We start from the raw sequence: 144,179 nt of genomic DNA on the forward strand, positions 1-144,179 counted from the left end.
ATTCCTAGCATGGACAAGAGTTGCCGTCATGAGCCTCAAGCACAGAGAAAACAGTGACATCTGTAAAATACCCAAAAGCCTGTACATCCGATCATCCCCTATTAATCTCCAGTCATGTCACACATATTTGTGCTTACATCAATGCACACAAGTGACATATTTGTTGGGTGTTTTCTTTTTTAATTCTCAGCGAAACAGACAACATATACACAGATTCACAGTATTAATGGTGAGTTACATCTACCAGTCAATTCAATTCAATTTTATTTATAGTATCAAATCATAACAAGCGTTATCTCAAGACACTTTACAGATAGAGTACGTCTAGACCACACTCTGTAATTTACAAAGACCCAACAATTCCAGTAATTCCCCCAAGAGCAAGCATTTAGTGCGACAGTGGCGAGGAAAAACTCCCTTTTAGGGAGAAACCTGGGACAGACCCAGGCTCTTGGTGGGCGGTGTGAGACAGTTTCTCACTGCAGGGCATAGCAGGACTCAGCAGGGCATCACTGAAGTGGATTGACACCAAACCTTTCTCTGTGTCTCTGGGAAGTGGTAGACCGCTTCCAGACCTCTAAATTGCTTCCCACATCTTAACTTTTTTCAGAGATTCATGAAAATTAAATTGCAGTTTACCATGAGCTAAACCCTGATTGTCCAAGCAACCGAAAATACGGCACGCCTGCCAGGCTGGATTTCCCTAATGTTCAGAGACTTTAACATTAGCAGCTCTGTCCTGCTCTTTGTTGAATCCACAGCCAATATGACCCGGAATAGTGTTATGTTTGTCAAACACATTTGTTGGTCTTCATTCTAAAAGCCCTTTTTCTTTTCACATTAAAAATAATTTAAAAAAAACCCCATAATGTTGGAAAACTAATATATTTATACTTTTCCCTGCGATACAAGAACAGTGCTGTTTCTTTAATTCTTCTAATCCATGTCTTCTACATGGATCAAATGGTGAAGATACTGTAAGTGGCCATTAAGTACATATTTAAAATCTCTTTTCCAGGGTTCTTATTGTAAAACAGGTCAGCTGGGAACATTAAAAACTAAGCCTGAGATGGATTTTCCAACCTACTCATGGAGTTAATGATAGCTGAATTATGCCTGGTACACACTACACAAGAATCAAGCCTCTTTTGGGCCGATTCCCCCCTCACGATAATCGTCAGCAAAGCCCCGTTTTTTTTTGATGATTCTTAAGATTATCTTGCCATATTTTCCTGTTTTGTGAGGTATGTTTGAGCTAGGTCATTTTTTTTACATCCCCTGATCATCTTAAAAGTCCATCTTGGCCTCACAAATTTGCATATCTGATATCCTGTTGTATGTGGGGAACACAGAGGACACAGTCTAGTGTTTTTGTATCCAGGCCAGGAGGGAGAGCGGTGCTCATACGGAGCTCATACTGCTGATCATCGGATCACAGACAGAGGTCTATAACAACTAGCAACCGCCACTTTGTAGCATGGAGATCCTCTTCTACATTTTTTACCGCTAGTTACTACGAAAGAGCTTGCTACAGGTATGCTACATTCACAAGAACATGGGATGTTAATGTAGGTTACTCAGCAACAGGTGAAAATAGCGGCAAGGTTGCGCGACTAAAGTTAAAATAAATTGAACTACAAGGTGAGGAACGAGAAGTGAATTACCTGTATGTGCGAAAACAGCTTTATCTCACGCATCCTTTTTGTTGTTGTTGAATATACTGCATAATTATATAATTGTGTCATTCTTTCACAATGGTAGGGAAAACATTCAAACCAATATATATTTCCACAAAATTGGCATGAATAATCATAATGGTATACATGCCTCATGTGTATGTGCGTGTGCGTGTGTATAATCAAAACAAAATAAAGTTAAAACTTGTTTTGAACAATTTCTTTGTCATCTGCAGATTGATTTTAAGTGTGTGTGTGGGGGGTGGGGGGGGGGGAATTTAAATTGTAAATCGGATTTCTTGTTTAAAAATCTGGGATTTTTTTCTTTTAGGTCATATCGCCCAGCCCTAACCGGAACTATCTCGTAAATGAAACGTTGTCAATATAGACTAGCTCACACTCGATACAATACAACTACTTTATTATCAGTTTACACCAGGAGTCAGCAACCTTGCGGACTTCTTCCCCATCCGCATTCCGCGAAGACCCGCCTTACTCTGTCACTAATTGGTTAGTACTCATTGCCTTTTTCACAGAATGTGACGCAAAGGGGAAAAAAATAACTGCTTAATGCTGATATGGCACACTGATTAACACGAACATGGCTGTTCTGTCCCACTCCTTTATTATCCAGTGTAATATACAGATCCCTCTTCTATGTCTTCTTGACGGCTGAACAGGCTCCATACCCAAGGTTCTGCATAAGCATAGAATAATACCAAGAAGCCTCATGACCTTTTCCATATTTCAACAACAAGTTATCTAAACATTCTGGTGCCTTCGGGGCTGAAGAACTGGATACAAAAATCATCAATGTCAATCAGTTAGTTAACATTAGAAAAATAACTACTGGCTAGATAATGTTCCTATATTATGTTGATGTATCAGTCACCTTTTGTCGGCTAAACTTAACTGCAACGGCCGCTGAAACGACCATGACCTCACAGTGCCCTTTACCTGGCTCACAGTAACCTTTCCTTGGCTAAATGTAACTGTAAAGACCAGAAGTAATGTCAATTTCTCAGAGAGAGGGCTTTTTTCATTGTTTACCAAGAATGTTCTTCAACATGGTCACTCTACTCACTGGCTGTAGTCTACAATTCTTTATGTAAACATTAACCTGGTGCATCATCCTGTAAATCACAATGTACTACAATACCCAGCCCTACCTGTGAAAACCACATATATCTAAAAAGTCAAGGCAAAACAGCCCTGTTTTCAGCTTTGTGACAATGCACTTTCCAGCTGATCCAAGAGGGTATAGAATAGTTTATTTAGCTTAAAAAGTAGGGGAAATTCCTCAAACCATGAAGGAACATCAGTTTTCTTTTGTTTTCACTGGACAGGAAGGTGATCAGAAATCATAATTTGAAAAGTAACTGGTAACTAAAGGTTTCAGATAAATGTAGTGGAGTATAAAGTACTTTTTTTTGTGGTGGAGTAGAAGTTTAAAGTTGATTAAAGGTAAAATACTTGAGTACAAGTTACTCAAATTTGTACTTAAGTAACATAATTGAGTAAATGTACTTAGTCCCCAGTATATGTTGAAATAATTTCCTGGCATTAGCCCTGACACTCCTTTCTTACTGTAATCTTCAGTCACACAGCTGTTATAATGCCTGTTTTTATTTATACCCCTAAAACACATAAATGCTAGAAACTATCTCTGCTGAACAGTGAAGATATTCTGTGTGCTTGTCAGCCAATAAATGAATTTGAATTTGATCGCTGGGTCATTTAGCAGAATGGGATTCTTGCTTAGCTGGGAGACAATTAGAGCCAATCAGCTATGACACAGTCTTTGCATATCTTATTTTGGGACTGTGCTGCGTTGAGTCCCACGGCTCATTCCAGTTTTTACCTTAAACAAGACACTCTCCCCACCACCACCACCCACTTTCCCTAAATGGAACTGAGAGTATTGATTTTACTGTGTGATAAATCATTATAGCTTACATTAACAGAGGCTGCAAAAAAAGCAGTCTCTACAAGTCATTTCACCCTAAGGTGTGTGTGTGTGTGTGTGTGTGTGTGTGTGTGTGTGTGTGTTGTCTTTTGTTGGTGGACTGTATCTGCTGTCTTTCTCCAAGGTGTGGAAAAGCAACATCAGAGGACCTCAGAGACCTACTAGTGATGTCAGGCCTCAGTAGCTCGCCAATGTAGGCAGGTACATGGTTCTGCAGAGCTCTAGAGGTAAACACAAAACTCTTCAATTGGATTCTAAATTTAATCGGAGGCCAGTGTGAACAAACTCAAGATCATTGTCACATGAGAGCTTTTAGAAAACCTGCAGCAGCATTCTGGACCACCTAAAGTGTAAACAATGCAGGGATGTCTTGCTAAGGCAGGTGAAGACACTGGACAGGGTAACAATTGTCTAGACAGTCTGTTTTCTGAACAGTTATCAGGACATAAACTGTAGGGCTTTTGCATGGCAGAGCATTTGAACTTAAATTAGGCTATAGAATTAAGACTATGCTAATTTAACTAACTTCAGCTATCAACAATAACGGCCTGTGGTTAGCATAAACTAGGATTGCCACTATTTGTTATAAATAGACCTGTGATTAGGGATATTTGATACCCCAATCAACTGATGTTGTTCAGTTGTACCAGCAGGGATACAATAGTGCACAGAAGCCCCATGGTTACCACGCACTGAGCACCTGAGCCGTTAAGAACTTGACTGCCTTTCTATTCACATGAGGAGCGCAGTGATCACTACGGATCCAATTGAGTATGCAGGCTAAATGTCGCTTACCGTCTAAAAAGTAGGAAATCATCTGCCGTCCAATTTTGAATAGCGTTCAGACAGTTATGTAAAATAGAACATTTTGTGGAATTTTGATGCTAAATGATGATATAATGTATAATTAAATGTAATCTGCATAGCAAATGTTTCAGATAAGAGAGCAGATTAGCAACAGCAATTGAAAAAGAAAAAAAAGATGCACAACATATAAGCCATAAGTCTGCAGCAATGTTAGTGGCTCTGTTAGGCTGTACTGCTGGCACAGTGGTTTTTAAGCTAAAAGCTAACGTGATGCTAACAGCCTCACAATGACAATACTAATATTAAGCAGACATGGTGTTTGCCATGTTCACCATCTTAGTTTAGTGTCTTAGCAGAGCCGTCGCCGTACGAGGCCCCGTGCCAACTTAACGCGCGAGGCCCTACTCATTGACAAGGGGACTGCCGTTATTCAGACAGCTATATAGTCATATTCTGCGCATGTGTGTGTGCAAGGCACATTCTCATGTGCCTTGCTGTGTGTGCATGTGTTAAATGTGGACGTACGACCTCTGCCCATGTTGCTGAAATACGTGCCAAAATAGATAGGATGAAAGGCATTGCTCAGAGATATTTGTATTTGTACAGTTGTTGGCATTAAGAAAGATAATGGACTATTGAGCAGTCAGAAAAATAGGCCGTCTGACTTACAGCGTGGCAGCTCAGCTGCATGTCACTTTATATTCTTTCTAAAGCTTTATATAGCGTTCAACTTACCATGCTGGATGAAGTGAAAGTCACTTTCATTGGCTTCTTGCCCGCGAACTCAGCAATAAAGCCTTTGTAGTCCAATCGGTCGCGCTCTTGTGTACCTCATCATTTCTACCATCTACCTTTGCTTTTTTGACAAACTGGGATTTCATTTTAGAGCACATCGAGTCAAGAACATCACAACAAATATAAAATGTAAAGAATTAAAAGAAAGAGGAAAAAACTGCATGATTACAAACCAGGCAGGCGCGAGGCCCCCAGAGGCGCGAGGCCCTGTGCGGTCGCATAGTTGGCACAACCCATGGGACGGTTCTGTGTCTTAGCATTCTAGTATTTCCTAATTAGCACTAAAGACAAGATGACCTTCATCTTCCGCTCTCTGTGTGTTGCTGTTCTCAAACTCCATTTGCTTCAGGAAACAACAACAAACTTGGAGCTAGCAAGCTACATGCTGAAAATGGCAAGTTTTAAAGAAAATGTAGATCGTGCAACAAGGCAGGCCCGCTTGGTTCTTTGAAATGATTGTAAAGATTTACAAGGAATATGTTTATGTTTACATTTACTATCTAACTGGTATGTTTTGGGACCTATAAGGGAGGATTTCTATGGACGAAATACATACGGCGATACACTGGTAAGAGCAAATTACGTTTAACCATGTATCCAGCTAATTTAAATAGCTCACGTTACTGTATTGTGTAAATAGTTAAGTTCAGTTAATATTGTGTGGTGCAAATGTTCCACCAAAACAACTTTGCAGAGCCATCCGAAGCTTAACTCCGACCACCACAATTGTGATTGGGTTGAAGAAATGCAAACAACTCAGAGCGTGTAGAAAGGTCTGGCAATGTGAGACTAACCTGATGATGGAGCTAGAGGAAAAAGCAGGGCATCATCAAAGACATTAGACTTAATCCTGAAGGGGACATGAATGTCTGAACCAAATGTCATGGCAATCCAATATTTGAGATATTTCTGGGCTATAGAAAGAAATTCTTAGCTTTTTTTCCATGAGCACTGAGGGTCTGTCCCTTAGCACAGGAAGGAGCTGGCTCAGGAGGAATATTGGGATTCAGCTCCAGTCCTCTTCCTCTGTTTTCTATTCTGTCTGTGCGAAGCAGGGAGAGCAGGAGAAATAGACTGTTCTCTATATCAGCACTCCAGGGGCTGCATGGCAGGCAGACACAAGTTGCCAACAGTTTCTCCATCGCATGGAAAGCTTCTTTTCTATATGTGTACATTCAAAACAGCCTGATATTTCAGAATATAAATTAGCTTTGGTGTACTTTTAGTGAAAGTGCATGCTGGTGCAATATTTCAAAGTGACACAGCATCCAAGAGCCTTTAGCATTATAGCACAGGGAGAGTCAAACTCCCTATGAGAAATATATGTTTCAATGCGCCACAGCTAACCTTGGCTAGTCAGTGGAGCCGTTTGTTTTGGGCTATCTTCTGCGTGTGTGTGTGTTAGGAGGTGGTACATCAGCCCTACACTTGAGCAGCAATCTGCCCTTGGGTTACTGCAGTATTTCTCTCTCACTCTCTGTGGCCCTTTATTAATCTCTCTCTCACAATCTTCCGGGTAATTGTATCAGACGTATACATGCAGACGTGCTTACTAGCACATGCACATGCCACTGTAGTCACACACACACCCTCTCAGGGCAGATGTGCAGGCTTGAATAACCCGTTGCTTCTGAGCAGTTGCTAAAAAAAGCAGCTCTGCCTACTCCGAGTTGATGGAATTGCATAATGAGTGTGATGTCAGCATTGTTCTTCCCACGGTAACAAGTGACGCTGACGGGCAACAGAGGCAAAGAGCGGCAGGCTGATTAAGGGAGATGTAGACGAGAGGAAAAGCAGAGAGTGGCAAGAACATAAAGGAGAGAAAGCTGCAGTTAAAAAAAACAGCTTAAATCACAAAGTAACACTGCAATAGAGAGGAGCATCCCATTAAAGGAGAATTCCGGCCAATTTTTACGTTAATCTTGATCGCACTATTATATGTTAAACTTCAATATTCAATATTCCACACATTGATAGCTGTGTTGTAATTCTGATTGAACATTAGGCTCTAAATCACATTCAGTCTCCTTTTAAACTGATCGAATCGAAAGTACACGATCAAAATTAACGTAAAAATTGGCCGGAATTCTCCTTTAACACTGACTGGGATGCTGTACATTCTGTTTTCCCAAATGACATTCTGCTGTTGGCTATGGACACTTCTCCTCCCCCATGAAATGATCACTCAGAATTAAGAGCGAAATATCATACAACAGCAGTCTATTTGTGAAAGCGGAAGTCATCATTAAATATTTGACCTCTCTCATCCCTCTGGTATCTGCTGGTATAAAGTGTCACTGGCCAAGCATAAAGCTCGTAGTGTGCAGATCACTGCAGTGATGGAAGAAGTATTTACCACAATGTAGAAATACTTAGTTACTAGTAGAAGTTCTGCATTCAAAATGTTACTTACTGTAAATGATCAAGAGGGAAAGAACTCAGCAGAGGCGCTGCATTTTTGGATTAATATTGTTGATACATAAACATGTAAGCAGTATTCTAAGACACACACAAAGTTAACTGTGTTGCAATTACTTTGAAGTAGTTTGATGAATTGCACATTTGTTTGGTAATATGCACCACTAAGACACAATCTGAACTAAACTAATCCGAGCCTTAAAGGGTACTTCAACACTTTTTTTTGCATTTCCATAAAAACTGGGGACTGGTCAAACTGGTCAAAATTGAAGCAGCACAGACCGAGATATCCTAATTTTTAAACCTTAATATGGGTCAAGCTCCTCAAGCACAGCATTCTACATTTCCCATAATGCAACCAACAACATAATTTACCTCCTTGACCCTCCTTCCCTGCATGCCTTTCAAACTCCATATCCCTACTAACTTGGGGAAAGGAGAGGATGAGGGGTCTGATTAGGGCCTCCAGCTCATTTTTGTCCCTGTGTCCCCTAGCGGATTAATCTGGCCCTGTAATATCTGAATCTGCAAAGTTACTAATAATTATAGCTGTCATGACTATAGTGCAGAAAAAGGCAAAATATGTCCCTTTGAAATGCAGTGGAGTACAAGTATAAAGTAGAATGCAGTAAACTTACTCAAGCACTGAAGTGCTGATGTCACATTGCAGGATTTAAAGCTTGCAGCTATTTGAAGCCTCCTGCATAGAAAGTCACCCACAGTAGTTCAGCTTCTAATCAAGACAAGAGTGAAAACGTGGAGGTTTTTATGACACACGCTTTCACAGCTGAATGATAGTGTTGATTTTCTGCTTTGCCAGATGAATTTGCATTCATGGTGCTTTAGTATCAGATGTTAGCTGAGCTCATCTTCAATCATTAATCTCAAATGGTTGCTCACTTTCTTGGCTCTTCACTGCCGCAACACAGTTGTTCAACACATGTTCCCCTGGCCTGTTTCTTATCTCCCCCCCTCTGTTAGTAGGGAACACTAGTCTGTGTCTACTTGTTAGTGGTTGCCCTACAAAGAAACAAAGACATGCTTTAACATTGGTAAATGGTGTGCTTGTCTGATAGTGACCAGTTTGCTTTCTTGTTGTTTAAACCTAAATGTCACTCTTCCTCATAAATACAGTATACTGTCGTGTCACAAGCACCCACTTCTGATCCTCATGAGAATTTGACTAAAGAAAAGAAACATCTGTTTTGACCAACATGTTAGCCAACAGTTGCCTATTTTCAAATCTAGCAGACATCAAGCCTTATCAGCATTTATTTGAAGTAGTGTGTCCACAAAATGTACAATTGGAATCTCCTTTCAGCATTGTTGTCCTCAGCAACACTAGAGAAAAATGCATAGCTCTTTAGCTGCTAAATGTTGCACTATGTTCACCAGCTAGTCGCTAACTTTGTCTGCTGTTAGTGCTGGGCACGTAGTCAGGTAGTATTTTTTGGCTGAAAACAGCTGCCTGCTGTGGTTGGAATGGTGGATAATGAAAGCAGAGTTTGTGAGACAAACCAAAACAATGAGCTAAAAGAGGCAAAAAGAAATTCCAAAAAACTAAAGGAGATTGGAGAGTTGGATGATAACGCTTGGATTAGTTGCTAATACCGACACATTTCACAATACAGGTAGTTGTTTGATAAATTTTTTAATGCAAAAATATTGATTTGTGCAGCTTTAACTAGTGATGTTACGTTCTGTGCTGAGGCTTCAAAGCGTGTGTCGAGAAATCCCCAAAGTTTTCCGTGAAGCGTGTATCGAGGCTTGTATCGTTTTAGATAAATGACATCGTTGATGACATCCGAAGCTTCGCTGCCCATCCGTACCATGTGACTGGTTTATGAAGTGGTTCGAATCTACTTAGTTTTATTATACATCCATGATCTACACAAGCACATTCACTGTCCTCTGCCCAGTTAAACCATTGTCACGTTCCAGTTTTAAAATACTAATATTGTCCCTCCTGCTATTATTATATTATGACCAAAAGGATTGTTTAACACACGTTTGATAGTCGCATTGCTCTCAAGGAAATCAGTTTCTTATACAGTTATGTTGATTATATTATATATACCAACTGAGAATACACACTACATTGATATAAATGGATTACGTGGAAATTGATTTTTTCTTCATCATTCTATTTCTAAGGCTTTACTGGCGCAAAATACAGTCAAAACCTGTCTCAGATACAGTGTATCACAGATCACATGGATCATCTGTAATATATCTGCCTGTTTTACACTCTTTGACCAACAGGTGGTGTTGTGAGATATTAACCCTTTTGCGAACCAATTTGCTGGAAAGCTTCAATGCTTCATGAGGCTTCACCTCGCCATCACTAACTTTAACACCAGAACATTAAAGCTATAACTTCATAATCAAACAAGGAAATTGTATTTAAAATTATAGGTGTGTCTCAATTCTGATACTTTAGTGAGTACACTTACATGTAGTACACTGTGTACATAAATTCTCACTTGTGTAGTGTGTTAATGTTGACAGTGTTGTTTCAGATCGCGCATGGCTGTTATGCACTGACCGGAAATTACTCTTCTTCTACTTATTTTTGGACCTACAAGTATGGAAACAAGTCCTTTGTCTGAAGCAGTTAAAACTAGTGCTGTCAAACGATTAAAATATATAATCGTGATTAATTGCATTAATGTCATAGTTAACTCGCAATTAATTGCACATTTTTTTCTATTCTAAATGTCTAAATGTCCCTTGATTTCTTTTTGTCCCATATATATATATATATATATGATCTAAAAAAAAAAGGACCACAAAATGGCGAAAACAACCACTGGATGGGAAAAGGTTTTTTTACAATAACTTTGAATGCACCACGAGGCTGGCGAGGCTGAGTCTGTGTTTTTCAGACAACGGCAGCTACAGTCTGGTGTTAGAATCCTCTCCAGTGAAATACAGTCACCGTTTAGCTGTCAGCATTTTAACCGTGTTTACTCCAGTTGCTAGCTAACGGTAGGCTAACATTACCTGCTGCTAAGTGTAGTTTTGACTAGCGTCCCATGCGGTGATGTTTCAGTTCCCTCTAACGTCCGTTTTCGGCGAATCAGAGAGAAGCGCAGGCATTTAAAGTGGCACCTAAATAAGGCACCGAAATCCGCGTTGCTATTCGGTCTGGTAGATAACGGTCGTTAAAGCACCGGTGCTGTATTAGCACCACCCCCCCACATTCTAAATCCTGACTGAAAGTCCTCAAATAAACTATTGATATATAGAAAGTCACATAACTGATTAGCGATTACCTTTTCAAGGATCTTGGAGAGAAATGGGAGATTAGATATAGGCATATAGTTGGCTAAGACCTCTGGATTGAGAGTGAATTTTTTAAGAAGAGATTTTATGACATCTACTTTAAATGTCTAAATAACCTGTTACTAATAAAGACATATTTATCATATCTAGTAACAAAGTGTTCACTAAGGGTAAAGCTTCTTTAAGTAGTTTAGTTGAGATGGGGTCTAAGAGACAGGTAGATAGCTTAGCTGAAGAAATCTTTAGTTAGTTGGTGAAAGTCGATAGGAGAAAAGCAGTCTAAATATATGTCAGGTCTAGTAGGGTGTTTGTGTCACATTCGTTAGATGCCCGCCACCGCTTGGCTAAGTGCACTAACTTTACCTGGGCTGGACATGCTATCAGCTCCATTCGTTTGACTGCTAACGCTATGTGCTAACCGTGCTAATAGGTCAATAGTGCTAATGCAGCCAGTGGGATTACTAGCTGAGGAGGTCAGGGAGGCGCAAAGTTTTCCGCAGTGAGCATGCGGAAAACAGCACGCCTCCCGACCATCCCGTTAGCTAGCTGCTGCCTCCCCGGCTCTATCATCTCCACGGCTGCATGTGTCCTCACACAGCTCTTTTCTTCATTAGCTCATCTTAGACTAAACTGCTATCTGTGTGGACTGGCTCAAGTGAAGGCATCGCGCAGGTGAAAGCTGCAATCTACTGAAGTCATTCAGTTGACACTGTTTATTTCTGAAAGAAACTCTGGGAGATGAAGTTCCAGAGGCGCGCCTGCAATTACATCTTACCGCCCAAGCTGCCGCTAGAAACAACCTAACTCAAATCTTACAGACTACAACTTTAAGGCATTTATTTTTTAATGAAAAGAAGAAGAACACATTTGTAAACAAAATTCAATAATGTTAAGGTCTTATTTTTAAAAGAAAAAATGTAAGACTTTTTTTAAAATACTTTTAAAATCCTACATACCAACATTATCTTGACAGAAAGAGCAGTAACATCTGGTCTGTTGCTATTCAATCCCTAAAGGATTCCTTCCTTTTTCTAATGGATGTGCTTTCAGGAAGCCTATATTTCCTTCAGCTCAGCTAATTGACAGTTGCAGAGAATCAAGGCTTTTTCTTTATTTTTCCTGTTATTTTATTGAGCCAATGCTGTTATGTTACATGGTAGCCTCGAGACTAGCAGTAGGAGGATGTTTGAGTCCCAGCTCTGACTAGTTGATTAGCGTTACCAATTAGACGGAAACTCCCTGTTGGCAGAGGAATTTTCCCAAAGACGCACAGCTTCTCTCTTATCCACAAGCAATTTACTCAGTTAAAGAGCAAATATAGTTTGGTCTGATCCTTGGAAATAAATTGAAAATTAGTCAATTAGTCAGTTAGATTCTTGACCTGAGAATATTAAGACTCCTGTTCCATTAAAACTCTGTGAATCTATATACCCACACACAGTTAGTGCTGCAATGTAACTTTATCTCTCTGCATTGGCCTTTTACTTGATAGAGTGATAAGTGCAGCAGTAATGAAATCACAGTGCAGTAAAAGTCACAAGGCAGCACAGATCACAATGTGTTGATACAGTAACCGCCTCTCAATTTCTCGGTCAACAGGTTTAAAGCTGAAAAACCAACAAATAAACAATTTTTAAGCAAAAATCCCACATGCATACACACAATGTATCCCCTCCTGCAGTTCTTCTAAACCCTCATACAATCATTCCGCTGCGAGAGAGATCAAGGGTACATTATTGTATTTTGGTCACATTAAAATGAAGCGGGCATACTGATTTGGAGAAATAGCCATCAAATTACCGCGTAGGATCGGAGAAATAATGAGTGTAAGCGGTGGAACGCAGCAGGAGGGGGAAGTAGATGCCGAGGCCTTTATTGTTCAGAGCTGTGGAGCGTCTGAGTAACAGTCTAATAAGCTGGAGAAGGTGTTTAAAATAAAACATTGGAATGAATTTTCTGCCACTGTGCGTCCACCCTCAACTTCAGATTCCTTTTTCTGTTCCAAGTTGTGACAGACAGCATTAAAAACAAAATAGTCCGTGATTTATTTTTGGTGTTACACTCTGTAGTACTGTTGTTAATTTAAAATATCCCTTGTGGTGCAATCAGTGTAATCCTTTTTATTGCTTCCAATCAAGCCAGACAGCAGGCCCATATCTGGACCTGGCAGAGCGCTGTTGCCAAGCAGCAGTTGGAGTTCTAACTAAAAGCGTCATGATAGATTGTATAAATACTCCGGTACTTTGTAGCATTGGAAACAGCAGGGGAGAACACCAATGTGCAAACAACCAGTGTCTCCCCAGCTCTGACGTGTAGGTATTGACGTCACACAGTTTTTTTTAATACTTTTTAATGTTAACTGAGACCTAGAGTTAAGTCTAAATATAGCCGAAGAGGGAGAGGGGGTTGAGTGAGTCATCAGGATCAGCTGAACAGAATACAATTGCAGTAAATATATCAGATATATCTTTTAAAATTGTTTTTGAGTTACTTAGCATGTTGTATGATACTACAAAACGTTATAATATCATTTTAATATTAAAGGTAATTATATGAATGCAGAATAAACTAGATATTAAAGGGTCAGTTCACTTAAATTATATACAAAACATTTTCTTACTTACTTCTTCAGTGCTGGAGGAAGTGCTTAGATCCTTTGCATCCTCTCTCTCTCCATCTGTGTGCATTCATGTCCCATGAATGCATGTTACTTAGTAACTTAGCGTCTTAGCCCCGGAGTCCTTGTGCTTTCTCGCCTTGCAGATTTCCTTGGATTGTGGTGGCACCTGGTTTGTGGTTGCAGCTGCTGTTGTGGTCCTGCCAATGCCTTGCACTGCTGCTACTATTTTTACTAGTCAAAAGCCCTATTCACACAGGATTTGTATTACATGGTGACCTCTAGTCATTTGTAATAATTACGGAGGTTGTCTGTGATCTTAATCCTGCGCGAATAGGCCATGTCTGTAATTTGTAAAGTAAAAATAGAAAAAAAAGAGTCATATATAATTTTTTCAAGGTTTTTGTTTCCTGTGCGCCTTTTTATCCCTTTCGCGAAGACGGATATGGGATCGAAGGTGGCTGCAGACGCCAGGTAGCCATCTCTTGGGGTACAGATACGTCAGTAAATTTATGTAAAAGCAGGCTTTGCTTATCCGGTGCGAATGCGCCACACAAAACTCAGATGTGGGGGGTAATTTCCAAATCCCCAGATGATACTAATTCAGTGCGAATAGGGCTATAGTTTTATAATTTTTACAGTTACTACAATTGCCACTGTTCATCATGTCATTCCATTATACCCACTGCCATAATTATTATTAGTCATATTTCTATATTTTTGTATCTCTCTGTCTCTCTCTCTTTCTCTCTCTCCAAGCTGGCAGCGGCAGATGGCCGCCCACCAAGAGCCTGGGTCTGTCCGAGGTTTCTGCCTGTTAAAAGGAAGTTTTCCTTGCCACTGTCGCACCAAATGTTTGCTCTTGTGGGGAATTGTTGGGTCTCTGTAAATTATAGAGTGTGGTCTGGACCTATTCTATCTGTAAAGTGTCCTAAGATAACTTCTGTTATGATTCTACACTATAAATAAAATTGAATGGATTTAAATAAGTTGCACAAGATTAAAAAGATTAGTATTATCAGCAAGATCTACAAAAGTAAAAGTGCTTGGTCTGTAGTAAAAAAAAAACACCTGTGATTAATAAGTAAGCTAATATATTATTAATATATTAATATATATACTGTAAGTATATTATCAGATTTTTAATACTAAAGCATTAATGAATAGGCGGCATTTTCCTATTGGCTGTTTGAGGTGGAGCTAGATTTAACAAACGTAAACACAGTTTGTTCAAACACTGTCTAAACTCAAAAAGTTTGGGAACTGGTTTGCTCTTTACTAATGCATTGCATTTTATAACTATTACATCTTAATCTAAAAGAAGTAACCATTGGTCAAATAAATGTAGTGGGGTAAAAAGTACAACAGAAATGTACTTTACTTTCCACAACTGCTTCTAGTAATATTCATCCATGCAGATTGTTTTGCTCTTCCGGATCTGATGAAATTAATCTTTGAGACTTCTGCTTCCACCCTAATATATCCATCCATCCATCTTTGTCCGCTTATCCGGGGTCGGGTCGCGGGGGTAGCAGCTCCAGCAGGGGACCCCAAACTTCCCTTTCCCGAGCCACATTAACCAGCTCCGACTGGGGGATCCCAAGGCGTTCCCAGGCCAGGTTAGAGATATAATGCCTCCATCTAGTCCTGGGTCTTCCCCGAGGCCTCCCCCCAGCTGGACGTGCCTGGAACACCTCCCTAGGGAGGCGCCCAGGGGGCATCCTTACCAGATGGCCAAACCACCTCAACTGGCTCCTTTCAACGCAAAGGAGTAGCGGCTCTACTCCGAGTCCCATTTCAGCCGCTTGTACCCTGGATCTTGTACTTTCGGTCATGACCTAGCCTTCATGACCATAGGTGAGGGTAGGAACGAAAATCGACCGGTAGATCAAGAGCTTTGCCTTCTGGTGGAGCTCTCTCATCGTCACAACGGTGCGATAAATAGAATGTAATACCCCCCACCGCCGATTCTCCGACCAATCTCCCGCTCCATTGTCCCCTCACTCACAAACAAGACCCCAAGTTATTTGAACTCCTTCACTTAGGGTAAGGAATCATTCCCTACCCAGAGTAGGCACTCCATCGGTTTCTTGCTGATAACCATGGCCTCAGATTTAGAGGTGCTGATCGTCATTCCAGCCGCTTTACACTCGGCTGCGAACCGATCCAATGAGTGCTGAAGGTCACAGGCCGATGATGCCATCATGACCACATCATCTGCAAAGAGCAGCGATGAGATCCCCAGCCCACAGAACTGCAACCCCTCCCCACCCCGACAACGCCTCGATATCCTGTCCATAAATATTACAAACAGGATTGGTGACAAAGCGCAGCCCACACTTGAAACGAGTCTGACTTACTGCCGAGAACCCAGACACAGCTCTTGCTTTGGTCATACAGAGATTGGATGGCCCTGAGAAGGGACACCCTCATCCCATATTCCCGCAGCACCTCCCACAGTATCTCCCGGGGGACCCGGTCATACACCTTCGCCCATGTGCGCGTTGAAGTCCCCCAGCAGAACTATGGAGTCCCCTACTGGAGCCCCATGCAGGACACCATTCAAGAGGGAGGCGACCCTCTCGTCCACAAGAGTGAACTCCAACGTAGCGGCGCTCAGCTGGGGGCTTGTGAGTATCCCCACACCTGCCCGGCGCCTCACACCCTGGGCAACTCTGGAGAAGAAAACAGTCTAACCCCTATCCAGGAGTATGGTTCCAGTATGGTTTCTGGAACCCTAATACAATGAAGGTAAATGGGATTCTTTTAGCGGTGCTCACAGTATAGTAAACAGTATAGTATAGGACTCCAATTATGTGAAAGAAAAAGTACTTAGGTGCTTATCTCTCAAGCTCCTTTTTTCATTGTTTACACAGCTACTTCTGTCACTCACTAGTCACAACATGCCTTTGAGGAGAGACTTTCTCAAAGTCATCACATCATCATGTCAAGATTACAAAGAAACGTAAAACACACCAACCCTTTAGTAGAAAGTAAACAGGGCAATGTTTCTGTAATTTGGGTGAAGCGACCCCTTTAAGGATCAGATCGTAGCAATAATCATCAGGAATAACCTCCAAACATACGCAGACACACACAAAAACATAATTTACCAAAGCCTGTATGATTACTGAGCCATTAGCATCAGCTGGAATGAATGCATGGGAGAATTGCAAAGTCAGAAGAGATTCATGGCATGTTCTCTAGAGACAAAACTTAAACCTTGAGAAGACATGATGAGAAACATGAAAAGGCAGTGACTCATCTCATCTTGTTTTAACACTGTCTCCATTGCTATTCAAGCAGAGAAGCCGTACTGGAATAAGTCTGCCTGTGGATCCGCAATGCCACTACTCAGTAAGTTCACATAGAGCCGTCGCTGCCGAGACTTTTCCAGTCAGGTAGATGTGCTGCATCACCTCAAATCTCTAATAGAGCGGAGTGTTTTTTAAAGACAGACTCATTTAAGTTTCATCAGGCTGCTCCTGAGGGGCCGGGGAAGGGAGTGGTCTCGAGCCGAGTGGAGCTGCCGTGGCGTCAGCTCAGGCCATGGCTGACGACCAAAACTAAGATTGGAGCCTCTCTTCATACCGTCCTTCTGCACTTCCCTTATTCACATTAGTGCAGGTGTAGAGAGTGTTTTTTGAGGTGTGTTTCTCTTCATACCTCCTAGTTAGGCCTGGTGAAAACATGAGCAGTTGGCCCCTAATCAACACTCAATGGGTTCCCAAGTTAGTTTGGTTATACACTCAGTTGCCAGTTATGTATACAAACCAATGCAATCTAATACAGTCCTACTATAAATCCTCCATGAAAGGTATATTGTGCAGTTTATGTCTAAACTGCTTTCGAGAGTAGTTGATTCAACTCTTTTATCATTTTGAAGGATGTAGTTTGTGGTCAATAAATCAATCAGTGTGTAGGCTAAAATAAAAGATTCCTACATATGCCACATACACACTTCAGGGCTCCTTTACTGTAACATGCAGGATTAAAGGAAAATTCCCCAGAGTGTTAAAACAGGATATAATCTGTTGCATTACCTTCAAATCAAATCTTGTGATGTGTATGACCAAATAGAGGATTAGCTTTAGAAATACTTTAAATTGCTAAACTTCGAATCTGCTATGGATTTTGTTCCTGATTAAAGTTTACATAAGGTAAACAGTCACAGTGTCTGTTTTGTTTGTGTGTGTGTGTGTGTGTGTGTGTGTGTGTGTGTGTGTGTGTGTGTGTGTGTGTATGGGTGTGTGAGAGAGAGAGAGAGAGAGAGAGAGAGAGAGAGAGAGAGAGAGAGAGAGAGAGAGAGAGAGCGAGAGAGAGAAGCTTAACAGATTGTTTTTTGTGTTTAGGCTGTTAATTGTGTCAATATGTCTCAGCAATTCCAAACAAGTGTTGGTGTGTTGGCCCGTGTGTGTGTGTGTGTGTGTGTGTGTGTGTGTGTGTGCTAAGTGTGTGTGTGTGCTAAGTGTGTGAGAGAGGGACTGAAAGGGAGAAATGGGAGAGTGAACACGATGTACCCAGGCACAGTTTTCCTGGGCCGCGTCCAAGTGTCGGAGTAGGCTTGCAGCTATGTACTTTGTGGACACCTGCCATCACGTCCCCCCTATTCTCTGTCCTCACCCTAACCTGATCTACCCTTGTGACCTCACTTCACCCCTACCCCCCAACTCATACTGCCGCTGATACTCCTCCAATGCCTTCCTGTCTTGTCCTGCTGTCTGCTCACGTCTTTCCTCTCCTCTAGCCCCTGTACTCTAGACCTGAACTGAGTCCTTTCATGGTTTTCGGCAGTCCCTTAATGGTTTCTTTGCAACACTGCCCCACCTCTGCTCCACCCATACAGGCTCCTCTCTCTCTCTCTCTCTCTCTCTCTCTCTCGCCTCATCTTTCATCCCTCCCTACCGTACCTTTCACTTGTCCTCTGGAAGCTTAGGGGAGTAGAGGTGTCATGTGAGGTGAACACTGTCTCCTGTGCCAAGCCTGCAGGCTGGCACCAGTGGACAGCACAAAGACAAAGACAAAACAGAACCCCTATAATACGCACACACACATATACTCTTTAGCACTGAGAATTTAAAATGGTAATCCTTGAGATCCTTTTTGTTTTTATTTTGGCAACATGTCTGTCACTAAGCAGTCATTACAGTGGTGTTTTGGCTCTGTGGCCCGAATCTTTCATTTTCTAACTACAGTTCTTTTTCTATTTACACTAGCGAGACTAGCTGACGTCAGGCACTGCCAAGATGGCGACGACCGGAGCCACCGGGAGCTGCCCACCTTGAGCTTCATTTTCGCTCTTTAAAAACCTATGGGTAATGTCACAGAGACAATGTAAATATTTAATACAGTTTATGGTGTGGAAGTGTCAGCCTTGCTATTAATTAGTCCAAGTGGTGAAATGTGGTACTGCAATAAAAAATCCCCCGAACCCTAGCTTTGCCAGACCTTCCTCCACAGCACTGCAGAGGACGGTCTGGCTAGTCTACACAGCATTCCGGGATGGGAGACACGTGCTCTGGTTTATTGGCATTTCTTTAAACCAATCACAATCGTCTTGGGCGATGCTAAGCACCGGGCAGAGCCACAGTGCTGCTGCAAAATAGCCTCGGGAAAGGAACTTGTTTTGGTGGAACATGTGTACGTTCAAAAGTTGTTTTAGTCGTACAACAGAAAACTAAGATTGGACAGATAGTCTAGATGGCTGTCTGGATTTAACCTGAAGAGATCTGAGGAGCAGTTAAAGGAGAATTCCAGTCGATTCAACACGTAGCTCTGTTGTTTGTAAATTTGGAGTGCTGTCAGTAGCGAAAAAAACGTTAACAATCGGTGCTGCCTACACCGTGTTATCCTCCTGCTAGCGTTAGCACCCAGGAGGCTGAAACAGGGCAAGTTTTTTAACGTGCTTTTAGCCTCTTAACATGTTCGAAATGTCATTACAAGTGCCTACCCATGTGAAGTGATTCCTTCCGAGTGAACACAGACAGCAAGACTTAGGGACCGTCTATAAACTACAACACCGAAAAGAGATACAACAAAAATATGTATTAATTCAATGATTAAATAAGGTAGTGTCTCCAAATTTACCTCAATTATAACTTGTCTCCTGCTAGTTGAACTACAGCACTTTTTGAAAATATTTGTGTATCTCTTTTCGGTGTTGTAGTTTGTAGATGGTCCCGAAGCACTCGTCTTGCCGTCTCAACACGAACTAAACAGAGCTGAATTAGCAAAACTTGTATGCATTTCTTTCACATCTACTGCAGCCAGATTCACTGTGTTCACTCAGGAGGAATCACTTCCCATGGGTAGGCACTTGTAATGACATTTCAAACATGTTAAGAGGCTAAAAGCACGTTTAAAACTTGCCCTGTTTCAGCATCCTGGGTGCAAACTGTAGCAGAAGGATAATACGGTGTAGGCAACACCGATTGTTTTCGTTTTTCTCGCTACTGACAGCACTCCAAATTTACAAACAACAGAGCTAAGTGTTGAAAACGACCGGAATTCTCCTTTAACCATAGTCCTCAGAAATCCACCGGATCCACCGCCCGAAAAGAGTGAAATCCAGCGAAATGTGGAAGTGGAACGTCATGGATATAGACTACTTGAACCCTAACACTGCCTGAGGTGGTGGTGCCGCTTCTTTCGTCCCTGGTCCTTAAACAATATTTTGTTATATCAATCAACAAAAGAGAGCAACAAGACATCACCTAAAGCAAGTGGAAATGATGTCAATATAGAACTGATTCCTAAATGATAGACAAAGAAACGAGTGTCAGTAATTTGGCAAACCAGCAAGGCATATTAAGGCAGATCATGTATCAAGAAGAAAATTCTAGCATCAAGAAAGAGGGTTTGTGTTGGAGACAAGTTCAATTGTTTCAAGTTAAGCTGGCAGGAGATTTGAAGCATCAATACAAGATTAAACGACTTGTTAAGATTACATTTTTTTTGCAGTACAGGCACTTCGGGTTAACACTCAATGGCGATTCCAACAAGATAGAAAAAACACTGATACAGAAAGAGGAATGGGTGGATAGAGTGAGCGAGGGAGATGAAGTAGGGAATGAGGAAAATGACGGGAAGAGCAAGGGAAATCTGGGTTTAAGACCTTTGCTTTGCTTTAACACAAGCAAATTATTCGGAGCTTGCAAACAATGGTGCCAAGAGAGGAAGAGGAACCAGCTGAGATCAACACTGTGCCAAAATGTGTCAACATCATGAACCGTGATAAAGGTGACTACATTACTAAATAGATACATAGATCCTTTACTTAAAACCGCAATCACAAAGAAAATCATTTAAACAAATATCTGTTAAGTCACTTTCTATCACTGAAGAAGGTACACAATTGAGATTAAGACTATGGCCCACTAATGAAAAAAAAAATTATTAAAATAGTTGGTAGTTAATCAAATGGAACAAGAGGCGGGCTTTACTACTTTACCACTTCCTTCCTGTTTTGGTGCCAGTAGATGGCAGCATCTAGCTTCATACATACATGAAAAGCATGCTAAAGCTGGCTAGCTAGCTGGTCAGCCAACATTACCCAAGCAAGCATAGCTAGTAATTTCTGCTGTTATAAACATAACATTGATGTGGGAAATCAGTAGCTTGCTAAGCTAAACAGCTAAGAAATTCAGAGCTGGCTGGCAACAAGGCAGAACATTTAAAAAGTAAAACTCAAACAGTCTGTCGACAAGGGATCGAGTATAGAATTTAAAAATATGGATTTCTCTGTGGCCGTCCATTGCTGGTTCACCCTTCTTTGGTCCCTGTACTCCTTTTTCAGTTTGTTGTTGATTTGCTTGACCGTTCTGTTGTACCCTGCTGAAGCTCCCTCAAATGTATTTTGAACTTCGGTCGAGGACCAGGCCGAAAACTACTGGCGTTAGCATTAACCACTGTTGGTTTGGTGGCATTGTAGTATGCCAAGAATGGCGCAGGGGTCAGCATTGCTTTCACTTTCACGAACGCCTGCTCCTGCGGTTCTGCCCAAACCCACGTGGCATCCTTTTTCAGTAGACTGTTGATGGGGTGCATGACAGGGTTGTTCAGGGAGGAATTTCCCTAAATAGTTGATCATGCCGATTGTCTGGTGCAGCTCAGTAATGTTGGTGGGGCTCGGCAGCTCTGTAATGGCCCTCACTTTACCCATATCAGGTTTGATTCCATCTTACCCCACGATGTGTCCAAAATATTGTATTTCAGATTTCGCAAACTGACACTTGCTCGCTTGTTCAGTTTCAATCCTGATGCTCTGATCGTGTGCAACACAGCCCGGAGGTTCTGGTCTTGTTCTGTTTTGTCTTTACCGAAGATCAGGATATCATCCATCACCACTACAGTGCCTGTGTGGTCTCTCAGAAGGGCACTCATCTTCTGTTGAAAAATTTCTGGCGCTGACGTGATTCCAAAAGGAAGCCGTCGGAAACAAAAACGGCCCACAGGAGTGATAAAAGCGGTTAGCTTCATGCTAGCATCGAGAGGTATTTGCCAAAATCCACTGGAGGCATCGGCGGTGGAAAAAACTGTAGCACGCGACAGCTTGGTGTTATGTCTTCCAGTATGGGAAGCATGATCCTCTCTCTTTTCACAGCTTTGTTGAGTTTTCCACAAAAAGTCCACGCAAATTCTGGACTTTTTGTTTTTCTTAATCATAGGGCACCATTGGGCCGCACCACTCCATGGCCTCTTTCACTTCCTCAATGATGCCTAAGGACTGCATCCGCTGTAATTCTTCCTCCACTTGAGGCAGTATGGGGAAGGGAACGTGTCGGGGTGTAGCGATGCTGTAGGAATAGCATCTGGTTGGAGCTCAATTTTCACAGGGTCACATTTCAAGAGCCCAATGTCTCCAAAAACATCCTCAAATGACTCCAGACTGTGTAATCTGCAAACTAGCCCCATTTCAATGACTGTTTTCCTTCCCAGTAAGTTTGTGGTAAAAGGGCCTTTCATCACATATATCCACAAGGTGTATTTCACACCACGTGTCTCACAGATTGTCTGGGATTTTCCTTTGCAGTCAAGCTTTCCTCCAGGACTAGTGAAAACTGCAAAACAGCTCACTGGGGTAGACTGAGATATGTCTCTTCAGACATCACTGTTATGTCGGCCCCTGTGTCGATCCAGAACTGCACAGCGGTGCCATTAATTTGCAGGTCTTCAACCCATTTATCCTCATCTAGATCTCCGTCTTCAGCACCAGGTGCTACCCTCATCGCTATCACTGTCCATCGTTTTCACTGCCCTCACAGCTTTACTTTTATAGACAATTCCAAAATGCCCTGTTATATCACAATTGTAGCAGCGTTTTCCAAACACAGGGCATGCCCCAGACTAATACATTCTTCCACACCTCGAACAGCTATCTCCTTGAACTGGTTTTGTTGCACTTTTTACATACATAGCTTTTGTGTTAGCATGCTTTCTCTCAAAAGGTTTGGACTGTTTCAGCTTACGTGTGACTGCACTTACATTGCCATCGGTGGATCTCGTGGCGGCACTCTGTGCTTTGATGAGCTCCGACTGGCGGGCCATATTAATGGCTTTTTCCAGCGTTAAATCCTGTTCCAATTGCAGTTTCTGGGAAACCTCAAAGTCCAAAATTCCAATGACAATCCAATCTCTTATCTGTTCGTCTTTAGCTACTCCTAACTCGCAGTATTCCACCAGTTCATACAAGTGTCTTACGAATGCTTCAACCGTGTCCCACCAGCGTTGCGAGCATCTGTGAATGCATGAACGCTCGTGGATAATATTCCGCTTCGGTACAAACTGTTCCATAGTAGTCCTCATCGTCAACAAAGGTAAACGTGCTGAATATAGGTTCTGCCTCCTTACCCATGGCGTAAAGCAGTGTGTTGACTTGGATTTCACCCTCTTCTTTGTCGAGCTTCATAGCAATCCGACAACGAGAAAAACGTTGCTTCCAGACCGGCCACGTTGACGGCTGGGTGACGTCAAACTGCTACGCCAGTTCATTCGCCATGCGCATGAAACTTCACCATGTCGTTGTTTCACCTACTTCTGTACGCAGACAGTGAGTTCAATGGGCCACTTCTGACACCATGTCATGAAAAATGCCCAGACTCAATTCCGTTTAACTGTTTTATTAACTACTCAAGTTACACTCGTGCCGAGCTTCTGGCTTCCATTGACATATATATAATGGACCAACAGATCCCGTTGCTCTGGACGGAGACCAGTGAAGGATATTAGAAGCACTTTTCCGGTGATGGCTGAGCGTTACTGCGCAGCCTCCAACTGAGAGAGACGACGTAAATGTGACGTGAGCAACCTGTCTGAAAGTTGGAAGTCTTCTGGTAGCTGTGCCAAGAGAAATCTCAATCATTCCGAATCTTCCAGAGACGGAGAGCGTAGGTATATGTAAGGAGATAACATAGGCACAGGCTAATTACTGCTAACTAAAATGCTAGTTAACATTAGTAATTACACTTAAACAGCTAATGTAAGTCGAAACTGCCTGCGAGCTTCTCCTGTACTATACGTTAATTTCTCTACTGCGCGACAGTAAGTTGCGTGGTTATGACACAATCGTTAGCCTATTTTTACAAAAACGCCTGCTACGGAGCCATAACGTGAGGTACAAGGTAATGTAGCCTTTTATACATTGTCGTGTTTCTTTAGAAATAAACAATGGACAAATAGAGTCTTTAAACGCTTCAGATGTAAAGTTATTCGCTGTCAAAGTGGCGCCAAAATGAATGGCAGTCAATGGAATGCTAACGGGAGGTGATGGCAGCATCAAAATGGTGCCATAGGAGCTACGCAGTCCGAGGAGAAGCTTACCCCCTTGCTGGCTTCATGCTAGGTAGGCTAGTTACTCTTCTTCGTGTTCACCACACAGACCAAAGTCCATGTAACAGTCTAATAGACGGCGACTCCAAGTGGTATCTGAATTGATATGTATACATCACATCACATCACATAGTGGATGGATTGTGGGTGAAATAACGTATAATCAATGAGGAAAATATTACTGTGAACATAGCAGGGAGCAGAGGAGAGCTGCTGTCAGCTCCTGCCTGCTCCTCTGTGCAATCTGCAATGTCTCACTCGTTACAGTCTATGGTCTCACCATAAGGCAAAAGTAGTAGACCCAAATCGAGCTCCCTCCTTTAGCCAATCATGCTTTAAACTGAGGTTAGGATCTACTATCTCATTAACATATGGACACAGAAATACAGAAATAAATAAATGTAGGTAGACCACACCTACAGACTCTGGTGTGATCCCACCGCAAGATGTAACATTATTATGTATATTTTGCCATTGTTTTATTGTTACTTATGCCGCAACCCATGAGCAGCATTTAAATGTTCTACCTGGTCGAGTTGAAGCTAATTTTAACCACGTTATATATGATTGTGTAGTTTAATCTACATTTTATAAGATAATCAAATGTGACCACGTTTTACATACAAAACATGTGATACCATTTAATATCACTGCATGTATTGTACAGTGTATACAGTGATAAAATAAATACTCTACTTTAGTGGTGTATAAAAATAGAATATTTAAAAAGGGTAATGTAGAAAAAGAACAATTCATTTCTCTGAAATGTAGTGTAATACAGTAGAAATATAAAGCAGCATTAAATGAAAATACTTTGTTATGTTAAAGCAACACCAGTGCAGATGCAAAACGTGCGTTTGCATCAAACAGCGTCTCCGTGTGGATGGCCCCTAATACTCAGGAGCAATCTGATGTTATACCTACCAAAAATGTGTCTGTTCTTTTTCTCTTTTTTATCCTTAGATAAACATTTGGAGATATGTTTTTTTTCTTTTATTGATGAGTTTTCCATCTTACCACCTGAGAAGGGCGTCGTGAAAGACACTAATAATACAATACATTGTTTGCTTGTTATAAATGTGAGTAGTGAGTGTGCATTTGTGTGTTTAGGGGAGGAGGGTGAACTGCATAAGTGCTCTCCCATTCCTTGATAGTGTTTTATTTTTGGAACAGCACACAGACTGGTCAAGAATAGAACAGCAGTCAAGTGGAATGGGTTGACAGCCTGAAAGGCTAGTCTCTGTCTGTCTCTCCTTCACTTCCCTCCATCCCTTCTCTCTAGACAGGAAGTAAGCTTGAGTTGCCTGAGTGTGTCTGGTTTAATCACTCACACTGGCTCCCATAGCCACCATGACCTGAATCCATCCCTTCTCCTTCCTTATGCAATCCCTTCATCAGAGAGAGAGAGAGAGAGAGAGAGAGGGAGAGGGAGAGAGAGGGAGAGAGAGAGAGGCTGCTGTTCTAAATCTCTACTTCCCTGTTTCTGTTGCATGTTTTACACAATCTGCTTTAGAAGTTTAATCAGGGTGCTGGCAGACCAAAAAGGCACAGGGTGTGTGGGTGCGAGATTAATACATAATCTATCAGGGACATTACACACTCAGCCATGTTATACACTCATTGTTACCAGCAGACATCAGCATCATAAGTAAGAAGCCTGATTTAGCTTCAGATTAGAGTTGTATGGAGGGTACACTCCACTACACTCAAACAAACATCTATTTTTGGCCCAGCAGAGTTGATCCACTTCAATCTAAATCTGTGTGACATAATTTCTGATGGAAGATAATGTAATTGCATAAAAAGAAAGGTTGAATCAAGATAGGATCCTAGATCCTAATTAATACTCAGATTAAGCTAAAATTATTGTTCATATTGGTTGTCAGTGGTGGTTTACCCAAGTAGGCTACTGTACTAAAACAACACCAAAGATGATTTCATCTTTCTTTATCAATCTTTGATTGATCAGTGGTTCATCAACTCGTAACAGGGTAAACAGCACTTCTGCATTCGCTTTGCGGCCCTCTATCTGCTAAAACCGCATTATACAAGTTTGCCAGATCGGGTAGCGGATCTGTAGTTCGAATGAGAATGGTAATGGACAATTCCGCTTCCAACCTGTAGGGGGGCCGAAGAGGAAAAGTACTACACACGGAGACGCTGTTTGATGCAAACGCACGTTTTGCATCTGCACTGGTGTTGCTTTAACATAACAAAGTATTTTCATTCAATGCTGCTTCATATTTCTACTGTATTACACTACATTTCAGAGAAATGAATTGTTCTTTTTCTACATTACCCTTTTTAAATAGTCTATTTTTATACACCACTAAAGTATTTATTTTATCACTGTATACACTATACAATACATGCAATCATATTAAATGGTATCACATGTTTTGTATGTAAAACATGTGATCACATTTGATTATCTTATAAAATGTAGATTAAACTACACAATCATATATAACGTGGTTAAAATTAGCTCCAACTCGACCAGGTAGACAATTTAAATGCTGCTCATGGGTATGCTGCGGCATAAGAAACAATAAAACAATGACAAAATATACATAATAATGTGACATTATTACATACATTATAGATAGGAGATCCTAACCTCAGTTTAAAGCATGATTGGCTAAAGGAGGGAGCTCGATTCGGGTCTACTACTTTTGCCTTATGGTGAGACCATAGACTGTAACGAGTGAGACATTGCAGATTGCACAGAGGAGCAGGCAGGAGCTGACAGCAGCTCTCCTCTGCTCCCTGCTATGTTCACAGTAATATTTTCCTCATTGATTATATGTTATTTCACCCACAATCCATCCACTATGTGATGTGATGTGATGTATACATATCAATTCAGATACCACTTGGAGTTGCTGTCTGCTAGACTGTTACATGGACTTTGGTGTGTGTGGTGTACACGAAGAAGAGTAACTAGCCTACCTAGCATGAAGCCAGCAAGGGGGTAAGCTTCTCCTCGGACTGCGTAGCTCCTATGGCACCATTTTGATGCTACCAAGCCATCACCTCCCGTTAGCATTCCATTGACTGCCATTCATTTTGGCGCCACTTTGACAGCGAATAACTTTACATCTGAAACGTTTAAAGACTCTATTTGTCCATTGTTTATTTCTAAAGAAACACGACAATGTATAAAAGGCTACATTACCTTGTACCTCACGTTATGGCTCCGTAGCAGGCGTTTTTGTAAAAATAGGCTAACGATTGTGTCATAACCACTGTCGCGCAGTAGAGAAATAAACGTATAGTACAGGAGAAGCTCGCAGGCAGTTTCGACTTACATTAGCTGTTTAAGTGTAATTACTAATGTTAACTAGCATTTTAGTTAGCAATAATTAGCCTGTGCCTATGTTATCTCCTTACATATACCTATACTCTCTGTCTCTGGAAGATTCGGAATGATTGAGATTTCTCTTGGCACAGCTACCAGAAGACTTCCAACTTTCAGACAGGTTGCTCACGTCACATTTACGTTGTCTCTCTCAGTTGGAGGCTGCGCAGTAACGCTCAGCCATCACCGGAAAAGTGCTTCTAATATCCTTCACTGGTCTCCGTCCAGAGCAACGGGATCTGTTGGTCCATTATATATATGTCAATGGAAAGCCAGCAGCTCGGCACGAGTGTAACTTGAGGAGTTGATAAAACAGTTAAACGGAATTGAGTCTGGGCATTTTTCATGACATGGTGTCAGAAGTGGCCCATTGGACTCACTGTCTGCGAACAGAAGTAGGTGAAACAACGACATGGTGAAGTTTCATGCGCCGGAGCAGTTTGACTTTACCCAGCAGTCAACGTGGCTGGTCTGGAAGCAACGTTTTTCTCGTTGTCGGATTGCTATGAAGCTCGACAAAGAAGAGGGTGAAATCCAAGTCAACACACTGCTTTACGCCATGGGTAAGGAGGCAGAACCTATATTCAGCACATTTACCTTTATTGACGATGAGGAAGACTACTATGGAACAGTTATACAGAAGTTCGATGAACATTTTGTGCCGAAGCGGAATATTATCCACGAGCGTGCATGCATTCACAGACGCTTGCAACGCCAGGGGGAGACGGTTGAAGCATTCGTAAGACACTTGTATGAACTGACGGAATACATAATACGAATACTGTAAACTCACTGCCTGAAAACATACTTTTTTTGAAACCTGGTCCCAGGGTGAAAAAATTGAAAAACGGCGCCCTTTGGCTTCGTTTGGATGGCGAAGCCGCATATGTGCGTATTGATGATGTCATCGCCACACCCCTCGACCTCTAACGTGATGTAGCTAACTTTAAACATCGCTAAAGTAGCTGACGCTCCAGCAGGGACGTAACTTTAACGTTAGCTGCTATGGTTAGCTGTTTATAAATTGGAAGTAGACAACTAATCAACTAGCTAGCTAATCTGTCTGCTTATCAACTCCTTGAACGGATTATAGTAACTGTTAGCACGGCTTATTGTAGGAAGGCTACCGCACGAAAAAGGTGTAGATTATCAAAAAGACATTGGATCATTGATGTTTGTTTGACTGCCGATGTTAGCTAGCAGCGTTAGCGAGCTAACGTTAGCTCTGCAATCATGTCCGATGGCAGACAGAATTGCAAAATAAAAAGCAATCCAACAGGCACATTATACAATGTAAACAAAGACACATTTTCTTGCGGCGGCCTTTATAAAATGAGCAGTGGTGAAAGTTATTATAGTCTATCATGTGATGATCGGGAGTGACTGAAGACTATGCTCTTCTTCTCAGTTTTTGGTGAATTTCTGTAGCAGAAACAGCGCCACCTATAGGCCTGGAATATGAAGTAGCGTGTTGAGTCTTTTACGAATGGATCCATTTGGACGCACATTTTTTTTTGACACGGTTCCAGGGAAGCGTCACTTTTCACATGAGTTGGTCTCTTTGGTTTTACTGAACCTTATTGGATGTTTTAGCTCAAAGAATTGAGACTTGACTTGGACTCAAGCTCAAAGACTTGTGAGCATATCTGACACACACACACACACACACACACACACACACACACACACACACATACACACACAACCACACACACACACACAGCGATACAATCGCTGCCCCCCCCTTACGAGTAACATATGCATAATATTAAATATGCAAATTAAGCTGTATATTTGTCTTTTGAAGTAAAAGGACAACTAGCCTTTTGGAAGAACAATTAATTGTCTAACATGTATACAGATACATAACATTAAAACAGTATTGTTGTGGAACTCAAAATGTTAACTGTACTGGTATAAGTCTATGCATATCCGATAATAAGTAACATTAACTGTAAAATAACAAAGTATAGCAGTATATGATTCCTTAACTCTCATATTGACATAGTTTGAACTAGCCTATATTCTTTAAAGTTTCTTTAAATATGTATCAGGTATTTTCGAAATCCACATTAAAATAGATCCTAGCAAGTACAGTACGTTCTGTGCCTCTGTGAGAGGAAACACTCCATGCCAACAAGCAGTGGTAGTCTATTTGTCATTCAAAAGGGGAAACCGGAGATACATACAACAAAGCGTTTTCCCACCTCCTGAATTATGCTAATTGGTTTTACGTTGCTTCATCCATAGGGCCACGCAGTTGTGAAACTATTCATTGTACTAATTTAGCGGCCAGCCACCCAGCTAGTTAGCTACCTTGGAAGGGGGCTAAGTTCTCAGTCTAGCACCGGCAGCAATAGTGCAGAGAGAGAGAGGGAGGTCTATGGTCTTCAAATTAAGTGTTACGGTGTAGGACATTATAAAAACACTACACTAAAACTATCAATTATGCTAATTCAGAACCATGCCATCCAATATCTAGTGATTTATCACCAGTGGTGGAATGTAACTAAGTACATTTACTCAAGTACTGTACTTAAGTACAAATTTGAGGTACTTGTACTATACTTGAGTCATTTCTTTTCATGCCACTTTCTACTTCTACTCCGCTACATTTCAGAGAGAAATAATGTACTTTTTACTTTTCTACATTAATCTGACAGCTTTAGTTACTTCACAAATTAAGATTTTTGCACACAAAACACATTGTGGTAGTTTAATGCTTTATTAAACTACCAAATAACATACATTTACATACTTTTACTTGAGTAACATTTTCAATGTAGGACTTTTACTGGTGATGTTACGGAGTATTTTTTACAGTGTGGTATTAATGCTTTTCCTTAAGTGAAGGATCTGAACACCTCTTCCACCACTGTTGATCACGCTATTTTTGGCCCAAAGTAAGTCTGTTTTATTTTATTATTGCCTTTATTGGATAGTACAGCTGAAGATAGACAGTAAGAGGAGGAGAGAGAGAGGACGACATGCAGCAAAAGGCCAAAGGTTGGATTTGAACATGGCCTGCTGCAGTAAGAATTCAGGCTCAGTATATGGGACACACACCCTATCATGTGAGTTAGCGCTACTATGGCACTGTATAGACTGTATAGTCTTTTGTATGTGTTATTTTATATCCACAACTGACGCTACTAATTATGACAGCTTGTTTGGCTTCACTTCCTGCAGAAGTGCCTCCACTTCAGAACTATTGAAGTTTTTTTTTAAGTTTGGAGTCCAGTGCTCGGTGCGTTTGGGCATTCTTGACTTAAATCTCTCAACTTTTCTTTTCAGTGTGAATGTGCACATGGCCCTGCAGTCTCATGCCCTTTTATGGGGATTGGTGGGGCATTTAGGCCAAAGGTCACCATCTGGTGGTGAGTTGGGTCAAGGGGTGGGGGAAGACTCTGGACAGACCTGGTAAGCCCAAATGGGTAGTGCGGGTAAATTGGAAACGTCTGGAAGAGGCCCCTGTCCGACAGACTTTCAACTCACACCTCCGGCGGAGCTTTTCGTGCATCCCTGTGGAGGCTGGGGGCATTGAACCTGAGTGGACAATGTTCAAGGTTTCCATTGCTGAAGCTGTGGCGGGGAGCTGTGGTCTTAGGGTCTTAGGTGCCTCAAGGGGCGGTAACTCTCAAACACCGTGGTGGACACCGGTGGTCAGGGAAGCCGTCCGACTGAAGAAAGTCTTTTCGGGATATGTTATCCCAGAGGACTCCGGAGGCAGTTGCAAGGTACCGAAGGGCTGCAGCCTCTGCTGTGAAAGAGGCAAAGCAGCGGGTGTGGGAGAAGTTCGGAGAAGGACTTTCGGTCGGCACCAAGGTGCTTCTGGAAAACCGTTCGCCACCTCAGGAGGGGGAAGCGGGGAACCATCCAAGCTGTGTACAGTAAGGATGGGACGTACCATCCAAGCTGTGTACAGTAAGGATGGGACGCTGTTGACCTCAACTGAGGAGCTAATAGGGCGGTGGAAGGAGCACTTTGAGGAACTCCTAAATCCAGCTAATACGCCCTCTATGGTAGAGGCAGAGCTGGAGGATGATGGGGGATTGTCGTCAATTTCCCTGGTGGAAGTCACTGAGGAAGTTAAACAACTCCACAGTGGCAGATGGCTGGCGTCTCCCTTAGAGATAGGGTGAGAAGGACAGTCATCCGTGAGGAGCTCGTAGTAGAGCCGCTGCTCCTTCGTCGAAAGGAGCCAGTTGAGGTGGTTCGGGCATCTGGTAAGGATGCCCCCTGGGCGCCTCCCTAGGGAGGTGTTCCAGGCACGTCCAGCTGGGAGGAGGTCTCGGGGAAGACCCAGGACTAGGTGGAGGGATTATATCTCCAACCTGGCCTGGGAACGCCTCGGGATCCCCCAGTCAGAGCTGGTTTATGTGGCTCGGGAAAGGGAAGTTTGGGGTCCCCTGCTGGAGCTGCTACCCCCGCGACCCGATACCGGATAAGCGGACGAAGATGGATGGATGGATGGATGGATGGTGGGGCATTTACCTATGCTAATTAGTATTAAGTGGCATTCCCTTTAAATTTACGAAGACAATGGGATTCATCATTTTATGGTTGCACAGGTATGAACAATTCTGTGGTTTAAGAACATCTTCATGAATCTGACATAGGCCTACACTTTTCTTAGGATCTTTCTTAAAAACAAATTTGAGAAAAAACTTGAATTTGAGTGAATTTGGTGAAGGAGGCCCATTGTCTTTTTCTGTTTGCCATTATATGCCTTGCAGCGTAGCGCAAGCACTGTTTAGAAAAAAAATGTAGGAAGGAAGTGCACTTCCTTGAAATGATGATGTGTCATGGGAATTTTAAAAATAAAGGCCTATCTTAAAGAGGATGATATGTATCGATGTTTTCTGCTCTTTGCTGATATTTACTGTTTTGAGGATTTCCTTACCACACAGTCAGCATGGAATCTCATTATGCATGAAAAAACATGGAGCAGTCAATCAAGGCCAGTAAACTGATTCTGAAAGTGTCACTTTGTTATCTCGTCAACACATGACATGAAGATAAATGATGCACCATCTCCCCTCATTTTCCAGCCAGTCACTGTTTTGCTCCGAGCAGTGAAACCTGCTGAGTGTGCGTTATGTGTCTGTGTGTGGTTATATGTTTTCCCAGCCGTTTTATTACATAAGGACAGCAGCAGCAGTGGAACAGACGTGACCACGGACTCAGTAACTGGTTTAAATTTGTGAGGTTTTAAAAAGCGTAATCTAGCAGCTAGATGGGGGACAGAAGCCTGCAGTCCATTTGATAGCTCCCTTTAGTGTCTTCATTACATGGTCAATTATCCGGGCCTTACATAACAGTACTTTTCCACCAGAGGACAGTAAAACTCGAGCAGCACTGCTTTTCGTGAACGTGTTCCTGCATTGCGGGTAATAATTAATAAGACAACAGACCATTGGGCTCTGAAGTAGTCTAAATGCTGCGTGAGTTTGTAAGAAAATACATTAACAGATGGATCAGAGAGGATGTGAAGTGAAAGGATGTTGCAAGCACAAAGTTGTGTCGCTGTGCTTCAGTATGAATGTGAGACACGTTACATGACATTGTGCTGCCCCCTAGTGGAGTCAAAGGTTTACTGCATCAGTTAGTCACATGATTCCAGGGAGCTGGGACCTATTGATATTTTATTAATTTCTTCTATTTTTGCCTGCTTGTTCTTATTTGGTGTCTTATGTAGAAATTAACTTGCATATTAAAATTAAGGTGATGCTAAGATCCCATAGAGTTATAAAGTGGGCATCCCCATCACAGATTTGTATTAAATGAGATCCCTGACATCCCAGAGGGATTTACCTAGTCTTGTGTTACCTTTAAGCCAAATCTTTTGTTTAGTTTTTTGGTCATTTTGGGCCAACTGAACAGGCTGAAAAATGTGTTATGACAAACCTGTTTGCAGACAATTGCATACACATCCAGCAGGCAGAGAGCAACACACATTTGTCTGGTTTGTGTTTTTCTCTCCAGCAGCTAAACTGGCTCTTTAGCTGCTAAATCCTGCACTACATTCACCAGTTAGTTGCTAACTCTGTCTGTGTGCCATTTGGTGCTGAGAATGTAGCGCACAGTTGGTTCACCTTGTCATAGTTATACAGTCATTTGTATCTGTTTAATAGAAATATTGATTAGCTGCTTTATGTTTTCCTGGTCAGAAAAAGAAATCCAGAATTGACCAAAGTTTTCTCATGCTGAAGAAATTTGCTATATTAGATATGTATTCAACATTTTAAGCAACAAACAAAATGACAAAAGCTTAAGTAATTATTGATATAGTTCAAACATTGAAAATAAATAATCAATATTTTTGATTTTACTGCAGTACCAAGAATGATAAAATAGCTAATGATAACAGATCTTAATCAGATATTTCCTACATTCCTAGTTAGGGCAGTTTTGGGACTGATACAGTATGTCCTGCAGTGTTTGTGGGCAGCCCATTCACAGTACACCTACAGTACAGTCCATAACACTATACCTACCTAGACTTTAGCTGACACTTAGGGCTTACTAAATATTTCTAACCTCCTATCAATGTGCTGACGTGTACTGCAGCAGCCCAAACAGCTTTTATTATTTATGTAGACAAGTTTCAGCCAACACCAGAGGCTGCTGTGGCTCAACCTTGTCAAATACAGAGCCATGTTAGCAGTACTGCTCTGCAAATACAAGCTTCATGTTCCATAAGTGTTTAAATGGGAAAGAAGCCCCAAGCTGAAAGTTACTTAATTGATACATTTCCACTTTTGCACATATGTGAAAACCAAACAAATGGCATCAGATTTGATTAGTATAGAAACGGATTATATTATGAGAGTCAACACTAGAATAATGACTTGATTAATACTTTTATAGGAATTATTCTTTCCCTGGCTTTCACTCAATCCTTGCACTGATTGCCGTTTCAAAGAAACAGTATCAGAGAGTTTGTCACTTTTGTCAAAGCAGCATTTAGGGGGACGTGCCTTACTCAAGGCCCCATCTGAGTGTGATTCAAGGCATTTCTCAATCCTTTCCCCATCCAGAACAGAGCAGCTACCACCTACCAGCTTCAAACCTTTCAGCTGCTGCTGCCCCAGGATGATATACTGCCATGTGATCCTATTCATCTCCGGTCAATGCGTGTGAGTGGCTACTGTATCTTTTCAATAGACGTTCCAAATGATATGGCCATAACAGATGCAGGTCATGAATCAAAGGTCTTAAACCACCCGGCTAGCTGATCTGTTCAGCAGCTGCTACTGTCCAATCTCCGCTGGATACACAACATGGAGGCTCTACATAGAAATACACACAGAATGTAACTGGATCTACTGTCCTGGTCTCTGCTGTCTGTTGTGTCCTCTCTACCTGGTGCAGGTCTACATCTGAGCCTCGCATGGACCACACTGACTATTCCTGCCTTGTGTGAACTGAGCTTGTGAACGCAATGACCCCATCAAATCAACAAAGCCTGAGAGGAAGAAGAGGAAAAAAAGATGTGAGCGAACATTTTGCACAGCATATCAAAGCATAACTCGTTTACCCTTTTACTTGGCCCAACTCAAATTAAAGCATGAAAGTGCTTGAAAAATAAGTATCACACATGTTTCGAATATGGTGAATTTTAATTGATAATAAATTGTGCTTTTGTAGACCCCAGACTATGCATTGAAGTGGTTAAAGGTGTTTTTTTTAAATGGACATAAAATCAGAAGAAAAGAAAAATAATTGATGGCATTTGAGGTTGTTTGAGGGGGTTTAGTTCCCCTTAGCTGAACTGTAGATTGCACCTGTGATTTCTATCCACCAGTTGGACTCAATCCAAGCTACATTAGAGGGACAATAGAGTGTACCACCAACAACCATTAGGAAACCAAAGGTTTCATCATAAGTACCAGTCTGTGGTTTAAACCGTTTTGGCTGATACCTTAAAATGTTGTTAAAGTGGGGCTTCCTGTGGCTTTGAAGAAAAGTTATATGGAAATAAATACTGTTTTTTTGTTTTTAAACATTTTACATTTGATTTATTATTGTTGTAGGCCTAGAGTGATTCTTACATTCTCCGTTTAGGCTACATTTCCGTCAACTAAATTGTGCGTCATACCCTACATATGTCAACAGTACAGCACCTTATCCTCTAAATTTTGCCAAACCTCAATAGCAGACTCGAGTTCCATAGAATAGCTGTGAATTACAAATCCAAAACAAGAAAAGTGTGTAGACAGATTAATTTGCTTTCAGCTGGGGATAAGAGAAAGAGAGTAATTTCAGAACTGCTGCCGGGCAAATGTACTTTTAAAGGACAATTCCGACGCAAAACGAACCTAGGGGTTAATAACAGATGTGTACCCACTCGATTTCTCTCTGGGACATGTTTTCATGCTAATCGAATGTGTTTGTAGCTTGAAAGAAGCTAGCGCGGACCGCTGATTAGCTTACAACGCTAGTATTCGGGGCACAGAGAAAGTAAAAACAAATCGCTACTAAAAAGGCTAAAATATCACCAAACTTCAACGGTAGCATAATGAGGGTTCCTAAATGTTAACCGAAGCATTGAGAACATTGTAAGTGTACAGACAGTTTATTGAATGAAGAGCTGCAGGAGCTCCATGAAAGGGCTACGAGAGAGAGAGAGCTACCGGTAGTCAATGCCGCAACACAGCCTCGTACTTCGGGAAACTGGTGTAGCTACCTGCGGACATTGTGAAGTTATGGCCACCGAACAGGAGTGTCTGTGTTGCACGGAGTGGGACCTGTTGTGTCGCGACACCTGTTGCGTCGCGACACCCAAGAGACGCAGTGTTTTGTACAGTCTGAAGATTTCCCCTCTCTGATAAACAGGGCTGTACTTGAAACTTCTTTCCATGTTCCGGAAAATAAATTGGAGACAGCGACGGAGCGAGGGACCAGATGGACAGTTATCCACTGAGTAAGTACACTCGACAAGTTATGTTTTACATCGGTGCGATTATTTCAGATATATTGAGCAAATTGCTTTTGATTTTAGTTTGCATCACCAGCTGTAAGTCATGACTGGTTTTCAAGACAGCAGCCGCATGTAAACATGAATGCGAGTGTCTTTATAAACTATCTTTTTAATAAACTGTCTGTACACTTACAAAGTTCTCAATGCTTTGGTTAACATTTAGGGACCCTCATTATGCTACAGTTGAAGTGTGGTGATATTTTGAGCCTTTTTAGTGGTAAAAAATAGCGATTTGTTTTAACTTTCCCTGTGCCCCGAATACTAGCATTGTAAGCTAATCAGCTGTCCACGCTAGCTTCTTTCAAGCTACAAACACATTCGATTAGCATGAAAACATGTCCCAGAGAACGATCGAGTTGATCGCAAGTCCAAGTTTCTGCTAGACTGGATTCTTGTCACTCACCCTGACAGAATCCTAAAATCAGGGGTGTTACCAGATTGTCTCAGTGACCACACCATTATTTTCTGTGTTTGGAAAATCAGGGTACCTCGCCTTCCACCAAGATTCATTAGGGTAAGACAATGTAGAAATATGAATAGTGAGCATTTTATTCAAGATTTAATTTCCATAAATTGGGACAGGTTTCAGTTAATACCCTTTGTTGAAGATGCTTGGAACTTTTTTATACTGAACTAACTGATGTCATTAATAGACATGCTCCTTGGAAATCAATTAAGGTAAAGGGTAGACACTTACCATGGATTAATATCTTATTAGTCTTTTTAGACAGAGAAACAAGGCCTGGGAAATATATCAATTATCAAGGGACTCTGATGACAGGAATTCATATAAACTTTTACGGAATACATGTACAACCAAAACCAGAAATGCTAAATCTAAGTACTACAAAGACTGTTTAAATAATGATTGTAATAACCTCAAACTGTTTTGGAATAAAATTAACAGTTTAACTAATAAACCCACTAAAAACTAATTTTCTCATATTAGACTCAATAATGAAAATCTCACTGATTCTTCTACAATTGTCAATGATTTTAGCCAATACTTTTCTTCCGTCAGCAGCTCAAAGTTCTCTGATTTCCCCTATCCTGAAATCTTACCACATAACCCTATATTTCATAGCTCCTTCTCCTTTAGCAGAATTCACCCGGCTGATGTTGAGCAGGTTATTTGTGGATTAAGCTCAGGTAGTGGGGCTGGCCGGTCGATTTCAACACGTAGCTATGTTGTTTGTTGTCACATAGTGCTGTCGGTAGCGAGAAAAACGTAAATAATCGGTGTTGCCTACAACGAGTTATGATACTGCTAGCTTTCACACCCAGGCAGCAGAAACTGGGCAGGTTTTAAACCTGCTTTTAGCCTCTTAACATGTTCGAGATGTCATTACAAGTGCCTTGCCATGTGAACTGATTCCTTCCAAGTGAACACAGTGAATCTGGCTGCAGTAGATGTGAAAGAAATGCATAAAAGTTATGCTAATTCATACCTCTGTTTAATCCCGGTATTGAGACGGCAAGAAGTGCTCAGGGACCGTCTACAAACTACAGCACCGAAAAGAGATACAACAAAAATATGTATTAATTTAATGATTAAATAAGGTAGTGTCTCCAAACTTACCTGAATTATAACTTGTCTCCTGCTAGTTGTACTACAGCACTTACTTTTAAAAAATAAGCATATGCCTATTTTTGAAAATATTTTTCACAGCGAATCTGACTGCAGTAGATGTGACAGAAAGGCATATAAATTGTGTTAATCCAGCCAACCTCTGTTTATTTCCTGTTTTCCGGTCAAGTCCACACTAGTCGATTGTCGAACTTATACAATCCAATATTCCAGTCAAATTTGCTGTGTTCCCTCAGAAGGAATCACTTCACATGGGTAGGCACTTGTAATGACATTTCGAGCACGTTAAGAGGCTAAAAACCCATTTAAAACTTGCCCTGTTTAAGCCGGTTGGGTGCTAACGCTAGCAGGGGGATAACACGGTGTAGGCAGCACCGATTGTTTTAGTTTTTCTTGCTACTGACAGCACTCCAAATTTACAAACAACAGAGCTACGTGTTGAAATCGACCGGAATTCTCCTTTAACCCATCCAGAAACCATCCCACTCAACCTAATTATGACTTATGTATCGCATCACATATAAAATCTTCCTTCTCACCTACAAATACCTCCATGCCTTGGCCCCACAGTACCTCTCTGACCTCCTCCATCCATACACCCCACCCCGAAACCTGCGGTCCTCAGATGATGGCCTGCTCTCCATTCTCCACACCAGACTCTGTACCTTTGGAGACAGAGCCTTTATTGTTGCAGCCCCATCCCTCTGGAACACCCTCCCTGCAGATATCTGAAATGCTACATCCCTGGACATTTTTTAAAAACTCCTGAAACACCACCTGTTTACCATAGCCTACAACCTCCCGTAGCTTAGCCACTGTAATTCTGTAAACGTTTCCTTGGGTATCATGAAAGATGCTGTATAAATAAAAGTTATTATTATTATTATTATTATTATTATTATTATTATTATTATTATAGTAAGTCAAGTTTATACTAGTCTTGCATTGCCAGATCTTCCTCCAGAGTGCTGCGGAGGAGGGTCTGGCTAGTCCACACAGCATTCTCAGATGGGAGAAAAACATGCTCTGGTTTATTGGCATTTCATTAAACCAATCACAATCATCATGGGCAGCGCTAAGCTGGTGCCACTGCAAAATAGCCTCGGGAAGGAACTTGTTTTGGTGGAACATGTGTACGTTCAAAAATTGTTTTAGTCGTACAGCAGAAATCTCAGATTGGACAGATAGTCTAGCTAGCTGTCTGGATTTACCCTGCAGAGATTTTAGGAGCAGTTAACCATAGTCCTCATGAATCCACTGGAGTTTAGAATTCCAACACAAAGAAAGCGGAAGGTAACGGACATCCGGGCGAAAAGACTGTGAGCCGGCGGAATTTCCAGCAGCACCGGAGCAATCCCGGAAGTGGAACGTCGTGGATATAGACGTTATAGAAGTTTATATTAAATTTGATACTAAATTATGAGGTAGTAAGTTAAAATTTTTACTTTTTACCTCATTATTCTGAATTAGGGAGTCAAAATTGTGACGGTACTATCTTTACTAGTGTTTTGATTTTCATCATGCATACACTTTCCATCCAAACAAAACTGAAGTTCTGATATTTAAACCAGGTGGTACCTGTGATGCCCCTTATGTGGACCTGTGTCCCCTGGAACCATATGTGAAATCTACTGTTAAAAAGCTGGGTATGATAATGGACGGTGATTTTAAATTGGACAAGTAGATAAACACTGTAATAAACTCTATAAACTTTTTCCAACTAAGGCGCTTGCAGGTCAAGCCATTTTTTATCTTTGAGTAATTTTGAAAGAGTTATACATGCTTTTATCTCAACCCGACATGACTATTGTATCGTTCTATATGTTGGTGTACACCAGGCCTCCCTCTCACGCTTGCAGTTGGTCCGGAACACTGCAGCTCATCTTTTAACAGGAACACGCAGGCGAGAGCACATTTCCCCCGTACTGGCCTCCCACCACGGGCTCCCAGTACGTTTTAGGATTGATAATCCCCACCCCCCCCACCCCACATTTAACACACTATGCTAGTTGCCTTTCTATATTATTGTCATTTTGTCTTTCAAACTGGTCTTTGTGTTTTTACAGTGTTCTTTTTGTGGGTTTATTATATATCTTTGATCATACAGCACTTTGGTCAACTGTTGTTTTTAAATGTGCTTTATTATACATTAGAACTGGATTGGATTGGATATCTCTTTTCCTGGCAGAAATGAGTTTCAACAGGATCCACACACACATATCTAAATACATACCTGCATGGACACAAGCATGCACCAGTATAGCCTGGAATCTACACATGTATACATGAACATCCACAGATTTACAAATGTATAAATAAAAAAAATAACCTTTGTAAATGCATATGCATGCATGGAGTAAGGAAGGAACAAATCATCTTGTGACCCTGAGGCTGGGTACCACTGCCCCAGTCTCTGAATAACCCTACATCATGCTTTTTCCTTTCAGCTATTTAACAGGAACAAATAATTAATCTGTATTTTATTTGATCAGACTCACATTTTTAAAGCAGCATTGTGAAGAGCACTCACACACCATCAGCTGTAGATAGTCACAAATGAAACAACAGTATTACCTGTTGGCCCCTATGTGAATGAACCAGTCCAACCCATTGACCTCAGAGTTTGTGCAGTGCAGGAGCTGAATTCTAGATACATACCTGTGAGGGAAAAATAAGAAGTGTGTGATTTTGAAACAGTGCATCGAAAAGTGATAAAATGTCTGTTGGTAGGTTTGTGTTTGTTTATATTGCTTTCTGATGTGATCCAAGGTGCTGCAGATCTAATATTTCTCTGCTCCAGAGTCTCAACAGCTGCTGAAGTGCAGGTCTCAGCTCCCTGGTGGTTTTGCCAGTAAAGGAACATCGTACATGGGCTGATATCCTGCCTCCCTCAGCGCTCTGGATGGGAGAAACAGAATCTCATCTGGGAAGTAGAACACCCTCGTCGAAGCCGACCAAGGCCTGTTCCTAGTAACCCAGAGACGCCTGCTGGCACAGCATGAAACACATAACTCTAGTATGGGATTGGATCTGAGGTTTACAGCTTGGGCTCCTTCCCCAATTAGACAGGATCATGGAGGCAAAGCAAAATAGGGTGAAGTTTTTACAATGCCACATGGGTCTTTATAATGTATGGGTTCTGTTTTGGGGTTATATCACAGCCTGTCAGAGTAACCACACAGGTCCAGCCACTCTGTCCCCCTCTACACTAAATATTCAACTTAAAGGAACACGGCGACTTATTGGGACTTTAGCTTATTCACCGTAACCCCCAGAGTTAGACAAGTCCATACATACCCTTCTCATCTCCGTGCACATTGTAGCTCTTTCCCACGGCTCCACCGGTAGCTTAACCTAGCACGGATCCTAAAGGTAATCGGTTCCAACTAGCCTACTGCTCCGAATAAGTGACAAAATAACGCCAACATGTTCCTATTTACATGTTGTGATTTGTATAGTCACAGTGTGTACAAATAACAAGGTCACATGAGACACAGACATCTTCTAACCGAAGCACTGCTACTTCTGCTACTTGGGCGGAGTGATATGCTTGCACCTGAGAAGCACCGGACAGAGAGTAGAAATGCTTCGCTTTTCTGAGAATATAGTTCCCAGTTTATATATGGTTAGAAGATGGCTGTGTCTCATGTGACCTTGTTATTTGTACACACTGTGACTATACAAATCACAACATGTAAATAGGAACATGTTGGCATTATTTTGTCACTTATTGGGAGCAGTAGGCTAGTTGGAACCGATTACCTTCAGGATCCGTGCTAGGCTAAGCTAGGAGCCGTGGGAAAGAGCTACAACGCGCATGGAGATGAGAAGGGTATGTATGGACTTATCTAACTCTGGGGGTTACGGTGAATAAGCTAAAGTCCCAATAAGTTGGCGTGTTCCTTTAAAAATGTAACTTCAACACAGTTATTGTGTCCTATGGCTTCAAAAGATAAAATTCAGTACCTGGAATTAAAATATATAATAATGATTCAATAGTACATTGATATGAAAAAAGATCAATGAAAGGAGACTGATGAAAAATCCCAAATCTTTATTTTCTTTGCAAAATTATACAAAATGCCGGTTTATTTTTTTAGAAAGAATGTGAAGTACAAAAAAAAGATAAAAGAAAAGCTAACATGATAATAAATAGCCAAAAAGTAATAGCAAGAAGATAAAAAATAAATGACCGACTGCGAGAAAATGTGGTGGTTAAAAAATATTTACAACTCATTCATTTGGATGAACCAAATCTACCTTGTCATACTGTATGTGCAAAACCCTGCACAGGTATATGAATGCATTTATACAACATGTAAACTGAGAAATTAGGGGTACATGTATAAAGTAAGAGTGTGTTCAGATATTAGAAGTGCCAGGTGGAAATACGACGAATAAACGAATCAAAAGATTTGTGACCCTTAAATTAGGTACATAAAAAAAAACTCAATCTTGTCTGTTTTGTGCTTCAATGCAAGTCTGCAACCTCCATTTCTGCTGGAGGCAAAAGAGGGCATGAGGGAAGTCAGAGTCTGGGGGATTAAGGCAACAAGAGGATCATGATGGATGTCTCGCGTGTTCACAAACATGGTATTTCAATTAACAACATCAATGGCTGCACCATAACAGAAAAGCTCCGCTGCGAACAGACCACATTAAAAGACAAAATGTCATGTAACAGGGGTCCTCATTAGGAACTCCTGAAAACTTTCAAAAACAGAAATAAATCCATTAAATGTAGCAACAATGGTCCTAAAATGTAATATGTTACTGCAATTAATGTTCGGAAGGCAGTCTACACTTTATGTACACATTATATCCCTAATCCTAACCCTTTTGAGGGCTGTTGGTGATCGCTTTGAGAATGTCACATGTGTTTTTGGAGATGACCTCTTTCAGCTTCCGTACACGGCGAGGGCTGGAAGCCCCCACATAGCTCTCCGGCTGAAGGACGGCCATGCCGTCGCTCACGTTGCCCATAATGATGACCTGTCCCTCAGCAGCAGCACCTGTGATGTTCGGGCAAGGGCAATTCCAGTCCATATTGAGGAAAGTGACCTCCAGAGGCTCCTTGCCAAAGAAGCGGAGACCCATCTTCTCATCCTTTAGGATCTCTTCCACAGTCACCAGGGCGTGGCCCGAGTCCTTCTCCTCTGTGAGCTCCGTCATACGGCCCAGGATAACAAAGTCGCTTCGGCAGAAGCTCGTCACCATCTTGCCTCTCGGTTTGCATGCCTTGCAGTGGTGGTTTTTCGGGTAGGGGCAAATCTCCTCGCAGGCTTCTTTAGATTCAAAGTTGTTGTCGTTGCCCTCACACCCTCCGTAGATGAAGGACTGACATTGCCGCAGGGTGCTGCTGTAGGCCCAGCGTGGCTCATAGGCCTTACAGGAGCCCTGCAGGCTGGGGAGCCCGCAGGGGCCTGAAAGCTCGGGACCGCAGCACTGCATGCACTCCTCATACGTCTCGAACACCTTCCTGGGCTGCTGGGTGTTGCTGTTGATGTGGCAGTGGGTAAAGGAGAAGCAGTTGTTGGTCTTCGGCTCGTAGTACCAGCTGACTTTCTCCATCTCGCTACCGCAATCCTCTGGGTTATCAGGGGGCTTCAGACACTCCTCAGGCAGGCAGCGGGTCACATTCTTGGGCTCGGGGGTCTTAGGTGGCTCTGTGGGAAGCACAGTCAGTGGGTGGTTGGCCTGCACTGAGCCAGATGGGTTCTGAGCGGTGCAGGTGTAGATGCCTGAATCATGTGGCTGGGCATTGTAGATGACCAGCTGACCGATGTTAGTGACCACCATATTCACTCGCACATGATTTGGCCTCATGGCTACCCTCTCCACCCCCTCTGGCAGCTGCTTCTCCCAGGTGATGTCAGGCCGGGGTCGACCTGTCACGTCACACAGGAAGCTGGCTGTGTCACCCACATTAACAGTCTGGTGAGCGGGGCTGCTGACCATGACGGGTGTTTGAGGCTCAGTGGGAGGTGGGATAGTCGCCTGAAGAGGAGCAGTGGTCGGGCGAAGAGTGGTGGCCTGGGGCAGCGAGGGGCTGGTGTTGGGCCAGGTGAGGTGGAAGCGGCAGGTGACAACAGCCAGGGTGATGCCCTTGGAGCAGGCCTCTGCGTCCATGTAGCACTTGTTGTAGTAGGTCATGCCATCAGACGCGCAGGTGAAGTGCGGCTCCCTCTCGCAGCGGTCCCGGCACTTACACACCGGCTGGCCATCCCAGATGTCGCACTCAGACCCCTGCTGGGTGCACATGAAACTGGTGCAGGTGGCTTCCTTGGGCATTCCCATGGGGCCTTTCTTCCCGTGCAGATAACGGGCTGCCACACAACTCCGATTCCCACACACATTTTGGCAACACTTCTCAAAGGACTCACATTCCTGTAAGAGGAGAAGAGAAAGTTACAGATGCAGGAGGCTGCAGGCATCTGGGAGGCATTTTCATAAAGTTAACAATGATAAAAAATTAAAAAGCAGAATAGAGACAAATTAGAATTGAGAGCAGCAAGTGAATATAAACTTATACAATATGATTTACGTAATAAAGGAACTGCAAAATAATTAAATCTAGCAGTTAAGAATACTTTATTCTAAAAGGTTACTTTAATTGCATTACCTGATCAGATTCACACTCTCGTGTGCAGGTGCTCATGGCATCCACCCACAGGTTGGGGTTCATGTCATTGGGGCAGATCCCCGGGTGTGAATAGGTGATGTGGGGCAAAACTCCGACCTGGTGCTCCATCCACACTGACAAACACGCCAGGAACCAGATCCACCGTGGAAACAGCATCCACCACATCTCCAGAGCGAAACACAACTCAACAAGTGCTGAAGATTTTTTTTTTCTTTTTAAGTTTGAGATTTCTGTGATCCAGCAGTACGCAAACTCCACTTCTCTGAATAGCCTATAAAAGTAGGTGAGTCTGCGAGTCAGGACGATGTGTGTCAGCTGATTTATCCAGTTAGATATCCCTCTTCCTCAGCGGATATGCTCTATTTATACTAACGATCTGCAGCCATCACGACCATAACTCGCCAAGTTCCTCGCAACATGACAGTTATGAGTTGCTCCTGAGATGTTGAAAGAACCTTAAAAAGTTGGTGGTAAGCTTTGGGCTGGGACTGGCGGGGCACCTGCCTGTTAAAAGGATCGCTGGTAACCCCGTTTAACCCTTTGCGGGCTCCAGCGGCGCCAGAGCGCGCTGTGCGCAAAGACGCACAGAGAGAAGAGACTCAGGTTTCGTTGCTTAAAAAGAAATATACATACGCTATTACTTAACAATTGCACGAACTAAAACTAGGCTACATATGCCGTAAACATAAACTGAGAATGTTTGAATTTAACCGTGTATCCAGCAGTAAGCAAACTCCACTTCTTTCAATATAAAAGTAGGCACCGCATGTTTTTCGTTTACTTCATAACGTTAGTTGTGGTAATTGAAATGAAGCTGTTCATGTACGCACATTAAGTGTACTTTGGTTTTAATATTTACTGACTATGAAGGTAAACTATGCCTATGCAGTAACTTCTGATTATTTCGATATGTAAATATGTGAATCAATATATTTTTATTTACCTGTTGAAAGAATAGGAACTTTTTAGAACATCACTCGTGTTTTAAATCGTATCCATTAAATAATCAAAATAGATTATTTCCTTATTTTTGAAGTCTCATCATTTCAACACATCTGTTTTTGATGCAACAATATCCATAATTTAATAAACCCTTCAGAGGTGCAGGATCTTCTTACAGAGTAAAGTCTGTAGGTGCTTTACATATATACCAACATCTGCGGAGAAATTCTATTTAATTTGGATCTCTGTTATTACACACAGTAGGCTCTTACAAAATACAAATATTTTTTTGTGATACATGTACTTTTTATCCCACAGGGAATCAATGAGGATGTGCTCAACAAACATTAGGAGATTGTTTTTTTTTTGGGTGCTGTTTGTATTATGTTCAGCAACATTCTTTCACATAATACATTTAACAAACTGATCATTCATAAAGAAAGGAAATAAAAAAAAATGGGGGAAATAATCCTCTTTGAACTGTGATCAACAATAATAAATGCAGAGTAAATTTCTTTCAGGTTTGACATATTATAAAGTGAAATAAGTCAAAATAAACAAACAGATGTATTCTCAGTTTGGTGCATCACCTTGGTTAGCTTGATGGAAAAAGAAATATAATCTATTTAAATCTGACTGCATGCAATTTTAAAAACCAAACTGAAATACTGAGGGAGTGCTGATGCTTACATTTAGAGCTTTCTCAGTCACAGGAATAGACTGAATAATTGTATATTCTATATGTTTTTTTCCTTACGCTTATTCAACTGTTTGTACAGTGTAAAAGGTTGGAATTATTAATGTTAATTAAAAGTCTGAAATTCATTGTTTAAAACCCAGCAATAAAAGAAATATTGCAAAGACAGACATGTTTATAACATTGTAACACATTGCATGTACAGTACAGTAAATGTTATATTGATTAAGAGTTTTTCTTGTCCAACAATACTTACATGTACATGTGACCAGTGATACGTGACTGCTGCTGCACAACTATTTCCATTATTTCACCAACATTCAGCCATGGACTTAAACTTAACAGTAGACATGCTCTGCATTCTACAAAGCATGTCTTTGTACTGTACACAGGCTTAGTTGTTTCAATACAACCACTTTTTGTGGATTTATGGAAATCTCAAGACGCACACATTCCAGAAAAACAGACTCAGGCTATTGCAAATACAGGCAGCAGGACTTTACATTGACAACATTTAATTGCAACATCATAACAGGTTATCACCCAACACTCACACATTTTAATTTATGAGTTTGGCTTCATACCTTGGACTTAAGATAGCAAACACAACTTTGAATACATCCCTTTTCAAATCTGTCACGTAGGACAGCAGAGGTGAGATGAGGACAATACAAGTAAAAAAATAAATAAAATACTTTGAAGATCAGGTGATGTGCTCCACAGTGGGCATGTGCGTTGGCAGAGCATTTAATGAATGAAGGTGTAATTATAGTTTGCACTGCTCATTCCTTTCCTGTGTCAACAATTGGTTTTCTCCACAGTTCAGCTGAGGACAGCCGAGCTATTAGACTGCCTTCCAGTGCAACAGCAGTGGACTCCCTCTGTGTTTGTGTGTGTGTGTGTGTGTGTGTGTGTGTGTGTGTGTGTGTGTGTGTGTGTGTGTGTGTGTGTGTGTGTGTGTGTGTGTGTGTGTGTGTGTGTGTGTGTGTGTGTGACCAGCAAATAAATAAAGCCTGTTTATCTCGAGCCTGCCGAGCTTCTAGAGCTGCAGGTCTCAATCCTTTAAGAAGGATTACATTTGCTCTATTTCACTGCCAATGACAAACAACTGCACACATTCTGCATGTATGATTAACTATATCAGCTTATTTAAACAGCTATTTACAGCATTGTGTGTTGGGGTCTTTCCTGTGATTTATGGACTGACATCAAACCCAACATTCTTCTAGGTCTCAGCCGCAAAAGTCCTTGTTAACATATACAAACTTTTCATTAGATACATTTGAAGAGCTCAATATTGCTTAATTAAATAAAGACAAATATATATCCCGTCACATCCCCAGGACAGGTAGGAGTTGGCTCACTTTATATGGCCCTCACACAGTCTGAACCTGTTTGGTGGAGGAGAAATTAATAATCTCTTGTCAAACCCGATGAAGATGGATACATCTCGGGGCTACAAATACATAGGAAATGATAGGCTTATTTCTTGACTCAGGAAAATGTCAATGAAACAATAGGAACCCTGAAAAGCACAAAATCATCTAATGGCACACCCTCAGGCAAAAGGTTATTTGAGGATTTAAGCTGTAATAAAAGGAACAGCTACGAGAAACTTTCCTCAACTAGATTCCTGTGTAATTTAAACAATTAAAGCACACCCCAGTGAATGATGAGATAGATCAACGTAGGCTAAGTTTCTGGGTCTTGGTCACCAGCTTTGTGAGTCCAGTATCAAACCAAACAACTCCAGAAGCTCAGCTTAGCTGATATTAGACCATTAAGCACCTGATAATATTTACAAAACAAAAAACATAAAGTCACTCCAACATGAGACCTGGACACACAAAAAGGTCCAAAAAAGGAATAATTAAACATTTTGGGAAATACGCTAATTTGCTTTCGAAGAAAGCTAATGAATACATTTCCCAAAAGGACAAACTACTCCTTTAAACATTTTAATTATTTAAAATGTCTTATATGTAAATGGCTTATTTTATTGTAATAAAAAAATGTAAGGTTTCATTTTACTTTGTCGTTAATCATGAATGAGAAATTCACCTCAGCTGTAAATGAGCCAGCAGGTTTTCATATCTGACACATAAAAAAAAGAATCAAAAGATGGAAAAAAAGTCAACCTGCTCGTTTTTGTTTGTTTTAAATATTTTTACCATTTTGGGCACCTGGTTAGCTCACCTGATAGCGTGGGCGCCCAGAGGTATACTCTTCGATGCAGCGGCCGCGCGTTCAACTATGAGCTGCGGACCTTTGCTGCATGTCATTCTCTCTCCCCCCTCTCAGGTCTAATCTGTCCTATACAAATAAAGGCCTACAATGCCAAAAATATATATATATATTAGGATGAGAAGATTGATAGCTAACCAACTCCCATATGCCACATATAGGCTAAGGCTAAAACTAGCAGCCAGTTAGCTAAGCTTAGCACAAAAAGTGGAAACAAGGGTAGACAGGTATATTCCATGGGCCCAGACTCAAATATCACTTATTGGTACCACCTGAGGTGGCAAAGTCTAGTAATGAGTTTTGTAACCCTCCATGTTTGTGGGACATATTCTGATATGATAACCTTTGCTGAGTGGCAGCTGGTTGTAGTTAACATGACTTTTATACCCCGTATTCACCTGGACGTTACAAATATAACATCAGCTCTTAATTAAAACAATGAATAGTTTACAAAAAGGATGTTTGAGCCTACATAAATGCAAGAATATATATAAATTAGGGGCCTAGGGGACATTCTTCAATTTCAGCGATTTAGTTAAGTCTGGAATAGACTGGCGCTATCTGTTTTCCTTCTGTTTCTAGCAGCTTGTTTGCTCATGATCATTTACTGGCAGACAAGGCAAGTACTGGTGGTTCTGTATTAATATTCTTTAGTATATCTAAAGTGCTATCTTTAACCTCAATATATTGTTAATTTACCAATAAGGATAATTATTTAATTTAGTTAAGATGAATTTGACCGTTCATCAATGTTAGTTTTGCTTTTAGGTTGTAACTCTGCTGGCGTCAACGTGGAACCAATATGACCACCTGTGAACAAGCATTTTTTGGACGAGAGGGTGGAGCTGGGGAGGATGACGCGGCCAAGCCAGTGTTGTCTATGGCTGCAACAGAGCTGCACTAAGCCAAACGCTAAATTCCGATTTTCAACCCTTCTGAAGCGTGTGCAGCAGCACATAAAAAACTGCAAACATTCCCTTATTAGCTAAGTTACCAGATAACGCTAGTGTAGCAAGCTAGCTTACAGAATGCTGAATAAGGCATATCTAGGCGACCAAAATGTCCCAATTAACTTCGAATAAGTGAAAACACACAGTAAGACGGTCAAAGTTCAAAATTAAAACACAGACAACACCCAAAAGCAAGTTCACAGCTATTTCAATCTACACAGTGCCATGGTTAGCAATGCTAAGCCTCTGTCCTGATCGACAGCTCGGCGTGTAGCCACGCCCTAAAGCATCCCCTGCTTTTTTGTCTTTTTAAAAATAAATGGGACCATAATTTACAAAATGAACATCATGCTGTATTGAAGACTTGACTCGCGATTAAGTCCATAAACTCATTATCAAAATGTTTATTGAGGTAATAAATCAAGTACATAGCAGTACATAGGGTCATTTCCCAATAGACTTCTATAGAAATGGACTTCTTTTTGCAACCAGTGTAGTCGCCCCCTGCTGGAAATTAGATAGAATGCAGGTTTAAGGCACTTCGCATTGGCTTCACTTTTCAGGCCCAGAAGCTTCGGCCATTATATTACTGTCTATGGTTTCACCACAAGTGTTGACTCCTGAAGAACTCTGCTCCGAACAGCTCAGATACCACACCATGCACCAGTTTTGGAACTGACAAAAGACATTCCTGAGAATCTACTACCACAGAAGAAAGTTCTTGATGGCATTCTTGCAAAAGAAAAGCAAAGTGGTTAACAGCAGAGGTGTTGGAATGTTATATTTGTAATGTAATAAGTGCAATAAGTGTAATAACAGGTTTCCTGCCAGAAAAATGAAACAGCTCCTCATTTGGTATTATTTTACTTCTGTTGGTGTAACAAATAAAATGGGATTTAAAAAAAAGAAGAAAAATATCATGTTCTTTATGCTAAGCTAAGCTAAGCAGCTGCTGGCTGTAGCTTCATATTTATTTAGCGTACAGACATGAGAGTGATATTGACCTTCTAATTGAACTCTCAGCAAGAAAGCTAATTTGCGTATTCTCCTTAATGTTGAACTTTTCCTTTCTCCTTTAAGACAACTGTGGGTGGTCTAAAAATAGCAAAAGAACACCCAGAATACCTATCAGCTTGGTTTTGACAGACAAGCATTGAGCTCACCACTTTGCTGAAGTTGTTTTCAATCTTCCTCTCACTTCTGTTTGCTGCGCCTGCAGCACAAACTGATGGGGCAAGTCAGAAGACAGACAGAGCCAAACCTCCCTGCCATTTCATGTAGCTGTGCCCATAGGCAGGGACATTACTGAGCAAGCTGGCAGCCGAGCACTCATACATCCCGGGTTATCACCATCTGTCCGTTCTGGCATGTTGTAGAGACAAAGAGAGTGTGTGTACAGAATCAGTAATTGGAGGAAAACATTGAGAAATGCTAACCGCAGCTTCTCTGTAAAAAATCAAGCCACAGTGTGTCTTTGTGTGGGGCAAGAGACATCTTGCTGCCAGGGATCTGAGTTAAACTCGTCTCCTTAGTCCTGCCATGGTGCTGTACTGTGTGGTGTCAGTCTAAGTGGGAAATTAGGGGTAAAAACCTTCCGCTAACATCTTCATAAGTGAGGTAATGTTACACAAGTTTAGACTAAGTGATAGAGATACTGAGAGGTCTTAGTGAAGGGACTGGAGACAGAAATACTTCTACTGGATCCCTGATTGGCCTAGAGCGCACTCTAGTGGATGACTGGAATAATTACATTCTCATTTAAAAAAAAATTCTAAAAAGGTGTTCCTAATATTTTGCTCACCCCATTTATGTATATCAATGATGATTTTAGCTACCAATGCACTCAAATAAAACAGCTCTGCATTTGCTCAGTGCACTTAAAAACGTGTCGAGTGTATTTCATCCCATTTAAATGAAGACATTTGACCTAATAGTAAATGGGTATTACAGGATATGAATACACATTTTGATTAAAGTCTAACTTTTCGTTAATTATGCTGCATTATAAACCTTACAGTCTTAATGAGTTTTTTTTTCTTAATGAGACTTGGATGTCACTGCTGGTCTTTGGTTATATGTGTTCTACACTTTAAATCTGATCATTAGATGTGATTACCTGGAGTTCACATACAGCACACAAAACATTTTTCTTCCTTTTATTTTTAATAAAAGCATTATCATATTTCATATTTTGGTGGTACAGAATTCAAGTTTTAATAGATTTGGTTCACAAAAGAATCACAAATGTAACTGAGCAAACTTCCCTAGATGAGACAATTCTTTAAAAAGTTGCATAAATAAAAGTACAGTACAAAAATAAGTGGGTACAAAGTGTATGTTTTTTTCTTATGAGGAAAGTACAGTGGCACAATATTTTTCTTTGTAGAAAAAATAAAATAAAAAAGTTCCTCCTTTTTGTTGTTGTTTGTTTTGCAGCAGACCACCGATTAGAAAACGATACATTCACTGGCTTTCTTTATCCCACTGGCAGAAGGCACTAAAGAGCAGACTTGGATCCACTAGTATTTGTACATATGGCTTGTTTTTTCCTATTCACATGCCAAAGGGACAGTGTTTGCCACCTAGGACAATGCAGTCTGTGCCAGAAACTTAAGACAATTACAGAATAGTATGTACATGTCAGAACATAGGTTCAGACAATCAGTAAGACTTGCAACTGCAACCACTAGTTGATCCAAGTCTGCAAAGGAATTCAGGATTAATTCAAAACCAGCAGTAAGTACACTGAAAGAAATACAAAGTGCACATAAAAAGGTCCTCTTCAGTTCAACTGCCAGGTTTGAAATGCAGAGTCAAACTGCCCTGAGCTCATCCTCAACCCTTGTTTGTAACATTGGGACAAAATGCAGTTCTACTGTGTCAGTCCAGCATCTTTAGCCATGCCGTAGAAGATTCCTCTCTGTGATAAGAGGTTTGTAGGAGTGTCAAACTCTGCTACCTGTCCCTTGTCCAACACCAGCACTCTGCAAGAAGAGAGAGGAGAGAATGAGTCATTCACAAAGCCTGGGTATTTTCTTTTAGAGCAATGCTATAAAAAAAAGAGAAGAAGCTAAATGCATCTACATACGCATTTAAGGGTACATTTCAACCTTCTCATTAATATGTTGCATATCGTCAAATCCAATTTGCATTCTTGGCATGACCACAGTATTGCCAAAGCAGGCTGTACAAGGTATAATTATTCTGAATCTTTTAAATGAAAGAAAACATGATATGCACATTTTATCGTGTCATACAGGTATGTTTTTAATGTATAAATAACACATTCCTAAAGCCCTTTTCAGACATGAAGTATGTAACATCGCTATCATTTATTTATTTAGTCAAAGTAATGGCTTTTTATTATTCAGACAGAGGTGTTGGTTACATAAATAATTGTCATGACTTTATTCAGACATGACAGGACTGGAAAGAGCCACAATGGTTGCACAATATTTGGCACCTGGTGTGAGAGGGAGCGGTTATTAGAAATATTATGTTCTCTGTTCTCTCACAGGGTTCATCACCCATGGATTTTAAAACTTATCTTGTAGTTGGAACCTAAGTAATAATTATTTTGAGCATGAGGGACACTCAGCTCACTTCTGATTTCATCATTTATCCTAGTGCACAAACACAGAATAACAAGATGCTAAGTTGGGATGTCATGCGGTTGGCAGGTGGTTGTATGACACATGCATGTGACATGTTTCACATTCCTGCCAATGGTTTCACACTATTTCTACTAGAGGTGTTGAAATTAATCAAATAATCCATGCATTGAATCGTGGACATGGACGATGCTGCATCGATAATCGGCCGGGCCATAATCGATTATTTCTGTTTACAATTTAATGTATGCCTAACAACCTTTCTGTTTACATATTCTGTTTTGCACATTCAGGAAGTGCCATGTGCTCAGTGCTGTAGTTTTATGCATCCAGTTTATTTAGTATTAGAGCACTGCAGAATGTTTTGTTTTTGAAGATTGAAAAGCTATGAATTAAATATCCTATATGGCTTTAATAGAAAAATGTATTTGACGCATCGTGATGCATCGAGATATCGAATCGAAGACATGATAATCATAATCGAAAGATCAGTGAAGATTCACACCTCTAATTTCTACAGGTGGTGGTAACATGCCAACAAACACAACAATGTGCCAGCAAAGGTAGTAGGGCTGCACCTAACGATTATTTTCACAACTCAAAGATATTCAGTTTACTGTCATAGAGGAGTGAAGAAACTAGAAAATATTCACATTTAAGAAGCTATTAAAAAGAAATGACTCAAACTGATTAATCAATTATCAAAATAGTTGGTGATTTATTTAATAGTTGACAACTAATCGATAGTAGATAGTAAAAAAAAAAAAGACTACTTACAAGTTAACATGAATGTAAACAATGCAGGTTTTAAGATATCTGCTTTGCAAATGTTTTATGAGGAAGGAAATGCACTTTGCTTCACTTTTGTTTTGTTTCTTAAAGCAGAGAGTTTTGGTGAGAGACACTGAATGTTTGTGATGTCCTCGATATCCCAGAATGCTTTTTGACAAAAGGTTAAAAAGGTTTGAGACCTTATTCCATTCATTGTTCTGTGTGTACTACTTCTAGCTGACTGCTGTTGATGGAGAACTCTGTTTGAATAGTTTACTTAACAATGTTAAACATTTTAAGGTGCGGAAAAAAATTAAGTATTCATGCATGATGAACCTTGTGTAATCCATGATTGTGTTGAGTCTGTGAGCGATGGTAAAGACGGTGCAGTCTTCAAACTGAGTCCGAATGGTGGACTGAATAAGATCATCTGTCTCCAGGTCGATAGCGGCCGTAGCTTCATCCAGGATGAGGATCCTCGTCTTTCTCAGGAGAGCTCGGGCCAAACACACCAGCTGCCTCTGGCCCACACTGTAGATACAACAGCACGCAACACATGTAACGGCACGACAGAGAACCTTCAGTATGTCTACTAGCTACAACTATTCATTCAAATTCTGGTTTACTGTGTCTCCTTCCCTCTGAACCGACCTGAGGTTCTCTCCTCCCTCTGAGCACTCCAGCTCCAATTTTGCTGGCTGGTTGCTGACAAACTTGTGGAGGTGAGAATGTTCCAGAGCTCTCCACACCTCCTCATCACTGTACTTCTCAAAGGGGTCCAGGTTCATTTTTAGTGTGCCTGAGAACAGCACAGGCTCCTGAAGCAGATAAAAGACAACCAGAAACAAACCCGATGAGAGAAATTCTGCTGGATAGTAGTTTTGAGTCATGTGCAGAAGAAACCAAGATAATTCACACTTCACATTCAGTGTGGAAATAGTTTAAAATGCTCATCTTCCCAGAGCACAAGGTGAAGTCTTTGGCACAAGAAAAAAATATTGGTTTTGTCTAACCAACACCCAAAAATATTCAATTTACAATGAATAGAACAAAATCTTTTTGAGAAGCTGGAACGAGAAAATTGTTTTCTGCTAGTCATTTTCTGTTGATTAACTAATCAATTTTTAAAGGAATAGTTGAGACGATCTATATCATTCTCATATCTTTACATGAAATATGGAGCTAGAGCCAGCAGGCATAAAGACTGAAAACAGGGTGAAACAGATAGCCTCAGTCACAGAGAAGTGCATAGCAACCACTGCCTGAAACACAATTTCAAAAATGCTGTTGTCAAGAATTATATCATGGGAAGAACTGTGATAAAGATCAATAGAGTAAAGTAAATAGTGCAATCAGAGGCTCCAGGTTAAAAAAGGTAACACTTTATAATAACCATCACTAATAAATGGTAAAATGATGGCAGGATGACAGGAAAGAGAAACTGGACGCATTATTTCCCTGAGGGCTACGGGCCCGCCAGCAGTGTCCAAAGCTCTGTGAGCGCTACAGGCGGCAGATTAATGAACCAGGAAGGCCTCAGTTTTGACTTGTTTCCTGAGGGCCAGCCTGGTTTAAAAAAAAGGAAGAAGCAAGTAGCTTCTTCTTCCTCCTGCCACGTGAAATTAAAAATAAGCTAAGCGCGCATACTCATAATTAAACTTCAGTTAATAGTTATTTTACTGTTAACACTCACAAAATTATAATTAATGTTTACTAAATATAAGTAATGCTATAATTGATCATATTTTAACAGTTTATTGTTGCACACATAACATTTTATATATTATATTTAGTATTTGTTAATGATTACCAAATGATTTGTAAACCGTTAAACATTATTTGGATGGCTATTATAATAACTTGTTAATGGTTAATAAATACTTTGTAAACCGTTAAAAAACATTATTTGGATGGCTATTATAATAACTTGTTAATGGTTAATAAATACTTTGTAAAGCATCTATAACATTTATTTAGATAGCTATTATCAGTGCACAAATAATCAATAATCAGCTCTTTTATAGATCACCAAAAAAGATGTATTGGGTCTAAATTAATGTTACTTGATGCTTTACAAACCACTTAATAATCTTTCCCTAATTATTATAAGCATTAGTTGCAACTTTATAATAGTCATACAAAATAATGTTTATAGATGGTTTACAAAACAATTATTAACCATTAACAAAGTATGTATATTCTATCTAAATGTATAAACTAATGATTTTATATTACACTAAACTAATGATCAAATCAAAAACATCAATTATAACATTACTTATAATTAGTAGGCTTTATAAATGACCATTACATTGTTTGTTAATAGTAAAATAACTATTAATTTACCATTTATCAATGATGGTTATTATAAACTCATCTGTGGTCTTGTAAGGAATGTGGATGTGAGTGTGTTGTGTACCTGTGGAATGATGGTGAGTTTGGACCTCAGGTCGTGCAGGCCTATCTCAGATATCTTCACCTTGTCGATGGTGATCTCTCCTGCTGCAGCTTCCAGCAATCGGAAGAGGCAAAGCGTCATGGAGGACTTGCCGGCCCCTGTACGACCCACAATACCAATCTGTACAGAAACACACACACACACACACAGCTGTGATTAGTGAACCTTGCTGACCCATCATCATTACATATTGATGTCTCACCACAGCCTCCCCACCTTCTCTCCTCCTTTGACGCTCAGTGTGAGGTTCTTTAGGACGAGGTCCAGTCCCTCTCGGTACCGAACGCTGTAGTCGTGGAACTCCACGTTCCCCTCCATGGGCCACTCAGGTGGGGGCTTCTTGTCCTCCACCTCCCAGGGGGCCTGTGAACACAAACGCAGCAATTCTGAATAGGAAAACTTTCTGAACAACTCATCAGCCTGTTTGGCTTTTAGCAGAACTGATTTGTTTATCACTCAAAAAACTCAGAGTTGGACTTCAGTGTGTGCAGAGTCACTCAGAGCTGCCAAACATTTATTTTACCTCTGAGACACACTGGATGCTCCAAACAAAAGCTTTCACTAACAACTATACCAGCTATAGAATGGGGCACTTAACGTGATGGCTGCTGAAAAAGTACACTGTGTACAGTACAAATGCCCTGTCTGTCTTATGTAACAGAGGGGCCCTTGTTGGCACAAGGTAATCTAACATCTCTGGTTGTAGTTATAGTTTATAGGTCCTGTGTTGTTCGAGAACATGACTTGGCAGCAGGACAGTTATTTTAGAATGTGGGTAAATTCCTACTTTTTAACTGCAGCGCAAAGCCAACACTATTTTACTTTTGAAAGACCCACAGACACGCACACGCACACACACACACACACACACACACACACACACACACACACACACACACACACACACACACACACACACACGCACCAGATACCTCTGTCTTGGTCTCAGCGTACTCCTTCACTCTCTCCACTGCTACAATGTTGCTCTCCAGATCTGAAGTCATTCGCACCATCCAATTCAGAGACATGGTCACCTACAAAAACAATACAGGCAGGTGTTATTTAAATGCCATATAATGTATTTCAGTGATCCCTAGTACTGCAGGTACTTCTACTGTTGCCTGGGGGTACGTAGAAAGAAATATAAATTATGATTCAATTAAAAATATATCCACATATGGAATCAGCTGTAACAATTGACAGTGCATGGACATGTTGGAAAGCTAAGCAGAGAGGAAACAGTTAAGGCTGAAAGCTATGGTTAAATGGTTGAAATGGTTAGTTTAAAGCTTTAGTTCGTAACTTTTTGAAATTACAGTAATGAACATCTGTTTCTGGCATAGCAACATCTTTATAAGGGATGGGGGTCATGGAAGGCTTGTATCATGTGGACGCGCTGACAGTTTTGTTGTCATTACTTACAGAAACTACGCACTATAGCTTTAAGGTAGATGTATGGCTAAAAGACTTCTTACTTGGTTGAACTGCAGAATTGGGTGGTAATTGGAGCGACCCCTTAAACATTTCATAGTAATTTGACCCATTGCTAATATAAAAAATAGTGATTAGTGCAGCTTTAACGAGAAATAAGTTATTTGAAACGTTGTCTACATATAAAAAGACATGGGTAATATTGACTCAATGCTACCTATTTTGAAATATAAGTCATTACTGGTAACATATTGACCTGACTTACCTACTGGTATCAACAGAACACAAACAAAACTAACCTCAGCTGCTGATTTACATAACTTTATGTTATGTAACGTTATGTAAACAGTTAAAGGCTACAGATTGATCAAATTACAGCAGTTAGTCTGTAGCATACCTGTAGAGCGTAGGACACTGACAGACCCACGAGGCCTGGGCTCAGAGTGTCCTTTCCAGTCACAGCAAACAAGGCAGCAAACAACACTATGCAGTTCCCAATGAACTCAATACGCACCCCGAGCCACCTGTATGACACAATGTTACAGCAGGGTTACAGTTAAAAGTCAGACCTAACTCAGCTTCTGCTATAAATATGTAAATGCAAAAACATAAGGATAAATTAGCACTAAGTCCCATATTGTGTCAGGCACGTTGTATGTCTGGTCACACCTACATTAGTGATGTCGCAACTGGTGTTTTGATTGCTGACTGAAAACATCTGTGGTGACAGTCACTGATGCATTAAATAATGTTTATGTCATGGTTGTGGTTTTGGTTTTAGTTTTTTCCTGCTTTATTGTGTTAAATGTTTCCCTGTTTCCTGGTTTACTGTCTCATCATGTGTTCTGTTTTGCCATGTATGTTTCATGCTTAGTTTCCTGTTTTATTTTATTGTCTCTCTGTTTCTCCTATGTCATGTCTTGTTGTACTTCCTGCCTTGTGTTTTCCCGCCTTTGTGATTGTCTGCCCCGCCCTGATGTGTTCCACCTGTTCTTCAGCCCTCATGTCACCTGTCCCTCGTTTTACCCTCGTTACCTTGTGTATTTAGTCTCTGTGCTGTCTTTATTTCTACTCGGTTCATCGTCTACCCTCCTTGTCATCTCCTGCGTCGCTTCTTCCTGGTAGTTTTTTTTCTCCTCCCTTTTATGTCTTCTGTTTTGATTGGATTTTGCTTTATCTTTGTTTGTTCCTACACCTTATGTAGTAAGTCTTTTGTTTAATAACATTCCTCTACTCTGCATTTTTGGGTCCAAGCCTCGCATTCCTGACAGTTTAGTTTGCTTTAACATGCTAATAAATTACTAAAGGCTATTTTCACAGGAGTATATTATTGTATGGTATGTGAACACTGTAGCAAGTGAAATCCTATTTAGCTACTTGACTGGGAGTTTGCTTGATTACTTTTACTGCACTTGTGAGATAAGTAATCAGTGTTACAGTATACAGTCGTTGATTGCAAGCCTGCATAATGCTGGAATGCAAGAGTTGTTTGTTCAACATCTACTTAGTATGTGGGCACTCCGTCCAGAGAAAGCTGGACTCGTCAATATTCAGATATATCCGATCAGTTGGTTGATAAACCTGTTTAATCAAACAGCATCTGCTTAAAGAGTTTGTGGGTCCTTACGTTTTTACTGACTGTCATATCAAAATGCCACATTTCAAACGAACACAAATTGGCAAATGCATTTCATCTGGACTTTATGTAAGCAGCATCCTTGCATGGCATGAGAACTGGACTGGACCATCCCTGTTTTCAAACTGCCATGTAACAATTTGACAGTTTTGACAAAAATTCAAAGGGACTGCATTTTATTGAAGCAAAGTTTGGAAACAAAGGAACAAATCCTGCATTCTGCTCTCGCATTTTATAGCATCACCTTTTTTATTAACAAACTAACGTTTCGGTCTAATGTTGCGGTCCCTCTAGACCTTCATCAAGAGGAGTACCGCAGGTTGCGGGATTTGTTCCTTTTTGTTTCCAAGTTATCTTACAACGCACCTGCACAGAAGAATTCTTGGATGTGCGAGTTCTTTCTTCAAAAAAGATAACCGCAAAGTTTAAAATTCCAATATTGCCAAAGCCACTTGATCTATTTAGCCTTTAACTTGCTTTTGTAGATGACCTCAGTGAAATGCACATTTGGTCCTGAATCATCATGCAATAATTGCAATTGCTACAGGGTTGTCATACAGAGTGAAACAAGTCAATATTAGAATGCGTTTTGAATATTTGGTATAATAAAATAAAAGCTGTAATCTCAAAGTTTTTAATGAACTGGGTGCCTGGCGTGAGATCTCCTGGGGGGAGAAAAAAATGCTATATTGCAGTTTTTCTCCATTGAACACACACACGGAACTATGCACCCAATTCAGAAAACTTGAAGCTCTTGTATCAACAAGACTCCAGACCATGGAAATGGAATATTTATTCTATTTCTATGCTCCAGATTGCTTAAAAAGCACAATTCCATTGTTTTCACTCAAATACAAATTCTAAACCAACCAGGATTGAAGTTGGTTTTATGGGGCAACATTTTTTGCAGCCGGACCAGAAAGTTCTGCGCGTAAAATCACAAATTGTCAGTTTTACACTTAGCTAGTCTAACGGCTAGTCTAGCTGTTTCTGTTTTCATTTTTTTTTGCTAAGCTAACACACACACTGTAGCTTCGTATTTACCGTACAGATACGACAGCAGTATCAATCTCTCATTTAACTGCAACAGCAAGAAAAGCAATATGTATTCCCTAAAATGTCAAACTATTCCTCTAAAGGCCTAATCCATCCCACCAGTGGCTGTGTACAGAAAGAGAGGAGCCAAAAATACTGGAACACAGCTGCTGTTCTGTGGGGCTGAAACAGGACACTTACCTGTTGGACACTATACCAGGGTAGTAACTCTTTTGGTTCTCATCCACTTTCATATCACTCATCAGAACAAAGGAAGAGTGTCTGCCATAGGCTCGGATTACACTACAGCCAGTGACGGTCTCAGAGAAATGGGAATATATGGGAGAGCGGCTGACTGATTCCAGACGCTTTAGCTGCCGAGACGTGGCAACGTAAAATCTCTACAGGGGTTGAGGGGGAGAGAAACAAACATTACAACTGAACAACATGGCACAGATATTCAAAAACAATTATGATGTACACAGATGAGCCCACACGCATACACACTCGCACACATGCAGAGTAATAAAGCGAGCCTGTGTGAACAAAACACCTGCAGTGCTCATTGGATATTCCAATTTATACATTTGATAGGATGCCAGCCAATGTTACATAAGCTCCCCAGAGGGGGTAAATTATAAGTCTACGTGCAAATCAGCTCTCCTGCATGCACTTTAGCAATGTCTTACAATTTACACTGCATGTAAAAAGACCAATCACATTACCAACATAGTCAGAGGAACAAGAAATCACTTGTTGCATAACTATTTTTGTACAGGAAATAAGATGTGTGCTATGTTAAACTGCAGGTGTTTTATTTCACTCATTTTGAAATAATACATTAAATGTCTAATTAAAAATATTACTTCTAAAATGTTATTACTTTTGCTTATCTTTGTGTGGCATCACATTTATATAGGGAGTGGTTTGGCTTTCATTTGCAGACTTTCAAACAGAAGCTAAGATTGTAGACAAATGATGCAGCAAAGACACCGGCCATGCAGGTTGGATGCCATGACAAAGCTTGTGTTAGTAAAGCTGATTTTAGTCATTTGGGGGTCCAGTTAGTGTAAATGCACACATACCCTAAACGCCCCATACATTTCTGCTCTAAAATTGATTGGTTGATTGTTGTGTGACTGATAATTTGAAATGTAACAGATTTATAAGTGTAAGTATGTTTAGGAATTTCTTTAAAGGTAGATTGACTTTATCTTTTGTATCCTATAAGTCTTCCTCATCCTTAAAGCTAAAACATAGACCTACGGTGAGTTGGCACCCTTACATCGCACAGTCTTATATGAAATGTGCTACTGGTTGAGTGACTGATGATTGTTAGCTTAATGTCTGTAGGCTTATCCTAGCAAGTGGTGGGCCCACAAGGCGGTGGGTTCATGTAGATGTTGTGATGAGTATTTAGGGCCCTCACAAGTTTATAAAAAGAACTCCACACCTCCAGTTTGTAATAAGGAATTTCTGATAAAAATGTTAAGTTTCAAGCCCAAGCTGAGCATGATGACATCACCTAGGGTATTTTTTTCAAAATTTGAAAAGCCCTCTCCAGAATGCCACAGAAAACATACAACTGTTTTCACAGGCTGATGATACTATTTAAACATTTTATGTGACCACCTACACTCACAAGCCCCTTAATCTCAACACAATACAATATGAACACAAACATGAACCACAAGCCTATGTGTCTTTAAGCTAGTGAGAATCAAATATTCTAATCATATTGATAATTCTAAATTATGCAAACCACCAACACGTATTTTGCAAAAAGTAATGTTGGATTATTTTGAATTTGCCTTACTGATTACAAGAAATAAATAAAATACTATGTTTAATGAAAACTATGCACACCACCATTAACTGCTGTTCTTCAGGTACCACAGTTCAACCGGCTCTGACACCACAGTCCCTGATGGACAGAGCTGCTCCTGTGGCAGGAATAACCTCATCAAACCACTGTGGGAAACAGTTACTGTACTGTACCTATCTGGCAAGCCTGAGTGGCAAAAAAGGTCCTGATCTTTGAAGATCAGCAGGTATGGTGAGAAAAAGACTAAATAGACGACAAAACAAGCTCAACTAAATATTGTATCTTATTGTAAGTAGCTTCTTGCAGGAAGTAGAAAGTTGAGTAGCAAAATAACAGTTGAGCTTAGTTCTGAATAGACACTGTATGAATAAGATGAATCTAAACATACAGTATAACTAGTGAAATTATGTCTGCCTCCAGAGTTGCCCTGCCTCTGTGAATTAGAATTTCACTTAGCCCAAAAATCTCAATCATAGTATCACTTATTATTGGTGGAACCAACTGAACCAGGTGGTGCTGCTGACAAGAGCTTCAAGTCTTAGTGGTCACTAGCCGAGCTGAGCCAGCTGTGACTACTGGACTAAACTAGAGACCAAACTACACTGCACCTACAGCACTAGAACAGCAGTGACCACTTCAACCACATGCAACAGTCTACCAGCACACACACTCTCAGACATGCATGTTGTATTAATGAGTTAGCAGACTTGTTTCCTATTTACCTGAACCCACCAATAGAACACCATTAACGGAGCTATGACTATGAGGAACATTGGGGTGAGGGCAGAGCATATGAGCAGCACATTCAGTGTGTACCAGAAAGTGCGCATCCATATGTCAATATTGTCTGGGATGTGGGAGTCTATAGCATCCACGTCTTTGCTGAAGCGGTTTAGTAACCGCCCAGTGGGGGTGCTCTCGAAGAAGGCCTGCGGAGCTCGCAGGACCCCCTCAAGCATGTTGCGGTGTGTGAGCTTGGCTGCCCGCAGCATACAGTAGGCCCGGCACAACACACAGTTAACCAACAATAGCACACCTGCGAGAAGGGGGACAACACAACAACACCTGCGTTAAATGGATTAGGACCTGGACCTGGTTCACATCTGATGAAAATGTGTGCTCTAGACAAACAGAAAACACAAGACGCATCACTTCTTGTGAGCCAGCACAGGTCCCTAAAAGTAGAGGGGGGTGTCAGTACAAATCAAGTGGTACAACACAACTTTGGTATCAGAAAATAAACTTGTACCATCACTGGTGACTTCACGTGACCACCCACAGAAATTGTAATATCTCCAGAAGTGTGAATTTGTCATCATCCTTCAGTGAGTGCCATATATTTGCACTTTGGCAACCTGTACCTCGAACTTGGTACACTGCTTTTAAAGTTGATGAGAGTAGTGTTGATTGGGAATGACTGATACAGGCTACTGCGTTACCTTCATATAATGTATTTGCCCCAATTAATATTGTTCTAATACGAATTCCAATAAAGCAACTCAGGTGATCTGTCGATTCTAAGTACTAACTGAACACCGGTACTCTTAAAATCTGTATACCTCACTGCATGAAACTTATTACAATCATTATTATGTAAGGTGAAGGGCCATTCACATTGTACGGGGCATGCGCTGCGCTCGCCGCTAGGTTGTCCTATTCCCAACTATATTTGTTGTGCTCGCCGCCGGGCTCAGCGCAAATTCACGTGATACATGCGCCAATATTTGAATGCACGTCACGTCTGCGTCCAGTGTTTACATCAGATGTGCAGTACATGCGACATTGTGGATAGTGATTTGGTGGAGACGATATTTCTGTCTTTGAAACAAAAGAAAGCCTTGGCACTTGCCCTGGTTGTGAGGAGAAGACAGAGGAAGGCAGCAGGAAGAAGGGTGTGGGTGCACGAGACCCTCAGGTCCAGAGAGCAGTTGGGGGAATTCCGGCTGGTGAAGGAGCTCTGCATTTACTGTGACCGGTTCCAGGAGTACTTTCGGCTCAACAGGGAGCAATTTAACAGTCAGCTGACGAGAGTCGGGCCTACGATTTCCCGGATGCGAACAACATTCCGAAAGCCCATTTCTACAACGGAGCGTCTGGCTATTTGTCTCTCCCTGACGTGTGGCTCCAGACAAAACAGTATGGAAAAGTACTTCCGAGTCTGCCTCTGCGCCACTTTTTTGTCTCCTCTCCTTTATGTACCTGTCCCTTAGGTTCTTCCACCTTTTCTTCCACTCTTCCTCTAAATAGATGAAGACGTGTGGATTATTTTCATTTCTAAATAAAATGTTGCATTTCAACACTATGTGTCATTGCATGTTTATATACTTAAGTAAGAGGTCTGCAGTCATTGCAGTTGGGTATAATAAAGCTAAGATATGAGCCTACATTCATACATGCATCATTCATTCTCTGGAAAACACTGTGTTTAATGCATATGTGCAATTAATTCCTCCAAAACTGGAGCTTACACATTTGGAAATGGGTAGTTATTCTGTGTAAAGGCCATATACCTACCTATATACCTATATGTGAACTTCAATGAAAATGAACATGACTTGTGTCAATCAGTCCAAACATATTTTACATCATATAAACATACAAATACAATATTATTATTGTGTAATAACAACCGAGTGTAAATTGTAATTTCCATATTGGGGATCAATAAAGAGTATAAATTATAATTTTTTTAAATAAAAAATACAAATATATCCTACAAATACCTGTGTGGAGCTGTATAATCAACTTGGTATTTGGTTTTTGCAGCTCACAACAGTAGGCTACAGTTCTTCTCAGTTGCTTTGGCGCATTTCTCAGATCAGAGATGACAATAATGTGTAACTTTGTCACATAGGGAATAGTGCTCCCTTTCATGTGCATTGTTCATTAGACTATACTTCCAGAGTGAACTGTTAAATATGGACAGCAACACAAAGCAGTTTCACTGTCTTGGTATAAACAATGGCATAAGGACTTGTCAGTTTGATTCATTGGTATAAATACTTGCTTTGGACACAAACAAAAGATTTCCAGCAAGATGCACCATTTTTCAGGTCAGTCACTATGCGGTGCAGTTTACACCAATTGTTTTAAGAAATGCACTCACTGTTGCGCAAATGCAATTATGATTTGACAAATGCACCAAAGTAAAAAATGTAACATAGGATTGTATTTCAGTGGCAACATATATGTTGATTTCACAAAGTTAAAACAAACCTGAATGATTGAAATTAAGAGGCTACAATAATCTACACAGCTGGCATGCCTATTATGGTGAAATATGCTTCCACAGCATAGTTTTGCGTCCGAGGTCTCTGTACGACCTCAAACTTGTGTCGTAGCCTATACAGCTCTGGGAGATCGCTGACGGCCAAAATCAACCTCTCGTCCATGTTCCGTTTGTGGATCCACGTGTATTCTGTTTTTGTTGGTTTTTTTTTCAGACACTTGAATGCACGTCACAGCGCACTGCGGCCGCTCTTGCGCGTGCCGTGGTCAAAGTTGAACCATGTTGAACTTTGACCCCGGCACGCGCAAGAGCGGCCAGCTGCAAAATTCCGCTTGCGCTGCGCTTTAATAATGGTTTTCATATAATAAAAAAATCTAATATAAATTTAATAATGGTTTTCATAGCGCAGCGCTGCCGTTTGCGCGTACAATGTGAATGGCCCTTGACGTGAGGCCAGGGATTGCCATATCAGTAAAAACTGAGTTTACCTCTTGCCAACTGAATGAATTTAACTGCAGAAACAAGAATTTTATAATGGCATTGAAGAAATTGTATTTGATGTGGATTGGTCCCATCAACAAATATTCATAAATTATAATCATAAATATAAAAGTATTACAAAAATGTGAGGAATTCTCAGAATGTTTTAACATTCACTGATACTCTGTTACATGCTCTCTCTCTCTCACACGCACACACACACACACACACACACACACACACACACACACACACACACACACACACTCTACCCTTTATCTAACCAGCCAACTACTCTTTTACTATACCACCTAAGAACTCAGTTCAGATCTGCTACATTTTTCCATGACAGCAAAAGTCTCTAAAACAAATCCAGACACACTGGCCTACAATAAAGACATTGTTGATCCAGTTGTATTAACACTAATCCACCACTAGAAGGAGGTAATAGATCACTAAAAGACTGAGTAATGTTACCTTTGGCTCCTATAATAAATAATAATCTTAGATCAGGTTTTACATAAAGTCAACTTCAGTGTATTGTGTGCATATTTGGGGCAGGCTGCATTGCTCCACCTGACAGTGTGCATGTCTTTTTGAGTGTGTGAAAGGGTGTGGAAGCAGGTTCATCAGGGACAACATCACAGGCTTTGGAGAAACAAATGCTAAAACTGGAAGGTTAATAAAGCTGCTGCTCCAACATGCATGCGGCATGCCATCCTAGGCAGAGGACATTTGCGAGGAAAAAAGGGAGAGAGAGGATCATCTGACACATGAGCAACATTTTCCATGAGTACCTGTACAAAGATGTATATGAAAGCCAGGGGTGCGATGACAACGGCAAAGATGGGTGTGCTGGCAATGATAACTATCATGGTGGAGAGAGAAACAAAGAAGGTGGCCAGGAACATGAGCACAGTGGCTGGAAGAGCCTCGTCTATAACGTAGATGTCCTTGGAGAAGCGGTTGATGATGCGTCCTATAGGCGTGGTATCAAAGAAAGACTGGGGCGTGTGAAATTTGTTGGTGAGCAAATCATGGTGCAGCTTCCTGGCTGCACCGATGTTCCCCATGGCTAGTGTGAAGGAAGACATCATGACCAGGATACCTGGAATGAGGTTGAATCAGAGGAGTAGGAGTGGAGGAAAAAGATATTGGAGAGGAAGGTTTTATTGTGGAATGAGAAGGTAATGGAATTACTAGTAGACACAGTCAGCGTCTGTCCGTTAGAAGTTTACTGTAAAAGGAACAACAGTAAACCTTTATGCTACACAATCACAGTCATTTGAATGTTCCTCTTGCCCAAAGCATCTCTTCAGTGGGCTTATTGTAGAAAAACATTTCAACTGGCTGCAAGGCAAATACATTTAGTTCATTTCAACAAAGGCTGGCATTTTGGCACAATGGAGTTAAAGTATATGTTCAAAAATAATGTTAGCACCATGATGTGGCAGTACATACTGTAAAACATTACACCTCTTTGCAAAAGTCAGTCAACAATAAATGCATTAACATGAATAGGGCTTGGCATTAAAATGACATGCTTCATGCATTGCTTATTATGACACTCACTGGCAAATTCACCAAAGGATTTTTGGTGAATGGCTTTTTGCGACAAAAAGAATCTGTGTAATTCTCAAAGCACCCATAAAGGGTGAAAAGCCCCCCTAAATGCGCTGCCACGCTCATCTGCTATTTGCACTAGGGCTGAGCGATTTGGCTTATAAATGATATCTCAATATTTTTAGACCATGTCACGAGATATATCGATCTATCTCTCTACAAGTGTTTTATTTAACCCGTATGGTCATACCAGTGTAATCACTCTAGTTAACTAATCTGAACTTAGAGGGAACACAGCTTGTGTATGAAATTTTAGAGAGCTATTATTTTGAAATTCCACATCAGAATGTCCTGATATTGTCTAAATATAACGCTGAGGTGGACTGCTATCAGTTTTTCTGCTGTCATTTTTAGATTAGATTAGTCTTTAGAAATGTACTTTAGTTTTAAATTATTATTCACACAATTGAAATTCAATTTTTCTCTGAAGTACAGTTTGAAGGCGACATTTATTATTTTTTTATTTATTTATCATTGACAGACAGACTGTCTGAGCTGTTAGCAATAGTTGCTTTCAGCCATGCTTGTTGTTGCTATGCGTGATGGTATGACGTCATTGTGTCAACAAGCCAGAATATTATCATTATCACCATATGATTTTTTAGCATATTCAAAATCAAACCAGTATTACTGTGAATGATATGATATGGCACTCCTTTCATTTGCACATATTTAAATGAGGTAATATGCATACATTTGGTGCAAAATTGGCCCCTTTCTTTGCTAATGAGCCTCATTGCTTAAACAGTCCAATTCACAAAGCCAAGCTAAAGCCACATGCAATTAAAGTAAAATTATAAGAGTCTTTTGAGAGTCTGTGGTAACTGAAGCACATTTATAAGGGATGTCAGAGGTGGCATTGAATGATATTTTTCTTTTATCCTCCACTTTAAATCATGCCATCTTTTACAGTCCGAAGGTGTGAGTTTAAAAACACCAACAGCACTGACAAACTGAAAATGTTCATTTCTTTCTCTCTGCCGTTGTTTTGCCTTATGTGTTGTTGGCGCAAAAGGCAACAAGTATACTTTGCTACATAAATAATTGCAATAAAATGCAGAAAAAGGGCAAAAGGGCTGCAAAACTTTATGGGGCTGTTTGTGCTGTAATCAATAGCACAATACCTTCTGTGACTCGGACCTCAAGACGGGGCAGATAACGGTTGCGAGTGATGCACAATTTATGGTGCAATCAGTGGCCAAATCCATTCTCTGGAATTTGCCTGTCTGTGTTTCTTACCTTGTGCAATGCCGAGTGCTGCGTACACCCCCACCCTCATATGAACATTCTCCTTAGTCATATTTGTTGAGGCGTCATTGGTCCACTGGCTGAGCCAGATGTTTGCTCCGATGGCCGCTGCGCTCTGGCAGCCGTACAGGAAACAGATGAGCACTGACAGCAGAATTCCCACCGCCTTGGCATATTCCAGGTACACCTTTGTTTTCACCTGTTAGGAGTGACAGAGTTCAGTCGAGGTCACCTCAATGACAAAGGTACAAAAATGACAATATGTGTTATTATGTATATAATTAAGATTAAGATAAACTTTATTGTCAATATACAATATACCAATAAAACACGACAAACTATAATATGACCCTAATGGTGTTAATACACAACATGGTGTCACGCAATGTATGTATGTGTATATGTGTATCTATCTATCTATATATATCTATCTCTCTATCTATATCTATATATATATATATATATAGAGAGAGAGAGAGAGAGAGAGAGAGAGAGAGAGATCGATCTATCTATATCAGTGCAGTGATAACTCTAAAAGATCAAGAAATAAATCTGCATCGACATCAGGCGCAACAATAACTATTTTAATTATTAATGGTAATAGTGTAATATTGCAATGTTATTGAGATTGAGAGAATTTGAGAATATAATGAAAAGGAATTACAGATTTGGTACAGTCTATACTTTGTGAGGTAATATTGGTGTAAAAAATATAATTTTGATTACATCAGACCCAGTGTATCACTTGTGATTATTATCAGAAACAGTGCACTCAGGAAAAAGTGATTTGATTTGTCTGCAGCATGATGCTGAAATGTTTAGATGGGAAAGATTATGTAAGTAAGTATTGGTAATATGTCTATAGGCGTAGGTTTTATTTTATCGATCTTATTAGGTGCAATGCCTCCTGAAATAATTGATAAGGATATTAATATTTACTTAAAAAAGCTTATTCCTAAAGAGTCACATTTCAGTTAGACCCAGCTGTTAGTTTCAGATTCCATCTCTGTTCAAATTAAACTTGCCCTAAAAGATTAAAAACTAGCAGCCACAGAATAGAAAAAGGTAAAATGTCTATCTGTATATCTGAAAATAGAAATGGACAATGGGACAGGACATTTTCATGAGAAAAGACTGACCCTGCCTGTTTCCATGGTCTCTGTCTGGATGAGTTTCTGCATTTCCTGTGGTTTCTTCTTCTCTTGTTGCTCGGAGTGTTTCCTCTGGCTGCAGCCGTGTCTCCTCACTGAGCGGGATCTGAGGTTCTCCCCGTCTGCTGAAATGATGCTGATCTGCCTGTAAAGGAGGGAGAAAGGATAATATCCATGTATGGCACTTATTTGGAAGATGCCATATATAAAAAAATTCCATCAGAAGAGCATTTAAGAATATGTCTCCAGTATGTGTTGTATGACCAAATAATAATATCCAGTCAGTTGCAGTTTAGTGAAATGGCTCCCCTGTCTAAATGTTATTCATTAAACTTATTTATGAGAAAAGGGCAGAATATATAAAACCAATATCTAGCCTTGTAGGTAATGAGAAAGAAATATTTCCTCTACCTTATGAAATCTCTCTTGGTTTCATTAATCACCGGCTCATTGTCCACCATGTCTGTGTGGTTGCTAAGGGCATCGTCAGGGAACAATTCCCCATCTTGGATTAACTCTTCTGTGAAAGCAATGTTAGCAGTACGTTTTTTTTTTTAAAGAAGCTCAACCATAAAATATGAGATATCAGGTGAAATAAGAATGAAGGAAGTGATGCTCTACCAGTGGCCTCTTCTTCTTCAACAATGTCCTCCAGGGCATAGTTCCTTAGAAACTCTGCGAAGGCTCCGTTCTGTTTGAGCAGCTCCTGGTAGGAGCCCATCTCTGACACCCTGCCCTCCACCATCACCATTATGTTATCCACCTGAGGCAGGAAGCTGATGCCATGTGTCACTAGAATACGTGTCTGGAGTCAAACAACAAAAGAAACCTTGTTATCTAATAAACTACACACATAACAACATTACAGACAAACATAGGCACACCTTTTATTACAAGCACAACTTCAATGACATCATCAGGAATGTAATATGTGCACTTTCCTGGCAGAATCCAGCAAGAGAGGAACTCAACTAGCTCTTATCAGAAACTGGTGTCATAATAAAACAAAATAGAGTAATAAACTGATAAAAGATACAATTTACTCTTTGATAAAAAGAAGGAAGATAACTTCCTCTATTGAAACAAGAGTCATCAGACATGCTAGCAGTTCTGTGAGGCTGTACTTAAGCACAGTGGTGCTTTGAGCTGTGTCATATATTGACTAACCATACAGTATATTGTAGTTCATTTACCTCTGCAGTGTTGTGTAAAGGGGCTTTTTATATCACAAACTGATGTAAGTACATTTCTTAATGAAAAGATGAAAACCTGGATTTAGACTCTCCTCACCTTGCCCTTCAGCACCCCCTCTGGACCGATGAGGTTGTCAAAGATGTGTTTGGCTACGTGGGCGTCCACAGCTGACAGCGGATCGTCCAGGAGGTAGACATCGGTGTCGCTGTACAGAGCTCGGGCCAGACTCACCCTCTGTCTCTGCCCACCAGAGAGGTTGATGCCCTGCACGATTAAGACACATCAGCAGAAACGCTTTTAATCACTGTGTGACCGGGGGGTGGGCTCTTCAAAAACAGAAACAAAAGTGTGTTACTTAGTAGGAGAACGGAAAATGAAAGTGTTTCTCTTCTTTGTACCTTCTCGCCTATCTCAGTCATATCACCTCCAGGCAGCACTTCCAGGTCAGGAGTTAAGGCACAGGCTTCCAGAACGCACTGGTACTTCTGCTCATTGTAGGGTTTCCCAAACAGGATGTTGTCCCGCAGCGTGGCATTCTGTATCCAGGCCTGCTGAGGTACGTATGCCACTGATCCCTAATAGAGGAAAGGAGAGGCCGACAAACTGGCAATAAGCAACCCTTAACATGCGGGTTTTTTTCCCCAGAATATAGCTACCTCTATATCCTACCAAATCAGTCCTCCTAGACCATAGACATATTCCACAGATTATGTCTATAGAGATATAGTGTTAAATTAGTCTATTAATTGCCACCTCTTTGAATTACTGCGTAAAAAGTTGTGAATGTTATAGGTATAATGTTATACAGTATGTAAACTGTAGACAAATTGTATTGCCATTTCTTTCAATTCATCAGTTCAAACATATTTGGAAATACACTTAATCACGTTCTTGCTGTGAGTAAGATAAGACGATCAATACCACTCCCATGTGTTTAGCATGCAGACATGTGAGTAGTATCGAGCCTATCAAATTGTACTGGGCCCTAAACACCTCAGAAGTTCATTATCTAAAGATATTGCTACTCTGGATGGCATTTGTCTGCTTCCAAAGCCCGGGAAGGCCAAGGGTTAGGCCTAACCCTAAAGTACTTGGCAGTTACTGTACTTACAGTTCAGAAGACTGCAAAAGCCAGTGTCTGTTCAGTCCAGTTTGTTCTGGCTCCATTTTCACATTTTACCTTTTTCAATACTTTTGGGTTTGGCCATTTAAGGCCTACTATTGTACTTTAAAGTTTTGTTCACAGAATACAGTGACTTGGTCTCAAGTGAGTTAGATGTTTATTGAGAATACTCAGGGTTGGCTTATTCATAGTGTGAATTCAGGACACACTTTCTTTATTTAGAAAAATGTGTTTTTGCCTATTAAAATATTAAATTGGAAAGGAATAAAATCTGTTAAGCTACCTAGTGGCTATGATTTTCTCTCTCTAATAATTAAAGTGGTCATATTATGCTGATTTTCAGGTTCATAATTGTATTTTGAGGTTGTACCAGAATAGATTTACATGGTTTAATTTTCAAAAAACACCATATTTTTGTTGTACTGCACATTGCTGCAGCTCCTCTTTTCACCCTGTGTTCAGGTCTCTGTTTTAGCTACAGAGTGAGACCTCTCAGCTTTTCATATAAGTGATTCTTCGACTTCCGATTTTCGAAATGAACAGGATCGAGATGTGTACGTGGGTGAACTTTTAATATAACCCTTATCAATTTATTTTGAGCCTATTGAAGTTTGCTTTCAAAGCGTTGTGATAATCAGGTATACCAGGAGATGGCAGCATAACCAAAATTAAATTTGGATTAGAACTCCAGCTAATGTGTAAAGAACTGGTCTGTCCAGAAAGGTGGCTTCTCTAGGAACCTTATTATTTGATTTACCTTGGTGAGGGCTTTTAAAACCATAGTTTCACCGAATAAAAACCTGTCTCAAATGCAGCCTAGATAATTTACACTGTATTTAGCAGATATATGGAACTCTTCAACTTTAACCATAACATCTGGTGACGTTGCTAATTTGATTTTAGAACCAAAAAGAATGGGTTGACTTATGTGTATGGGGTAATCTTTCATCTGACAGCCATGTATTGACATTTTGCAGATCCTTACTGAAGGTATTCTCAACCACTTTCTTATTTGTATGTGCTACCAATAAAACAGAATCACCAGCATATAAAAACAATTGCATGCGGCAGCTGCTATTAAGGAATGTATGTATAATAAACATATTAGAGACCCCAGGATACTACCCTGAGGTACCCCACATGCAATAATTATTGAGTGTGAAAGCGCCCCACTAACGTCAACCATTTTAATGCAATTGGATAGGTATGACTGGACCCACTTTAGTGATAGCCCACTAAAACCCATTGCTCTTAATTTCATCAATACAATGCTGTGATCTACTGTATCACATGCTTTCTGCAAATCCAGCATTATCATAGCACATAACCTAGCTCTATTGACTTTCTTTTGTAATGAGGTCTGTTAGATATAGCAATCATGTCACCTCTAGTAGAAAGCTACTGGTTACTTGTTAGTTTAATACCAATTTTGTTTTTTTCTTTTGAAGATCTTGCACAGACTACAAATGTGAAATGCTTTTATGTTTGAACAAGGAAACCTGTTAGCCCTATAATACTATTTCATTGTCACAGATTTGCCATATTGCCTTTTACCTTTTGTGCATTTTTTTTCATTCCTAAAAAAAGTGAATGAGTAGCTGAGTACTTGTTTTGTGAATGATATTTACATAACTTGTGAAACACTCTACACTTCACTGCCCCTTCTACACCACTTGTGTGAAAACTTGTGCATACAGCTCTATATAAGCAAAGTCCAACTGACTGATTGATTTCCTTCTTTTTTCCCCATTTTTGTAAATGTACGTACACATGGTGCCAATGCATAACAGAGCTGGTACTCTCACATGACTAGCATGAATATAGAGAACATAAAGAAGATAAATGAACTGTTACTTGCTTGTTTGTTATACAGAACATGAAATGAAGTCCTACCCGAATAGAAACCTCTCCCTCCAGTTTTTCCACTTCACCGAGCAGCGCAGAGAGTAGGGAGGACTTTCCACAGCCAACGTGGCCTACCACTGCCAGCAGGGAGCCATTAGGCACCATCATGTTAATGCTACAAACACAAAGTCACCAATTACATGTTTAGCCTCAGTTATGACAAAAAAGACACATAACATGCATAACATACATACTTGTGCAGAATAGGGGGATCTCCTTTAGCCCAGGCAAATTTCCCATTGACAACTGTCACTGAAAACTCTGTTGAGCAAGAACATGTCATAAATATATTTTCAGCATCTTTAGAATTAGTGACAGCAAGATGCAATGAGAAAGGATAAAAGACTGGAAGGTATTTCCGTATAACTTGAGTATTAGTCTTCTAAAAGCTCTTCAGGCTCTGGGTGAAAGATACAAGTGGGAAGCAGTGACATTATCCTAAAGCCTATGTAAAGAGACTATTGAGTTCACACAATGGAATGATGACAAATAATGACTGCACATTTTCTCAAGGTATTTCTCAACGACATGTTGTTTTAACCTTAAAGCTACATTGTGTAAGAATTTCTCCCATTTAGCAGTGAAATTGTATATGACAACCAACTGAATATTACTTTCTAGCCCTTCCTCCTACAGTGGCCGAACCCGAAATTAGCTCTCTCCATCGTTTACACTAGGGTTGATCAAAATCATTTGGATTTTAACGATTCTGATTCCAATTCCGATTCTTCCTTTCGATTCTGGTTCTTATCGATTCTCGATTCCGATTCTTTGAGGGGTGGAGTTGAAACAGGTGAAATGCTTATTTTCACAAATAAGAGGAAAGTTTTTTTTTGATTCAATGGTGGTTTGCAGTTTTACAGGACTTTTTCAATGTAAAATAAAGCCACACTAGAGTGCTGCTTACTATGCTCCAAGGCTGCAACACAACAAGCGCCTGGCCGCTTCGGAAACCAAAACTTGCGCATGTTAAATTGGGAAGCGATGATCGGATTTGAAACCAAATCCTCTAAACGATTCCAAACAATTCCAATAAAGAAACGATTCTACTGAAATCGTAATTTTTGAAACGATTCCAAGTAGGAATCGGTTCTTGATGCCCAACCCTAGTTTATATGCAGCTGTTCTATTATAGCTGTTTATATTTACCTGCGGCTGTGTTCTTTCTGTCTACTGAATTTGGGTCCAGCTCATCATGACTCAGGAAATTTTGGATTCGCTTCAGTGAGACGCTGGCCTGCGACACAGAATAAACACGCAGACACTTAATAAAACCTTTCAACAAACATGCAGAAAAGGGAGGGAAAAAAAGTAAATAAAAAGAATAAAAAGTTCTTACCTGAACGATGCTGCTGATGACTTGGGGAAGCATGTTGAGAGGAAACCTGAGGATGTTGAAGAGTGAGAGTGACACAAAGGCCTTCTCCGCATCCAGGGTGTTATTCTCATCCACAGTCACATACACGGCAAACGATGTCAAGGCAACCTGAAAACACATCGGAAAACAGGCCGCTTAGACGTCAAGGTCAATTAGTTTACTGTAGAGATGTACAGCAGTCAGTGTTGTGGGGCTACACACACTTGCACATTATCCCAGTCAACCAGTAATAATAATTACCTTATTATCAACAGCTGGTGATATTCACCACATTATAGAATCTACAGAGTTTATAATCACTAATATACACTGCCTTTTGGCTGGTAAAGTGTGTATTTATCTGATAAATAAAACATATATGACGACGGAATCAACCAATAGCTTAAATAAATGCTGTCATGTGAACTCTAAAACTTAATGTAACAGCTGGTGTAGATGCCAGTCAAAATAAAAAAGAGCTGTTTTTTCACTCACACTGCTCACATATTGTTTCGTTGGTTGTTGTGGCATACACACATGCATTTCTCTGCTTTATTTGAACAAATCTATTATTATTACTAGGGTCAGTAAACAGGTCAGCTGATGAAAAGTGGTGTGTATTGTTGCTATGGCATTTGCACTTGAGCGTGTCAAAGTTTGCAGTAAATAATTCACGATTTGTCTCTGGTGTTGCGAGTAGGTCGAGAGGGGGGCCAGTTTTAAGATTATTTACCCATCAGCATGTCATGTTGTGTAAATGGTGCTTGAAGTTCCAGAAATGCTGTTACTGCAAACTGGTGCAGCATAATCCAACCGTTTGAAGCCAAACGACTGCACAATGAGACCTACAATTTTACACTAACTGTTCTGCATTTGGTCTGCACTCCAACTGTGGCAAGCCGACACTTTCAAATGCTGACTTAAATACTCAACACAAGAGCACACTTAGAAGACTCGCTCAATAAGATTGCAAGTTTTAGAAGAGTCTAATGACAACAATAAGTCCAAACCTTCCACCCACAACAGCTCCACACTGACCCTTCTCTCCAAGCATGATCATAAATAAATACCAACTCTCACATCCCATGGGCCCACCACCTGTGGCAGGAACCGCTGGGGTCGGGTGCGCTGCCACATGGGTGGCAGTGAAGGTCAGGGGCCTCGACGGACCAGACCCGGGCAGCAGAAGCTGGCTCTGGGGACGTGGAATGTCACCTCTCTGTGGGGGAAGGAGCCGGAACTTGTGCGGGAGGTGGAGCGCTACCGGTTAGATCTGGTGGGGCTTACCTCTACGCACAGTATTGGTTCTGGAACCATACTCCTGGATAGGGGTTGGACTCTTTTCTTCTCCGGAGTTGCCCAGGGTGTGAGGCGCCGGGCTGGTGTGGGGATACTCACAAGCCCCCGGCTGAGCGCCGCTACATTGGAGTTTAACCCGGTGGACGAGAGGGTCGCCTCCCTACGCCTGCGGGTTGTGGGGGGGAAAACTCTGACTGTTGTTTGTGCATATGCACCGAACAAGAGTTCGGAGTATTCGGCCTTAATGGAGACCTTGAGTGGAGTCCTGCATGGGGCTCCAGTCGGGGACTCCATAGTTCTGCTGGGGGACTTCAACGCGCACGTGGGTAATGATGGAGACACATGGAGAGGCGTGATTGGGAGGAGCGGCCTCCCTGATCTAAACCAGAGTGGTTGTTTGTTGTTGGACTTCTGTGCTAGTCATGGATTGTCTATAACGAACACCATGTTCGAACATAGGGATGCTCATAAGTGTACTTGGTACCAGAGCACCCTAGGCCAAAGGTCAATGATCGATTTTATAATCGTTTCATCTGATCTGAGGCCGTATGTTTTGGACACTCGGGTGAAGAGAGGGGCGGAGCTGTCAACCGATCACCATCTGGTGGTGAGTTGGGTCAGGGGTGGGGGAAGACTCTGGACAGACCTGGTAAGCCCAAACGGGTAGTGCGGGTAAATTGGGAACGTCTGGAGGAGGCCCCTGTCCGACAGACTTTCAACTCACACCTCCGGCAGAGCTTTTCGTGCATCCCTGTAGAGGCTGGGGGCATTGAACCCGAGTGGACAATGTTCAAAGTTTCCATTGCTGAAGCTGCGGTGAGGAGCTGTGGTCTTAGGGTCTTAGGTGCCTCAAGGGGCGGTAACCCACGAACACCGTGGTGGACACCGGTGGTCAGGGAAGCCGTCCGACTGAAGAAGGAGTCTTTCCGGGATATGTTATCCCAGACGACTCCGGAGGCAGTTGCAAGGTACCGAAGGGCCCGAAGGGCTGCAGCCTCTGCCGTGAAAGAGGCAAAGCAGCGTGTGTGGGAGAAGACGTGGAGAAGGACTTTCGGTCGGTACTTCTGGAAAACCGTTCGCCACCTCAGGACGGGGAAGCGGGGAACCATCCAAGCTGTGTACAGTAAGGATGGGACGCTGTTGACCTCAACTGAGGAGGTAATAGGGCGGTGGAAGGAGCACTTTGAGGAACTCCTAAATCTGACTAATACGCCCTCTATGGTAGAGGCAGAGCTGGAGGATGAGGGGGGATTGGCATCAATTTCCCTGGTGGAGGTTGCTGAGGTAGTTAAACAACTCCACAGTGGCAAAGCCCCAGGAATTGATGAGATCCGTCCAGAAATGCTTAAAGCTCTGGGTGTGGAGGGGTTGTCTTGGTTGACACGCCTCTTCAACATTGCGTGGAAGTCTGGGACGGTGCCTAAGGAGTGGCAGACCGGGGTGGTGGTTCCCCTTTTTAAAAAGGGGCACCAGAGGGTGTGTGCCAATTACAGGGGTATCACACTTCTCAGCCTCCCCGGTAAAGTCTACTCCAAGGTGCTGGAAAGGAGGGTTCGGTCGATAGTCGAATCTCAGGTTGAAAAGGAACAATGCGGATTCCGTCCTGGTCGTGGAACAACGGACCAGATCTTTACTCTGCAAGGATCCTGGAGGGAGCCTGGGAGTATGCCCAACCAGTCTACATGTGTTTTGTGGATCTGGAGAAGGCGTATGACCGGGTGCCCCGGGAGATACTGTGGGAGGTGCTGCGGGAGTACGGGGGTCCCTTCTCAGGGCCATCCAATCTCTGTACGACCAAAGCGAGAGCTGTGTCCGGGTGCTCGGCAGTAAGTCGGACTCGTTTCAGGTGAGAGTTGGCCTCCGCCAGGGCTGCGCTTGTCACCAATCCTGTTTGTAGTATTTATGGACAGGATATCGAGGCGTAGTCGGGGTGGAGAGGGGTTGCAGTTCGGTGGGCTGGGGATCTCGTCGCTGCTTTTTGCAGATGATGTGGTCCTGATGGCATCATCGGCCTGTGACCTTCAGCACTCACTGGATCGGGTTCGCAGCCGAGTGTGAAGCGGCTGGGATGAGGATCAGCACCTCTAAATCGGAGGCCATGGTTCTCAGCAGGAAACCGATGGAGTGCCTTCTCCAGGTAGGGAATGAGTCCTTACCCCAAGTGAAGGAGTTCAAGTACCTTGGGGTCTTGTTCGCGAGTGAGGGGACAATGGAGCGGGAGATTGGTCGGAGAATCGGCACAGCAGGTGCGGTATTACATTCAATTTATCGCACCGTTGTGACGAAAAGAGAGCTGAGCCAGAAGGCAAAGCTCTCAATCTACCGGTCAGTTTTTGTTCCTACCCTCACCTATGGTCATGAAGGCTGGGTCATGACCCGAAAAGAACAAGATCCAGGGTACAAGCTGCCGAAATGGGTTTCCTCAGGAGGGTAGCTGGCGTCTCCCTTAGAGATAGGGTGAGAAGCTCAGTTATCCGTGAGGAGCTCGGAGCAGAGCCGCTGCTCCTTTACGTCGAAAGGAGCCAGTTGAGGTGGTTCGGGCATCTGGTAAGGATGCCCCCTGGGCGCCTCCCTAGGGAGGTGTTCCAGGCACGTCCAGCTGGGAGGAGGCCTCGGGGAAGACCCAGGACTAGGTGGAGGGATTATATCTCTAACCTGGCCTGGGAACGCCTCGGGATCCCCCAGTCGGAGCTGGTTAATGTGGCCCGGGAAAGGGAAGTTTGGGGTCCCCTGCTGGAGCTGCTACCCCCGCGACCCGACCCCGGATAAGCGGATGATGGAGACCAACTCTCACTTTCTATTGGCAGATAATATAAAAAGACTTGGATTAAGATTAGGGGATAAAAACTTCACTGAGAGATTCTTAATGGCCATGATGCCAGGATGTAACATTCTCATATTTACAACATGTAAGTGTTGTTAATATACAGAAACTTCGGTTTCTAAACAAATTAGCTGTTTATCACGAGGTTTCTAAAATAGTTTAAAAAGAGCCGCCATTGTAATTTATGATCGCAAACACTTGCTGGTTTGTATTTACAGCTGTCAAGCTGATTTATGGGTTTATGTAGCCTGCCTGGAGGCAACAAGAGTTCCTCTAACAAGCCCTAATTGGCAAACAACAGTGCAAATACTTGTGTTGCCATCTTCAAAATACCAAACATGAGATTTCGGAGACACTCGTAAAGCCTGTTTGGATTTGCTGGGTTTCACATTCAACTTTACTTCACAAAAACAAATTTAAAAAGAAGGCCACAGCTGATCATGATGTTCACCAAATGCGTAATTTCTGACCAATACAGTTTCACAAAGCAGTCTCTTGACAGGAAGTCAGCTTCCAGACATCTGGACTGGGCCTACCAGGAAAGGGGCACTGGTCCAGGCCATAGTAGACAGCGCTCCCAGGTAGGCTGTCTTGCGCAGCACTTGGAGCTCCTTTTGTCGAATGGCAAGGACCTTTTCTTTGAAGGAGTTCTCCCAGGCATATAGCTTTAGGACTTTGATTCCGTTTAGGATCTCGTTCATCAGCTTGATACGAGAGTCCTTGTACTGCATCTGCTCCACCTGGGAGAGAGGAAGAGGAGGATGAAGACAAGGACAAGAAGACAAACTTCTGTTCTTTATCACAAACATCACAAATTGGGAAAAGCGGACAAAGGTAACTTCAATGAAGTGCAAATTCCATGAATAATGTAAAATTACATATTTCACACTTTTTTTTTAATTCAAACTTACACAATCAAAATGACACAACAAAAGCCATGCTGCTCTTGGTATCCACTAGACCCGACAGTGTTTGACCAAGGGTGGTGTGATATACTGGCTAATAGCATGATTTCAAAGGATAACTTCTTCACATGAGTAAAAACAAAAACATAAGCAACCCTATTTTCTTGGATTAAATGTTTATATCATTAATGTTGTTCCACTTAGTCTCACTAGGTCAATAGATAATAATGAAATCACTGTAAAATCCTAGTTTGACTGCTCATACCTGGTAGGCTCGTGTCTTCATGGCAATGACAGCATTCAAGGGGATCAGCATGATCATGACAGCCACCCCAGCCAGCACAGATGGACCGAGGTTCTGTAAAATACCACAATCAGTAAATCACTGCAAAAATAATTCAAACAAACACAGAGCTAAAGCAAAAGTCCTGTGTTCATTAAATATGTGTACATGTAAACAGAATATGGAGGGAAATGTCTAGTCGTAACTATCTACAGTAACCCACGTATAATTTGTGCACGTACCTGCCAGAGAAAATATAGTGCCAGCATGATCTGAAGAGGAGCAGACCACAACATGTTGAGGAAGGTGGTGAGGTCCATGAACCTCTGTGCGTCCACCGACATCAAATTGACTACCTCTCCCACTGTAGATGAACGCTTGGCAGCGTTAGTTATCACCAACGCCTGCAGAACAATGATGGGGGGGGGGAGAGAAACAACTGTAGTAAACACTGTAATAAATGTATTTTCTGTGAAGCATAATGTAACATCTGTAGAATAAAATGTGTTATGTAATTTTGCTCACTTTATTGATAGAAGTGAGGTTTTTAAGGTCTCTTTGAAAGTGCATGGTAAAACCACAGTCAGAAAACTATCTTAGCTACGTATCTGCATACCTTCCTGTAGATAGCTCCTATGACAGCTGTGCGTACATTCATGCCGGTGACAAAACAGTACTGAAAGTGTTGGTGAAGGATGAGAGTCTGCAAGAAGGCTGTGAAGAACATGAGGAAGGCCAGCGAGTAACCCCACCAATCAGGAGCACTTTTCTGTTTTGTGAACAAGATCAGCATCCTATAAGAGTAAAGATAAAGAATATTATTTTAGAGGTGTAGTGTACAAGGCATTTCAGTAACAGTGAGGGTAATGTAAAATGATCTTATTTGGACAAAAATAAATTTAAAGTGCATTCAGTACTAAACCTTTTATATAAAGATTTTCATTTCTTCTACTGAATTACTTATCAACTACTAACATCTGGTAAACATGCCTCAGACAGTGTGCTGGTATGTGAGACTTTGGGTTGGGCTAAATGGTGGAAGGTTGGGCTTAGGGTTAGCAACACCAACCCATAAAAACCACATATGCTACAGAAACACAGATTAAAACCAAAATGGGCTGTCATGGCAGCAACTGCATCAAAAGGAACAAGACCGGAGAGGATGGAGGGCTGTTGTCGATGCACTATGTTCCTGAAGGAAATACCTCAGGCCTGCGTAAATAGGAGACATTTCTGCACTTAGACAGAACTGCTGACCCCTAAAACCTCTTTAAAAAATAAGCCAAGCATTCACTAGACCAGTGGTTTTCAAAGTGGAGTCCGGGACCCCCAGGGTTTCTAGAAGAGGTTCCAGGGGATACCCAGCAAAAATGGAAATAATTTATTTTTAGTATTATCCCATAGATGGAGAAACAAAGTGTCTCCCCTGTGCTTTCTGACCACGGTAGCAGTGGTCAGAAATCTGTAGCAGCAAAAGTTAACCCTCTCCTTGATTTCATGTTATTTATGAAGAAGAACAACCAGGAGCAATAGCATTCAGATAAAGTTGCCCTGTCAAGCCAGTTGAGCCAGCCATGCTAGTTAAGCCTCCATTGTTACATAATTAAAATGTAAATATTAGGCCATGTCAAGACGCGAGTATCTGCTTGGGTGCATTTAAAGGCAGCTTAAAGGTAAGTTAGGTCAGTGCTAGAAAATTGTGTTGCCTGTCATGGGGCCCAATAGATTTTTGATGGCAGAGCCTGATGCCAACTGCATGGCCTCGTGATAGGTCAAAACATCATTTTTTTACACTCTCAACTGATGTTAAATTTTACTGTGTATTGATAAAAAAAGAACATTAAGGGAATGTATTATTAACGTTTACTTAAAAAGCGTTTTCCATCAACTGGTTTTAATAAACTAGGCAACAGCGTAATTTGGTCAGAAGTTGCATGACAGACATTGCAAACCAGCATGCAAAAACATGGACACAACATCCATAAAGACACCCTTAAAATAGTATTTGGGAACATTGGAACAATGGTATCTTGTTGGTGTTCCAAACATGCAAATATGGTGTAGTAACGACAGCACGACAGTAAAATGTTATCTTCCTCTCTACCTGAGCAGCTGAGGGTTGACGAAGGTGATGACATCCTGCAGGAGCTTGTAGGCCGAGCCAATCAGAAAGTACGGGCCAAAGGCTCTGATGAGGGCACGTAGGAAAGACGGCTGGCGGGAGGCAGCTTTGGGATTGGACAGCAGCACCTCTACTTCCTCTGGGCTGCTTTCACCTCCTCCTCCTCCGATGTGGTTTGTGGTCGACGGCGGGGGCTTAGAGTACACAGCCTGGCTGGATGTATTCACTTCACTGGAGAAATCATAATTTAGGAGGTTGTTTAATAGGAAATAGACAGAGAGATGGAGAGATGGAGAGAATAACAGCTGTGTGAGGAACTCTTATCAGTGTTTAGAAAGTACAAATAAGTAATTAAGTAAAGTATATGTATACAGCATCTTTCTAGAATGATTGTCACAAAGGATTTCATGTGTCAATAAAAACAGCGCAAGTCCTACAAGTAACAGTATATCATACCAATAATAACAACAACAACACACAACAACAGCATAAAACATCAATGAAAGGCCTTCGGGAAGGCCTCATAGAAATATTGAAATCTACCCTGTATCTCACTGGCAGCCAGTGAAGTGAAATCAGAATTTCTGGAGATCCAAGTTGTATGGTTAGATTTGCACAAGGGGCTGTTCACACATTCAATCTCAAAAGCTGACAAAGTGATAGGCTTCTATTTATTGGGGTCATCCCAATTCGCTTAATCCATTTTTCTCTTACTGGCGTCTTTTCCTCGCATCTTAGTCCAACCCACTGAAGACGCGAGGAGAGATGCAAGAAACAGATGCAAGGAGAGAGGAATTGAGGAAACACATTTTTAGAGCAGTTAGAAGCAAGACAAGAAAGAAAGGATTTATTGTCATTGAACAATTGTATTTGTACAATGTTTGTCCTCGAAAGACAGTCAATAATTTGCACAAGGGTCATTCAAAGCTTGTTGGGAGTTAAGTGTGATTGTAGACCAGGGAAAGAAACTGTTCTTAAGTCTGGTGGTCTGCGCCTTATGTTTCTCCGTAGCTATGTACTTAGGAACGTGGAGACATGGACCCTACGCCGGACCCTACGCCGTAGCCTGACGTGCATCTCTCGAAAAATGTAACTACACGTGGCTTGGTAGCGTTGCATTTCCCCCTACTTATTTCCTGGTTTTCCTTCTCCAACATGAAATCAAGAAGAGGGTTAACTTTTCCTGCTACAGGTTTCCCACCATGGTCAGAAAGAACAGGGGGGACACTTAGTTTATCTCACTATGACTCTGGAGTCGGTACTCGCTCCGAAGCTAATCACTCGCTCTACCGCACACTCCCCACGCACACACACATGCCGGCCCTGCTATTCTCTTAAAGAGATTGACGCACACACCAACGTACAAGTATAAACTTCAGGCCACTTAGGTAGGCTACGGCAAAAGCTCTGCGTGGAGCCTCCGCAGAACCATAAATTTAAACACACTTTAGAATGTGTTTGACTCTGCAGAGGCAGCGGGAACTGGAGATGTCTACCTGGGAGGGAAAAGGGTAGCCGATCATTTTCTGTGCAAGGCAAGGCAGCTTTATTTGTATAGCACATTTCAGCAACAGGGCAATTCAAAGTGCTTTACATAAAACATTAAAGAGCAGTTAAAAACAATTAATTTTTTTTAAAACAGATAAAAGACGAGAATGAAATTTACAGCGCAGTATAAGAACAAGTTAACCGAGTCCAACTCGGGCCTCCCACAGGACTTAACCAGTTCCAAACTGGGCCTTACAAAGGACTTAACAAGTTAACCGAGTCCAACTCGGGCCTCACAGAGGACTTATACTTACTCTTTTTCTGTTGCAACACAGGTTCCAAACCTGGCCTCCCAGAGGACTTATAAATTAACAATTATTTAAAGAAAAGCAACATCAAAAAGAAAGGTCTTCAGCTTTAATTTGAAAGAACTGAGAGTTGCAGCAGACCTGCAGTTTTCTGGGAGTTTGTTCCAGATATGTAAGACATAAAAACTGAACGCTGCTTCCCCCTGTTCAGTTCAGACTCTGAGGACAGCAAGCAGGCCTGTCCCAGACGACCTGAGAGGTCTGGGTGGTTCATAGTGTAGTAGCAGATCAGAAATGTATTTTGGCTCTAAACCGTTTAGTGATTCATAAACCAGCAAAAGTATTTTGAAATCAATTCTTTGATGCACTGGAAGCCAGTGTAGAGACTTCAGAACTGGAGTGATGTGATCCACTCTTTGGTCTTAGTGAGGACTCGAGCAGCAGCGTTCTGAATTAGCTGCAGCTGTCTGATTGATTTTTAGGGAGACCTGTAAAGACACCGTTACAGTAGTCAAGGCTACTGAAGATAGTTCAGTGCAGGCAAGATGCAGTGTTAATGACTCGCTGAAGAGCTCTCCTGTCTGCGGCTGAGCAGCCGGCCTCCCACTCTGAGATGCCATAGCTAAGCAGTAGTTCACTGTCAAGAAGTGGCTTAATAATAAACTGACTTAAGTTGTGGATAAATTACACGAAGGCTGCAAATAACAACTGTTTCATTATTGATTAATGCAAACAATTGTTTTAGCTCCTAATTAAACCACATAAAACACATTTAATATGATAAGTCACTTTGGCAAATCTGGATTATTGCATTGGCAAGTAGTAATACAAAAAAATGTTGTAGGGTGTTCCTTGTCCTGTTTGTTCACAAGAATGTTCATTTGTTCAGAATGAGCTCAGGCAGTGAGACATAATGCAAGAAATGCTTTCAGTGAAAGGAATGTTTTGTAAACTACACAAAATCTATTCTAATACCAGTTTAAAGCACAGGAGTTGGATTCCAGCAGTGAATTAACTGGCAACTACAGTTCAACAGGACAACAGTGATGGAATTCAGTTTAACCCCAAACAGGTTTCCAGACGACAAGTGAAAAGGCCTAATTAAGCTTTTCCATATCATTTTACAAGTTGTTCTCAAGTATTGTGAAAGCACAACGAAACTCTCACTCTCAGGAAAACTGCGGCACAGAGAGAGGAAGCAGCCTGGTAGAGGTCAGAGTTCACCAGACTTTGTGTCGAGTGTGTTTGTGCATGACATTCGCTTTTCACCGGAGTAGCACAATGTAGAGCTGCAGTCCTGTTCTCTGTGACCAGGCAACTAAACTAATTTCTCCAGTATGTTATGAGCAAACTTAAACTGTGGAATGCAATGTTACAGAGTAGATATGAGAGAAGTAGTTAATTCTGCAGCAGATTATACAGAGCAGTGGGGGGTGGATTTAATCCCTCAAGGCCCTGACATTAAAAACAATAAAGACTCCACGAACATAGAGAACACATCAGAGCAACAATGCTACAAAAGAAAGCAAAGCAATGCATGCCATGTGTTCTCTGTGATGTCTGTTCTATCTACAGTATGTGCTGCAGTCTACAGTATGTTTGTGCATGTGTGTGTGTGTGTGTGTGTGTGTGTGTGTGTGTGTGTGTGTGTGTGTGTGTGTGAGTAGCTATCCTGCTGCTAGGGTTACAAAAACATGCTCAAGGTTTCACTTGTGCAAAAAGAGCTGAACATACTATACGTCTGTGCACGCACGCACACACACACACACACACACACACACACACACACAAAAGGGCCCTGCCTTAAAAGAAAACACCTTCTCCTCTCTCTGTATGACAAAGAAGTGGAAAGTGTGGTTAGCCATACATTCCACTTGACTTGAATTTTTTAAGTAAGTAAAAATATGTGTAAACATTTCTCTCTATGTATTGGAATTAGTTTACAGTTAGTTTGAAACCACAAATCTAAAGTTCCATTCAGTAGGTGTAAATGCAACAAAGTAACCTGGTTACTGTCCGCTTTCTGCATTAAAATGATGTCTAGATGTAATTTAAACAAACCTGGTTAACACAAATTGAATTCTGCTGGAGAAACCCAATTGTCTTGTCCATCTATAGGATAGGTCCAGGGATGTTCTATATTATATTTAGCAATTGATTCTACTGTACTAAGAAGTGTTCTGTGTGTTTCCAAAGCCTGATACATCTTATTTCCTGTGCCATAAAGCTCCATTGTTGTTCAAAAACCACTAACAATACATCAATAAGCCACACTTTTGACATGTTTTGTCATTACCACACACACACACACTGTAATTTTGTTTTTTACTCAATCCCACACACACCGTCCTGCTGCTGGAAATACTCACTAAAGAACAAAATGTATATTAATCTGCAGATGAAAGTAGTGCCCAACAAATGCACTAGTTCCTCCTGTTTGAGTAACTGCGAAAAACTACAGTGACCAGTTGTTTTAGGAACTTACTTTTTAATCAAATAATCTCATTAGGACCTGTTTTTAAAGATTTATATCTTCAGTAGGAACCAATAAGCTTGGGGGTGACAAATACTTTAGACAGGGAAACTATGGTGTGACAGGAATGTAGAGAAAGGAAGTGTCATTATTAATAGCTATATCCAAGATAATTAAATCCGAAGTTGGACTGAAACTAAAACTGAATAAGTAAAAATGTGTTTCTAAAGCAAAACAGCAGACTGTGTATAAATGCACAAACCTTTGCATAGTAAAGGAAAAGCGGTGTCCCTACTACAGAGTCTGATATCAGTACAAACGCTCCAACCAGGAAAGATTAGACCAAATAATAAGCTCTTGAAGCTCCCACATCATATGTCAATATTATGGAAAGCGCAAGTGTAATTATGGCATCTAGTGCCTGACTGATGGGGAAGATATTGATAAGCGTTGTGATTTACGCATTTACAGCGTCAGCTATTTTTTTACCAGCTTTCCTTCCTGTTTTAGGAAGCAGCGACTGTATTGCGTTTTGCCTGCAAAACCGTGTCTGTGTTCTTCATATTTATGTAGAATTATAATTTGCTCTTCTTATATACAATATGCGGCTCTGGTAGATGTTTGCGATTTGACGCGCTGTGCAAACACCGCCTCTTTTATGTGAAAGCGGGCGCCGCTGGATTGGGAAACCCTGGATTGGGAAACCCTGGGTTGATTGAACTAGTTGTTAACCACCGTCGGGACACAGCTTATGCGGGACCGCGGTTGTTAGGGTTAGTGAAGCCGGGTAACTGAAAGAAATCCAGGGCATGTTGATCTTGATTCGTAGTACAGGCCTCTGATGTCTTTGTGAGTAAACATAGTGACTGTTTTCATACACTGTGACACCAACTAAAGCTTTTATATAAGTAACACAGACGTACTGGAAAACGTTTAGCTTGTACTGTATATTTCAGATTTAAAAATACATCCCCCATTCATCTATTCCTCTCCCTCTACTTTTGCAAACTTACCTCTTGGCTTTGGTCAGCTCTTTCTCCCACTCTTTGAGGAGTTTGGGCACCGTAATCTTAGAGCTGTCACGCTCTTTCAGAGACCAAAGGTCTTTGGTCTCCAGAGGCATTTTGTAGCCTTTAATAGCCATACTGAGAGAGAGAGAGAGAGAGAGAGAGAGAGAGAGAGAGAGAGAGAGAGAGGGAGAGAGAGAGAAACAGAGAGAAACAGCAGTTTAATTTATATATGAATGAATGAATGATATTTTATTTACATGTCATGCCACTAAGTGGCCCATCCCACACGGAATTACATGACACCAAAACAAAAGTCTTTTTGTCCACAGCTTCCTGTCCAATGTCAACACACAACATTCTCTACTTTGCACAAAATGAAGAATAAAGAAAACCTATTACAGCAGCCACAACACAATAGTGAAACCCATACATTGTCCAGCTAAACATTTCATACATAAAACAAAACTACAGCTACAGAAAAATAAATAAATAAGTAAAGCTGTAAAACAAAGGAGACATTGCAGTGTTGTTAGCCTCCACCTGTCTCAGTGCTTTTGTTCAAAATTAACATTATGCTGTATTGAGAAGACTTGAAACTAGCGATTTGAGACCGTAAATTCAGCTTCTTCTTAGAACCATTGGAGTCGCCTCCTGCTGGAAATCAGATAGAATGCAGGTTTAAGGCACTTCCGCATTGGCTTTACTTTTCAGATCCGGAAGCTCCGCCATTATTTTTTACAGTCTATGTGTGAGACAGGAGCTATCACTCATCTTAAAAATGGTCTCCCTTGTTTACAGTAATTTAGCTACGGTAACAACAACACCAACATTATTATAAATCAACCAACTAGGTTCGGCCGTAAATAAAGACACCGACTGAAACATCATACTTATTTAGCTTAACAAGGCTGCATCCTAGCCAGCTAATTAGTTAGGCTAGGTTGTGAGCTTGTACTATGACTCAGCATCAAAGTGACATCGTTTTTTAGCAACAGTTAGCTGGATAATTCAAAGCTAGCTCGGCAGCATTTTGATTCTAAAGATGTTTCTTAGAGAAAGACATACAGACTGAGCTAGCTCACACTGCTAACACTGGCTCTTCACTTTGAGGAATTTACTTTGTATTTACTAATTACTAAAGCAAATCACTATATATACAGTACTCAACAAAGTGTGGGTCTATGGATGACGTAGTGGGTGACAGAGAGCAGTGTGAACCCACCTTGTGAACCACCAGAACGTAATGGTGGAGAGAAAACCTGCTGTGGTTTCAGGGCAGGGATTCTGAGAACAAAATGGTAAATATGCAGACAAATAGACCAGAGAGGTTAAACAAGGATAAGGAGGACAGATGATGATAAGGATACTTCTGGAGTGTGTGTGTGTGTGTGTGTGTGTGTGTGTGTGTGTGTGTGTGTGTGTGTGTGTGTGTGTGTGTGTGTTTTGCGTGTGTGCGTGCGTGTGTCCTGCATTTACAAGCACAGAGCAGCTCGAAAGCACACACTCAGACATTCTACCACTCAGGAAACTGAATATACAATGTCAGCAGGAACATAAGATACAACAAACGGACACAGACATGCTTCATGGGTTCTGAGTGGACACTGTAGCAGGATGCCTAACTCACAGGGTCTGTGACAACATTGGAGAAGAGAGGAGGCTTTTCATTGAAGCAGCAGAGGATCAGCTCACAGGCCACCAGGCCGAAGTAGAAGTAGAACGTGGCAAATCGCAGCTTGTCGGTCACTTCGCTCTGAAATGTGAAAAGACACACACACACACACACACACACACACACAAACACACACACAAAGAGATGAGTTCAGACATACAGTTATAAGCATTGCTTGTCAAGCAGTGTGTTTACAGTACATGCAGGCAAATTAGGCATGGGTATCATTTATCTGTTTTTCAGAGTTGACAGCCATGCAAGCAGCTGGGAGCCTGTACTGGAGCATAGCAGTGCTTTGAGTAAATGCTAATGTCGGTATGCTTACATGCTCACAATAACAACACTAACATGCAGGTTAGGGCTGGGCAATATGACGATATTTATCGTCAAAACGATATAATGTCTATTGTACAGTACATATTGTTCCGTCGTTTCTATCGCAATGTCAAAGAAACAGCAGCCGAACTGTGTTACAGCGATATTTACGTCATTGGAGGACCCTCTCCTTTCTGATCCTTGCACGTTATGTTCGTTTTGCACTAAATGTCACGGCCACTGCCGTGCCTCAGTATTAATCCCTGTGTGTGTGTTTGTGTGTGTCGTTCCTTTCCTGACACTCATTTTCCTGGCTCCTAGATTCCTGTTCACCTTCGCTCATCACCTCTCCCAGTCTGCTCACTTGCCTCCCATCACTTCATCATCCTTGCCTTATTTTAACCCTCGCTCTTCACAAATTTAGTGCTATGTCGTTGATTCTGCTACAGTCGTGGTCACATGTTCTTATGCATTCAAGATTATTCGTAAATTTGCTTTGATTTACCTTTAACCTGTTTCTCTGTGCCACACGATCTCTGCCTGCCCGCCTGCCTGCTCATCTGCTGCTTTGCCACGCTCACAACCAGAAACCAGAAATTACTCTGCCTCATTTGCCAGTCACCAGCTCCCACCAGCCAGATTCCCCTCCTTACTTCCATCCTCATTCTCTGCTAATGGACAATAAACCTTCCTTATAATTCATCATCTGGAGTCTGCGTCCTACATAAGGGTTCCCCCGTTTTTCAAGTATTTAATTCACACTTTATTAAATGAATTACCAGAAATTGTTGGTGGAATGAGGTTACTGTGCAAACACTGTGTAAACTAGATTACCTTATTCTGTGCATTCACAATAATCGAGCCGTTGTCGAGATGTTGCATGCATGCAAATGTACTAAAAGTTTAACTTCCTCCATTCATTAGATTTCTCACACACAACAATACTCCCAACACACACAACTTTTCTTCACAAACATCTAAATCAGCTGAACACGATTATCAAAAGAGCCGTCACCTTCAACAGCACAAAATCAATTTACTTGTTCTGAATCATATTAGTCCATGGGCTTATTTTCTGGATCAACATGATTATAGCAGCACAGGTCAGCAGTAGTCTGGGCTGACCTCAACACATTGCTTGGTTATCCGCCTGCCGTCCTCACACTAACCGACTGACTGCTTGAGGCACTGCCTTCACGTCTGTCTGCCTGCTGCCTGCATGACTGTCTGGGGTTGATCTTACTTTTAACACTAAAGCAGCTACAAAAAGTATTCAGTGAGATTTTTAAATATGAATGTTCTGTTATTTTGATGGTATTTTTTTAAGCTGGAAGTATTTTTGACATAAACAAAGAAAGCTAAAAGTGTTTAGGAAACTACCAAATATTATATAAAACAAGAGCTGACTAGCTGGAATGTAAGTTGCACGTTGGTCTCATTTGTGACAGCAAATTATATTTGGGCTAGCGAAAGAAATAACTACAACACCACAGAATAAGTAAATAACATGTTTTAAAGCTCTGCAGGAGCATTTCAATGAGCATTAGAGGTAGCGTTACATGGACATAGGAAAATTAAGACCTGTTTAAAATTATTTAAGACCTAAAACACAATACTTTTCAGCAGATTTAAAATTTTGATTTTGAAATTTTAGACCCCACGGAAACCCTGTAAATGTTAAGTATAATATACACTCTTCTTTTATCCCTGCTTTGACCAACTCCTAAGTAAATGTCTGTGCCCAGTTGCATAAACTACCTCAACCCTTTGGTTGTGTGGCTGTAAAACCAAAACAAGGAGCTGAAAGATGCTACAATGCTTTGTAAAGCTGAGGGGAACAGCAGAGTCAAGTTAAAAAAATATGTGGGTTCATCACTATAAGTGATTCCTTTTAGATACAAATAGTCAGGTGATCCATTGTTAACATGAAAATACTGATCACAGCAGCTGAAAGTTAACCTTTCCTTGCTTGAAAACAACACTCTTCAGCCTTTGTAGTAGAAATGGTTAATAGGTCACTAATTAAAAGTCTTAGATTAGAGCTCTACAGTTCTGGTAGACTGAATTTTCAACACCTAGCCAACTAATCACTTGAGTCAGTGGTATTCATCAACTTTATCACTGTATCACTTTATCAATGCTTCTGATACATATTTTACATTTTCTTCCTTGTTTACACGTCTTGTCTTGTCGCCTTAGGGTTTCTTTGCCGTGTGCTGAAACTCGGTTGGTGAGCTGTGGTGCACTAGAGGTGAGATAAGTATGCTAGAACAACAGGCCTACTATTCCCTCTCCGCTTAGTGGTGCCCTGGGCCGACCCCTTCAAAACATCCACTCACTGTAAGTTCCAAATCAACTCCTGAGGCAACAAGAGGGGGGAGACAGAGCTGACTGATGAAGTAGTCTTAAATGCAAAAGGACACTGAGGAGGATAAGAGGCAGAGGAGGAAAGAAAATTGGAAAGAAGAACAAGAGAAAAGATGACGTGTAGTAGTACACGTAGGTTAGGAGACAAGAGAATTGGGGATAAAAATCCGAGGGATATGGTGAGGGGGGAAGATAAAAGGGCCTCAGGCAGAGAAGATGATGACAGACATGTAAAAGGCATTTGAGGGCTACGCCTATTCTCACCTGGCTGGAGGCCTGTAGGATCTTGGAGCGGAAAGGCACGATGGCACACAGCACAGACAGGAACCAGAAGATGAAGAGGACGCCTGAGGACTGAACCCCGTGTAACCTCTCATACTGGATCAGAAACGTGGCCAACAGCTGAGAGAGGAGGGAGTGGGATATTACACAGAGAGAGGAAAAGGGAACGAGTGGGCAAATAGGGAGAGACTAAGTTAGATTAGCCAGGACAGAATCACTGAGGGCATGTAAGGTAAACCACAGTCTGACTGGGTCAGTCTTTCATGCTGACTCCGCCATCATCATTAGACGGGCTAAAACAGGAGTGTTCTGGCTTTTCTTTAACCCGACTGAATGCTTTCAGCCTTGCTACTGCAATGCTTCTAGTAGAAAGGTTGACCAAAAAACACTGGCATGTCTCTGAGAGGAAATGATGTGACAGTCTATTGATAAGATAAACAGTGTGTCACAAATCCATACTACGTACTGATTCTAAGCCGGTATTTAGTACTATATGCAGTGTGTTCACATCGGAAAAGTGACAGAGATGAGTATACTCAGACTGCATAATAAATGTGGCCGATTTGTGGATTTTGTATGCTTATGCATTTGGAATTTACAAAGGAAATGGAGGAGATGCTCAGAGAATGAATGCATGTGACTGGGCTTCTTACCAGCTGAACAACTTGTATTTGCTTTGAACTCCTGGAAAAGCCAAGAAACCTTTCTGGTTTTGAATAAAATACAGCTGTTACTAAACAACACTGCAGAGGCAAACACATTTTTTTAAATACTGTAACAGTGCAGCATGGGTGAGATTGTACATTTTAAAATAGAAGTCTGCCTGCTATCCAGTGAAAATACACTGTGAGCTTTAGTTGGATAGCTATAGTGAACCATTCATGACTAGCTATATAGACCAGAAAAATTAACCAAAAATAACCAATAGATAATAATAATTTATGACAAAATAATCATTAGATGCAGCCCTGGCTTAGCTCGACAGCTACTCTGCAGTTGTAGTGGCTTGAATACATATTCCATTTCAATTTATATGCAAGTAGTCTTCATAATATATCATTTTGGTTTTTACATTTATTTAACTATATTCAGAGTTTCTAGACAGCAGTGAAACTTAATCAACGCACACCTGAATAAAAGTGTCTGAATAACTTTTACAGTTCAGGTTTGGTGAGGCTATCAGCTATCATGCTGTGTCCTCAGATACCGTCTTTTTACTGTGTGCTCCATATTTGACTACATTTGTATATGTAAAAACATTTTTGTATACTTGTTTGGTTGTAGCAATGTAGCTTCCAAGCCACAACTTGTGTTCAACATGTTTACCCTAAACAAGGTGTTTGAACAAAAGACAGTTGACTGAAGTCAGAAAGAGCTATTGAGTGCATTAGATTATAAAAACAGAACCACACATCCTCTTACAAAACCTCAAAGAGGCTTCTTTTCACGAGATCAAATCTTATGCAACTGTTTCTGGCTAGACATATCCTCACCATTGTCATGCCGAGAACCAGCGGGGTGATTAAGTAGATGGGTGGCTGGCTGTGCCCCTGCCGTAGCTCGTGGAATGTGTAGAAGAGATCTGTCCAACACACAATCGATAACAACAAGCCAAGCGCCTGAGAGCAGACAGAGAGAGAAAGGAGAAAAGTAAAAAAAAAAAAAAAAGACAAAAAAAGAGAGAGACATTAAATACCATAATAACAGATTTGACAGTAAGCTGTAGCTTTAACCTTACTGTGTGGTCATTTTTCATTTGTCTGGTCTAATAGATATCTTTTATACATGCTTTGCTATGTTGAGGCCACAATAAAAATTCATGGTGGTTTAACAATAAATGAGATTATCCTCCACAACGAAACTTGAATATGAGCCAAAGAAAACAATCAGAGTAAGCCACTAACATGTTCACAATACAGACAATCAAGTATGTTAATTAGCAGCAGCAGAGATCCAACAGAAACGTCAAGTCAAGATGTAACAAATAATGGCGCAAAACGTAAACCTGCTTTGTTGCAACAATAAACACAACCCTGACATGTTATCACCTTAGACAGTTGTCTAAAAATGTCTTCACAAATGTGTTAGCAAACAGCGACCTATTTACACATTCAGCAGACTTGGAAAGAGACGTTAAATACTATAATAACAGAGGGATGTAAGGAAGATGTTTAACTGGCTAGTAACTAGGGCTGGGTTTAAAAAAATCTATTTTCCAATTCAAATCGATTTTCATTTGAATGATCAGATTCGATAAAAAAAATCCAAATCAGATCTCTGTCTGTATCATATGAAACTAAGATCTAAGGAATCCATTGGTACCAACTATGCCATGCTAGCTTGATGGAAAGGGGGTTAAATAACGCTCCAAAGTTAGGCTACATTTTGGCGAGGGAAAAACTGGCATGGCCTTTTTAAAAGGGGTCCCTCTGTCACCTCAAGATATCTGAATGAAATGTCACTCCATTCTCACTAACTGAGTGACAGTAGAGTCTGTAGAGCTGCACTGTGTTGACTGCTGTGGTGTCTTCATGTTAAATAAAAAGTACATTATTGCAACTGCTTTGGGGTTCGTTCTTAACGACAAAATTCATACTTCCAAAGTGGATAAATTATGCTTTTCCATATTTTCTGTCATATCTACAATGTTATAATGTTGGATGGCCATTCAAATAATGAGGTAAACGTATCTTAGAGAAATCCCCATGAGCTAAAACGTTTAGATTTCCAACTGTTCTGAACGCTCCGGTTTCAACAGTTTGTTCTACTCTCGGCTAAGTCTTACGCAACTCTAAGCCGGCCTTCTATAATTGGTCATCATTATCACCAGGTAGGCAGGACTGGAGTGCTTTTTTTTGTGCTCATATTATGCTCATTTTCAGGTTCATAGTTGTATTTAGAGGTTATATCAGAATAGGTTTACATGGTTTAATTTTCAAAAAACATCATATTTTTGTTGTACTGCACATTGCTGCAGCTCCTCTTTTCACCCTGTGTGTTGAGCTCTCTGTTTTAGCTACAGAGTGAGGCATCTCACTTCTATTCCATCTTTGTTGGGAGTCACATATGCGCAGGCCTAGGTCAGCACTACAAGCTAGTCAGAAGCAGAGTATGAGGGCGTGCCACGCTAGCAGCTAGGTGAGCATTATAACGTGTGTTACAAAGTGACGCACGTCCGTCACGGAAGCTACAATAGAGCTGTTTGGAGGAGTTTGTGAACAGTGTTTTCTGTTGGAGATGGTAAGTCCCTTTGCGGTGGACTTTTTCACTTAAACCTATTACATGCACAAAAAAGATATATACCACAATAAAGGAAAGGGAAAAAGCCAAAACGCATAATATGAGCACTTTAAGCCACTGAGGTGTTAACATTGTTGCATTTAACAACTATCTACATGCTAACGGCAGTAAAATATGTCATCTTGGCTGCTAGTGTTGTCAAATTCTCCCCAATTCTGAGTCACATTACTCATGAAACATGTTCTATTTATGTAGTATTTGGTTTTCAGAGTTTCTAGACAGCAGTGAAACTTAATCAACGCACACCTGAATAAAAGTGTCTGAATAACTTTTACAGTTCTGGTTTGGTGAGGCTATCAGCTATCATACTGTGTCCTCAGATGCCATCTTTTTACTGTGTGCTCCGTATTTGACTACATTTGTATATGTAAAAACAATTGTGTATACTTGTTTGGTTGTACCAATGTAGCTTCCAAGCCACAACTTGTTCAAATGTTGAAATGTTCAACATGTTAACCCTAAACAAGGTGTTTGAACAAAAGACAGTTGACTGAAGTCAGAAAGAGCTATTGAGTGGTTTAAAGAGACAGGCGCTGGTACAGAGCATCTCATACAGAGGGTGAATACAGGTGCAGCAGCCATGGGCAGTACGAGAAAAATAAAGTCTTCTTTTTTTAACATTAAAGCATATAAACATGTTCTAGTACAGACGCAAAATGCAGGTTTTATCCTGAAAATGCTATATAATAGTTGCCCTTTAATAATGCACCAGGTTAGAGGGTTCCTTTACAATTGTAAAATTTCATCTCTCACTTAACATCCAAGATAAATTGGTTTTGCAACTGAAATATCCCCCAATCGAATTGTTTTTTAATCGAATCAAGACCTTGTGAATTGAAATCAAGTCGATTCAGGAAATCAGTGACAATACCCAGCCCTACTAGTAACCAAAGGGTTAAGGTTAGGCGCCAGAGGAAATTGAGAAGAAAGACTCCCACTTGTTTTTAACAATAAGGGTAGCAATAATTAAACAAATAACAAGAAACTGGTTGAAAAAATAGGTAACTAAGTATGAATGGAAATATTTCCAAAACCTCCCTAAAAGACTCTTTGTATTACCAGAATTGTATCCATTTGGTCTAACAAAATTTGGAAAGTCTAGAAGAGCAGTATGATTGCATTATTTGATCCCATTTATACTGTACGTGCGGTGGGCCAACAGTAAGCAAGCCAACTGGGCCAGCTAGCTAGTTAGCCCCGCTTATGTGCTTCCACTTTGCAAGTAAAAAAAAAAACAACATGATGTCTTAAATCGCTAACGATATATAACCAACACTATGTAGGCTTGTTGAAAAAGGAGCAGCAACATTCGCAGACTACAGGGCTATGACATGCTCCAGTCAGTAGTGCACCATGGAGATTAAGGTTTATGGTGTGTCTGCTAGCAAGTCAGCTGCCCACCCAGAGGTTCTGAAGCAAGCTGTTCCCATAAACTGACAACAAAAATTGTTTTATCCTCTTTTTATAAATCATGCATAGCTGCAGGCAGCATCATTATAATTTTAAGTGAGGAGAATTCCAAGTTCAGTTTAACTGAACCAAATATAACTGGTTTGGTGGCAGCCAATGAAGTACTGAACAACCAGCTGTACTCATAACACAGTGAACAATATCAAATGTATCAGTCTAACCTTGCTTTTGGAGTACAATGTGATAAAATATACAACAATGAAGTCCAATCTCACCGTTTTTATTCTGTTCATAATGGACATCATGATGTAGTCTCTGTTGCTCCTCTTGAGATAGAAGATGTAGATGGGGCAGACAACCCAAAGGTAGATGCACGGCAGCCATGACAGGACAGAAAGCTGAAAACACTCTGGGAGGTCGGGCCGATCTGTGTGGAAGGTCTGATTGGCTACCTGCAGAGACACATAACATGGTGAAGAGCTCTTTAGTTACAGTCCTGCATTTCTTATCAACCAATCCCAAACTGTGCTATCTAAACTTTCCCACTGACCAGCAGAAATCAAGACTCAGGCACACACTTTAAATCGGGCACACCTCCAACACCACCCCACACAAACACACCACCACAGCTTCATCAGACCAGATGTTTTCCTTGAAGTGAAAACTGTAAACACTTTGACAATATTTACCCATCTCTATGGTCATGATGTGAAATCTAGTTCTTCACATTTATATATTATAAGATTACTAGCAAAGGTCAGAGCCACAGCAGCCTCACGACATTCCTCTAACCTTAGATCATTCATTATCCAGGAATGTAAGTGTGCTTTTTTTAAACTAAAATCAGATTCAAAGGCTGAAGGAAATACCGTACATGAGCTTTTAGTGAATGTAGGCGCAGGAATGACTACACGTGACACATGATTCTGTGTTTTTTGTCCCCAAAATCATCAGATTATTTTGGTATATTTGGCAGATCTAAGGTATATTAACTGAAGAAAAATGGCATCAAGTCACCTACTACATGCAATGTTTGAACATCTAATGTGATCTCTGTGGTTGCTTTTTGTTTTTTTTTAAATGTATTTTTTCAATGCTGTGAGCATCACAAATAAAATTAGATTCAACTCCATTGTAATTAGTGGCAGCAGAAATCTCAGTGACAGATATCCAGAAACACAGACAAATAAAACCGAAATGATCTACTTCCAGGCCTGCAAACTCAAGGATGATAAAGGTTCTGAAACTGTTATTATGACGCTATGTGCCTCTTTCTTGACTCTTTTCTTCCTTGACCACTTCTCTCCTTCTCTCTGCTGCACTTGAGAATGGTCTGACAGTGAATTAACTGACACCTGCAGTACAGAGTTTACGCACCATAAGAAAAGACAGTCAGTCAAGGCAAAGAAGCCAAACGGGGAGCTAATGTGATACATTCTGTATCACATTAGCTCCCTGAATTGACACAGAATGTGCTTTTCTGGAGAGATAACATGCATTAAAAATATGCTGCCAGTGTGGGATTAGTGGGCGAATAGGGGCGAACTTTGCAACGTAAGTTGCCGCTGCCACTGGACCAGACAAAAGCTGAAGGTAGGCCCTATCTCTCTTTGGGTAAGATTACTGTAGCTCAGTTAACCCCCACAGGTCTAAGCCATTTTTCCTATCTTTGGCCCACCTGGTCTCCTTTTGTAATAATGCATGTATAACATCCACACTGTAATGCACAATCATGTTATATACAGCTTTTTTTTCAAGAAAAATATGTAACATAGCACACACAATATGAATGCTGCAGTGATGTCACAAGAGTTATATGCCCATGAAGACAAAACAAAAAACGGGGATTGAATCTCACAAATATTTATTCAATAATTGTGATTTGCCCAGGGAAGTGCAAACACATGTGTGCCCTAACTACTTTCATACTTTCATCAATTTAGGCCACTTCTGTTGTTTCCACACTCACAAAAGCACGCAGAGACCTGAAAACATGGTCATATAGGTTCATTAGGTTAAGAAACGTCTGTAAGTTGAGCTCAACGTGAGATGATGTGTTAATGTTAAACTTGTCCACAACACTGTATGAAACTGTACGATTCATTTGTTTTGCTGCTGAGGAACAATAACTGAGTGATCCAGAGGCCATCTGGAGGAGAAAGGTAAAGTAAACATGAATCCTAGTGAGATGCAGCCCTGACAGAGTGGTTATCTTGCTCCGCTGGACAAACAGTTGACAGCCCACCCACAGATGGAAACAAGATAAACACAGCTGCTGCTAGCCTCCAACTCTTCCATATATCACCACACCCATCTGCTGAAGCAAGTGTGTACGGCTTAGTGTGTGTGTGTGTGTGTGTGTGTGTGTGTGTGTGTGTGTGTGTGTGTGTGTGTGTGTGTGTGTGTGTGTGTGTAAAGGTGTTGCGGTTGTAAGGAGGTGATGGGTAAAAACTTGTGTTGGTGTGTGTAGCGCGGTGTGGAGGGCAGCTATAAATTATCCATCTTTACTTAAGAAGTTCTGTCCGTTCTGGCTAATGGGCCTTAAACAAACTGAACTGGTCGTTTCATAACGCTTCTTGACAGGAAAGATTTTGATTCCGAAATCACCATCGCCAAACATACCTGACTCCATTTAAATAATGGACAGATAGTCTAGCTAGCTGTCTGGATTCACCCTGTAGAGATCTGAGGAGCAGTTAACCATAGTCCTCATATATCCACCAGACTTTAAAATTCCAACACAAAGGAAGCGGAAGGAAGCGGACAGAAGCGGAAGGAAGCAGAAGGAAGCGGACGGAAGCGGACGGAAGCGGACGGAAGCGGAAGGAAGCGGCAATCGGCGAAAATACATTTCCTGCGGCACCGGAGCAATTCTGATGTTTTAGTAAATGTTGTTTTTTAATCAAGAAAATATTTGGCAGATCTATCAACACAACACTGAAGCCAAACAGGACATACTCATGCTCCTTTTGCTTGTGCTATATATTTGTTAGAAGTCATGGCTTCTACAGTGTTTGCATTGCAAATGTGTCCACGGCACAACAACTTATGCCCTGCATTCCAACATTTCCCAGTCCTTATGCCAACAGCACAGTATTTTTGCTTATACTCTATGTAACACACGGACCTATCTTACTTGGCATGGAACAAAATACTGAAAAGTAAATGTCAAATGTGTCAATGTCACTCCAGACAAGGAGTTTTTCTTTACTCACACACGTTAATTCTTATCTTGGTGACAAAGGCACTGAATGTACATAAAACATTGTTTAATTAGTTTCTGCTATGGTGGCTCACCTTTTAAATGGAATGTTCATGTAAGCATACAAAACAATGGAGAAACTTTTTAAACATTTCTCAGCAGATATTAACCTCTACGTTTTCTTCTTTCTTCATTTCCATGGATAAAAGGATAAAATAAATTAATTGACTGATTGATTGCTATGATTTGTGAGCTATTTGGTCAGCTGCAGCCATCCCATGGTCTGCTGCCCCTCCTGCTCTTAGAGCTGTCAGTCTTCCTCTATAATACCATTCGAATTTCATTTGTTATTTTTTTTAATATTCAAATAATATTTGAATATTTAATGCTCAAATGCAGCCTGTTATTATGTACTACACTACTCAGTAGAGATGTTCCGATCGGTATCGGCTGCGATACTTGGTATCAGTATCGGGAAGTACTGGAGTTTAAGCACCGATCCGATACCACGTAATAAAGCCCTAAAGAAAATCTACGTTAAAGTAGTTTATTTATGGTCTTATAACTGACTGTCAAACTGCATAATAAAAGAAAGTTCTGTGGCATTCATTGTTCATGTTTCACAAAGAGTTTAACCTGAGCCAGACTGACAACAAAGATAGAAATAATATCACATCCATACAGGGATAGTAGTATACAGTTGTTAAAACATAATAAAATATATGACACACTGGTATCGGATCGGCACTCAGTATCGGCCGATACGCAAGTTCAGGTATCAGAATCGGTATCAGGAAGCAAAAAATGGTATCGGGCCATCTCTACTACTCGGGCTTATGTCACTATAAGCATGTGGTTGTTGTTACACATTCTGTCCACTAGAGGGACTTCCAACATCAGCCTAGCCTTGAAGGGGATCTACGTCACAGCGCATTGCATTAACAAGTGTAGCCAGTGACGCAGCTCTGTTGTAAAGGCTAACGTTGCTCAGTTAGCACAATGACATCATGTTAGAAAGCACAGCCAAAACGATTTGTCATAAAGTAAAGCAACAACAGTGTTAGCCACGATGCTAACAGCATTGATAACTAAGCCAAACGGTGCTAGGCTCCAAAACTCGCGACGCAGTTAGGAAACCAGAACAAATACATTTTTATTACTTCATTTTATTACTTCATTATTTTCTTTACATGATTAAAATTGTGTGGACAATGAGTAGACTGCAATTCATTTCCTGCAATAAAAAGAACAATTAGCTACGACTGTAATGAAAATATATGATATTTTCCTTTGTGGAGGTTGCTAGCGAGGGAGAGCAAAGCTGGTCCCACAAATGAAAAGGGATCTTGCTCAGTCTATGGGATGGATAGAAGAAGATGTACTTTATTAATCCGCCGCAAGGAGAAATTACATTTTTACACTCTGTCGGTGTTACACATTACACACAGGCCCGAAATACACAAAGATAAACCCCTCCAGCTACCAGTCAACACTCCGTACTTGGTCTGCACAGGGACTTGAACAGTTTCCAAGCCAAGTCCCTCCAGACTGAGCTACTGCCACCCCGAATAGATTGGAGTCAGGGCGCAAATCCCTCCGCCCCAAATTAAAATTAAATATAGGCTAGTAATAGTAGTAATATCACAAGAAAAACAAGTATGTTTAATTATGTTCAGTTCAGTAACAAAAATGTGTCAATCCTTATCTTAAAAAATGTTTAGTGGGTAACAACCCTCTGAGGAGAAAGAGTCCAAGTGATGTTTGACAACAGTCCTACTCAAAAAGCGATATTACAAAATTTCATTTTAGACATTTATTTACTATTTTATTCATATTTTACGCTACTTCATGGCGTTTTTCCATTACATGGTACCTGCTCGACTCGCCTCAACTCTACTCGCCTCACTGCGCGTCCGTTTTCCATTGCAGATTTTAGTACCGCCTCAGCGTGGCTGGTCGTCATAGCGGCGCCGCAGTAAACTGCCGTGACCTAACGCGACACACACACAGAACGTGGAAGGTGTGTTGTTGTTGCCACAGCCACAAGACACATTTTGTTTCAAATGAAGCTGGAGGAAGCAAAAATAAACACAGCTGGCTAAACTATTTAAAAATGGAGGGTTTGTTCAGGACACCCCCGTCTGTCGCTTTCACGTCACCTTTTGGTATCAGCTCAGCTCGCTTGGAACCTCGACTGAGGTGGTACTAAAAAAAGTACCTGTTAGCAGGTACCAGGGACTTTTTTTTCGTGATCGAAAACCAAAAAAGGCGAGTAGAGTCGAGGCGAGTCGAGCAGGTACCACGTAATGGAAAATATGTTTGAGTCGCCATTAGTGAACCCAAGACTTTTGTAAACTAATTTCAAGCACCAAAACAATTTAGTTTAGGTTTGTTTTCACAAGAGATTCGAGAAATTTCGGGGAAAAAAAAGCGAACATCAACTTTTCAGCTTTAGGGCCAAATGTGTGTTTCAAAATATGTTTTTTCTGAACATTTTGATATGAAACACATGGGCATCCGTTTATATGCAAATATCCTTACAATGTGAATTTAAAAAGACATGTAAAAATGTCCTTAGCCCTCAGAGGGTTAATAGGAACATGAATAGGGACAAAATGAGCTGCTCTGTGTCTGTGCACATTCTACTGACGCACAATTTTCTCAGTGTCACATTTCATATTTTTTTATCAGCAGAATGTTTGCTTAATTTTTGCCGTAGCCCTCCCCTGAAATAGATTCCACCATCCGCCACTGTATTTGGTTGCTGTGAAAAAATGTGGTTCGTGGCATAAACTCACTCCCTTTTCATAACATTTCAACTGACACAGAGGCTGGATTTACGTAAGTGCTCATCAAAGCTGTGGCCCTAAAATGTTTAAGCTTACCGATACGATCTGAAACTGCAACTACACATAAGAGCTTGCGGAGCCTTGAAAAAGTTAACGATCAATGCTAATTAACACACCAATTAATAATGAAATATATGTAACTCAAACATATTTTATAGGCCTTAGCAGTCAAGAACCGACTATGAGAACTGAGAAGCCGACCAAACTAGAAAAGTGAACTCAGTTGAGTGCAGATCTTTGCTAGGTGTGTTTCCTATTCCCCTCCCAAACAAACAAGAGTTGAATCCTACTCAGTTGTCCCTCCTGGCTCCCTTACAGTTAAGATGGCAGATGAAAACAAAAAAAGGGATTTAATAATCTCGTATTGTGGCTAACTAAATTAATCTGAAGAAACTCCTGTTTAAAATGGAACTAAACTTTTCTATGGATGTTTTTGAGCCAAAAGTTGGCCTGCAGCAGACTAGGTGAGGCTTGTTTTAACTCAAGCCGATTGCCAGAAATGCCTTTCGATTCTAAAACAGTTATTGATTAGCCAATACTGGCTGGTTAAGAGGAGTGAGGAGTCATTGTAGCTTATCAAAAATAAGTAGCAACAGGCTCCAATATGTCTGACGCCACCCATATAGCCATAACTCCAGCTGGAAAGATGCACACTGTAGTTAGCAAAAATAATGCAAATGCGCCTATTTGGCAAACGAAAAAGGAGAGCCATAGAACAAGAACAAAGTGGTTTGTGAGCTGTGCGACAAACAAGTCAGGACTGAAGATGGAAACACCACAAATCTCCGCTCCCAGCTTGAAACTCACCATCCAACATAATACGCAAGTCTGCCACCGACTCCACAGCCACATTCCACAAAGACCAAAACTCTTAACGCGGTGAGCAATCAACCATCAAAAAAACGTTTAGCTTCTGAACTATTCAATGCAGTTACACTGTTTTTCTTAAAGCAATATGGTCAGTAAGTGAATTTCAATATCGCCCAACCCTAACATCCACACACACAGACACACACAGACACGAGCCTGACCTAACACATGATCCTCCCCTATGATAAAAGCTATTAAATCAAGTGTCAAGTAGAAGTTTTATAAAGGCTTCAGAAATTACCGTTATTTCACAACAAAATAGACTTTTACTGATGTAATGATAAGAGAAAAGCTGCTCTTAACACACTGCAGCTCCTACTAAACGTAGAATGGCTGGCCTTTATTCCATTTCACAGACTTTCAGGCAGTAATCACTACACTCGAAACCTGAAACCTCAACGATAAAAGCCAGCCAGAGGAGACTTGGATAGGAAGATTACTTCCATCAACCTTTATTTATTCAGGGAAGGTTCACTGAGAGGAAGCCTCTCTTTTGCAGAAATGACCTGATCACATTCACACATTCATACCTGGAAGCTGCCCGGTACAACCACAGTCTGATCTGTTGGCCACTGAGCAGCTCCACTGGAGTGGTTGGAGGTTAAGGGCCTTGCTCAAGGGCACCTCATTGGTGGTAATGAGGGAGGGACAAGCGCTGCTCTTTCACTTTCCCCACCCAGATTTGATCCTGTCGGTCTGGGAATTGAACCGACGACCTCCCGGTCACAAGCTCTCTTCTCTAACCTTTAGGCACCACTGCCCCACACTTCCACTTACAATAAAAGAACAGGGAGTCTGAAACAAAGCAGAGAATGCTAAGCTACGGGTCTGGCATTCCCACCCTTGTGAGTCTCATCACTCAGCGGGATTGTTGCATAGCACCTAGTTATTATTAAAAGGATGCTTTCAGAACCACAGGGATCTATTGCTAACACCTGACTTCATAAACACAAAGTTACATCAGTTTGTAAAAACAGTCATTGCTTGACGAGCATGAACACAATCAATGGTAGTAGAAGTTGGAATGAAGAATGGTGACATGCAATAAGCTATTTTAAATTTACACCAATCATTCTGTAACATATTAAAGACTAACATATTAACATATTAAAATGTTGGGTCTTTTTTATCGTCATCGCAATATCAACTGCCGCAATATACATATCGTGAAAGGCTGCGACATACCGTGAAAGACACAGAGGTTTTTGGTGTTAGTTGAAAGGAAATATCAGTAGAAAACTGCACTTTATAATGTCATTCTTAGTGGTGCCTTTTATATTCAAATCAATGTTTAATTTGTTCAATAAAAGAATGTTGGTAATGATTTCCTTACATTTTTTTTTCATTCAACAAGCAATTTGTTGTATTTTAGCAGAATACTGAAAGCAGCAGGAATGCAGAACTGATTACACTTTAATATCTTCATTTAATATCTAATTTATCGCACGTTATATCGTTATCGCGATATTCAACAATGTTATCGCATATCACATATTTTCCTTATATCGTGCAGTCTTATTTAAAAGTACTTCCCTGTAATATCAAATTTCATGACCAAATACAACGATCAGTGTTAAAAGTTAAAGCAATTTAGTGGTGCAAAAAACAATACAATGGATTCTACAATTTCCATAATGTAGCATCTTTCATTAGACCCTCCCTGCCTCATAAATACCTATTCTCTTCTTTTAAACCCCAAACCTTCAGTTAATTAAGTAAAAGTCTCAAACCCATTTCAAGAAAACCTTGATGAAATAACTTTAGAAAGTTCTTCCTGAGCCACAGAACTGTTTTCACTGGTTGAGTAACCTATAAACTGAACGGCGGAGTGCCCCTTTAAGACACAAACATTCTTACATGTTATTTATTAAGTGTTCAACGCCACGTTATCAGTTATCAGTTATCAGGACTGTTTGGGTGTGTTTTAATCAGATTTGACTGACAGTGTCTGATCAACAACCAACCAACAACAACTGTCATCACACTTTATTTCAAATGTTGCTAAACTCTGAATGGTGCATGGAAGTAGGTGACATCAGCTTTTTCTATGAGCCCTGCCCTCTTCAAATCACTGAGAGGAGCACAAACAAAAACATGTACAGAAGTCTCTGATGTGAAATAATCATAACTGTCACCACTAGGGCTGGACCCGAATTTTCGACGATTGAGGTATTTGTTCGTTGGGTACTGGGTAGGTATCCGGTTTTCAATTTTGTGATTCGGATATACGTTTTTTTCCCTCAATACTGTAGAATAACAGAAAATCCTTACAATGTAATGCCTTTAATGAAACCGAAAGAAAAATGTTGCAGCACAGTGTTTCCATTTCAGCTCAGGGTGAGTCTTTATCGTGTTTTGCTGTCATTTACAGTCGTGTTTCTCTCCTCTCCTTGTGAAACACAGAGAGATCACACACACACACACACACACACACACACACAGCAAACAGCCTTGTGTAATGCCACTGCCCCGGACGAAGCTCCAATTATTCACTGTTGATTAGTTCCAAAGCTCAAATTAAAGCTGCAAGCAGCAATACACAGGCCCACAGGTCAGGACCTGTGGCCCATTGCTGCAAGTCATTCCCCCTCTCTCCTCCTCTCCTATCTAATAATGGCCTAAAATGCCCAAAACAAATAATCTTAAAAAAACTTGGTACACCATGGTGCGGCTAAAGCACGCTTTACTAGACAAGTGGAAAAGTGGTACTGTACATGTATTAATATTATAGTAAAGAAGTCCATCCCAACTGCTGAAACTAATACAATGAACTAATAGCGAGCTTACACTACAAAATTTTAGCCCCGATTTCTGACAGTTTTTGGAGATCGCCGACAAAGGCCCCAGATCAAAGATGCGATCAAAGAGATGCGCTGTTTACGTAAAAAACTACACCCTCGTTGTGTTGCAGACGCCGAGAGATATAGCAGGATAAATATTTAGATTTTTTATTTTTTTTATTTATTTAGTTTGTGAGTCTAAATCCTGTAGCAAGAAAATAGTTTTGACCAGCAATGACAGCAGCGATGACCTAAAGCCAATGAAAGTGCAAGATAAGGGGCGAGGAAAACATCAGGGGGAGGAGTCACCTCGATGTCTCGCTTCTTGCGGACATCCATTTTCTCTCAGGCGAGCGTGGTCTTACGTCTTTTCCTGAATCAGTTCTCGTAGTTGTTTCGTTGACATACAGTATAATGTAGTTTGGTGACCAGTGGAGCTGCAAAGAATAATTGATTAATCTACGAATTAGTTGCCAACTATTAAATGAATTGCCAACAATTAAAAAATCGATTGATCGGTTTGAGTGATTTAATAAAATAAAACAAAAAATCTTAGATTCCAGCTTCTTAAATGTGAACATTTTACACTGAAAAAATGGGAAATAGCAGGTCTTTGAATTTACAAAAATGAATTTAGAATATGCTACACAATTCATTTACATTCCTTTCAAGAACATGGTTCAATCATGTAGACTTCAATTGTTTTTGAACAATGTTAACTGTATGGATTCCTTTTGCATTCATTGAAATTGATTGTATTGAACATTTTCAATGATCAAATTAAGTTTGGTCACTACCAAATTCTAGATTCATTCTACAGCAGCCATGTGTCGTCTCCGACACAAAAAAGTAAGTTAACATCAATCAAAATTATTTTTGTTCATGTTCATGAAGGCGACATTTTCATTAGACGTACGAACTTTCTGCCGCTAGGGGTGTCTCAACCAAAACAATGGATTGTAAACACGGACTTTTGATGACGTTGGGAAGTTGCGTGGAATTATGGGAGTTGTAGTTTTTATTCTTAAACGCCATCGCTGATTAGAATGCATTCAAGTTTATTCACGTTAAGTTGAGTAATGTTTATTCATGTCATTTTAATAAAATAGCTGCATTTTCCCCAACATAATTACGTTTTTCTTGATTCGATCTGTATTGGTAGCTGACCAGTTAGCTAGTGAGCCAGCAAGCTAACATTAGCCAGCTGCTAAAACCACACTATCACAATATATTTCACATGTCAATTTCACCTTTTGGATGGTTTCAACACCGGGCAGATGGGGTTTGTTGTAACACTAGCTAGCTATTCAACGAGGCTGAGAGACGGTGTGGGTGGGATTGCCGGGGGAATCTCCAGGACGAGGACGTTCGATGGCCGTTGTGCAGCAGCAGAACATCTCCAAGCTGCCCGGAATGATCTCCCCCTTCACTTTTCTGTAATCTTAACGGAGACGTAGCTAACGTTATGGATGGTCGCTGTTGATGACTGTTTCCCGACGCTTCATTAAACTGCCGTTAGCGTCGTTAGCATCCGGCACTGGAGTTAAGTGCTGGCCGGGTACGGATTGCTGTAATGGTAGTGGCTGGCTGGGGGCTAACGGTAACCAGCTGTTGCTACATCTCCCGGGGCTGTTGTGGGGGCCAGCGCTCATCCCGAATAAAGTCTCTTTACGCAGGTGGAGTGAGGCAGACACACCGGGGTGTGCTAGCTGGCTAAATTAACATTAGATTAGTTGTCTATCTATAGGCTAACGTTAACGTTACTGGTGAACTCATTCGTGGGTTAGCCCAGTGCTGCTTTTATCCGTGGTCAAAACAATCATACTACTAATAACTTTATGAGCGTGTTGAACGATGTAATGTTGTAACCCTATAATGTTAGCCACCAAGCATTAGCATTAACGTTAGCTACTTGTCAACCAGCACATTGTAGTAATGGGGTGGCAGTAGCTCAGACAGTAGGGAGTTGGGTTGGGAACTGGAGGTTTGCCGGTTCAAGTCCCCTTATGGCCCAAAGTATGGTGGTGGACTGGTAGCTGGAGAGGTGCCAATTCACCTCCTGGGCAACCCCCTCACTCTGACCTCTCTCCATTATAGGTACAAGTATTGAATGTATGTATTCAGGCCTATGTGTAATAACAGAGTGAAAACACTGTAATTTCCGCTGGCAGGATAAATTAAGTTATATTACAAATTAGTATTATAATTATTATTAACGTTAAGCTGGATCAATATTGATATGTATCAATAAATAAGATCTCTGCTGTATTACTGTGTTGCAAAGTGGCATGTAGTTAATCACAAAATGATGCCTTGTGGCAGAAAAAGCAGTATTACAGTTACGAGTATTTTCTTCTGTGACATTGTATGATTTACAATTACTCTCGAACGTATGATCTGGGTGCCAGTGTTGTGTCTTTGCTTTCTGCTTTATTTTGTGTGGTCTTTTAATTATTGAGCCAATGTGCTTGGTTCACCTCACTGATTCTAAATATTTTCTTTCATAGGATCCTATTTGAACAGCATACACAATCAAAGAAATTATAGTGGTAAGTGCTGTCATATTTATTTTCTTTTGTGTTGCTGTTAAAACACTGAATACGCTTTTTTAATGTATATTTCCAAAAATAATTTAAAGTTACAGATGGAAACATCTATGTTCGTTTCTCAATTGTTTAGAAATGAACAGACATTGCCAATTTAAACGAGCCTTTAACAGTATCAGAAACATTAAAACACCAAATTGTTTCTTGTATTTAAAGATCTATCAATTCGGAAGTGAGAGATTTCCATCGTGTTGTGAATTTTGATAGTGCAGCGGACCTTTTTGTTTATATCTGAATTACAGAGCTGAGTTAAGAGATAAGAAAAATGACTGGCAGTAATGTTGAGCTTGATATACAGTGGCTTGCATAAGTTTCTATATTCAAGTCCACTATGAAGATATGTTTTGAAGTATGTATATGCTCCTTTTGTTACACTGTGAAAGTGGTTAGTGCAAGGTTACTTTATATTTAAAACCATTGCACTGTATGCAGAATTAACAACAATTTGAAAACATTGTGGTTTGCATAGTTGTGTGGTTGAATCCACTGCTGTTGATGCAGAGGTTAAGATTGTTGATCCCTCTGTGAAATCTGTTTATGGCAACTGCACGGAGTCATTCGTTTTGGGTAAAATTGGTACGTTCTAAGTTTTAATACGCAATATAGACAATTTTGAGTACAGAACTCTGACTCTGCCTTTTTTGTCAATGCAAATCATTTCAACATACAACTGTATTTACACACACACATACACACACACACACACACACACACACACACACACACACACACACACACACACACACACAAGGAACCTATGGCTACAATACATTTGGAGAGTTAACTTTAAGAAATCATGTTAGATTTAGAGACCCCACTCGGGTACCAGGGACATGATGAAATTGCCTTGAAGTTACATAATACCTTTACATAATACTAGCTTTAAGAAATCAAGTTGCAGTTACAGTCTAAAATCAGGTATCCTGGACATGAGGAAATTACTTAACATTACACAATAAATTCATATTACTGTAACGGAAAAAATAATATGTTAAATCAACACAATTTTAATAGACAGTCTAATGTGAATGAAATATATTGGTTTGACAGGAAATAAGTAATAGAGAGAGAGAAAAAAAAAGTGTGTCAGTTAGCCACATTCTGATCATGTGGGACCGATGTACACATTAAAATCAAGTAAATTCAAAATACATACGTGTATGGTTTCTTCACTCCTCTGTGACAGTAAACTGAATATATTTGAGTTGTGGACAAAACAAGACATCTGAGAACGTTATTTTGGTCTTTGGGAAACACTGGAGAAACTGGAGACATTTTTCACCACTTTTTGACATTCATTCCACTTCCGGGATTGCTCCGGTGCCGCAGGAAATTCCGTCGGATGCATGTATGTCCGTTTCCTTTCGCTTTCTTTGTGTTGGAATTTTAAACTCCGGTGGATTCATGACAGGGTTCGTACACCTTTTCCAAGGTCAAATTCAAGCACTTTTCAAGCACTTTCAAGGTCCATTTTAAAGCTTTTTCCAGCACCTTACACCACGTGAATTACATACCAATACATAGTCAAAAGTGAATGAATCAATGTAAAAACAATTACCCCAAACAAAATCACTCGACAGGTTCACATCACTGACCCTGAATTATCGCCTTTAAAATGTTTAATCTCTTCATGGTTCATAACATAACATATAGTAAGACAGCTATGGAGAATAGCACTGATTGGGAGGATCAGAGTCAAATGACATGCAGCTGGGTCATTCTGTGTCAAATCAGACTAAATCCAGAACAACAGTTGCTGCACCCTCTTAGACTTTGCTTAAAGTGTATGCTACCCTTAATGTCAGTCTTTTCACACTTTTTTCCAAATCTAGGGCATGCCGTACAAACTTGTAATGGTTCAGTCATATTGACACATTAGTCTTCCACCCTACAAAGTTTGGGCTGCCTATGAATAACTTTTTTCATTATATTAATGTCCAAATATTGCTTCCCAGATAATGTGATTTTCAGGCTGTAAAACTGAAGTAATTTCAAGGGCTGAAGACATTGGATTTGAACAGAAATATTTTACAGGCATTGGTTTTGGGACACATTCTTGATATAGACAAGGTTTGAACAAAATCTGAGACAGTGCAACAACCTGCACAGGCACCTGCCTGATAATTAGCCTATAATGTAATTGAAAAAAAAATGTATTTCATTGCCAAGACATATACATTTATCTACTGGAATAGAGTAGTGTAAATATTACATAAGGCCATCCTAAACCTTACAGTGGGATACTTGTATCGTTGTATGACACGATTTCTGTTCAGCAATCAACGATTGTTGATATGCACTGGGATAACGTTTGCAGGTTTTAATTTGCGGGTAGTTAACGTTACAGTTACTGTGATGTAACTTTGGCTATGTTCACTGCATATTCCACAAATGAACGTAGCTGCCAACCTTTACATTTTAACATTGAAAAGTGCAGTAACGATTTTTCATGCTAAGTCGCTGAAGCTGCTGCTGTTTCAATCCTGTCGGCTCTCTGCAGCAGGCAGAGCTGCTGGTCAGTTCCACCCTGCGACTGACGCGCGCACACACACACAAACACACACTGTGGATGCAGGAAAAACCGGAGATGAGACATACAGGATGACCTAAATTGAGGACAGCTACGCTCGTTATTCTAAGTGCAATGGTAAGTCCAATAAGTGCTTTATCAAACCGTATGAATGTGTGTCCCAGGCCGGGATAGGAAATTAACTAACATTGTAAATATCAACAAGCCACTGACACATATGTTCAAATTTGATTCATTCAATAAATTATTATTTTTTGTTTTAAATCCACCAGCCATTTTCATATTATAACAACGTTTGCAGCATCCTGAGCCTTTTTGGTAAGGTTACTAGGAAATCTCAGCCCAGAGTAGTTTTATTCTCCCCAAAACAAGTTTCCTTTTTATTTTTAAAGAACTATACAAAAAACAAATCAAAACTTTTTTTGCAACTTCATTGCAACAAACACATAAGACACACACATAAGACAAATACAAAAGACATTGCAACTTTTATCGCAATTTCTTTACAAAAGCTCCCGCAAAATCAGGCATTTTGGGCCGCAACAATCTCAAAAAAAGGCCGCGAAATCCTGAAGGGACTGATCAATACACTTCTAAAGTAGTGGGGGTGGGGGTTACAGACTTGTCTTATGCTTTCTAGTGTATTTAGAGGGTTTGAGAAAATAAATTGCAGCAGGCTGTCCATCTGTTCTTTGTTACACTGAAAAGCTGTTGATGGTATGAATGGAAGGCCGATGGCAGTTAAGACTGCAGGAAGACAGGACTTGCTGCTGGCCATGTTCACTTACGACATGGAAAACATTACCAATTTTATACATGGATCGGTGTTCTTCATAGTTAACTTGAATGTGGATTATAGGATAGAAATTCCTTTTCGTGGTGGACAAACAGTTATGATTTTAGTGGGAATTTGCTGTTTCAGACCAGCCTGCAGTAATATATGGATAACATAAAAGAACTAGTTTGGAAGTTTGAAAGGACTTATTACCTAAAAACAAGTTGGCATATTGCCACTTTGATTGAATTAATTGATATCAAGTAATTCACCTACACTAGCACTTTTAACAGTCTGGGAGATCCCTTCTTCTTCTGAGCTGCAAATGAGACCATTTCACAACTCATATTTCCTGACGTTTTGCTCGGTTAGCAGTATTTTAGATCAGGAAATGGATACTACACTTATTTTCTGTAAAATGATAAAATGTTACAAGCCTGCTGGTGCAGCTGGGAGGGGCCTATTAATATAAAAATAGTTTTGCCAGATTGGGTGTTTCTTTGGGTTAGTTTTTATCCAAATCTAGTAACTTTTTGACTTGACTTTTTGAACTCCTTTCTCTTAAAGCGAGTCACCAATACTGCTCTCTAGCTGTAAAGGGCTGGCAAATGACATACACAGGCAGCTAAGACTCCTCGCTAGCTTTTTAAATATGATACATATTACGATACAAAGTGAGATAAGATTGACACTGGCTTGCAATAACATTTAAGGGCTGCAACTTACGATTATTTCCATTGTCGATTAATCTGTTGATTATTTTCTCAATTAATCGATTAGCTGTTTGGTCTATAAAAAGTCAGAAAATGCTTTTCCAAACTTAAAGATATTCAGTTTACTAGTAGTGAAGAAACTAGATAATATTCACATTTAAGAAGCTGGAATTATAAAATTACTTAAAAAATGACTCAAACCAGTGAATTCATTAGTTGGCGATTCATTTGTTGACAACTAATGGATTAATTGATTAATCTTTGCAGGTCTAGAACGTTTAACAGATAACAGCCCGCAGTTTTATTTTATAGTAACTTACTAAATTAATTTTAATACAGCTTATCTAACAATGGCAAGCCCTTCAACAGCTTTTGTTGACAGGACAATTGGGTGCAGGGAGTCATTGTGTCACTCTGGTTCAAACCTGGCAGGTGTTGTATACAATTATCTAAAAAAAAATCTGAGTTAAGTTCTGGGAGTTGCTTATGTGAAATATATAATTATAAATATATAAATTATTTTATTGATTATTTTATTTATTTAACCTTTATTTAACCAGGAGAGTCCCATTACGATTACGATTCATTTCTTTTTGAAGGAAGACCTGTGCAAGAGCTGCAACAGCAGCATAATAAATAAATGGATAGACAAGTGGAAGGTAATTTTTCAGATGCAGTGATTGCAAAAACACAGACAGAATTTGGGAGCAAAGAAATGACAAATGAGTCGTCAAGCCAAAAGTAGAATGCCTTATGATTAAAGTCCTACTTTGACATTTTGCAGGCATTATCAATACTACTATTGTTTCCCTACAATCAGATTGTACATTCACAACATAAAAAAGGCTGACATTTTAACCACAGTATATCTCAACAATATAACATATAACAAATGCACAATAACTTCTGGTAACTGGCACAGAACTTTCCCACAAAATGTCCCCTTGTCATCATAAACTACAACAGCTTCCTTTTTTCAGTTTCCATTCAGCTGCAGCCATACACCATACAGCACCCAAAGTCATTATTTGAGACTTACTTACGCAATATTGAATTGTTGATACAGTATGTATTGCTGCTGATAAATAAGTACTGGATCAGCCTGTTTCCTACTGTATGTGTACTACATGCCACACACGCAGTCTTTTATATGCACTCTACATAGCTTTTTTTATTGGAGCACACAGTCAACACGTTTGTTTCTTTGTGTGAGTGTGTTTCAGGCAGAGTTCATGTCAATAGTGAAATAATTATTGCATACTAGTATGTCTGAAATATCATTGTTTCAGTTTGGCAAACACTTCAATCACACCAGTAGTCATTGTAGATCAAATATCAGAAGGCATAAAAGAAAAGTAGAGAGTTTCTCCCCATTGATTGAATTATTGGTGTGTTTAGGCTAATCGATCAACAGCACAATAATCAGCAACAACTGTAACAGTCATTTAATTGTCGAGTCATTTCTAAGCAACAATGCAAACAAATTCACTGTTTCCAGCTTCGAAAATGTCAGTATTTGCTGGTTTTCTTAGTCTTCTATGAAAGTAGTTATATTTGGGGATTTTGGAGACCCAAATAGTTTCAATGATTTTCAAGTTCTTCTAGCAACATTTGAAACATAAAATTAAAAAGATCTGAATCTTGATCTTGTGAAGGTGAAGTAGGAATGTAGAACCCTTAAAGCAACATTTATATGAGCATGTTAGCAGAGTAGCAGTACTTTGTTTAGTTGTGTATAGGCTATGTCGCTTTAACGCTTATTAATAACTCTACCTACAAAGCAATAACAAATCAAAGTGTTGATTGATAAATCTTCGGATCAGCACAAAAAAGGGAGAGATTTGCATGATTATTAAAAATGTAATAACAATAACTTTTAACAAGAATTACTTCTTTCATCAGTAAATTGTTGTTAAAAGACAAAAACAGATGAGAAAAGGTATTTTACAATAACTTTGAATGCACCACGAGTAGGGCTGGACGATGAGGAAAATATCTAATTGCGATTATTTTGACTGATATTGCGATCGCGATATGATTCACGATATTGGAGGGAATCCAGTTATTACTGTAGCTAATGGTAGGCTAACGTTACCTGCTGCCAAGTGTAACGTATTATTAGTGTTTACTAGCGTGGCATGCAGTGATGTTTCTCTTGCCTGTAACGTCTGTTTCGGAGCATCAGAGAGCAGCGCAGACATTTAAGTGGCAATGAGGCACCGAAATCCGCGTTGCTAGTCTGTTTGTCTGTAGATTTTCCAGTTTTTATCTGTCTTTATATTAAAAAAAAAAAAAAAAAACACAAATATTGAACAGGTGGTTGCCAACAGGGGCAACCAGAGGCCACGAAATGGTTGCCAATTGACTCAAGCTGGTTGCCAAGAGCAACCGGGCAACCGTTACTGTCGAGCCCTGCTTCAGACATCACGTGTTCTTATTTATTTAATAAGATTATTTTTTCTTTATTTAATTATTTCGATGTTGGATATGTTTTAAATATTGAATTAATCATTTTTTCTTAAATTTTTGTTATTTAAGATAAAATACAATTTCAGTTGCACTTTTGATAAGACACATTTGTTGTTTTGCACAGTTTATATAAATAAATAAAGAATATTTGTCATTCATTTGCCTGCAGGTCATTCCATTAAAAAAATCATGAGAAAATCTTATTGAATCGTGAGTTGATTTTATCATTTCATGCCTATACAACACCTTTTCAAACAATGAGATTGTAAATCGAGTCCTTGGGCAAGATTTAGGGTTTAACCTGACTCTTACTGACCGTGCATTGTTAAGTGCTACCTTTGAAGTGGAGAAACTAGAGGAACAGCAGAAACCAGTTTAGGTCACCTCAGATGACAGGCCAAACAGGTCAAAAACAGGCCAGCCATAGTTGGTGTAATATTCAGCAAGAGGAATATCAAGGGGCACAGTCTTAACCCTTTTTAAAACAACCAAGCGCATCAAAACTCTTAAGTTTAGTAGCCTACATAGAGGGGTTTCTTCTTCATAGATACAGCATGACACAGACAGTTTGAGAATCACCCCCAACATGGGGACATCTGAATGGCATAAAGATGCAAATCACTGTAGTAGTGGTACCTCAGCCTGGTGCTCCAACAAGCTGTCAGTGTAATCATATTTTCACATTAACAACATATTCAAATGACTATGTTTAATGTGAAACATGTCACTCATAGTGACGAACCCGCAGAGCCAACCTCCGAAAAACTGTCAAAAGCAACATGGCTTGGGCGCCCAGATAGCTAAAATGGTAGTGCGGGCGCCCATATATAGAGGTTTACTCCTCGATGCAGCGGGCCCGGGTTCGACTCCGACCTGTGGCCCTTTGCTGCACGTCATTCCCCCCTCTCTCTCCCCATTCATTTCTTCAGCTGTCTTGTCAATAAAGGCTTTAAAAAAATGCCCAAAAAATAATCTTTAAAAAAAAAAAGAAAAAGCAACATGGCTTGAAGCAAGGAAGCACCATAGGTTCCCTGTAAAACAGCTGCAGACATGTGACTGAGGGTGCTTTTTTGTTATTGCATCAGGCTATTAACGTATATTGAAAATGCTGAACATTGTTCCTTACACATTGTTCCCAACAGAAAAACTATCTGTATCTGTATATCTGTATGCTGTACAAAGAAACAATTAAAGACACCCTGAAACAACACAATAAAAACCTTTGTTTGGTCACATTTCACATCCCAATCACAACATTTACACACAACATATTCACACTAAATATTTTCTATATAACGCCCAGTCCTGTAGAGCCCAACAGTGTGGTTCCGGAAGTTAAAATCCTATTCATTTTCTCCATAAGGATTTTGATTATTAGCCATAATGTTTAAACCATCTGAAGAAGATTGTGAAACGAATATTTATGCTCCTTTAAAAGCCAGAAGTCCTTATGATATCAATCGTGTTTTAAGAAAAACTTGTTTTATTCACAATCTTATGGAGAAGTACACTACCCACAATCCTAAGCGTAACAGTGACGTCTCTGATTGGTGAAGCTCGCTGTTACCATGAAAATGTTTACTGCACCCACAAATGGCTACTGCGAGCTGCCACAATTGAAATCTATGATCATTTGTGTACACAGTCTTGTACCTTTGCCTCTTTTTCTGTTTTTAAAATGTTATTTTGCGCCGAATCAAATGTTGTCACGATTCATCTAGTAGCTGGTTGGCTTTGTTCCAGGATTAAAAACTCTTTATATAAGTATTTAATGAAACATCGATGGAGAAATCACTTCCGGAACCAGAGCCGTTCAAAAAGTGGGCAGTCACTGTTGAGCTCTATAAAGAGTATTGATTTACCACAGCGACAGATCTATAAACAGACTTCCCCATTATCACACTGAAACAAACATCAAATTCAAAGAATTATCAGTGATCTCTAGAGGCAGAAATTCTCTTTACAACATTACAACAAACCAACATTAATATTTCCCAAGGCAAAAACGACACTGAGCATATCCTTAAAGTATCTCTACAAAGTGTAGTGGATGCTTATGTCAGTCTCTAGGGAAAAATCGTGTAGGAAAGAGCTTTCATAATACTCCCATAGGGATCCAATGTGTCGTAATAACGTTACTACAACAAGTGACCTTGTCCTACTAGCCTATTATATTTCTCATCTCCTATGATATTCATGATACTTGTACTTAGGCTATTAATATGGTGTCTATGGTGACAAATACTGATATTAATGCAACATGGTAATTTTGTCTCCTATGATATAAAGTGACTTTGGTACTGAATGTGACAATATTTCATCACTTTACAGAAATATTCCCAATGAGACTTTAGTGTGTCTTGTGATACTTCCTACTCTAAGGTACTGTTATATCTGCTGTGCTATCATATAATATCGCTAAAGATACGTAGCTAATGTTTCTGTTTCTTCTGACTCTGAAATACGTTTAACGTTACGTAAGTTAGTTACCTTATCGTGACGGAGGTGTATCATAACCTAGCTAACGTTACTAGTAACGTTAACGTTATATCATTATTATCTAGCTATATTTGACAGTTTATTACATGTTATTACAGTTGAGAAAAACAGTGTCCGACTTCTTACAGCAAACGAAAGCACGTAACGTAATTTAGCGTGACATTAATTGGGAGCTTATTAACACAGTAAATGCTATTAAGTGGGTTACTTATAGTTAGCCATGGCCGTTAACTTAACGTTAGCCTACTTCTGAATGGCTGCCCAAGCATGACATAGCATTAAATAACCGTGTCAGGTAGGCTAGTACGCGAAGTAACGTTAACGTTATACACAACAAGGCCAATGAAATTACAGTATCCTGTCACATACACCGGCAACGAGTGACGGAAACGTAGGCTACTCACCCAGAAAGGGAGGTCTGGTCCGCACAGCCGCTCCATCTCTGTCGCAGCGGGAGACCGGGAACCAACTGAGTGCTCTTTAACCCCTCTACCGGTCGAGCCCTCTCTTGCCGACCAGCGTTCTTATTCCTTTGAGTAAAAATACGCTCGCTAACTCTCACATGCCACACGGACAGGTATTGTTACGACGCCTGTATCCTCCCGACAGCGTGCACCGACCTCAGTCAGGAAACGCTCCACTCCTTCCGCTCTGGGGTTGAGAGAGACGGGAAAAAGAAAAGTCATCCGGAGCCAACAGCAAAGAATTTTTTCAATGATGGGTGTCAGCTTACTAGGCCCCGCCTCACTCTCTCACTCTCTCTCTCTCTCTCTCTCTCTCTCTCTCTCTCTCTCTCTCTCTCTCTCTCTCTCTCTCTCTCTCTCTCTCACTCTCTCTCTCTCTCTCTCTCACTCTCTCTCTCTCGCTCTCTCTCTCTAATTTACACACACCATGACTCAACAACATTAAATCACTTATGCTGAGTCATGTCACAGTTCAAAGATGAGGTGAGAAAAGGTAAAATATACAGGTCAAACCGATGTGAGATTAAGAGTAAATTCCGGGCAAAAGGAGGTTAGGATTAAGTGGGTTAAATATAAATATACAAGGCTTGGGGTTATTTCAAGTCCTTGCCTTATTTTATTTTACAGTCTATGGTCCTGACAATGATATCATTACAAATTTAGTGTGTTTGAAAGGCAACAGCTGGGTGGTTGAGTACATATGTGTTACAATGTGAATGTGTGGGAGGTAAAGTAAAAGTAAAGTCTAGATTTGATGACACACCTTAAACAGATACATTGCCTACAGCCACTCCTCAGCCCCACCCATTGAGTTGCTACCCAATAAACAGTGTTTGAGATATACATACAATCATTGTCATGTGTTGAGAGAAGAGGTGAAATAAAACTGGAATGAAAAGAGAGAGAGAGAGAGAGAGAGAGAGAGAGAGAGAGAGAGAGAGAGAGAGAGAGAGAGAGAGAGAAATAAAAAGAATGATCAAAGAACAGCCCAGCTTATAGTGCTAGGCAACATGTATGGATACTAACTGCCAAAAAACTCAAGAGAAGAAGTTGTGGGACAAGGAGAAAGGAGCTCCCTTATTTATGAATCTGTCCAGTTTTGCCATTCTTATAAGAAAGAACTTGCCTGCAAAAGCATTGGCGTAAATGCTAAAAAATAAACAAGTCGTGGATTCAAAAAGGCTATGTCATCAGCGGAGTTTTGTGATTGGTTTGCTCAAGCGTCTTTCGTTAAGCGTACATAACCCTATACATGCTTGTACGGCTGGACGATTAATCAGAAATGTATGGACATCGAAATTCTGAAGCTGTTATCGATGTATTTTTCCCATGACGATAATTTCCATAATTTATTTCTGTTGATAGGTCTACTTTCTCCTTAAAAACATTCTACTGTATATACGTGACTTCGCCCAGACCAGTCAGCCGCATGGAAAGCATAATGGAAGATAACTCAAACACAGAGTCCAAGTCACTTGAGCAACTTGTGCCCAAAAACAATGCAGTGTCCGAAACATTTTGGCTTCAGAAAAGATGATTTAGAACAACGTGATTAATTAAAGTTAATTTATCGTTATCGAGGTAAAATGTGCAATTAATCGTGATTTTAGGTCATATCGTGCTGCCCCTTATCACCCTGTGTGACTCCCCAGTCGACACTGTGGCGTCCTTCCGATACCTGGGCTCCATCGTCACCCAGGACCTCAAGTGGGAGCTGAACATCAGCTTTCTGATCAAAAAAGCACAACAGAGGATTTACTTTAAGCGGCAGCTGAGTGCCATAGACGATGGTGCACTTCTACTCTGCTATCATCGAGTCCATCCTCACTTCCTCCAACGTATCATTCACTCTGCCGAGAAGGTGAATGGTTGCAATCATCCCTCCAGGACCTGTATGTCTCCAGGACCCTGATGCGGCCACCCTGGACACAAACTCTTTGAACCACTCCCCTCCGGCAGGAGGCTGCACTGACCCCCATCCCGCCCCATAGACCCGTCACATTAACGTAAAGTCTCAACATCTGTCCCAATGAGTTACATAACAAACATCTTTGCACATCTTCTGGACTATCTGTACATAATTGCACATATCTCCATTCATTACACTGTCAACTTTTTCACAATCCTTGGATAATATTATGCACATTCCCGCACAGATATATTGTAAATATTTTTTATGTTTTTTATGCTTCTTGACTGTTGCAGGTCATTTTATCTTTATTTTCTCTACTATGTTTATTGTTATGCACCAAACACCAAGGTAAATTCATTGTATGTGAAAACCTACTTGGCAATAAATTGGTTTCTGATCTAAAAGTCACTGGTTCAGGACCCGGATGGGGTCCTCATCCTTTTGTTTTGGCCTTACCCAAGTATTCATCAGACAAAACTAATCCTATTTTTCCAACTGTTATTGTACTCAGTAAATAAAAGCACAGCAGACATTTTATAGTAGGAAAAGCACAGGTGTTACTAACATTAATAACATTTACAGTGACTGTGTCCTATTTTAGTGTCCCAGTGAGCCATGACAGTATGACAGCATGAACAATACCAGGACCCTGAACGTGTAGAGGCTAAATGGAATTAAGCCATCATTCATTACATTATTTGCACCGGTGCTTTTCCTACTGTGACATGTCCAAATGTCTTCCGTGAAAAATGCAGATGACATAGCACTAAGCAGCCTTGCCATGTAAGTATACACTCAACCAATGGAGATATGGTATCCCATGACATACTTTACAAAAAATGATTTAACCTTTATTTAACCATGCAAGTCATTGAAAAAAAAATCTTATTTACAATGTCGGCCTGGCAAAAGGCAAAGCCTCTTGAGGGAGGGTTGTAGGAGTTAAAAGAGAAATATCAAAAGTTACAAAATCACAACACACACACACACTACTGACATACATCACAACAAGTATTGCATGTGATAACAAACATTACATAAATGACATGCAGGCTAGCACACAAGCATCAGGCCGGTACCAGAGAACAGCATCAGGCTATGCAACAACAGAACAAGTCAACATACACATGAACCCTGACAGCTACCAGTAAAGCAGTTGATACACACCCTGTAAGGCACTGTATAGTATCTAAGACTTGTCTATTAGGCCACATTATATTTGCATGAGTGACTAAAAGAAGTTTAGAGTCACTAAATTCTAACCCTAAAAGAAGGTGTCAGGTTTATAATTAGTCAAGAATAATACAGAAGGAAGGAAGACACACCAGCTGTTATAATGCTACTCTAACCACATTTGATTCCAGGAATTTTCCCCCTTCAAAAGGAACAGTCCCAGAGACCTTTCTCAAGACACGTAGTAGTAAAGTGACATAGTGCATAGTGCTTAAATACAAATCATGATTACATGATGATCCACAGATGTGTTGGAGGTGTGTCCATGATCACACACATGGAGAAACATACAATAGCGAATCTTCTCTGATAAAAACCACAAAATCTTTTGAAAAGTCAACGATACACACAAGACATAATTCACATAACTGCCCTTGACTTCCCAAAAAAACTTTGTCTTTTCTTTCAAGGAATTTCCCCCTGAAAATCATATGTAATTTCAGTTTTTTTCAGTAAAAACAAACCTATGGCTACAGAAAGACCAGGGCTACTTTTACCTAAAATTTCTCTCATTACCTTTAAAAAAAATAAAAAGAGTGAGCACGGGTCCAGGACCACTCTAACAAATCAGAGGCCACTTAGCATCTTCAAAATACTCACAGCATGTGACTTGCCTCTCATAATAAAACACATGGAGGTCTCTGTTTGGAGGCACTGGCCTCAATTTGTTGCCCTGTGGCTACTGGCTCCTTCTGAATAGTTAGGATGGGTCAAATGCAGAGGGATGTCTCCACAGGGATCAGTAACTTCAGTAACAGAAAGGTCAGGGTTAATTAAATAACCCTACTCTGGAGTGAGATTGAATAAACATTGGGATCAGGGTGGGCTATGTCACATTTGAGGACGCAAGTGTGAAACGGCTGATAGCTGAGCATTAGCCTTTCATTATCAGACCTCAACAGCGCTGTGTCAGCGCTGGAGTATGGTCTGGCTACACTGCTTATATACTGGGATTGGGGAAAAATCCAATGGCTTGTAACCATTATTCTTTTGTATTCAGATGTGGTTGAATGACACAAGGTACAAACTAGTTTGTTTTGAGCACACTGACACCTTTAACAGGGGTAGTGTGAAAAGCCCTGATTAAACCTATTGTTTTACAGGTAAACTGCCCTTTGATATTACCTAAAACATAGAGAATGCCTTAGTGCATACTGAGTGCTACCGAGTCCTTCTGATTTAGTTAATGCTAGTGGTCCCTTAGAACTGTAAGGTCATATCTATTTGAGATGATATGAGATATATGAGATACTGACCTTTGAAGTTCTCAGTAATCTTTGAGTTGTGGTGGTGATTCATGTCAATAATCTGTTTTGACAAAAACATCTGATAAAGCGTAAAATACAAAGACCGTGTGCTGTAAGCTGAAGTCAATTCAGGTCAAATTACAGAAGAAAGACAGAGAGTTAAGAAATGCATAGTGCATTGCTTTGTTTTTTTTTATTTATTATGCAAAATAGCTGATGTGTTTTGTCTGTTGGTGGGAAAAGAGAACTTTGTGTTTAGGAAAGACAATCTTAGAGTCAAACTATGCAGTACTGACTTCAAATTGTATTGTACTGGGATTCTTGCTTTATGGGCTGTAAAGTCACAGAGCAGTAAGGCTTTAAGTCTCCAGGCCTTGTGCTGCAGGTGTCACTCCTTCTCCTCCAACATTGGATTTGATTACCAGACGTTTAAGCCCTTCTGTTCTCTTCCTATGTTCCAAGAAGAGCTGACCTCGGCCCACAGGCAGAGGCTTCTGTGATTAATTGGATATCCTTTCTGATGCAGTGCTGGTAAATAAAGCCACCTAGCATAAGACGTGCAGAGTGTGAACTTACCATGACATGTAAGGGAAGCCCTGTGTAGTATTTACACTGCAGGAGCTGTCACAAGTCCTCAGGTATTAGCAGTGTCATGTTATGCAAGTATGACCCATTTACCTCTCTATGCACTCCAGGAGGGATTTCCCTCCGGCTCACTGGCTGATGTTTGATTAATACGAGTCTCCCAAATCTGTGATTGAATAAGTTTTGTTGATAAAATAAATAAATGAATGTATGAATGTTTGACATCATGAATCAATAAAGCCCTGGGTAAACAGTGCCTTCTTTACTGTCATTTTTCGTGGTTGCTTCCTTTATTACATTTCCTGTTCCTGTAAATAATGACAACATGTACGCAGATCACCTCCTGTAAACTGTTGGTGGTTCAGGGGTATCCATGGGTTAAGTACACCACCTAGTGGCCAACTGGGAATAAAGGTGGCACAGACTGTAAAAGTTTCATTATTAAGATTTATTTATTTATTTTATTTTTAGTCTATGGGCACACATCGGCCTAAATATGGCTTTAGGATCAGGATTATGTATATTATTGGCATTAATACTCAAATAAGCTTTAGTAGAAGGAGTAGCATTAGAAGCTGTGGGAGCTACATTAATATTTGTTTGAGTATTAGCATCAGATCCATAGTAGTATTAGTAGCCTCATATTTGCATTAGCATTACTAGTACATTCTGTATCAATGTTAGCATCCTGATAGCAGCAGATGTATCGTAATACAGTCAGGATTTGGATCAATAAGATTGGCATTACTATGTTATAAGTACTTGAATCATTTACTTAAGTAAAGTAAAGTAGCAATACAATAATGAAAAAAGTACTTCACTAAAACCATTACTACTTAGCCTGTGGAAGCCGTTGTATAATGTCAAGCTTTGTCAAGGCAAGATAACCCCTGATGATGTCATCAGGGCTATTATCATCATCAGTATTACTGTTTAGGCTTGAAGACTAGAATTTTATAACGAAAAGCCTGAGTTACAAACTGGAGGCGTAGAGTTTGCATTAGCCTATAACACCTGTCAAATCCTGTAAAATGTAATCAATATTAAGGTGGTCCTAGTTTTACTGTACACTGTTAAAAAACTTGTAATTATATGGAATTATTCTGTTTGTTTTTTTCATAATATTCATTTCAATGTCTCACTATGGCAGCAAGCCTCACTGTGACCCACATTAGAAGCACTAATCTCATTACGCCAATCCTGATTTCCTGGTGAACGTGTGTCCGTCTGTACCATAAATAGTGTGTGCGGCTGGCACAGCATCATTCAAAAACTTCTTCTCACCCGGAGCTGTCAAGCCTTCGGAGGAGAAAGGAGATGGGATGGACGAGACACCAGAGACTACCGGTGGCTGGGGTTCCCAGGCCGACCTAGCTCTGTGTTTGCACCACGAGGAAGACGTCGTTGAACTGGACTACGGGGAGATAAAGATGAAGACGAGTCCTCAGGTATCCTCACATCAGAGGATGAAGAGGATGAGGAGGATGAAGAGGATGAAGAGGATGAAGAGGATGAAGAGGATGACAATGCTTTCATCACTCCTGGGGCTGCGAAGCCCGGCTCCTTGGCCACTCTTGGGGATGGAGAGGAGCACGGCAGCTTCTCCTTTCCCCACTGACCTGCTGGACATGTGCAAACGCGCAGTGGAAAAGTTGGATATCTCCTGGCGTGCTCTCGTAACGGAGACCCCCCAAGTCCCGTTATGAGGGGAAAAGATTGCCCCTGCCCACATCTCAAAAGATTTAACTACATAGTGGCGACGCGGGTCGTTCGGCCGTGGCTTGGTAGCTTTGCGTTTCCAGGTTCTCCTTCTCCATAAACAACATGAAATCAAGGAGAGGGTTAACTTATCCTGCTACAGATTTCCAACCACTTTGTTTCTCCCACAATGCCTCCTCGCGCCGACGCGAATCACCGACACTCTCGCACTCGCTCTACCACACGCTCCCCACGCACACGCACACACATGCCGGCCCTGCTATTCTCTTAAGGCCCTGACACACCAAACCGACGGTCAAGAACTAGAGGCGATGAAAGGCCAACTGTGGCGTAGCCTCGTGTCCACCCTCCTTGACTTTGTCTTGGCCAAAAATTAGCACTGGAACACACCGCAGAGACTACAGCCGATTGCCAAGTACCACATACGTTCTGCGCCTGCATGAGAGGAAATAACTCTCCATGCCAGCAGGCGGAGGTAATCTATTCATCATTCAAAAAGGGAAACTGGATAGCCTACTAACATTTCTATGATACCCACAACAAACGAATCAGCAGCGGCAGAACCAAACGGAGCCGAACAGTTCCAAATAATTCGTTTAGTGCCATGCAATGAAAAATAGCTTTTCACAAAGTTTTTCACAAGTTCAGTGGGTGCATTTTCCAAAAGAATACTTTAATTCTGAAAAATAAAGTTGCTTCCACACCAAACTCACTCAGTGTCTTTTAATATTATTTCTTAGATATGTAGGCTACATACCAAGAAAATTCATGAATATTAACTGAGATACCCCATTATGTTGTGAGCAGTAGGCCTACGTGTGCTGTTGGCAAAATGGTGTCTAATCTGTCTGTGTCTATGTCTGACCTGGGCTGGAACATGTTCACGTTAAAAAGTGTGTGCGTGCACGAACGCTACGGTCACGGGCAAAGTCTCCTGGTTTTAGTTCCGGGAAATCTGGTCACCCTATCTAAACGTAGTTCTTGATCAGAAACCCAACAGTTATCACAGCTGTCAAATATGAAATAGACAAACTTTTAAGTTGGGAAAACCTAGGTAAATATAGTAACCTTTGTCTAGTTTATAAGATCTTACATAACACTGCTCCGCCACCACTGAAAACATTAGTTGTTCAGAGAGCAGGCTCTCAGGTTACCAGAGGCACTAGAAGAGGGGACTGTATCATTCCCACTCGAAGACGTGCTTTTGGTCAGTCAGCATTCTCTGGAACAGCATCTAAAGACCGAGATATGTTGCCAATACAGATAAGAGAAGTAAATACTTGTCTTTTACTGGTCAGCTGAAGAACTGGCTTATTGATAACCAGATATGTGCACATTAGATTGCTGAATGCCTGTTGACTTTTGCTGCCTGCCTGCAGATTTGTTTTGTCATGTTGATTGTTGTATATTGATGTGTTGTGTTTGTTACTTGTTGTTGTGCATTGTTATTTTTATTTTTTTTATGTTGGTCTGTGTATGTTGTTTTTATGTGTTGACTTTATTGTCATTTTATTGTATTTCATTTTTTAGGTTGTCATTTTCAAACTGGCAAGGGACAACAGATGAAAATTAGCCTGCTGAGCTAAATCTGGCTTATTTACAGTTGCTTTGCTGTTGATTAATGAGCATTGTCCCTGTTAAATAAATAGATACATGAAAATACAGCAGCATTCGCAGTATTGCTATCCGATTCTTTATTCTACAACTTTCATTAGCCACCTCTAACTTCTGCATTCGTTCAGCTACAAAAAACATTCAAATATCAAAATGTTCAGCTCTTTAAGCCCATTATGGGACTTCAACTTCACTTCAACTTTTTTTCTGCTATTTGTACTTTTTAAAATATTAAGCTTTTTTCAATTTTTATTTTACACTAAAGTCAATGGAGCAATCTTCAAATCCTCTTCAGGCTTCTTTCTTTTTGAAATACTGCTCCTCCTAGATACTTTCACTTAAAGACATCATTCAAACTTTAAACTGTTAACAAAACCTAAGCTAAGTTATAGCTATAGCTAGCTAGCTATATTCAGCTTCATGATATCTTTTGGAGTTATTGTGGTATCACTGTTTAAGTTTCATGTTTCATTCAGGCTTTTTCTGTGCTTATAATGGAATGAGTATTGCATGACTTATACCTCTTTCACACCACCTACCATGGTTGGGCTAGGGTTGTCTGATAAGGGTAATAAATAACTATCAAACACTTCGTCACATGACTCGGCGGCGCCAGGCAAACAAGCAAGCAAGCAGCCAGCAACACACATACAGGACAGAGGACAGCAGGACAGAGACGGAGCAGAAGAATGGCAGAGAGGAAGAGGAGCGCTGTGTGGCTAGATTTTCAGGCCAAAAATGAAACAACGGCAAGCTGTATAATTTGTAAAAAGGCTGTAAGATACAGTGTTAACACAGCAAATGTATACAAGCATATGAAAATTCTGTCCTGGGTTTTAGCTTATTGATAATCCAAAGGGAAAATCACAAAAACACTTAAAGGTCATGAAAATTCATTCAGATTAAGCAATTTGATGATGAATCCACCTTAATTATTAAAAAGTATCGGTATAGTATCGGTATTGGTGATACTGGCCCTGTATTTACTTGGTATCGGATCAATATTAACCACTACTGTAGTATATTTTTGACTATTTTAAGACGTGGAGAGAACATTTCTCTTTGATTTGATTTGATTTAATTGATTAATTCGCCTAACACCGGCTCCGGCTCCGGCTCGCTGGACAGCACGGGCTCAGGCTCACCGCACAGCACAGGCTCTGGACGGCCGGTCAACGGACACTCTGGAAGGCCGGTCAGCGGAGACTCTGGAAGGCCGGTCAGCGGAGACTCTGGAAGGCCGGTCAGCGGAGACTCTGCCTTGGCTTACAGGTCGGGGTTTCAGCCTCCCGCAGGTCTGATTGCGCACTCAACCTGTGGCTTGGACGCATCCTGGGCCCTATTCAGGGGTGTTTCTGTTTGGGACATTTGTGCTGCAGCGAGCTGGTCCTCGCCTCTCACTTTTGTCCGCTTTTACATGCTGGACGTCTCAGCCCTGTGCGTGGCATGCGCAGTGTTGGAGTCCTAGTTGGAACAGAGTGACTCTCCTGCAGGTTGGTGGACACTAGATAAGCTTGTCTAGCAATTCGGGAGCTACCACATCCTATAGTGAGACATCAAAATGAATATTATCAAAAAGAACTTAAGGTTATATTCATAACCCCAGTTCTTTGAGTAATATGAGTGAGATGTCTCACCGGCTGGGGCGGGTGAGAATATTAAATGACGCTGTGCCACCTGGTGCAGACGGACACACGTTCACAAGCAAGTGCTTCTGAGGGTTGCAGTGAGGCTTGCTCCTGTAGTGACACATCTCACTCATGTTACTCAAAGAACCAGGGTTATGAATATAACCTTAAGTTTCATTTTACAGAATTTTCCTGTATTTTTGTAAAAACACAAAAATAATAAATAAATACAAAAATAGACTGTGAATGTAAGAACATGAAAAACCTGTATGTATCCTGCTTTCACAGATATTTATCTTTTATTTAATAAATCAAACTATTAAATTCCAGTTTAACACTGTAAATACATTTCTTTCTTCAACTAAATCAAATTAGTGAATAGAGAAAATGTGTTTTTATCCTTTAGATTTCATTTAAAATTAAAGTTAAAACACGTATTTTAAATATGTAAAATTACTGTATTTTTCCATGAAAGTTATTTTCTGTTATTCTCCTTTTTTTTGCTACCACAGCTGCCAGAATATTACAGTTTTACAGTGTTTTTTGTTCGTTTTTTGTTTGTTTTAACATAATGCATGGTTATTTCTATTTAGTATTTAGACTATATATTTTACATGGAAAACGTAGGTTAACATAATGCAGCCACCAGCAAAATGGAACAAAAAGTTACATTTACTTGAATGTACTTCGTTACTCACTTGGTATTCACATTAGTAGTAGGCTAGCATAGGTAGCTGGGATGGCTTGGAAGGAGCAGGTGCATTAGCTTTTCTATTGATAGTATTGGTATTAGTAAGAAGAGTTGTAATGTTGCAGGGCTGTTACTGGAGCAAAGCGTATTGATGTATACACACTGTGAGGTCAGACATATGTAATCACAAACTTCTATCACTTGCAGGTAACACAGTAAGCTCCTTACTTTAGGCTACAAGAATCCTTTAATCTCAGTTTAGATCTGTTCATAGCCAGAAGATGGAGTCCTGTGAACGCAGCAATGTTTGGTTCATTGGTGCTCATGAGGACCGTTTCTCTGCTCGTTTGCATTTGAGTTGAGATACAAACTCTACGAATCCAAGAGCTTTCCTCAACAAGTTCACTACCGAAATATTAGATAAGTAGCTTTAGAATTAAGAAAAAAACCTGAATAACCTGAAACGCGTTCTCCTGTGAGGATTTTATTTTGAAAGTTTTAGTATGGGTGGGCGGGTGTGTGCACTTGGCATCTCCAAACAGTTGCGCTGTCGACGCACATCTGGAGAGCGGGTTCGATCTGAATTTGAAACAAACTGCCTCCTCCAGCAGCACACGGAATCAATTTGAAGTGTCCAGATGTGTCTACTTGTTGAACAGGTCTCAGTCAAATGACTCAACTGATGTGTTAGTGTCACAGAAACATTGAAGTAAAGTTAGAACCTGGGTCGCCGTCGTAAAACTGAACGGCCCAGCGACGGCAGTTCCAACAGCTGGATGAGGGTTGGAAACATCTGCAGCGCCTGTTCCTGTTAAAGTGCGTGACATGCAGCAGCTGAATGGCTTTGTGACGCTTGTCCTGGGTGAGACATTCCAGGAATGAAACAAAGCAATCTGTGCGCATCACAGGCTGATTTGACATGATAGGAACCATTTGTCTTCATTTAATCTAGTTATCTGCAACAGGAATACCTAAGTCCAGCACACAGGAATGAATCAGATGACATTTTCTTCTGAGGAGTGGCGTTCTCTCCCACCAAGACCACCGATTTTACCTGCAGCTTCACCTAAAAAACGGTATTTCAAGTTGGGAAGGAAGACAAGTGATGGCTCTCAGCAGTAAGTAGAAACTCAGCTTTTACAATGAATTCTTGGAGAGTTATGCTGACTATGTTGACAAGAAAAGTCTTATTTGTCTCTACACATATAATTTTCATTTACATGTACATTAATGTGTTATTCTCTTCTTATGCTCTTAAAAAATCATTCTACAAGTCTACAAGTTCTCTTCTATTTTGAAGGTAGGGGCCTACATCAGACATTTTTTTTTCGTGGGTTAAGGGGGAGACTGGAAAATGATTTGACGGAACAAAGAGGAAAAGGTAAAAATCAAACACTTAACTCATAAAAGCACATTTAAATGCACTTTTTTTTTAACAAGCCCACAGAACAACAAAATAGGGCGAAGTCACATAATTTATATATAGACAATATGTTCCCAAGTAAAATACTTTAGGGTCTTTGGACCTTTAAACACATCAAAAACTTCTACCTCACTCCGATGACATGTTCATGTAAAATGGGACAGTCACTGGTGGTTAAAAAGGACACTGAACAATGTAGCTTCATTGAAGAACAATTGTTATTTTTTAATAGTTTTTTTAAAAAAAATGGTTAAATCCATTTATCAGTTCAGTCATGAATTCATTAAATCATGAATGTAACCTAAATGTGTGATGTGCATGAACGCTTGCATGTGTGTAACAATGATGGCTAATTCTGGTCTATTTGGCTGACATGGACTCACTTCCTCATCTTTCATATTCTTAAGTGACAAAAATACTAAAAATGTCTAATAAAAACTAAAGTGCATTGTGAAAATATTTTGATAATAGGTCAAACTGTTAATAAAATGCAACATCCTACAACCATTTTTGGTGTTATAGGCTGCCCGTACTGTTTTAGCTACAGTAGGCTTATACTATTACTGTTACTATTTTTTTAAAGAGAAAATAAACATGCCACATGGCTTACCATGCAAGTTCTGGTACAAGTAACATTTTTAATCTTGACATGTAGCAACAATGCAATAACATTTGGTTTGGTGATTGGCTGCTAATATTTAAAAAGCCCAAGATGTAAAACCTTATTTGTCCCATTTGTCTCTTAGTGTGTGTGTGTGTGTGTGTGTGTGTGTGTGTGTCCTTCGCATATTTCGAAAAGCGTTTATCCGATCTACTTCACACTTGGCAGGTGTTTTGCTGGGGAACCAAGGACGTGCATGTCGAAGTTGGTGCAATTTGGACAGGGCTCTGTGGTTTTAACTTTGCTGCATGGAAGCGGGCGGTCAAATAATAAATTGCGGGTCCTGTGATGTAACCAGAAGAATAGAGTCAACAAGTTGAAAATAAGATTAAAGCAGTTAATTAACCACTCAGCGGCTGTATAAGAACTTGTTTTGGTGGAACAAAAGAAAATGGCACGTAAAAAATTAAAGGTCCAATGACATGCTGCTTTTTGGATGCTTTTATATAGGCCTTAGTGGTCCCCTAATACTGTATCTGAAGTCTCTTTTATATAGTCCTTAGTGGTCCCTAATACTGTATCTGAAGTCTCTTTTATATAGACCTTAGTGGTCCCCTAATACTGTATCTGAAGTCTCTTTTATATAGGCCTTAGTGGTCCCCTCATACTGTATCTGAAGTCTCTTTTATATAGACCTTAGTGGTCCCCTAATACTGTATCTGAAGTCTCTTTTATATAGGCCTTAGTGGTCCCCTAACACTGTATCTAAAGTCTCTTTTATATAGACCTTAGTGGTCCCCTAATACTGTATCTAAAGTCTCTTTTATATAGACCTTAGTGGTCCCCTAATACTGTATCTGAAGTCTCTTTCCCGAAATTCAGCCTTGGTGCAGAATTACAGCCACTAGAGCCAGTCCCACAATGAGCTTTCCTTAGGATCTGCCATTTCTGTGTCTGTAGCTTTAAATTTTATTGAGGAGGATAGAGGGGGGGCAAGGTGGAGGGTGGGGGTGTGGCCTTGATCAACTGCCATGCTTCGCTTGTTTGCAAGCCATGATGTCTCTCTATTTCTCATGGGCGGGCCAAATTCTCTGGGCGGGCAAAGCAGAGAAAGGGGAGGTAACCTTTCCCCTTATGACGTCATAAGGGGAAGATTCCAGATTGGCTCATTTCATTTTCTCAAAGGCAGAGCAGGATACCCAGGGCTCGGTTTACACCTATCACCATTTCTAGCCACTGGGGGACCATAGGCAGGCTGGGGGAACTCATATTAATGTTAAAAAACCTCATAAAGTGAAATTTTCATGCCATGGGACCTTTAAATAAAGTTAACTTATTCACACAATACAGTAGCATGAGCTATTTAAATTAGCTGGATACATGGTTAAACCTTATTTGCTCTTACCAGTGTATCGCCACGCTTGCCATTGTCAGCGTGTAGCTTGCTAGCTTGAAGGTTGTTGTTTCCCGTAGCGAAGGAATTTTGAGAACAGCAACACAGAGAGCAGAAGCAGAGAGGCAAAGCCTGGAAATGTGCTTTCTACAGTTACTGTGGCATATTGCTGATTTTAGCAGCTTTTCCCTCATCTTGTCATCAACTTGTCACAGACCCAGAAAAAAAATCATATTTTAATAATTCATGAATTATTATTAAGTGAGAACGCTTCACCATTATATACTAATCTTTTCTGTATTGTTCCTAGTTTAGTAGCCTACATGTGAAGTAACATGAAGCGTTTATGAGACCACCAGACAGAAGCCTGAGTTCTGATGAACTCTGTTGTGCAGGGTGTGTATATGGTCACAATGTTTGTGGGTGTGGGCAGGAGTAGGACATACACACGGTAATGGTCCATTGGGAGTGGGTGGGATGGGATTAAGAAAACAGTCCTGTGCAGGGCTCTACTGTGTAGTGCATTAAAAGAGGACCCCTATTACATTAACATTGCCTAACATTAACAGCGCCGAAAAGCATGCTGGGTACAGCTCGCTCTCCGTCGCTCGTTATAGTACGTTCATTAACAGATTAGGAAAGAGAGACCTACATTGTAGCAAACTCAAACATTTCAAGCATCAGCAATGTAACACGGTCTCACGGCAATTTGTGTAATTGTCAAGTTATTTTTAATCTATTGATTTGTGTACAACAACATGTTTATCTCGTTTTTTTCGTGGTGGCCAGCATGAAATGGGAACCATCTATTCTGAGGTTGGGTTTAGGAAAAAATCAATGGGGAAAGGACGCCTCACACGCTGGGAGACGCACGACAATGGGGGATGGCGGAGGTTGGGTTTAGGAAAAACACAACGGGGAAAGGACGCCTCACACGCCGGGAGGCGGCCGCTGGGGACGCGCGACAATAACGGGATGGTTGTGATTAGGAAGACAACGGGGAAACAAAACGCCACAAGCGGGACGCAATTCCTGGTCTCCCGGGTGAAAGTCCTGTATTGTTTGACCCATCCACCACCCGGACCAACCTCCCTATGCGGATTTTTGGCTTTTTATACTACTCCCTACCGTATTCGTGCTGTGATCACAAAATACATTACTTTACATTTTCGTGCTGGCCACTACGAGAAAAACGTCCCCGTGAACACGAATCAATCGATTAAATAACGTGACCATTTCACGAACTGCCGTGAGACTGGGTTGAACTTTCGGAATGAATGCTTTTGTTCCCAGAAATAGCCTGGTCCCAAATAGCTGCTGTTAGCAAATGACAAGTATACCGTAACATTGCTAGGGGACGCAACTACGTCATGGCAGGTTGTTGCTCAGGACCCAAGGAGGAGCAGTGTTGAGTGTGAATGGTTCTCGAGAAAGCTGTAAGCAGCAACACTGGAAGCCAAAAATTCGGCCCATTAGGAACTGCACGTTTTGAACGGACATGGCTCTAGTAATATTAATCAAACCTTAAAGCTGCAGTAGCTAGAATACTAATAAATGCCAGAAATTGAAGTAGAGTGAGACCTCTTCCTGCAGTTCTCCTTCTTACCTCGCTGTCGCACGGGCAATGTACAGAACAGCCAATAGGAACACTCTCTCTCTCTCTCTCCCTGAATTTACCTGTGATTGGCCATCTACCGTCACGGTTAGATTTTCTAAAGCCTGAAAACAGAGCCAATAGAAGGTGCAGACGTTTTCTCTTGCCCGCTTGAGTAACAATATGCTATGAAAGATTATTATGGAATTTTTGCCTGACAATGGCAAAATGAAGTGCCCACCACAGCTTTAAATCTTTCATATCCAAGTGGTGGCGTTACTCCAGAGAACCTTTGAACCAGAGTAATAAGAAGCTTACAGGCTTGGTTAGAAGTAAAACAACACTTCATTATTTCATTAATGTCCAGAGAGAGCTGAGAGAGGCATAGTGAAGGAGACTGGATGATATTGTGCAAGGTGATAGAACCTTGTGATCTAGGTTTCTGGGAGTAATCCTCATATGTTATTTAAATGCGTGTAGAATGTAGAATGTTTTGCGCAACTTGTGCCTCTTTTTTCCTTCTAAATACTTTACTATTTATCACTTTAGTTTCTCCGTTGCTGTGACATCAATTGTTGTTTGTACTTTCTGTCTTCTATCTTCTGTTTTTTCCCTCTTCTACATCATTTCTCCTTCGTTTGTCTCCTTCTTTAACAATTGATCTACCCTTCCCCCTTTCCCTCTGTTCACATGATGGTGAGAAACACTGTTGGTCTCTGTTGGGCTCCATCCTACCTCTCTTACTGAGGTAAGAGAGCTCAGGTGGTAGGGATTCAATGTCACGATCAAGGAATCTCCTTAAGGACCCATCCTTCTCCTCTATTCATCAGATCAGCTGCATCCACTGGCAGTTCACGCACCAACAGGTCAGCAGAGGGTGTGACCGTCAGACAGCCCAGCAAGAGCCGAATCCGTCACCAAACTAACCGCCTCTCAGGTGTCTTCCTCCGCGGCTTCACCTCCAACTCCAACTCCATGACACTGACAGCAGGCATCAGGTCCTCGCTGTCCATCCAGGCCAGGAAGGAAATCAGTACGTCCCAATGACATGACATTTCTCCCTGCATGTTTGTCCAGGATTTTGTTGTCATTTTATATATATATATATATAATATATTGTCACTTTGCCACAGCTTTGCGTAGCATTTTATCATTAATAAATCATTGCTGCATACATTTTGAGAGCCACTTGTTTTACACATAAAGGTCAGTAACAAGAGTAAATATAATTTGACACTTTAACTGTAACCATAGTTTGACTACTGTCAAATCGTATTTACACGGGAAAATTGACTAAAGAAAGTATACACACAAATGCCAATATAATTAGACTGCTTAAATGTTTTTTAATAGGATTTTGAATGTCATTGCTTCATATGAAAAATGAAGGAACCAGCTCAACTGTCACCCGTCAGCGCACATATTCCATCTGTTATGCTGTTAGTAAAGCCCATTGGTCGATTGCAGAGGTGCCCAAATTCTTATATGTGAAGGGCCAAAATGTATGTATGTTGATGTTGAAGAATACCGTAATTTTAGTAATTTTTCGTAGATAAAACTTAGGTTTTTAATTTAAGACGGAAGTTTAAAAGCACTGTGCTTTACATTGCAATAAAACTCAGATGAAGTACTTTTTAGCTGCACAAAATGTACATTTAGTAGTCATTACATCTAGGATTTTACAGCATTTTCAAAGTAAGAGGAGAATGAGCAATCAAACAAAGGGATTGGGCGGCCTTGGTCTATAGTATACACATAGTGTACATGGTATGTTACGAATGTTTTTCCTACTGGGTTTATGGTAAATGGCAAATCTGCCATTAATACTAACGAACCGCAACTGAGAACTTACATTAAAACCTCTTCCATTTGTTGTCATGCAGTGATCACTGCAGATGCTTTAAAAGTGGACGACCCATCTGAGCTGTCCAATCAGATAACTGCTCCAGGAATCCTGAAGATCTTTGGAAATGAAATCTGTGAGGGAGCTCACTATAAGAGTGTCCTGGCCACCACACACTCTAGTGCAAAAGAGCTAGTCAGAGAGGCCCTTGAACGGTAAGGCCATGTGTTATTTGTGCCTGTGTGTGTGTGTGTGTGTGTGTGTGTGTGTGTGTGTGTGTGTCTGCCTGCCATATGTGTCTGCTTTATATGTATGTGTGTCAACGCAAGGTGAGTTATGTCCATCCACATGCTTCCTCTGCTGTAATATACCTTTGTGCTACATCCATTGTATATAAAGGCAGGCACAACAGTCCTTGATGCGCAAAACTTTGGCGGTTGATGAAAGGAGGGCATGTTCATGTTGTGATTAATATATTTCAGATGAACAAAGTCGACCTTACACGTTGTTCTGTTTATTATAATTGCAGTACAGTGCACACAGAGAGTGTGTGTGTCTGTGTGTGTGTGTGTGTGTGTGTGTGTGTGTGTGTGTGTGTGTGTGTGTGTGTGTGTGCGCGTGTGTGTGCATGTGTGTGTGTGTGTGTGTGTGCGCCAAATAGTTTAGTTAGTTCTTCTGAAAAGGTCTAGAGAAAACCACAGATTTGTGTGAAAGACAGAGACTGTCGGCCAGGGCTCTAAGGCGGAGAGTGAGTGAATGTCTGTCAGCCTTTGCTTCATGTTTCAGCCAAAAATATAATGGAATGAATAATACAAGTGGTATTCAGCTTGTAGAGGAAAGAGTAAATCATTTTTCTTTTCCCTCAGTAAAAGTGTACACTGTAGCAGTAACATTTAGCTAAATCTCTTATTTAGTAATGGGTTAGCAAATACATTAAGCACACAGCAAGATTGTGACTCTTGATAAGCTCATTTATGTACTGTATGCAGGTCTAATGGAATATTCATGATAAGGATATGATTAGTTCAAAGAAACTACTAGACCCCTCCATCAGTCAGCATATTTTCATATTGAAGTGTTTTACTTTAAACCTGCTCTAATCTAATTTTTTTTAGATTAATAATGGATCAAATTACTATGTATAATGTGAAAAAGCCAATTTGTGTAACTTTTACTGAACTGCGGTCACTGTGGCCACCAGTGACAATTACGGGATAATAGTAATAGCTAAATGTAACAGTAGTGTAACAGTGGCACGAGTAGCTAAAAGTCAACTCAGCGTGACTCATGAATGTCAGTAATCCAGCAACATCGATCTTAAAGTGCATTGAAATGTCTGAAATCTTTAAATCCTACATACAGGTTCTTTGAGTAAAATAGACACTGACTACGTTTACATGCACACAATATTCCGTTTTTTTACCCTTATTCCGAAAAATACATTATTCAGTCTAAGCTGTTTATATGGCTAATGAAAGTGAATATTCCACTAATATTCCCATTTACAAAATAGGATTTTTTCAAAGTTTTCCACTGGTGGTGGACTTTGACCGTGCGAACACAGCGCCCCTCTTTCATTCCTTCAACCCCCTTCTTGAAAATGTCGGCATTGCGATGTTTGGTCATATCTAAAAACCTGTTACACAAGTCTTGTTTGTTGTAATGTTTAGAAGTCGGTGTGTTTCTCCTTCCGACCAGAGACGTGGGCTTTTCTTTTTGGCATGCATCTCTACGGCAGCCATGCACTTTTGGCTAGTTGGTTTGTGTACAACAACCATAGCAACGCACAGAGCGGACCTTAAGCCATGAACAGGCAAGAGGCTCAAACTGCAGTAAAAACCCCAATTGAGAGGCATATCCCAAATGAACTTGCTGTTTACATGTACAAAGAATGCTACAAAAACCTGAATAATACCGGCATATCCCACGCCTTCTTCGCAAAATGCTATATTCGGTAAAAAGGCTTTATTCGGAGAATATCGAAACGGAATATGCTGTTTACATGACCCATATCAAACTCGGAACAAAGTCATATTCAGAATTATAGTGGAATATCAGTGTGCCTGTAAACCCAATGTTGTCAATTGTGATTAATAAAGAAAGAAACAAGAAGTGCTAAATTAATTTCCAGTTAGTTTCATCATTATGATGACAACACGTATCCTCATATGTCTTCTAGGTATGGCCTGGGCAAGGAGGAGGCAGAGTACTACGTTCTGTGTGACACCATTGGCTCCACTGGAGATCATCGGTGGAGGACAGAAGGGTTCCGAGTCGTGAGCGACAATGAGAAGCCCCTTCTCCTGCAGTCACTATGGAAACCCAGAGAAGGCCTGGCGAGACGTTTCGAAATCCAGAGAAGAAGCTCAGTTGAGGAGAAGACATCCAAAGACAAAGACACCATCACTGCTGGTACAGTGTGTCTGACTGCTGCAGCCTCAGAGTGCTTCAGAGACTGATCATTTCACAGCATACCACAACCTTATTCAGGGTGTCTGCATGTCCTGGAATAAAAGTTTGTACTATTAAATTAAATATTTTCAGTATTAAAATCTAGTTTTATAGTTCTCACAGTAAAATGTGGTTTGTTGGCATGGGGTTTTTCCATTGAATATCAGCCAAGCCACACAGAACAAACTATATTTTAATACGTCTACGATTTCTATTTTTCTTTCTTTTAAAACTTCTGTTACAAATGTGGACGTCTATTTTATTTCTTTTATTATAGAAGTCAGAGAAACTTTTATTTTAATGAGCATGGCAGACACCGTGTGATTCTATTAAACGTCTCCCAGTGACACACCCTTCATTTAACACTTTACAGTTTTAACATAATGCAATAAAAATGTAACACATCAAAATTATATTTTCAACTGATATTTACAAAGCATTATGCAGCAGATATACCCAATACATACCCAGAACTTTCCATAGATACTGGACACAAATACTTTATGGCACTGTAAATGTCCAGGGTGGACCACTTACTATCATTTCTGGAGCTCCCAGCTGTGGTTGACACAGCTGTGGTCATAGTGTAAGAGTGTGTGTCCTGTTTTGTGTTTTGCTTTTATGAATGGCGCAGCTTGTGATAGCGCTCTATCAGTGTCAGCTTGTGGATGCCTGCTGAGTGGGTGAACGTTTTTATTTCCATGAGCTCTGTCTTTCTTTCCATTGAGGTCTGTTTCCTGTATGGGGCTCTTCTGTGTTGACTCTGGCATAAACAGCACGATGTACAAATCACTGAACACACACAGGCTCACGCACACCTCACCTTACTTCAGGAAAAATCGGGTGTTGCCCTATCACTACATTCCATTACTCATGTAATGTGCTTAATGTAGGCTATTTAGGCTTAATGTAGGCTATTTATCTAGCAGCTCAATTTGCTCACATTTTAACAGCAGTGTCCAATCTAATTTCCAACTGTTTTATTTGTTTATTCATCTCCCTGTTAGGTATCAATGCCCAGGCTCGAAAGCTGCAGAAGAGCCGCTCCAGAGTGACCTCCACCCTCATAGAGAGGACAATGGGGCGAGGCAAGAAACTGTTGAGGAGCAAAAGTGAGATGGACCTCTTCGATTCTGATACAGAGACCAAACAGGACACAAATCACGATGAATGTCACAAGGTTCGAAGCGAGAGTCTGAATCAAACTTCAGTGCCGTGTTATGAGAGCCTGAAAACAAGCCCAGAACAGAATCACATTCACAGCCTAGCAGTTTCATCCGAGGGGGATGGCAGGCCACAAGCCAAAACAGAGACCCTCTGTCCGTCGAGGCCGAGAGGCGAGCGGGAAAGAGAGGAGTCAGAGAGGGAGGAGACGGAGAACAGGGACGATAACACCACACAGTACTACATTCACCCTCCTCACGACTGTCCATACCTGCTGTTGCTGCAGGGCTGCAGCCACGCACAGGTATCTCATTCAGACACACACTCTGCAATAGAGTTGGGAAGTTGGAGGAGCTATTTTGGTCACCCTCCTTTTGAAAGTAAAAGTCTCATAGATTTTTCTCATGTTACACAACTTACAGTTTGAGCTCTTCAGACTCTGATTGGCATGAAACTCCTGGTTAAACCATCAGTCCAGATGTAAAACTACATTAGAATTTTTCTGGTTTTTACATACAAACTCTGAGGCTGATAACTATAGCCATGTTTCCATCTAATTGTCAAGCAAATTTTAAGCGAACTTTTAAAATGTCTCAAATAAGAAAAAGAAAAGAAGCGTTTCCATCAACTGGTTTGGAGCGAATAAACTAGACTAGGCACAGCGTAGTTTCGTCACAAGTTGACGTTACGCATGGGTGTAGATTGCAAACCGGCTTGCTAAATAGAAGAGTTTAGAAGCCAAGTTCTTTGGATAAATGGAGATGGGTAGCATTGTACAAGTTGTCCACCTGTGCAGAAAACAGGGTTGTGGCAGAGACATTTGGTGTCAGCAAGATAACCGTTGACCGCTGTGTATACGCGATGTGCAGGGACATACGATTCAAGCTGTTGAACCAATTGGTCAATATACCCGACGTGGCTGAGGCCCAGGCTATAGCGTACTGCCACAAGTGTACGGAGCACTGGATGGGACCCATATCCCGATCCTTCCCCCATCCGATGGATACCAGGACTATAGTCATGTGAGTAACATGTTCGCTACGTCACAACTTATTAGGCAAAGCTGTTTCCATCTCCCATTTTGCGCATTAACTTTTTTTTCGAAAAAGGCAAAAACCACCTCAAGCGAGCGTAAAAACGTTTTTGTTTCGAATTTTGCTGTTTCTATCAACATTTTCTAATGTGATACTTCAAAACGCGCATACAAATACATTGATGGAAACACAACTACTGACTTCCAAGGTGCATTTCAGCAAGAGACACTCTAGTCACTTCATGTTAAGTGCTAGATAACAGCTATGAGAAACTAAAATACTGTACACTGCAGCTTAAATTAATCCACTCTTAAATTCTGGGTTGTAGTTTTGTCGAAGTACCATTTAGTTCTCATCTCGCGCAATATAGCCTACGTCAACTTGCTTGCTAGCTAGCTTAGCTATATTCCTCGCACAAATGTAATGTTATCTTACCTGATGTGTTTCATCTTATTTATCAGCCGAGAAGAGAAAGAATGAGCAAGACGCCTTGCTTGTGTGAGTACCTCCAGTTATGAAACACACACAGGCATTGTAGCTTCAGCAAGACGTCACTCATGTGACTTTTGGGTGTGTAGTTTCAAACATTTTCTGTCAATCACGGCATTCACTGCCGTACATAATCTTTTCCGAAATAAGGTCCCATTATGGTCCACCGGAAGGGGCTGTTCCATGGATGTATAATAAGACCTGGCTAAAGTATTTGAAAGTATATTTCTATGACAGTTGCTCAGTGAGCTACAGCAGGCGCACTAGAGACCTCTGCTGGCCGAGCCGGTTACTTCCGGTTTTGCGCTCTGCTAACTTGAATGGGGATTTAAATGATTTAATCATGCGGCTCGGCTAGACTTTCCAAATATTATCAGACCGAATGGATACAATTCTGATAGTGAAATGAGTCATTTCGTGGGGGTTGTAATGCAAAAAAGAATTCTATCCACTGATTTACAGACGTCTCTTTAGCCATGTAAGTTTGGGCTCCACGTGTCCACATGTCAAATTGGCTTTAAAGCCCGGCGCACTTCCTGGGGGCCCGCAATGTGCATGGCCTCTCTACAGTATTTGCTACCAATCTGATTCATTATCTTTTTCTCCATGGTGACAGCAGCCGAGGCTCATGGGTATTGCAGTTTAGACCTGTCTGCCATGCCAAAATTTCGGACAAAATATGATTCCTCAAAAACAAGGTTGAAACAATCAAAACTGGTGGCCATAACATTAACCTACAAGATCATTACATCTCTGTGAGAGTCCAGTGTTTCAATGTACAGTGAAACTGAGGAAATTGTTGAAGGAAAAAATGAAAAGGGAATGCAGAAAAACACTTACGGAACCAGCGTGTGCACTTCGCAACTTCAGGATTGGAAATACGGGGAAGACACGGCTAAGGGGAGCTGTGAAATATCGTAATTTTTGGTGCTATTGTTTTTTTCTGTATACCTTTATATTTTCTTGTATATGACTGATAAGATGTGGTGTTTAATTTATTTTCATTTATTTGTAGGGTGTTGACACAGTTTGATACATGTTATAAGAGTAGCTTAGCTGTTTTAAAGGTGCGATATGTAATACACAGCTAGCGTTTAAAATGGTTACTGCAGTCCAAATTCAAAATACTGGATAGAGCCATCTCCCCCAGCTCCTCCTCCCGAGACTTGAAGTTCCAGGGGGGTTGCCAGGTTGAGAACGCTAAGCCCAACTTCCCACAACGTCAATGTTAGCAAGATGCTAGTCTCACATTGCCACACATTACTCCACACCGCAGCGGAGTAGTTAGATGCTTGCTATGACAGTTATAAAAGCCTGTGCTGTCGGGCTTGTCGACACAGCATTCCGGGATAGGAGAAAAACGCACTCTGGTTTATTGGCATTTCTTTAAACCAATCACAATCGTCTTGGGCAGCCTCGGGAAGGAACTTGCTTTGGTGGAACATGTTTACTGTATGTTCAAAAGTTGTTTTAGTCGTGCAAGAGAAAACTCAGATTGGACGGAGAGTCTATCTAGCTGTCTGGATTTACCCTGCAGAGATCTGAGGAGCAGTTAACCACAGTCCTCATGAATCCACTGGAGTTTAAAATTCCAACACAAAGAAAGCGAAAGGTAGCGGACAACCGGCCGAAAAGAGTGACATGCAGTGGAATTTCCGGCGGCACCGGAGCAATCCTAGAAGTGAAACGTCATGGATATAGACTACATGTACACAGTCACCACCCATGAGTATCAGTATTGGTATTGCTCAGCTAGGTGGCCTAAACCCGTTCAACTTGGTGTAGTCTGACGTTGCCACACCACCAAAGTGCTGTGTCAGCATTGGAGTATGGTCTGGCTGCACAAGAAAACATTCTGGTATAGGAAAAA

General features: G+C 40.7%; 3 protein-coding genes across 4 annotated transcripts in view; 1 reads left to right on the top strand and 2 right to left on the bottom strand.

Annotated features, from left to right (window-relative positions):
* Positions 1-43,150: 43,150 nt before the first annotated feature.
* Positions 43,151-45,128, bottom strand: wfikkn2b (WAP, follistatin/kazal, immunoglobulin, kunitz and netrin domain containing 2b). The gene is made up of 2 exons (XM_078279685.1): positions 44,943-45,128; positions 43,151-44,707 (listed from the first exon to the last, which is right to left on the bottom strand). Exons 1-2 carry the CDS (start codon positions 45,126-45,128, stop codon positions 43,151-43,153), a joined length of 1,743 nt encoding a protein of 580 aa, XP_078135811.1.
* A 6,810-nt stretch (positions 45,129-51,938) lies between these two features.
* Positions 51,939-119,961, bottom strand: abcc3 (ATP-binding cassette, sub-family C (CFTR/MRP), member 3). 2 transcript variants are annotated; one of them, XM_078280054.1, is made up of 31 exons: positions 119,629-119,961; positions 98,207-98,383; positions 94,715-94,840; positions 93,204-93,341; positions 90,213-90,338; positions 89,808-89,869; positions 88,589-88,720; positions 83,289-83,537; positions 81,801-81,978; positions 81,427-81,588; positions 81,167-81,259; positions 80,533-80,736; positions 75,856-76,002; positions 75,666-75,753; positions 74,711-74,777; positions 74,505-74,631; positions 71,887-72,063; positions 71,585-71,752; positions 70,916-71,099; positions 70,706-70,814; positions 70,283-70,439; positions 69,135-69,342; positions 63,286-63,599; positions 60,940-61,139; positions 58,465-58,591; positions 57,569-57,670; positions 56,853-56,999; positions 56,598-56,756; positions 54,830-54,996; positions 54,515-54,709; positions 51,939-52,780 (listed from the first exon to the last, which is right to left on the bottom strand). In XM_078280054.1, exons 1-31 carry the CDS (start codon positions 119,662-119,664, stop codon positions 52,669-52,671), a joined length of 4,638 nt encoding a protein of 1,545 aa, XP_078136180.1. In that variant the 5' UTR covers positions 119,665-119,961; the 3' UTR covers positions 51,939-52,668. The 2 variants fall into 2 exon arrangements, with proteins under 2 accessions (XP_078136180.1, XP_078136182.1); XM_078280056.1 differs by lacking the exon at positions 63,286-63,599 and adding an exon at positions 67,070-67,380 and having other exon boundaries at positions 119,629-119,956.
* An 11,316-nt stretch (positions 119,962-131,277) lies between these two features.
* The window catches only part of radil2b (Ras association and DIL domains 2b), a 36,372-nt gene continuing 23,470 nt past the window's right edge, over positions 131,278-144,179 (top strand). The window contains exons 1-5 of the mRNA XM_078279183.1: positions 131,278-131,435; positions 136,159-136,361; positions 137,212-137,386; positions 139,351-139,583; positions 140,630-141,090. Coding sequence (XP_078135309.1) covers positions 131,308-131,435; positions 136,159-136,361; positions 137,212-137,386; positions 139,351-139,583; positions 140,630-141,090 — 1,200 coding nt within the window. The 5' untranslated portion in view covers positions 131,278-131,307. The remainder of the gene's footprint in view (positions 131,436-136,158; positions 136,362-137,211; positions 137,387-139,350; positions 139,584-140,629; positions 141,091-144,179) is intronic.

This window comes from Sander vitreus, chromosome 21 (genome assembly GCF_031162955.1).
Source record: "Sander vitreus isolate 19-12246 chromosome 21, sanVit1, whole genome shotgun sequence".
Classification (NCBI taxonomy): Eukaryota; Metazoa; Chordata; class Actinopteri; order Perciformes; family Percidae; genus Sander; species Sander vitreus.

Excerpts from the sequence above, each read along its gene's own strand:
- abcc3 (XM_078280054.1), bottom strand. The coding sequence starts at position 119,664 with ATGGAGCGGCTGTGCGGACCAGACCTCCCTTTCTGG. Across the intron at positions 76,003-80,532 it reads GGACCAGTGCCCCTTTCCTG|GTTGCCTTGACATCGTTTGC; the intron begins GTAGGCCCAGTC and ends ATGTGTTTTCAG. Across the intron at positions 52,781-54,514 it reads ACAATCATGGATTACACAAG|AGTGCTGGTGTTGGACAAGG; the intron begins GTTCATCATGCA and ends CTCTTCTTGCAG.
- wfikkn2b (XM_078279685.1), bottom strand. The coding sequence starts at position 45,128 with ATGTGGTGGATGCTGTTTCCACGGTGGATCTGGTTCCTGGCGTGTTTG. Across the intron at positions 44,708-44,942 it reads GAGAGTGTGAATCTGATCAG|GAATGTGAGTCCTTTGAGAA; the intron begins GTAATGCAATTA and ends CTCCTCTTACAG.